This window comes from Nannobrachium achirus, assembly GCF_963921795.1.
Source record: "Nannobrachium achirus genome assembly, chromosome: 4".
NCBI lineage: Eukaryota > Metazoa > Chordata > Actinopteri > Myctophiformes > Myctophidae > Nannobrachium > Nannobrachium achirus.
The window spans coordinates 27,638,044-27,782,222 of record NC_137813.1 but is presented as its reverse complement, the minus strand read 5'-3'; the positions used below and the strand labels follow the sequence as shown (position 1 = coordinate 27,782,222).

At 41.9% G+C, this 144,179-nt stretch overlaps 3 protein-coding genes across 3 annotated transcripts in view; 1 reads left to right on the top strand and 2 right to left on the bottom strand.

Moving 5' to 3' along the window:
• Nucleotides 1-38,202: 38,202 nt before the first annotated feature.
• On the top strand, nucleotides 38,203-113,228 carry LOC308283466 (ras-related protein Rab-26-like; the record flags this gene model as incomplete). Its single annotated transcript, XM_080723906.1, has 9 exons — nucleotides 38,203-38,364; nucleotides 41,569-41,679; nucleotides 76,314-76,355; nucleotides 82,215-82,281; nucleotides 90,728-90,780; nucleotides 109,634-109,699; nucleotides 110,518-110,574; nucleotides 112,045-112,121; nucleotides 113,129-113,228. 9 exons carry the CDS (start codon nucleotides 38,203-38,205, stop codon nucleotides 113,226-113,228), a joined length of 735 nt encoding a protein of 244 aa, XP_080580032.1.
• A 5,100-nt stretch (nucleotides 113,229-118,328) lies between these two features.
• Nucleotides 118,329-142,573, bottom strand: LOC308283646 (arf-GAP with dual PH domain-containing protein 1-like; the record flags this gene model as incomplete). The annotated part of the gene is made up of 11 exons (XM_080724114.1): nucleotides 118,329-118,357; nucleotides 119,086-119,314; nucleotides 121,311-121,382; nucleotides 122,015-122,077; nucleotides 122,709-122,792; nucleotides 124,411-124,557; nucleotides 125,182-125,294; nucleotides 136,318-136,400; nucleotides 137,925-138,016; nucleotides 138,523-138,653; nucleotides 142,486-142,573. The coding sequence occupies 11 exons, from the start codon at nucleotides 142,571-142,573 to the stop codon at nucleotides 118,329-118,331; spliced, it is 1,131 nt and encodes a 376-aa protein (XP_080580240.1).
• Nucleotides 142,574-143,251: 678 nt separating this feature from the next.
• LOC308283562 (RNA-binding protein with serine-rich domain 1-like) overlaps nucleotides 143,252-144,179 on the bottom strand; it is a 6,526-nt gene continuing 5,598 nt past the window's right edge. The window contains exon 7 of the mRNA XM_080723999.1: nucleotides 143,252-144,052. Within this exon, the coding sequence (XP_080580125.1) occupies nucleotides 143,947-144,052 (106 nt within the window). The 3' untranslated portion in view covers nucleotides 143,252-143,946. The remainder of the gene's footprint in view (nucleotides 144,053-144,179) is intronic.

The following is a 144,179-nucleotide window of genomic DNA, read 5'->3' as shown; positions in this document are numbered from 1 at the left end:
GGAGGTCTGGGCCTGGGGTGGGGTGGGGTGGGGTGGGGGTGGGGTATTGGGGGTGGGGTGACCCCCAAGACAGGTGGCTCCCCGGGATGACCCGGAAGTACTTATCCCCCTGATCCCTGACGACCCTGGCAGGAAGTGAGTCGGTGGACGAGTGACCCGCCCCCCCCCCCCCCCCCCCCCACACACACATGCACACGCACGCGCACAAGCAGAGTCCTTCCTGTCCCCTTGTTGCATTGCAGGAAGGAAGGAAGGATGCGGTCTGTTGTCCTCAGGCGCCGCTCACTAGCTCTCCCCTCCGCAAGCCCAGCAAGAAAAACGCTCTTATTGATTCCAGGCTCGTCTTCTTCTCCTCCTCTCCTCGCACCCCCAACCCTTCCCCTACCCCCCCCCCCCCCCCTCCCGCCCCCCACCCTCTCGTTTCTTTTTTTCGTCCCTCTCCTCTCCTCTCATCTTTTCTCTTTTCTCTCTGCGCCCGTCGCTCTTTCCCCCAGTCCCCCTCCTGTTCCCGTTCCCGCCGCCGCCGCCGTCGTCTATGCCTTTCTAGCAGGGACGTGCAGAGAATGTTGGAGAGGCAGGGGCTGACATTTCTAAAAGGGCCTTTTGGTGATAATATTGAAAATAGCCGACCTCCAAGCTCACAACGTGTCGCGCTGCGACACGTTGTGAGCTTGGAGGTCGGCTATTTTCAGTACTCGATACCACACTAAACTAAGCATACAAAAGGCAATACTGGAGATGTGGCGTATCATGGCATTTCAACATAAGATGATACTTTCAAATTCAGGAGAGTTTGGACGAGGCGATTCTCTTGAACGCTGCCTTCAGGTGTGGCATGGAAAGAGGGGCATTTGCATTTCTCACCATTGTAAAAACTGCATTCATGATTCTGTCTACGTGTGCACGTGCCTGCCTTTCTAGTCGTGTCTTTCTCGTCTGTGTGCCCGCGTGTGAGACATAAGTAAACAATGTGGACACTGGCAAACCACAGTTGTCCCCGTCCTCCCGGTCCATTACACCCCGGGGACGGGACTGAGAGAACTCTCGGTTTTTATAGCCGTTCATTTTCATTGTTGCCATCGCCTGACATTGATTTGTTTATTTGTTTGTTTGTTGCGCTATTGGCCATACGTTAAAGAGACATTAAATATGCCAAGAGCCATTTCATGTGGTGCAGAAACCCCACGGTCAGGCTTCTGGGTTTTTGTCTGCCTTCAAATGATGCACATGCACACATGAATTACAGGACGCCATTTGGTGGCAGTTAGCTTGAAGGGGGACTTCCAGGCGGAGAGACATCACTAACGACATCAAATGCTTTTCTTGTTTTGTTTTGGCTTCGGTCGTCTGTGAGCAGGAACCGCTCTGAGAGGGGAAAAAAGTCACGGTGAGGAGGTCACGACGAACCTCTATACTCTCTCTCTCTCCCCACCGTCCACTGTCCAGGGTCCCAGGGTGAAAGGTCACCTCTCACCTCCCTTTTAGGTGTGCCTTTGCGTTGTACGCTGCATGGCCCTTCAGCGCGCACACACACACACACACACACACACACACACACACACACACACACACACACACACACACACACAGTCAGCATTCATGCAAACTGTCCGATGTGATCACCTGCAAACAGCACAGGTGTTTTACATGTATCATTGCCGTCGTTGGTGTCGGGCAGAAACCTTGTATCTTCACAATTTCAACTTTTTTTTGTAAATGAATCCTCTATACTCATCATACATACAAGAGTGTCACGCAAAAAATAGCGGCTCACAGCATGAGCTTGTACATTGTCTATTTTCACTATTTTAAGATTTATTTTTTAAAGGGAACAAGTTTTTGACAATGGACGACATGCAAGGTTTCTACCCGGTTTCTGCTAAGTTGTGTTTTTACACTCGCACCCTTAGCTCTTCCACAGGACAAATAGCATTCTAGAGCAGTGGTTCCCAGGCGCTGTGCCTTGGGATTTTGTGACAAACACACATTATTATTGCATTATACTAATAATCACACCTAGTGTGAAGTGAGCGGTGCTATTCATGAGTTAATTTCATCAAGTGTCCCACTAGCCAATCACAGCGTGTCCTGTGAAGCTTGGCCCATGGGACCCTGCATGGGCGCACAACAACTTTTGAGCCGTTTGTGCCAAGATGTAGGCCATATTATCTTGTTCAGTTGTAGGCCACGCTTCAGTTTACTTAAACCCCGGAAATTCTTTTACACCTTTTTCCCATCAGTTTTTGACCGGACAAAGCCAGATGTTGGAGCTTATGGCTCCTGGTACAGGAGATCGAGAACCACTCGAAAAGTTAGAGATTAGTTTACTATAATTTACTATAGCCAACATCCCTAACAGAGGGACATGATATACCCTACTATGTTTTCAAATTTTTAAATTACGGTAGAAAATGGAAAATAACCATTTATAGAGTGATATAGGATAGTTGTTGTAGAGGCAGATTTGCATATACCTTTGGCGTGCCTTGAGCACACAAAGTTAGAAAACAACTGCTGTAGACATGAAACTGCCCATCAGAGTCTTTGATAGGCAAAATAATGAAACATCAAAGCATTTATATGATATAGTTGACACTGACAATCAAATTTGGGACACATATGAAAGATGCAGATACATGAAAGAGGTGATGGTCAGTGTGGAGGGGGGAGAGTACAGATCTTTTTTTTTTCTTTCTTGAGAAATACTCTAAGTAACAGCCCTGTATAAAAAAAACAGTTAAAGTACTATTGGCATGAGAATGGTTCAAACGTTTTTCAAAATTTGTTTCAAAACAAAAAATATCCATGAACTCAAATCTTCATGGGGTGAGTAATCAATAGGAAAAAAATCCCTTTAATGTATGTTTTTAAATAATTATCAAAATCTACAAAAAGTAGCTTAAAGTTTTCAAATAATTGTAGTGGAGTAAAAAGTACAACATTTGACTCTCTGAGATGTATAAAGTATTGAGAAATGGACATACTCAACTAACTCAAGTAAATTAAAAGTAGATAAAATTACTAGGCTATACTTAAGTACAGTAATTGAGTAGGCTAAATGTTACTTTCCAGAACTAAAGGTACACTAAAGCCACAGGTGTTGTCCTCCCTTCTACACTGTGACTTTGCAGCTGCACTGCCCCCTAGTGGGCCCGAAACAGTACTGATTGAAGTAGAAGTTTGCATAGGGAAAGGTACAGTTTCATGACAGTACAGTTCACTGATACAAGGTCAACTAAAAGAAACCTCAGGTAAGCCTTGAGGCTTATTTACACTGAGATCCTTTTTTCAGATCCATATAACATTGAATGACAGAAAGAATAATAATAAACAAAAACAACAATGCAAAAAAATTAAAAGGTATTTACAAAGAAGGGTCAGGGGAAGGTAAAACATCATCTATTACAAGCTATCATTTCATGCTGTGTATTGTGTACCACTTCATGATGTGAAGCATGGAAACGTGCAGCGTATTGTATAGCAGGGGTTCTATAAGTGGGACCTGGGGACCCCCAGGTATCCTTGAAGGGGTTCCAGGGGGTCCCCAGTGCACTTTAACCCTATTTATTTATAGTTTGATTGCCAAATACCAGTGATGGACAAAGTGCTCAACCTCTCTCAAAGTATAGATACTCCTGGACTGGTCAGATATTACTCAACTACTACTCGGCTACTTGAGTTACTGTAAATGTTATGTTTATTTCACTTGACATGGACATCCCAACCAGATGCTTTAAGTGTTATAGCACTATTCCTAATCTTTACCTGTCAACAGCAGGCTTTTCTAAATAGAAACTCTAAAAGCCCCCCTAAAAAATTGAAATAAAAGAAATAACATAATTATAATCAAAATCAGACACAATAAATTAACTGTGAAACACAAGCAACAACATAATCATTCCAATAACCAGTCAGAATCTATCCATGTGAGCACTGTTGTTTTGATTTCAACCATAATTTGGGTCATCTGTTAAACACATTATCACATCCATCCAAACACATCCATCTCTTGTTTTAGATGCGTGGAAATGTGACATGTGGTGGAGTGAAAGTCGAAGTATCCAAACATAAGAACTACTCAAGTAGGCTACAGATTCTCAAAATGATTACTTTAGCACAGCACTCATGTACTGTCCACCGCTCCCAAATAAATATCAATTTGGGGGGTCCTTGACATGAAAACATTTGAGAAGCTGTATGGTATAATAGCAGAGTTGATTTTGGCAGCATTTAGTTTTACTCTTTTGAACAAAAACGCATATTGTTTTAGTGATATTTTAGTTGTCAGAAAGTTAGTTTTAGTGTAGTTTTAGTTGATTAAATAGCATAAGATTTTTGTTGATTAAATCTAGGGTTGATTTTGTTGAATAAAATGAATTTTGGCTATAATGATCATTGTAATGGCTGACTTGGTTGCATGCTGAAAATAGCCGATCTACAAGCTCATAATGCATCGCTCTGAGCTTGTAGATTGTAGATTATAGAGCTTGAAGATCTGTTATTTTTAGAGTGCAGCACCCGAGCGCAACTAAACAAAAAAACTGATAACTAAATAGTTCAACTGGATCTTTTCTCCACTAGTCCCTCCCTAACAACTAGTTTTGATGTTGACCTAATTGTCATAGTTTTAGTCATCATAGCTTATGCATATTCTTTTTATCTAGTTCTTATTTAGTTTTCGTCAGGGGGAAAAAGGTAGTTGTCGATAATTTTTCGTCATAGTTTTAGTCACTGTAGACACTGTAGTATGGAGACCTGCGGAATAACTAAAATAAATTCAAACCAGCAGTACTGTATACAGCATATCGACACTGTGGGGCAGAAACCTCTCCAAGTTTCAAATGTGTTTTTTTTGTTGTTTTTTTTTGTAAATTAAAGCCCTACTTCATCATACAAAAGTGTCGCACAAAACTTTCATTTTTAAAATGATGAATACAAAACAAACGGTTTGGACCATATATACCGTACAAGGTTTCCACGACGATATGGCTGTTTCCCATGTTGGTTGTGTCAGCCCAGACTGCTGATGCCCTGTTATTACAGCCAATAGCCTATAAAATACAGCAAGGGTTTCAATCTGAGCCTCTGCGTCCAATTCCTCCACCCCTTAAGCCCAATAATACAGAACCAATTGTCCCACCGTCAGTTTCACATCTGGAACTTATGTCTGACATTGAAATCATCTCTAATATGTTTAGAGCCTTTAGGCCTCAGGCGGAGACTGAGTCGAATGTCCTCACAGATGCAAAGCATGAAGGACGGTCATAATGCATTAATCACTAAAGATCCAACCCAGACAAGGCAGTGCGTGCAAAGCTGTACTGCAGGGTGTACAGCAACTGGTGCCACAGAGAGAGTGAGACAGACAGACAGACAGACAGACAGACAGACAGACAGACAGACAGACAGACAGACAGACAGACAGACAGACAGACAGAGAGAGAGAGAGAGAGAGACTGGATGGGGGGAGGTGGAGGACCATGTCATAAAAGCAGAGGGAAGGTTTGTTTAGCCACGTTTTGCTAATTGGCCTCAGTGGACCAACTAATGGTTTTAAAGTTTATGGCCGCGTGTGGCTGAAAAATGAGTGGCAACCAACACTGGTGTTAGCTGCTGTGTTTCATGCATTGCACTCTTTTGCGAGAAAACAAAAAAGTTCAAATTAGAGCGGTGGAAAACGTTGAATTTGGCTCATTTACAACCAAGCTCGGTGCTCCCACGTGTTCACACGTGTACTGTATGTAAAGGTTTGGTCAATCCACGGCTAGTGACAGTATGTTTTGGAGTTAGCCCTATACTGTACCGTGCGTTGCTCAGTACATATCGTCACTGTCCGGCAGAAACCACGTATCTCCAAGTTTCAATGTGTAATTTTTGCAAAGTAAAGCACTGCTCCATCATACAAGGCTGTTGCACAAAAGTAGTGAAAACAGCTGTGTGAGGCGTTGTGTGCTTGTAGATTGGCTTTTTTCACTAGTTTAAATCATTTTAAAAATGGACATACAAGGTTTCCACCCGACAACGACGATGTGGAACTTTCCCCTCCGATAATAGGCCCTATATGTTCTCTGAGCCTCATGTTCCCTCATCATCCTTACTCATCATATCTCTACTCATCATATTGTGACACTTGGGCATCAGTCCCAGCATCACTATGTCTACCATGTTGATGCCGAAGGAATGTGGATCTGAGGAAACATGACTCAATGAAATGTTGGCGTTGAAAGCAAGGCAGGCACTCTGACAGAAGCAGCCATGACCACCTGTGAGACACATGAGAGCAAGGTGCTATAGCGGAGCGAGTCAGTGCGCTAGCCGCGCTCTCGATTACCGATATGGGAATCTGTTAAAATCTGTTGTGAAATTTCACATGGTTAGTTTCCGCAGCAGAGATAAGTGAAAGGATACCCTAAGTGCCAGCATGTGGATGCTGATACCCAGGCATCAAAATACCACCTAAAGTGTGAGGGAACAAGGTTGAGGGAACAAAAAGAATTGAGAGAACATATTAGGGTTGAGGAAACATCATGAATATAGGTCTGAGGAAACATAGGTTTGATGGATCATAGAGCTGTCTGGGGGAACATAGGGCTGTGGAACAGAGAGGAACATTGGCCTGAGGGAAAATAGACAACACCTCCTGTACGTTTTATCATATCAGTGTCTGCCCCTATCCGTCTTTTTAGCCCCACGGGGCAATAAGTGGTCCTTCTCCTGATGCTCACCAGTCCGTGTTGTCAGTCTTTCGTCGGCTCTCGCAGGGCCATGTGGCAACAAAGCTCTGCCGTGGTCATGTGGCATCTGTCCCCACAATAAGCCTGGCGTTACCGCTACCCATCAAAGCAGGCCAAGCCTTTCATAATTGAGTTAACGAGTGTGTTTGGTGGGTAACCTGATCGCTCATTCCCCTTGAGGACCGTGGTCAGAGTGTGTGACCGCAAAGAGAGAGAGAGAGAGAGAGAGATACAGGGAGGACAAGAGAGAGAGAGAGAGAGAAAGACAACAATACAAGTTGGAGAGCGATGGAGAGTGAGGAAACCTCTAAAACCCTGCAACAACTGCAGGCCCTTTGCCGCGGGCCGGGCATGCCGCAGCGTATATACCGAGGGCTGGTACCCAGCTAATGAAAAGACAACAGCAGGGGTAAGGCTGGCGCGGAGCGCGCGGCTCCGTGCCCAGGCTGCACAACTGCCCCGCGGCCGACGCTGGCGTTGGCCACAGCGCCAGTTGTCACGGGCTTAATCCTGCATGCTGAATGACCTCATCATCTCCTGCCTGCCTCTCGGCAGCGGCTGCCATGGCTCGTTACTGCGGCAACCATGGACTGACCTCAGCTCAGCCAATCCGACACACACACGCACACACGCACGCACGCACGCACGCAAGTGCGCGCGCGCGCGCACATGCACACAAATGTGAAAGTGTCCATTACTGTGAACACAGAAAAATCCTGAATGTTAGCCACTTAACATTTGACATAATATTAAAATCACACCCGTGTGAAGTGGAGCTGTGTGTGTGTGTGTGTGTGTGTGTGTGTGTGTGTGTGTGTGTGTGTGTGTGGATCATGTGTACCGATTTTTGTGACATTTGAAGAAAATATGTAGGAAAAGGAGCAAAAAGTGTGTTTTGGAGAAAATTCAAGATGGCGGAAAATCTATCATGGCGCAAATGGGCGTGGCCTATATGGGGAGATGCGTCATGACCCAAGGAATCCAGGGAAAAATATTTTTAATTTTCCGACCTGCGGTTCAAGAGTTACAGGCCAAAACGTAAAGTGGGGTGTTATGGCGCCACCATGCGGCCAAATGACACAATTATTTTTTATTTAATCCTTGAAATCATTATGAACCTCCTCTCCAAGTCTTGAAACTCTAGCCCCTATGGTTTGCGAGAGACAAATAATTGAATGTGAGTTTTTGCGATTCCCATTATAAGTCAATGGGGAAAATTAATTCACTAATAAATTAATATCAATTAAACTATTGAACCTTTCTCTTAGCAAGTTACTAGCCGACGATTCCCGAGTAAGCCGGTCGATTTGACATATGGCGCGAGTGTGTGGTGGCAAAACTGTGGGACTAGTAGCGTGCCGAAGTTTAGGAAGTTCAGGCTACATACAGACACACACACACACACACACAGACCCACAAAGCTACGTATAGGGAGCCTGTGTTTCACACAGCTCCAAAAAATAGCAGATCCAATGCCCACACCCTAGGTGGGGTTGGCAAAAGGGCCTTTCTGTGTGGAGTTTGCATGTTCTCCCCGTGTCTCCTAGGGTAGATACCCTCACAAAAACATGCAGTAATCCTGGTCTCTATAATGCCTCCCCCTGGCCAGCCGGGGCGCCTGATGGAGGGGAATGGAACTGGTTGGAATAACGTGTTCCTTCCACGCGTTACGTCCAACCGGGGAAGCTCCCCCTGTCAGGTGATAAGAAGCGGCCTGCTCACTCCTCATGCATTGAAGGAAGCATGAGCTCAGTTCAGGGCCCTCCCCAGGTTGGCAGAGGGAGAGTAGAGCCCAGGATTACAGCTTAGGCAATTGGCACAAAATGGGTTACAAAAATCGTGGGATAAAAATTTAAGAGAAAAAAAAAAAAAATAGCGTGTTGTGAACTTGTAGATCTGCTATTTTCTCAAAATTTTAACATTTTTGCCTATAATGACATGCTAAAAATAGGGACCTGGGGGAAAAAAGTGTTGTTTTCTTTTTGTTTTACATATTTACACTTTTAGATTTACTTTAACATTCTGTTTATTTTTTTTACATGATTTTCCTGTGCACATGAAAGCACAAATGTACATCCTGTATATGTACAGTATAAGGGACGTGTGTATTGTGTAACCATGTATTGTAGCTGATTTCCATACTGAATATGCTTGTGTAGAAAATGAGAGGAAACACAGATGTACACTCACTCACTCACACAGACACACATTGCGTGTGATGAAAATAAAGAGCCACTTGCTGGCTTGGCACCTCCTATCACACACGTCGCCCCCACTCCCTCTTCCCAGCTGTCACAACTGCAAAAGCCCTGCGCGCGCACACACACACACGCACACACACCCACTCCCCGCACACTCTCGCATATTTACAATCACACTCACCCACACACACGCACGCACACACACACACAAACGCACACGCGCACACGCACACGCACACACACACACACACACACACACACACTGCTTCTACCAACTCGTACTGCAACTCTTTCTAACTTCAGTTCTATTCCAGGTCAGCCGCCATCTGTTTTAGACCCAACTTATAACTATGAACCTATCTACAGCATGTTGAATGTTAGGTCTCTAGCAAACAAATAATTTTTTGTAATTAGTTATCTTATAATACATTTTACTGTAAGTGTGATGTTAAATATGCACAGACATTGCAATACTTATTCAGGCATGTCTGTCTGCATGCATCAGTTGAGACAGGAACAAAGAGGGGGAATAGTTTACAGTAGCTGTCCAAAGGTCAACCTGGGGAAATTCTCCTCCTTTGAATATCTTGTCCTCGCTTGCAGCTTCACCAGCTGTAAATGATGACCTTAATAGGTGTTTATCCTGTTTGCCTCCTACAAGCACAGCAGAAGTGGGTCCAAACAATGCACACCAACGCATGCCATGGGAAATCCAATAAGCTACATTTCATGCTTGCAACTTTCATATCGTCGTTGTCAGGTGGAAACCTTGTATGTCCAAAACCGTTCTACAGACTCCAGCTTTTGCACACATATCTCAGATATTTGCCTACATTCTTAGCTACATCCCCGCATTATTATTAGCCTTAAAGGAGTGCAAATCCTTAGCCTCCTTCAAAATTGGTCTGAAAAGTCACCTTCAAACGGCTGCTACTCAGGACATGTAAATAGACTAAGCCCCTTTTCTGCTTTTGTAATTGATGTTATCCTATGCAAAGTACTCTGTTCTATTTGTCTGTCTTTTAATGTTATATGAGATACATAAAGTGGTTCCTGTGTAAATAAGCTGTAAAGCTTACTAGGATCTCCTTTTAGTTGACATTGTACCAGTGATTTGTGCTGTCAAGAAACTGTACTTTGTCCTATAGGGTGTGCCAAATGTAGTTCTAAGAGCGGCCATTTCTTGGATAAACACAGCCTTACACAGGTGTTCTGATTAGACTATAGCATTAGTTCTATGCAATCAAACAATTGAAACACCTGTGTTTTTAACCAAGAAATGGCCGCTAAGGACTACAATGACGTAGGCGCTGGCACACACTATAGCAAACTTCTAATACATTCTTCAATCAATCAACCAAACGGAATCTAGCACGGTATCAAGATACTGAATTATTTCAAGAGGACCTACCGGTACATGTTGATTACAGACACACCTGTTTCTATGTCCCAAATGCTCACATTGCGGTGCTTTTGCATGGGAAGAGGAGAGAAAGGGTTTCTGCTGCAACTCCGGGAAGATTGACCTTACATAATTATGACCCCGAAAATCACAAACCAGGCTCAATCCCACCAAAGCCTCCACGAGCTATCATGGATCTTGTCCTTGATCAGAAATGTGTGAAGCCTGCAAGACAGTACAAAAATGCACTGTTAATGGCAAGTATCGATTTACGAGAGATAGCTATACCTGGAAAAAGGACTACATCTAACATCACGTACGCCATATGAGTCAGCTGACTCCTGGGCACAAAAGGGACACAGTCAGAGGCACAGACCGATACAGACTAGATCTCCATAATGCGCATAAAGGGACACAAACAGACAGATACAGAGATCTCCATATACAGGCATAAAAGGGACACAGACAGACAGATACAGAGATCTCCATATATGGGCATAAAATGGACGCAGACAGACAGATTCAGATATCTCCAATGGAGATTGTCATATATGGGCATAAATGCACACAGGCAAACAGATGGTCAAAAGGGCCACGAGAGGGGCCCTCTATGCCCGTAGCATAGCATATGCCAGATGGGCATAGATGGGCATAAATGGGCATAATGTCCGATAAGCTTGAGCCTTTACTTCCGGGTTTGATCATCAACTTGATTCAATGATTCAATTGAATTCACAGATGGATGAATTGCAACTGTCAGATGTGCAAATCGGTGTTATTAGGAATGATGTCAACGGTTTGTGTTGTGTGATGCTCTGGTCAACCTGATTAAGATGTGACGCAGTTTCTAAACGTCACATTTAGTCTGAGTACGACCACGAGAAAGTCTTTACACACAGAGTGTACTGTGGGAGTCAGAGGGCCAGGGACATAGAGACAGTCTTTCCAACCCGCAAGAGACAAGAAACGCCTTCCAATTTACAGTCCAAGTACCAGAAGCAGTGTCCATGAAACAATCTTCCAAGACACAGGTGTCCTGTTGAGTGTCCATACGCCTTCACGTCTCGGGTCACCCTCCGTGAAAACATGACGAGGACCCACAGCGACCTTTACTGTCAAATGATGAGCAATGGACAGCTGCCTTCATCTTCCTTTCTGACGATCACCAGCTGTGTAACCAGCCAGCAACAAGGAGACACAGACAAACCGAGATCTTGCAAGGACTTCAACGCAGTGAGGAGAAGTAAAGAAACATTGATGACCTACACAGGAAAGAAAACCTCTTGTGTGATAAGAGTTTCATTGAGGTGTCGACACATCATGTCCAGCATGTCCACACCAAAGAAAAACCTTTCCAGTGTAAACACTGTGACAAGGGTTTCAGTCAGTTAGGTCACCTGAAGACACATCAACGTGTCCACACTGGTGAAAAACCCTTCATCTGTAAACAGTGTGACAAGGGTTTCAGTTTGTTAGGGACTCTGAAGGATCACCAGCGTGTCCACACTGGAGAAAAACCCTTTGTGTGTAAACAGTGTGACAAGAGTTTCAGTAAGTTAAGCAACCTGAAGACACATCAACGTGTCCATACTGGTGAAAAACCCTTCATCTGTAAACAGTGTGACAAGGGTTTCAGTGAGTTAGCACCCATTTCAAATGCTATCAATCCATTCAAAGGGAATTTGTCATGTGTAATAAGAGCCTTGAATGGTGAGAGTAGCTGGCATACTGTCTACCCGGTAGGTGTTTGTCATTATTCTGTGGGTTGATAATGGCTTTTGCTATTTTATCCCAGCTACTGCTATTGAAAACGAAACTTAAGCTTAGTAGGTGTTTTGTCATCATTCTGTGGCCGAAAATGTCACGTTGTTTTAGCGCTGGTTCAAATCTGGGGAGGGGAGAAAAATTATAATAATGACATTATTTAAATGTACTTTTCTCCATGGCAAATAAATATATGATAAGGTTATATGAATATGGGCATTGTATGGCTCAACAGTTTAAAGTTTGTTACAGTTGCTATGGCAACCATAACAACGTGATTTTTTTTTTGTTTATGTTTCTTTAAGTTAATTCCCCTCCAATCCACAAAATGCAGCTTCTGGGTGATTCCCCCACGGGATAAATAAAGGAATCTATCTATCTATCAATCAATCAATCAATCAATCAATCAATCAATCAATCAAGTTTATACAACACAGCTTTTTCTTTTTTTTGTAATCTTTTTCGAACTTGTTAGAGTCTCTTTAGACACTTCTCTTAATACATGAAGGAGCATGGTAGTCTACTGGTTGAGACGCTTGACCTGCAATCCTTCTACTTTTCCGCAGGGCAGAGGTTCAATTCCCAGAAGGGGTTGTGAATGGAACATAATTATTTGAGCACATAGTTTCCACATTCGCTTTTTTTTGCTCAAAGGGGCTTTTCTAAATATATGTTATATAAATATTGGTCCATAATACGGTTTTATATAGGTTTTACACTAAACAACCACTCGGATATTCATGATTATTCTGTCCAAAGAAATCACAATTTACAATATTATCGCGATAATCCTATCCTAACATCCATTATCCTGGGGAGGAACATTAAACATGCTAATTTAATTGTTTTATTGGCTATATAGACTATTCTATATCATCCCTAGCCCATTGGTTCTCAAAGTGGGGTCCGGGGACCCCCAGGGGTCCTTCAGGGAGTTCCAGGGCATCCCCAGCTAAATGATAGTTAGGAACCAAATGGACCCTTATGGGTCTGTAACTCAGAGAGTGTAACTCAGCTAGCCTACACTCTCCGAGTTCAATTAATATTGATTTTACAATAATAAATGGGGTCAGAGATTAAATGGGGGGTCCGTACCCTAATGGAAAGGCAAACTGGGGGTCCTTGAAATTAAAATGGTTGGGAAAATCGGCTGAAAAATCTTCTCTTGTGTGTGTCTCCGGCATATCTTTTCAAATGAGGGACGACGGGCCAATAAGTGTCAATTTGGGGGTTCTTGACATGAAATGGTTTGAGAACCACTGATGTACTGTACAGGTACATAAGATTAAAACCTATTTTGGTTTGGCTTCCTTCAAACAATGCAACAGCACCAGATTTGAACCAGCTTCCACATAGGGTCTCATTGCAGAAGGCCCCCCCTCAAATCCTGACCTAGAGTTTCATTTGCTTTTTTAAGATCGAAGGGGTCAAATCACGATTTCGGGGTCTAAAAAAATACCCTATTTCAACTGCGTAAGCTGAATTAAACATTTTCCCAGATAAAAGACACTTATTCTAACACGCTTTTTGACCCTGAATCCAATGAACCCAGTCTTGTCTCTCTACAACACTCCTAACTCTAAAGGTCAAGGAAAAAGGTCGCTTATGGCTCCAAAATGGGCCTTTTGGCCTTAAAATCAATAAAATATTCAAATAAAATCTGGCTGTTTCAGGCAGGACACGCCTTTCATATTTGAAGTATGCCCGATCCAATGGAATGGGTTTCGGGAATCTCCGACAATTTTAACCCTTTCCTATTGCGAAAAAGACACGAAATTTGCACGCCATGAACACGATTACACATTTTTTCGGATAAAGGACACTTATTCCGACGTACTTTTTGACGCCAAGTCCGTTGGTGCTGGTGCCGTTGTTTGAAAATATTTCGGTCCGTTTCTAACACTTCTAGAAGGGCTAGCTCGGGTTCTAGGGGTCGTAGAGACAAAAGGGTAACAGATTCTTGATCTGCTCACCGAGACGGACGCATTGATGTGTGTGTCATTTCTGAGCGACTCCTAGGGGGCTAACCCTAATTCCAACTAGGGGTACGTTTTACTCCGTACACGAATGTCGTAGAGAGATGATAGACACATCAGCGTGTTCGTATCGCAGAGACGAACAAGCCTATATAACTCTCCTCGCACACAAACACTCCTGTGAGTTGATTGGTAACTTTGGTTTGCTGGCCAAAGGGCTCTAAGGGGTATACACTCTATGACCCTTGTGAAATTGGAGATCCCAGGGATAAGAATGTCGTAGAGGGACATATGAGATATCAAAATGTTCGTCTCGGAAAGCACTACAACATATCTCAAAACGGAGTTCTGATATCTTATCGTCTCTGAGTTATTAAGGCTAAAAGGCTAACCCTAGGCTAACTAGGGTTGGCTTTTATTCACGAACCAATGCATTTCATGGGCTCATCTTTTAGTATGTTTTAGAGCGCATTGAGACGCACGCTTTGATATGTGTTTCGTTTCGTTGCGACATTCGCTGTGCGACGCTAGGGTTAGCATTCTTTTAATTACTATAAAATCACAATAGGATATTCGCCTTACTAATTTCAAGCTTAGGGCTAAAATTACGTGTAGTTTTGGATAAAAAATATATCGGAACACCTACTGACCTGGAACTGCCTGAAACACACCAGGAAGTGGCTATTTGAGGCACTTCCGGTTGTTATAAAGACATAAGACTGGTACCATTCAACTCTGCGTCCCAAAATTAGTCTAGGGAAGTGGTAAAATTCCAGGGTTACTTCCGGGAACTGCCTGAAACACACCAGGAAGTGGCTATTTGAGGCACTTCTGGTTGTCGTACAGACGATGGTGCATCGAAATAAAACCTGCATATTCGGACTTCGCACATGTGATTTGGGGGGGGTAGCCAGAATCCTGGAGCAGAATAATAAAATGGCGTCTCAAAAATGGCAATGCCTTTGCAAGCAAGCTTGTAGATCTGCTGTTTTCACAACATGTAGCCTATCTGTGGAACTGAGTCAATGTAATGCCGGGGACCCCCATAAGAGAAGATTTTTCAGCCGATTTTCCCAACCATTTTAATTTCAAGGACCCCTAGTTTGCTTTTCCATTAGGCTACGGACCCCCCATTTAATCTCTATGACCCCATTTATTATTGTAAAATCAATATTAATTGAACTCGGAGAGTGTAGGCTAGCTGAGTTACACTCTCTGAGTTACAGACCCATAAGGGTCCATTTGGTTCCTAACTATCATTTAGCTGGGGATCCCCTGGAACTCCCTGAAGGACCCCTGGGGGTCCCCGGACCCCACTTTGAGAACCAATGGGCTAGGGATGATATAGAATAGTCTATATAGCCAATAAAACAATTAAATTAGCATGTTTAATGTTCCTCCCCAGGATAATGGATGTTAGGATAGGATTATCGCGATAATATTGTAAATTGTGATTTCTTTGGACAGAATAATCATGAATATCCGAGTGGTTGTTTAGTGTAAAACCTATATAAAACCGTATTATGGACCAATATTTATATAACATATATTTAGAAAAGCCCCTTTGAGCAAAAAAAAGCGAATGTGGAAACTATGTGCTCAAATAATTATGTTCCATTCACAACCCCTTCTGGGAATTGAACCTCTGCCCTGCGGAAAAGTAGAAGGATTGCAGGTCAAGCATCTCAACCAGTAGACTACCATACTCCTTCGTGTATTAAGAGAAGTGTCTAAACAGACTCTAACAAGTTCGAAAAAGATTACAAAAAAAAAAAAAGCTGTGTTGTATAAACTTGTTTGATTGATTGATTGATTGATTGATTGATTGATTGATTGATTGATAGATAGATAGATTCCTTTATTTATCCCATGGGGGAATCACCCAGAAGCTGCATTTTGTGGATTGGAGGGGAATTAATTTAAAGAAACATAAACAAAAAGAAATCACGTTGTTATGGTTGCCATAGCAACTGTAACAAACTTTAAACTGTTGAGCCATACAATGCCCATATTCATATAACCTTATCATATATTTGCCACGGAGAAAAGTACATTTAAATAATGTCATTATTATAATTTTTCTCCCCTCCCCAGATTTGAACCAGCGCTAAAACAACGTGACATTTTCGGCCACAGAATGATGACAAAACACCTACTGAGCTTAAGTTTCGTTTTCAATAGCAGTAGCTGGGATAAAATAGCAAAAGCCATTATCAACCCACAGAATAATGACAAACACCTACCGGGTAGACAGTATGCCAGCTACTCTCACCATTCAAGGCTCTTATTACACATGACAAATTCCCTTTGAATGGATTGATAGCATTTGAAGCCGGTGGAGTTAGGGACCCTGAAGAGGCACCAGCGTGTCCACACTGGAGAAAAAACATTTGTGTGTAAACAGTGTGACAAGGGTTTCAGTTTGTTAGAGACTCTGAAGGAGCACCAGCGTATCCACACTGGAGAAAAACCCTTCATCTGTAAACAGTGTGACAAGAGTTTCAGTGAGTCAGGGACTCTGAAGAGGCACCAGCGTGTCCATACCAGGGGAAAAGCCTTTCCAGTGTAAACAGTGTGACAAGGTAAAAGATTAACTAGAATTGAAGTATTTCAATATTAAGTTTTGTTTCTTGTCTTTTTCTTTAGCATAACAAAGAATATTAAATTCGGCTACACCAATGAAGGGGAGAGCCGCCTCATTTGAAACACTTCATAATTGCGTTGACTACTACTGCATGCATGGATGGACATGAAACGTGTCAAAGTGAACTAATATTATCATCAAAATGGGACACAAATTCCATATTGAAGCGTTTTTTTTTCCTCCGTTGCGCGATGCGATGGTGTGTTGAATACAGACACCATTACTCACGCTATCCTTGATTTAGACTTTTCATGGATACAACAAGACAAAATGATGATAAAGTTCCGGGAACAAAGACAATTATTGTCTGTCAATGTTTCTGTCGTCCAAAGAAATCGCTCCATTCCAATCGTAAATCCCAAAGGATGATGAACGCAGGTGGACTGTCACGGAAAATAAATAAATAAATAGCCCAGTCAAACAGCATAGTGTGGCGGAACACTGCATTCAAACCACATTGTCCCCCAAATAGCCCAGTAGAACACCATAGTGTGGCGGAACACTGCATTCAAACCACATTGTCCCCCAAACAGCCCAGTACAACACCATAGTGTGGAGGGACACTTCAGACCACATTGTCAACCGCTCTTCTCTTCTGCCCACAACTAGTGGATAAGAAAGGCGGGGCTACTAAAAAGCTAGAGCCCCCAAAACAGCAAGAGCGCTCGAATTCACCTCCTTTGCAACGCCGACGGCACCGTTCAATAGAAACGAACGTGCTGTGAGCCTAGCTCCGCCTTCTGTCAAATTTTGCGAGCGCTTCATGATGACGTCGCTTCAGGACAGTTTTGGAACCTGGTGATTGCTTTTGTCGCTTTCAGCAACAAAACAAAAACATCGTTCTCAATTGAAGCAGAATGTAGTGTCCACACTGGACGCTACCATCCACTCCCATCCACTTCAATCGAGATTATCTTTATCTTAAGTTAATATACTGTATGATAAAATAAATAAAATGTCCATATACAGTATGGGCATTCCCAGATGATGCCCTGTTAGGGTACCCCCTTATGCCCATGCGTGGAGATCCCCAGGCATCAAACCCAGGCCCTAACTCGCCATGGCCCTTTACCCTTTACCTTTAATTTACTAATTAACAACCTATGTTTTATGCCCATATATGGAGACCCTGTCCCAATGTCATCAATATTAAGGACATATCTGGGAATGGCCATATTTGGTAATGCCCATATATGGGCATGTTTTGACATAACATTGTTGACTATCATGCAGGGGTCTCCATATATGGGTAACTGTATATCGGAATAAACTCCCAGAAAATTGCAGGTCTGCTACAACACTAAGTTCTTTTCAGTCAAAGCTGAAGATCATTCTGTTTAATCTGAGTTCCCAGAAGTTCTTTTCTGTTTAAAGTTCGCTGCCTTTTACATACATCATGGCAGTGGCTCAGGAGATCAAATGATCCTTGTCGTCGGGAACCTGAGGTTCCCAGTTTGATCCTTGGCTCCTCCTGGCTTCATGTCAAAGTGTCCTTGTGTGAGACACTGACCCCTCTGCTGCGCGTGAATGGCTGAACGTAAGGCACTTTGTAAAGCAGTTTGGGGAAAAAGTCACTATATATATAGAATGCAGACCATGCGTTCAACAAATGGCCTCCACATCCACTGCCGAGCCATGCCTCCAGCTGAGCAGAGAGAAGCAGTGTGGAACCGACGTTACTGGCCCAGCAGAAAGACAGACAGAGACAGAGAGAGAGAGAGAGAGAGAGAGAGAGAGAGAGAGAGAGAGAGAGAGAGAGAGAGAGAGAGAGAGAGAGAGTGAGCGAGTGAGTCATGGTGTTATACTGCAGCCTTCTGTAAGCTGTGAAATATTACTACCACCTAAAGCCCAATCTGTTCTGCGTCTCCAACCAGTGGGATAGATTGAAATGGCAGGGGGAATTTCAGCGTGCCTCGTGCATGGTCCCTGCTTTTTCTCCACGTTGTTTCCCGTGCCCTTCCCTCTCTGACTCAATCCATCTCACAGAGCCCGGCGGCCTCGTGTTAGGCTAGGATTGTGTTGGTGTACCATAGAATTCTGCTCATTGCTCAAACGTAATGTATGGTCTACCTGTGGTGTAGATTACCACCCCCCAAACAAGACTCTTATCCTCCCCCTGGAACAGTAGAGTCTACCCAGTAAGATTAGTTTATATAGTGTCAAAATCACTTTAAGAACTAATAGCTGATGGACAATGCGGCACGACATGAGACATTGTAAGCTTGTAGATGTGCTATTTATAAAGAAATCTTGGAAAACATTTGGAATATTCTTGAAACATTGTTACAACACTAATGTTGCATGGGGTCCCTGGTACAAGCTACTCCCCAGCTACTCACCCGCGTCACGGTTACTGAGGTTAGGGTTTGGGTTTGGGTTAGGCATAGAGGTTAACATTCACACGTGTCGGCAGGTTAGCTACTCACCCGCGTCGGCAGGTTAGCTACTCACCCGCGTCGGCAGGTTAGCTTTTCACCAGGTTAACATTCACCCGCGTCGAAAGAATGGACAGGTTGAACAGATGCTACGGTATATCGCAAGGGTGCCTCATTGTCTCAACTGAACCAAGTTCGATTCCAGGGGTTTGTCTCGGATGTGTTAAAAACTGACCAACAAAAATAATAATAATGATTGCAGTATGTGACATTCTAACTGGCTCATTACTCTGCAAGTTTACATTTGTGCTTGAATGTGTGCACTGTTTGTGTAAACACATATACTCCCCGACTACACATCCCTCCTTCTTGACAGCAGTGCCACTTGTGAGGTTGTAAATCTTATCACTGCACAGCAACAGACATTTTCAGGAAGTGTCTTGCTTGAACAGACAGGATTTACTACCACGGGGAAGGCTCTCCTTCCTTGCGATTGTACCGAATGCCCTGCATCACATCACATCCATCTGTTTGTGAGTCAGATAACAAGTTGCAAACAAGCATGCCCTGCATGTCACATAAATCTTTCTGAAGCAACAGAAAACCCACTTAGATTTGAATGTACAGCAATTGAATTTAACCACTTGAGCACAATATAGTACAAGTTTAGCAAAAATAGCTGATCTACAAGCTCACAACCGGTGTGACTCATTGTAGACCCGCAGTTTTTGCTATTTTCTTGAATTTTAATTAAGTTAATATTTTCCAAAGATGTCCCCACGAGAACACGCACGAAATAGGAACACCAGGGTGAAAGTGGTTAAAGTGCCTCAGTGCAAATAAACAAGTAGACCAAAATAGGGAGCAGATACAGAGGAAAATCCGGCCCCTGGTACTGATTATTGCCCCACGGTGGAGTTTTTCCAGTCTAGTACCCTGGCTCACAGTCTTATAGCTGGGACTTTTAAAGGGTCCAGAGAGGATTGGGCACGTATTATTTTCAACACTTCAGATTAAGCCCTGCTATGGCTCTCTCAGGCCATACTAATGTGGACCTCCTGCTGGGTTACAGCAAAATTAAAAATGAAATAGACCCTCACTGTGAATATTATATAGGTGGAAAAGTACGAGTGCGACACCGAGATGCTGTGATGACGTCGGCCCTTGGAAAAGTAATAATGACCGGTGTCACCTTTTTTACTTTTACAACTTGGTGGAGCGAGAAGTTTAACTCTTTTATGGTGATAGATTTGAAGTCAAGCTTTTACTGCGTTGGATGAACACAGTATTACTGGCAGGGGGAAGAACAATCATGCCGAGGCAATTTACAGCAAGCAAAGGGCTTTCCTGTGGCTCAGAAAGACTCTTCACTCTTCTTGTCCTTACTTCTGCGGCTTGTAATGTCTACTGGGCGCAGGGGCGTCACAAGGGCGGGAAAAGTGGGCCTGAGTTACTAGGGCCCAAGGTGGAGGGGCCTTAAGTATTTTACACTTTAGCTATTGAAAAATAGCAGATACAAGCTCACAGCCCTGCACAGAGTGCCACGCTGTGAGCTTGTAGATCTGCTAAGTCGTGAAAATGTGTGCAAATCTTTGAATCTATGTATTTTTTACTAAACTTTTGCTTCTGGGGGTCCCTACTAGAACTAAATATTTTGAGATGGGGATTTGTGGCCAAATACATATCATTTTGGGGGTCCTTCACATGAAAAGATTTGAGCACCACTGACATAGAAACATAGGTTTTTCAAAAAACCTCAGAAGGATTTGAAATATTCCGATTTTCACGATTTTTCTAAAATAGCAGATCTACAAGCTCGCAGCGCGGCCTCGCTGTGAGCTTGTATATCTGCTATCTTTCAATAGTTAAAGTACCCAGGGCCCAGAATTTATTGCGACACCCCTGACTGGGCTTCTCTGTCTCCTTGCATCTAACCCCCACCATTGGTCCAACATACAGAGAATTTAAAACAACAATTACCGGTACATAACTCAAGAATAATAGTATAAAATAAAACTCAAAACTAAATAAATTACACAAATTATAGAGAAATTATTAATTCCCTTCCAATCCCTCCATCATGGTCATTCATTCTTATTGCTTGTGGCGATATGTTTAATTCCTGTTTATGACTGAATTAAATGGACACATTTCCCTTTAGCCAATGTAGACTGTCTGACATGACATGTTTGATAATATCAGGTTTTGTCTGTACCAAGGGATTAATGACAATACTGCATTTTGTCATAGCCTGCAGTAGGTAAATAGATTGTCTGTGCTAGAATCTCAAAAGATTGCACCTTAATCCAATAGACTTCACATAGTATATAATCTCTGTTAGGTCCAAAACTGTTTCCAGGATTCAAATAAAAAAATAGCTAAAGTAGCAGCAGATCTACAAGCTCAGTTTTTTATCTGCTACCTTTGATACTTACTGTATATGTGACGTTGTTTGATCAAGTAGGGCAATCATTTACAAAAAACACAAATATTTAGAAACGATATTTAGGATACTCCCCAACATTTAAATTCACCTCACATCTTTGAAACTTTGACACATGGAACACATTTACATGAAGCCCAGACAGTGATACTCACACTCACATCTCCATAATATGGATTTATATCATATATTTTTCATTAATTATTTACATGTTTTTTAGACAAACTCTCAAAGTGAATACAGTGAATTTAATGAAATCGCCTACATTTCGTGTTGGTAGGCTACTCAGCAAAATCAGTGTTAATTTGTGTACAAATGCAACCAATGATTGAGTTAAAGTACAGTAGCACTGATGATTTGACTGTGTAGCAGAGAAAAATGTTTTGATAAACCTTGTAAGCTCACATTGCAGTCACATCAAACTCTAATTCTCCCTGTGCCATTGCTTTTCATGGAAAGAAGCGGGAAGGAAGCGGTTTGCCATTCGAGGATTTCTTTAAAAAAGAATCGTTCCTATTGAAAAGCATTGGCCACACATAGGCAGAATCAAAGTTCGGTGACTGCACCCTAAACCTACTGTATGTTTTGTTTACGTTGATATTTATTTTTTCCAAAGTCCATCATTTAAAACAAATGACATGGTTTCTACTACATGGTTACCCTATTTTTTCACAGACTGTGGCAGTTTCAGGTGAAATGGAACAGTTGAGTTGAAGTGGAAAATTTATTTTCAGTCCACATAACTTTCTGTTTAATGACTTTCTTTCCTTATGTCTGCACCTGCCCATTCACTTTCACTGTATCCTCTCTCTGCCATCTGACTCCAAGCTGGTGCCGTTTCTGTACAATAAATGCTTGCAATACCGCTGTAACAGTATTCTCAAAGAGTACTGTATGCAACAAAAATGAGCAAAGGGCTCTTTACATGCACAGTAGAAGAGCATCCCATTTTCTGAATGCATGTGTCAGATTTCACCTACAGTAACATTCAGCTAAAAGTCACTTTGTATATAAAATTATAGACACCCGAACACATTTCCCCTTAAAGTATATAATTCATATAAGTCATTCTAAAATAGTTCTGAAAGACATTTATAGTTTTAACACCATTTTCATTTTTAAGTATAGCAAATTTTGTCACTTGACTTAACCATATTTCCATTATTTGAACCTCGCCCAAGCTTAATTCTGGCCAATAGAAATCAATGACCACTAATGCAATAGTTTTACAACAATGATTTATTGTTGGATTTCAATTTAAGTGCAGTACAGCTTAAAATGTATTTGCCTCAATTTAGCTGATGCCCCAGGTGGTGAACATTACATGAATATTGCTTGTCTCAAATCCCTTCTCAATTATAGTAATTCAGCACAAATGTATTATTTTCCACCTTGTGTGAGATAAAATAATATATATTTTCCGGTCTTCGCACAAGAAAAAAAGAGAGAATATTATTTCTATTCAAACATAGGCTACTTCTAAGCAACAATACAAATGCATTGCTCATTGCTCATGCTACTGTAAATGCACACTCAATGATTTACTACAACATGTCTGTCCTATAACTGCTACATTCAACAAATAAAATCTCTGTTTTATGCAAGTCACCCTCTCCCCCCTTCCCTTAGGACTGAAGATGCCTCAGAGAGAGCCAGAGAGTTCCATGCAGTACCAGTCTATTGGTGGTCACTCTTGCCAAAAGCTGACAAACAGGGGTGCAGGCTGGCTGCATGATGAGTACTTTCCACTTTTGTACATTTTGATACCAATACTTACTCAAGTACATTTTGAATCCCAGACTTTTACTTGTAACTGAGTATCTACATTGCACTATTGATGCTTTTACTTAAGTAAAACATGTGAGTACTTTTTTTACACCACTCCTCCTCACACCACTTGGCCTGTGGGGCAGCTGAGGCGATATCGGGCCCAAACACGCTGACAGTTGCTGGGCCCTTTGGTCATGCGTCTGGCCAGGCTTCTGCGCACCGCCCAGCCCACGTTCAGGGCACCTGACCCTGGGTAAACTGACAAATGCCTGGCCATGAGGCCCGCCAAAAGCATGGTGTGACCCGGGTGTATTAGTTATGACCTTTGAGCAGTGGGTGCACAAACATGCGTGCGTCCAAACATAACCGCACGCTCTGTCTTGCCTTATGTCACCATCACTTGCGCATCAAGTTGAACGTTTGTTTTTTTAAGCACTTGACCTAAGTCAGCGAGTCCCAACCTGTGGCATGGGGCCCACTGGCGGGCCGTGAGGATACTCCAAGTGGGCCCCCAAATAATTGGCAAACGCTAAGATTTTATTGATAACATTGATATAAAATAATGTCTGCAAACACTACTTTATTGATAACATTGAGATAAAATAAAGTTTTTGTCTATAAAACCTTGAAAACGTGTTTTCATTGTGATACCGATAAATAGGAACTTAAGGATGGGGTGCTGTGATTGTTTATCCCCCCCCCCGACAACATAATCATCAGGTATTATGATTACTGGTATACTGGGAGAAAGATCTTTTTCAAAAAAGTGTGCAGAAAGTGTTAAAATTATGTTTTTACGTGGCCACACCCACCTGTTCATTAAGTATGCCTGGTTCTCAGGTGGGTGGTGACCCAGCTGAAGTTAGCCACACCCACAGTGTTGTTGTATGGTAAAAAGGGGAGGGGATGATATTATAATGTCATTATATCTGTGTATTTTGACTGGGCCTTTTGACTCAAAGGCTTTTAGCTTTCAGGAGGTACCGTAACCAAAAATACACAGGGAAGACATATTTGCATATTGTAACCACACCTGGGGGTCTATTAGAGTAATGTTAACTCCATAGACACATACAAAATGCACACGGCCCACCCATCTGCCCGCTTAACACAGCAGCTGAAAGGCTGGTCAGACGCGTGGGCCGTGAATGCTCTCAAAGATTTTCAAGTGAAGCCTGATCCATACAAGGTTGGGAACCACTGACCTAATATAAGTGCTTTACTCTCATACGCCCTCACGTCGTTTTGAGGTTGTTTGACTTATTGTCATGGAAATGGCATGGATAACACTTGTGCTCGAGGTGTGGCTCACGGAACACTGTGTGTTGTAATTCACTCCTAATTAACATGTTGAAATCATGCAATTTGAATCGTTCTTTGTCCCGTTGAATCATCAAGTTCACACCACCGTAAAATCCTGAATGTTCATTCAACTCAGAGTGCTCTGGTGGACAGCATAAAGCAGGAGTCTTGTTTTTGTTTACACAACTTTTATATTAATATGTTGAATTCAGACACCTAAACGCTCAATACTAGTTGGCTCTGTACTTGGTCTGGTCCCTGTACACCAGAGCTCTTCACCAAAAACAAGCATTTTGTAGATCTGGTAAATCTGTAAATCTGACAACCAGACTATAGTACTTGTCCGACTTTATTCCATCCATGCATTTCATCCATCTTTCCCCTCCTAGATAAACTTTCTTTTGCTGCGCTACTCCTCCTCCAGTTTCCGTGGCACGTACTGCATGGGGCCATATGTAAAATCGACCGGCTTCATCAGAAATCAATTCCTTGCATTTTACTAAGAGATATAGAGTTGAAAACCAGCACATCCTGTCCGTCCTTCCGTCCGTCCTTCCGTCCGTCCTTCCGTAACGCCTCAATGTCCATATATGGACATATTGTGTCAGTCTAACCAGTGTGGTTGTGCGACATGAGTCACACTTGCAAATTAATTCCGTCCTTGTCCCTTTTATGCCCATATATGGAGATCCCTGAGCCCATATCTGGGAATACACATATATTAAGCCCATTTTTGGCAATGCCCATACAGTATATGGACGCTCCATATATGGCCAAGACAGAATTCCTTTGCAAGTCAAGACTGCTGATTATCTACACATGGATCTCTATATATGAAGATCACAACACTGACCTCAGCAAACCCTGGATATCCATACGTGGAGACGACTGGATCTTCACCTAGATCTCCAGCTGGTCAATACCTCTACATATGACCTCACAAACTCCATATATGGATATAGCTGACCTGTTCCGACATCACAGTGATGACTCGACCAGCTCAGCAGAAGGGTATCCATGCCAAAGCGCCCATATGCACGCACCCATGTGCGATTGTGCATGCTTCTCGCCTTAGGGCGTCTTACTGGTTTGTATACATAAATGTATTCATGAATTAATGCAGGCCATTAACCACTTAAGTCCTATTTTATACTTTGTCATACGATAGTGTCACAAAATAGCTCTACAAGCTCGGCCTTTTCCATCTGCAAAGAACCGGTTCGGGTTCTCCCGCCTATGGGATGAACCAGAGGTGAGCTTTTCCACCGAGAACTGAGTTGGTTCCAAACCGTAAAGGTTGGTTCACAAAAACATACCAAGGTTCCAAGAAAGTTGCCATCCCATAGGCGGGAGAAAGAACCCAAACCGGTTCTTTGCCGGTGGAAAAGGCCCCAATGTGATGTGCTGAGTGAGCTTGTAGATCTGCTATATTTGCTTATCTTTGAAAACCTTTGAACATTTCTGCCAGTAATGAGAAGCCCAAAATATGGACACCAAGTTGAAAGTGGTTAAAACACATTCTCGCTCTTGGGCAAAAACGCTGTATGATACAGCGTATGTATGATACCAAAAAACATAAAAAAGTTAACGATACAGCCTGTATCGTTAACTTTTTTATGTTTTTTGGTAAAGCAATGCCTAACTAGAAGCAGTGCTCTTCCGAGCACAGGTCTCCACCAGGCCGTGCGTCCTGGTGGTGCTACTGTATAATAGGCCAATGTAAAAAGGGTGGCATATGTTCTTCACCTTAGATCTTTCATGGCAATCTGATGCTGCATGCATGATTTGAAGCATTGTGTTCCAAAAATGAGCTTTGCTAAAGTCTACCTGCTGGTGGCGCTATAACAGGCCAATGTGAAAAAGGTAGCATTTGTTCCTTGACCTAGTGGGAATATGTGTGGCAAATTTCACGGTAATCGCAAGCTGCGTTGATGATTTGAGGCATTTTGTTCAAAAACTGAGCAATCCTGCAAGCTTTGGAAGCCAATATTAGCCAATCAGGATGGAATATGAAATACAGACGGATCGGACTTGATCACATGACTATAGAGATACTGTGTACCGATTTGCGTGATTTTTGGATAAAATCTCAAGGAGTAATATCCAAAAATGTGTTTTACATAAGTCGGCCCAAAGGTGGCGCTATAAAAGGCTGATGTGAAAAATGCAGGGTAAAGGTTTATCCTTAGCCTCTAGGGAGTGCGCTTACAAAGTTTGAAACTGATCGGTGGAGTTATAGGTAAAACCACAAATCGGCCTGTTATAGCGCCACCATGAGGCTGATTAAAAAAGATTTAAGTGGTATTTCTTCCTCGGCCTAGTGGGAACGTGTGTGCGCGATTTCATGATAATTGCACTTTGCGTTTGTGATTTGAGGCATTTTGTCCAAAACGGCTCAATCCTACAAACTTTGGAAGCCAATCTTAGCCAATCAGGATGGAATATGCAAAATCGGACAGATCCGTGTCGATCACATGACTGTTGAGATACTGCCTACCGATTTGTAGGATTTTTGGACAAAATCTGTAAGATTAGTGCACAGAAATGTGTTTTGCAAACATCGGCCACTAGGTGGCGCTAGAAAAGGCCCATTTGAAAAATTTAGGGCAGAGGTTCTAGATTGGCATCCAGGGAATGTGTGTGCTCACTTTGGCAGCGACCGGGCCAACGGCGACTGAGATTAGCTGCACACAAACTGCGAGGACGCACGGACGGACGCACGGACACGGACGGACGGACGGACGGACGGACACACGGACGGACGGAGGGGAAAACATACTCTCCCCCATTCGGCTGGTGGAGGCAATAATAGTTCATCATACAAGATTGTGGCGCTAGAGTATTGGAAATCTACAAGCTTGTAAAAAGTTTCAAATGAATATGTTTTTTGTTTCGTAAAGTTAAACCCTGCTTCATCCTACAAGAATGTCGCACAAAAGTAGTGAAAATAGCCGATCTACAAGCACACAACGCCTCGCATCGCAAGGTGTTGTGTACTTGTAGATCGGCTATTTTCAGCTATTTTCAAATAGTTTTTAACGACAAGGTTTCCATCAAACAACGACGATGTGCATCACGGTCTTATGCTGGGCAACACTCTCACTACTACGCATATTAAATTCATCTTGACAAGGCTGTTAATTTCTCTGAAACCAGGGGTGGATTCCAGGGCTGTCCCCTATTCCCTCCAAAATGCCCAGCTGTTGCCACGGGAGACAGCTGCGTTGGGAGCGAAACGAATCTCAGCTGTCGAGGAGAGGGGAGTTGTTGGCGGGGTGTTTGGCAGAGTTTGGGGTCTGCAGTCCCTCAGGCCAACGGGGTCTGAAAATGCTGACGGACGGCAGTTTTAAGGAGGAAGACTGGAGGGTCTTCAGCTGTCTTCATGTTTACAACCAAACCCGCTAACTTGACCACTGAACAGGGGTCATCACTCAGGTCAACAGAGAGGGGTAGGCCAATAGCCTATGAAGAGATACTGTGAAGTTGAATTGCACCTGTACATAAATGTATACTGTGAAGTTGAATATACTAACCTGTTGCACATAGTACATACTGTGAACATGTTTACAAAAAGGTTAAGTACTGAAGCAACTACTGGTAAAAATGCTGTTGGTGTATAAAATAGGCTCTTTTATTTTTTTCTTTGCTCTTTTGCCTTTTGCACTCTTTTCTAAAATCTTTCTACGTCTTTATTATTATTATTATCCTTTTAGATTTTTTGTGTGTTCTGTTGTTTGCTGTTATTATATTGTTTGCTGTTATTATACCACTGCACTGTCTGAAGGATGCCAAACAAAAACACATTTTACTCTTATGTACAGTACCTGTACAAAAGACGTAACAATAAAGTACAACCTTGAACCTTGAACCTTATCCTCGCGTTTCTACAACTTATCCTAATATGGTAACGATATAATAATGGGCCCAGACCTGGCCTAGAGTTCCGGTGTAGGTGGAGAATATGGTCGGTCCGAGAATGCGGTTGGGGTCCTGCGCCTGAGCCTGACGTCACACAATATGATTGGCTGTCCGTCTGACGGATGACGTGGCATATTGTGATTGGCTTTGGGATTAGTTTTCTTTTTCAAAACTTTATTGAACGGTAACAAAGACAGACAGCGTCTTGATGGCTGTTGATAACAGTGAAAACTTTTGTTACATACTCAAATGGCATAGCCATATCCATATTATATGAGTAATTATGCGTATGAATCAAACTTAATAGTTAAATATATCAGATACAGTAAAATGCACAAACAGGGCTCTGCTGCATATGGAATTATTGGGAAAATAATGGTTGTTCGTCGCCCAAAAAGACTTATCCATGTCATGAATTCTTACACATAACATTTTATATTTTTGGAATTTCTGTAATACGGATAAATGCTGATATTTATTATTAAGAACAGTTATTTTTCATTAAGAACAGTTATTCTTCAGGCTGACCACATTCTCCACCTACACCTAGGCTGATAAGCAGCCTCTCGACGGCCCGTTGTAAACCAACACCAGGCTTTCCCCAGAGAAAGCCTGGTGACGTGAGGTTACCGACGGCCTTTGCTGCATGTCTCTCGCCATCTCTCTCCCCTGTTTCCTGTCCATATCTACTATGAAACTATAAATAAAGGCATAAAAAGCCCCCAAAATATCTAAATAATAATAATATAATCCATACATGAGAAATGCACAGTGGTTTTATAATATAAATTCTCATCGAATAACCCACAGTACAATGCTCCATTGTATCTACAGTATATGATGCATGTACAGTATGTGTTCTTTTTTTCTTTTTTAGTTTTTTGCAGTAAGCCCTAACCTACAGTGGGTGACAAAATTTAGCGTCGCCAAGTCTAAAATGACACCAGTAGACACCTCGTGACACCTAGAGGTACCTCTGTCAAACACGCCTCCAAATTCTTAGCCGCGCCCCCTAGAAATGTGATATTGTATTTCAACGTGTAGTGTGGCTGTTCAGCCACGGGGTGGCGATTCTTCAATATGAGTCGACTATTCGAGTCTATTACTTGTTGGTTACTTGTTATCTCTACCTGCATTGTGAGCTTGTAAATAGTTTCTTTTCTTTTCTGTGAGTTATTTTTGCACTCAAATTGTAATTATTTGTTTAAATGTAAATACAATTGCCTTGCTTAAATGGAGATTGTTTGTATATATTGTTGAAATCAGAGCCAAATGAATCCACAACCCTCAAAATCAACTGAACTTAAAATAAAGGGATGAGCCCTGGCCCCCGTATAATGTAAGTATTATATTATAAGTATTTCCATTTCTACAGGCCACAAATATAAAATACATTATAAACTGTTCCTGTAGTATCAATTTTGAGAGAGAAAGAGAAAGAGAATGTTGTGTATTTTATTCTTATGTTATCTTGTCCGCTTAGTTTGACAAGGCTGAATAGATTAATATAGGCCTATGTTTTATGATAATATTCTAAATCTACAAAGTAACTAGTAACTTAAGTTGTACAAATAGTGGAGTAAAAGCATTAAAAAATATATTTACCCTCCCCTAAAAACGTGACATTTACTACAGTAAAATTATGCCTACATTAAAACCTAAACTTATAGTTATTCCTAACCTTATCCTCAGTAAAAGTAGCGTTTTGACCGCAAAAAAGGATTATAGGATCATGTTATAGGCTACCGATATCCACTGGGTGATTTTACATCAGTATTGTTGTCTTGAGGTTATCTTGTCTGTGGTGGCAGAAAGTAGTGGCTAAGCGGGACGCGAACCCGGGGCGCATGGTTTGAAAAGACAAAACATTATCCACTAGGCCACAGAGTCCACAGTATATCACCACAGGTCATGATAATCCAATGATACTTTTTGCGGTCAAAACGCTACTTTTACTGAGGCTAAATTAGTTCAAAGTAAACATCTCTTAAAATCAGTGGTGGAAAAAGTAGTCAAATGTATTACTTAAATAAAAGTATCAATACCACAATGAAACAGAAACACTCTGTTACAAGTAGAAGTCCGGAATTAAAAATGTACTTGAGTAAAAGTACAAGTAAACATGTGTCTCTTAAAGTCTCAAGTTTGAGAGAGAGAGAGAGAGAGAGAGAGAGAGAGAGAGAGAGAGAGAGAGAGAGAGAGAGAGAGAGAGAGAGAGAGAGAATTGTTTGTATTTTACTTATGTTATCATGTGTCTATGTCCGCTTAGTTTGACAGAAAAGGAGAGAAGAGAGTTGGGGGGAAGGGATTGCAGTGGACACCTTTGTATATCAGATAGTGAGCCAGTGAAGTGAAATTTCTCCTTTTTTTGGACAGCTGCTCCCCTTGTTAACTTGTATTAGTGCAGGGGTCTTCAACAGGGGGTCTGGGACCCCTGGGGGGTCCTCAGAGTTACTCTAAGGGGTCCTCTAAATCTTTGTGTGATAGAAAACTTTATATTAACCACTTGAATTCTAGCATCCATATTCTGAGAACTTTGGTCAAAAATAGCAGATCTACAAGCTCACAACACCTCACACTCCAAAGTGTTGTGAGCTTGCAGATTGGCTATTTTCGGCAAATACTTTAGGTGTGGAGGGGAAAAAAGAGCATACTAAGCACAGAGGTTGAGGTACAAAAGGTTGTGGGGGTCCCTGCTTCATCTCTCTCTCAACTAAGGGGTCCTTGATCTGAAAACGTTGAAGACCCCTGTATTAGTGTATTTTTCTTATTGAACTTTTTTTCCCACATGATTCCACAGTAGCTTAAGGTGTCTCCCGAGACTACCCTTCCCCCTCTTCACACCTCATAGCTGGGTCTCTCTTTGCATTGACTCATTTGCTTCAGAACACAACACGCTGTCTATCTGTGTCAAACAACACTGTTAAATGGCTATTTCACTTTAAAAGGCTCATGTCTCACCATAGATATCATGTTTGCTTTTAGTCTCTGAGCACATACACTTTTCTTTATAAACTTTAAGAGAACTTTCAGGTCAACCGTAGCCTATACTCCTATTTTGGTTCAGTTTTGTGAGCTTGTAGATCAGCTGTTTTCACCAGTTTGTTTCCTGGGAAAATGTCTAATTTCCAGAGACTCTGTGGGTTCATTTAGGGGGGTTGTCATTTGTACACAGTCAGAGTTAAGGGGAGAGAGACCTTGAAATTTGGAAGTTTGAGAAGCACTACTGTAGAACATAGTTAATAAAAAATGCAGTGCAAATACGACTTTATTATACATTTTTTGTATAGCCTCCTCTTATCACTTGATTAAAGAAAACATTATTTGATAACTTTTCATTGTGCTCCTAAAATTATTTATATTCTACCAGATGTTTCATGTGCCACTTGTGAAAATACAAAGTGTCAAGACTCGCTTGTAGTCACACCAGTAAATGCAAATACTTGGTAAAACCGGTTTCACTTATGCGCAGGGGAGGGATTGTCCCGGCCTCCCAGAAGGCCAGGACAGAATTGAATCACTGCAGTAAATAGATTTGCCCTCATACCCAGTGGTGGAAAAAGTAATCAAAACATTTTTTTTACTTCAGTAAAAGTATCAATACTGTAATGTAGAAATACTCTGTTAAAGTACATAATTCAAAATGTACTTGAGCAAAAGTATGAAAGTATTGGCTTCAAAATATACTTAAAGTACCAAAAGTAAAAGTACAAATTGTTTGAAAAAAGCAGAGCTACAAGTTCAAAATGTGTCCCAACGCAACGCATTGTGAGCTTGTAGATCAGCAATTTCGAAATAGCCTAGGTTTAAAATGTGGAAATAGTGGATTAATGTATGTTTCACAATATAATCATATCTGCAAAGTAACTAGTAACTAATTAAAGTAAAACTACAATTGGCTCACAGATGTAGAGCAGTGGTCAGAATTTACTCTTTTTACTAGTCAAAGTATAAAAGTGTAGCTATCTCTCTGTGTACAGTGTGATGATATAGGGCTGGTAGGGGGTCATTCGCTTCCTAAGCCAGGGGTTTTCAACAGAGGGTCCAGGACTCCTATGAGGGTACATGTTTAGCACAGTGGTTCCCAAACCTTTTTGGTTGAAACCCAAAAGAACAATTAGATGTTTTCCCTGGACCCAAACTAGTGAAAACAGGAGATCTACAACTTGACAATGAGAAAGCAGGGACCCCTTAGCTGAGAGAGATGAAGCAGGGACCCCTTAGCTGAGAGAGAGAGAGAAAGCAAGGACCCCTGGCTGAGAGAGAGAAAGCAGGGACCCCTTAGCTGAGAGAGAGATGAAGCAGGGCAATGCATCCATCGATAGAGAGACTGAATGTATATGCTACCACATCCAGGTGAGGTGTCAGATGAATAGCATAAATAACAAAAGGACACTGATTACCCCCCACGGGCCCTCTCAATCTCCTCCACACACCAGAGTTTAAAGTTGATGCCAATACTTTGACCAAAGTAAATTCTGAATACCAGACTTAATTGTAATTGAGTTCTATATTGTAAAAGTATAGCCGGTATTGTGTTTGTAAACCCATGTAAAGGAGTAAACAAAAACAATAAATATGAGACAATGTCATTTAAATTAAAAGGGTAATAATAATAATAATAATAATAATAAGCACTGGGTTATACTGTAGAACAGTGGTTCTCAAAGTGGATTCCAGGGACTCTAGGAGTTCTTTTAAGGCAGTGGTTCCCAAACCTTTAAGCTCAAGAGCCAAAGTAGAAATTATAAGTTTGCCCGGGACCCAAACTAGAGAAAACAGCAGATCTACAAGCTCACAACATGTTGCTTGTGTGCTGTGTTGTGAGTTTGTAGATCAACTTCTTAAACACTTATTTTACAATTTGTGATTTCTTAGTTTCTTCTTTGATTTCCTCATGAAATTATTGGTAATGCTTTGAAAATGTTTTGAAATAATGAAAAATCTAAAACCAGTGTTTATTTTTAAATGGACCCCAAGTCTGTAACTCTGACAGTGTATTTGAAAGTGTGTCTATACAAATGAGACAACATTTAATTGAAATGAAAAAGCTTTTATGCCAAAAATTATTTTTAAACACTATTGTGTTTGTTCAGTGTGAAGTGTTCCGTTAGGATAGGGTGAGAGAGAGAGAGTTTTGATTGATTGATTGAAGACTATTAGAAGTTTGCATAGGAAAAGGTACAGTTTCATGACGGTACAGTTCACTGGTACAAGGTCTACTAAAAGGAGATCCATGAAAAGACTAAGCTTATTTCCACTGGAAACCATTTAAGTATCTCATATAACATTGAATGACAGACGAATAGAACACAGTACTATGCTGTAGATATGTAAAGAAAAGAAAATGAAAGAACAAAAAAGAAAACAGTAAGTCTAAACAAACAGTAAGTATATACAAAGAAAGGGGGGGGAGAGAGAGAGAGCGAGAGAGAGAGAGAGAGAGACTATGCAACAATATGAACACTTTAGTTAGGCCTACTAGTTACTTTGCAGATATACATTATTATATTATAAAACATAGTACATTTTATACCTGCAGACTATTTGAAAATAGCCGATCTACAGGCTCACAACGGCTGGCGTTGTGAGCCTGTTAGAGAAAACAGCACCTCACAAGTCACAACATGTTGCTTTTGTGTGGTGAGCTTGTAGATCAGCTATTTTTCACAACTTCTTAAACACTTGTTTTATAATTTATGTGATTTCTTAGTTTCTTCTTCATGAAATTATTGGTAATGATTTGAAAATGTTTTGAAATAATAATGAAAAACTAAATCTAGGAAACAAAAATGACCCAGTGTTTATTTTTAAATGGACCCTTACAAATACAAATGAGACATTTAATTAACATTTAATGAAAAAGTCCTATGCCAAAATGTATTTTTACACCATTTAAAGTATAATTACTCTCTAGTATCTAGTCTCTTCTGTGGTTCATTTCTATCCCCAGCAAAATAGTTAAACTAATTGCTCTGCTATGCCATCTAGTGTCACTTAACTGTATTGCAGAAGATAAGCTGAAAGGACAGCCTCCTATTTTTAGACACACCCATCTCCAGAGAGACCGGTGGGTGGCCAGAGGTACCTACAGCCACCTGTGGCGACGGAAATTTGTGTAACGTACTGTAATACAGTAAATATCCTACAATGCAGCATTGTAGTTTGATGTAATTGTTTGTGCACAACCTCCCGTATTGTTCACAGTTCATGACCCTATCTATAATTTGGGTTCTGGTTCAGCAGCTTATTACACTGCAGACCGAGTCCATTTTCAATCTATTAAGTCTACCCTGAAGGACCCTGAACAGGTTATTTCGGTCTATACACTGCTATCCTTCATGCAACACTTGTGAAGGGTCTCAGCAGAGATGAGGTTGTACTGTGAGCTGGATTTGGCGTTCTGTTGTGGGTAGCAAAGAAGCCCTGTTTCATTTGCTAGAGTCTAGACTCTTGAATCAGACCATGTTTTGAACTTATTCTAATGAGTCCGGGCAGCCTGGCACTAGCACAGAAAGGCGGTTACACGATAATTCCATATTGCATAACACCGAGAACGTTAGCTAATTAGGATGGAATATGAAATATCGGAGAGATCCGTCTTGATCACATGACTATAGAGATACTATGTACCAGTTTGTGTGATTTTTAGATAAAATCTGAAGTCAGCCTCCAAGTGGCGCTGTAAAGGGCAGACGTGAAAAATGCAGGGCAAAGGTTTTTCCTTGGCCTCTAGGGAGTGTGCATACAATGTTTTACACTGATCTGAGATACATTATAGGTAAAAGCATAAAATCAGTCAAAGTGGCATTTCTTCATCTGCCTATAGGGAATGTGTGTGCAAAGTTTCATGGAAATCGTGTTCATGATTTGAGGCATTTTGTTCAAAACGGAGCACTCTTGCAAACTTTGGAAGCCAATATTAGCCAATCAGGATGGAATAAGAAAAATCTGAAAGACTTGTTTCGTTTAATGACTATAGAGATTTTTGGACAAAATCTGTAGGAGTAATGTCCAGAAATATGTTTTGCTCAAATCCGCCTCCTGGTGGCGCATGTGAAAGATTTGGGGCAGAGTTTCTGCTCTGGTACCCAGGGAGTGTGTGTGTGCACAGTTTCTCTGCCATCGTGCCAACGGTGCCAGAGCTTAGCTGTTCACAGACGGATGGACCCATGGACACGTGGACGGACAGGGTACAAAACATAGTCTCGGTTATGCCTTTCGACCTGGTGGAGACAAAGATGGAGGGACTAGTAGGATGTTGGTTAACAAGCTCAATAATCGATGAATCAATTTGTCATTTACACATGCAGGTACAAGCAGCAAGATATCAGTGGTACATGGTTTACACACTACAGACTAGAGACATGTGCTAACACAACAATGCAATAACAACAGGAAAGATAATAATATATATATATACACACACACACACACACACACACACACACACACACACACACACACACACACACACACACACACACACACACACACACACACACACAATTAAATTAATAATACCAGATGAGATACAAATAATAGATTGTGAGGTGAAAGTTGCTAATAATGACCTAATTGTAAGACATTGATCACTGCATAACCAGCCTAATCAGATTTAACACATTTTACTGTGAAAATAATTCTCTGACAGAAATGATTAAGATGATTAAGTCTCAGTCCAAAGCAGTTACTTTTCAGGATTCATATAGAAAAAACAGTAACAATATTAGACACAGATCATTGCATAACATGTAGTGGACATATGTGCACAGATAGTGTAACTCAACAGCAGTTACACCACAGAAGACAGTAAATGCATTGGGGCCAGGGTATGACCACTACACTTGTTCATGACTGAATTTAAAATGATCTCCATTTGCTGCTCCCCTTGCGTCCCAGTTATGACTTCCTATCTAATGTCTCCCTCTTGTGGAGATCTGCGTACATCACACCACTGATGCACAGGGGGAACATACGACTTGTTGCAGCCAGCTTTACATGAACCTGTTGAAGCAGCGTGCCTTTTCTGGGGGGAACATTCGGCAAAAATAGCACGTCTACTGTGAGCTTGTAGATAAGCCTGGTGGAAAAATGTTTTACTTTTTTTTTTTACTTAAGTAAAAGTAGTATCAATACTGCAATCTAGAAATACTCTGTTACAAGTAAAAGTCTGGAATTAAAAATGTACTTCAGTAGAAGTACAAAGGTATTGGTATTAAAATGTAGCCTACTTAAAGCATCAAAAGTAAAAGCAGATAGACGATCTACAAGCTCACAGTGTGTTAGGCAATGTGAGCTTGTAGATCTTTTTTCAAATGGCCAAATTTTCAAATGGCCGAAATATATAGGGCTGAAGTGGTTAGTGTTCAGGCTAATCAAAATCTAGTATAACTTATAACTAAGTTTTCATATAGACTAATTGCAGTGGCGTAAAAGTAGGCTAAAGTAAAAGTAGGCCTACAGAAAATTGGTTACTCCAGGAAAGTAAAAGTACCTAAAAATTGTATTTATAAGTACAGTAGCCTACTTAAGTAAATGTAGACTATAGCTACACCAAGGAGATTTGGTGTAGACGGTCGGGACAGGAAAACGCGGTTCATGTGTAGCCTACAGTACAGTTTAACATAGTCGCCGGTTGAGCTTTCGCGGTTCCAAGTTCCAATTCTTGTTAAATGATAAGAATGACACCATTTGTATTAATGTTTTCATCATTAATAAAAAAGTGATGTGATCTGATCTGGTATAGGCTATAGGCCGAGTAGGCTACAGACTATAGGCTGATTAAAAAGTACCCAAACGCATGCATTTCAGCACCACGGGGAATGAACAGCGACACACGCGCCCGCACGTTAGTTTGTGCACCTGACCTACCTTCCTAGTTGTGATGGTTGTGATGTAGGCCGTTCATAATTTTGAGCAGTTTACTTAAGTCTACTGTAGGCTATAGGCTACTCAAGCAGAGTTTTGAGGTAGGCCTATTTGTAGCCTACTTTAATTGAGTATTTCCGATTTCCAATACTTTTACTCAAGTAGCCTAGGTCTATTTTGAATTCCAGACTTCTACTTGCAATAGAGTAGGCCTATTTCTAAATTGCAGTAGGCCTATTGTGAATTTGAATGAGAATGTGAGAATGTAGCCTACGGATTGCAGCTTCAACAATGACTGACGTCTGACGGTTACGTTATGAGCAACACCATTCTACTCCACAGTTTACCAGCTGCGCTCTGTGCGCTCTGCGCGTTTTGCAACTGAATCCTACCGCACAGGCTTCGTCTGTGGTCCTGAGGGGAGCAACAAACCTGTCAACACACCGAGAGACGAAAGCGAACGAGACAATCGACCGATCGAGTCAAGAAGGCGACGGCACAACATTTCTTTTTTTCTTCACATTTTGGCGATTTCATCACATCCACGCGTGTCTTACGAGAAAGGCACAAGGATGATTAATTCACACGCAGGTGAAAAGGAAGCAGCTACAATTTGAGTTCCCCTCTGCTCAACTTCTCGACGGACCCCCGAGACTTACATTCATTTTGTTTGTTTTTTAGTTTTTTGTTATTTTATTATTATTATTATATAGGCCATATATATATTTTTTTACTGTGAGGTTAGTATTAGCCTATTATTGGAAAATCCATCTCTGACCAGCGTTCATAACCTGTATTAGAAATGTCTCGTAAGAAGACTGTGAAAGGCAAGCATGCCAGCAGTAGCCCGACAGCAGGTAAAGCCAAGAGCGCGTCAGGAAGCCTCGTTCAAGCCAACGGTGTGGTCCACCCCAGCAGACCTTCTCTGAGCAGCAGCAGCGAGTTCTATGACATCGCTTTCAAGGCAAGTGGGCAAAACAGTGATTCTACCTTTTTAATGGCAAGCCATTAACCACTTAAACCCTCTAATCTTGATTAATTGTAGCCTACTATAGCTATAGGCCTATTTGTCTGTCATTTAATGTCTCTATGAAATTGAGTACAAAAGTACCCAAAACCAAAAGTAAACAAGCCATTGTTTTCTTCGGTTTAAATCCTATTAGCAGAGATATCTGAACTGTACTGTCCGGTGGTTTTCCTATGTGAACTGCTAATAAAGTATTCAATCAATCGAGCTCTTTTTATGCTCTATATAGGCCTACACAAAATCTCTTAGTTAAAACAGCCCACCTTTTTGAGCTTGTAGATTTTTGAATGTTCCCCCCGAGAATATTAATGCTGGGGTTCAAGTGGTTATAAGGACCCAGAGTCTGCAGTGCAGAGTCTGATACTTTCTTTGATCTGGGACCCCAATCTACCCTGTAAAATCCTCAGGTATGAGAATGGAAGTACAAATGTTAACCAAAATGGACCCAAGTGTCCATGTGGTTCCATTTGTAGACCTACAGGTGGATAATACACCTATGGCCTACTGTGTGAGTAGGCCATCCATTGGCTCCTAATGGCAATTAATCATTTATAACTGCGTGGGGACCCCATAGGTACGGTGGGACCACCTGTTGAGAGGCAGTGCTGTATTCATTACCTTCCTGACCCACTGAGTGCTGGGCTGACCCAGAGCTCTGTCATTATCTTATATAGGTCTATATATCATACTGTGGCAATGTACCTTGCCACTGACATACTTTTAAGAGACTTAAGTATGTTTACAGTGTTTCCCCACATGTTTTAACGGACACTATTTGAGAAGTTTGGGTTGCACTGTATTGTTTAATTGTTACCAATAATGATGTATTGTTGTATTGATGTGTATTGTTTAATTGTTACCAATAATGATGTATTGTTGTATTGATGTATTGTTTGATTTATTGAGTGCTTGGACTCCAGGGTAGGGAGCAAGCTTATACACACCTGATTGCTCAATCAAGCTGAACCATACCACCTGTGGGTTTGTTAGCTGGTAAATTGGGTACTCTAATTTAATGGTGTAGGTAAAACTTTGTGAATGTGTATGAATAATATTGTCATGGAATTGACATGGAAATATATTGTCTTTGGACATGGAAATGTAAACTGGTTCATAGGTAGATGGTGGATTCCATTTAAGATTGGTACGGTCCAGGGGAGGGGTTTAGCCTATTTAAGGGGACCTGCCACCTGAGCTAGTCAGTCAAAGTAGGTCTTGTGAGCTAAGAGGATCCAATGCCAATCTGGCCAGTTGTTTGTATATAGTTTTTTGTGTCTTTTCTGTATTTTGGTGAACACCAGTTCCTTGGACTGAGAGGTGAATAAAAGCACTTGTTTTTGTAACAAAGAACTCTCTGACTGCCTTTGAACATTTTCCTATTTGGGTATTTTTTGAGGAGTACTTTGGTAACTGATACAAGTGCCTTTTTCGGCCTACACAACCCTCACTCAGAGTCAGAGTGTGACATACTGTATCCCAGTGGTTTGCAACCTGTGGGTCGTTTGGGGCGTTCCCAAATTATTTTAGTTAGTTTAGTTAAAATGGGATTATTTTGGGGGTCGTGGCCTGAAAAGGTTGAGAACCACTGCTCTAGCCCACCTTGCTGTGTGGTGCAGTCAATTTGAATCTTGCCAGTGAATTTGGCTGTCAATTGATCGTCTAATAATGTTTTTACATGACCTCAGAGATCCATTATTAAGACATTCCCACACACATGGAATTGATTGAATGCCCAGCTTGTTGCTTGACAAAAACAACAACAAAGGTGTTCGTCTCTCTCTTTCCCTCTGACAGCAGAGCATGATGAAAAGGCGTAAACCAATCAAGCTGCCGATATTTTTGCCTCTCATTGTCCAGAGAGGAGCTTTACAAACACCCATAGATCAGACCCGAGAAAACACAGCCGTTCCCCCATGTCGTTCATTCCCAAAAGAGAAGTACAAAGACTTGATTTGTAGGACATTACACCAGATGTCGGGTGATGGATGAGGATTGTGTTTGGGGCGAGAGGGTGATCTGTACAGTGTTTATTTTATTGCCTCTCTTACGCCGCCTGTATATCATTCCCACATCAGCCAGCCAGCGGCAGCGCCAGGCAGGCTCACTGATTAACAAGGACAGACACGGCACTTCCTCCCTACATCCTCCTCCCTGCCAGCGGGGGGGGGGGGGAGAGAGGGGGAGGTTGAAGAGACGAGAGGCTTGAAGGGAATTGGAGGAAGCAAGCGAGGAAGCAAGTGGCCTCAGATGTTTTCTACATCTGTCAAACGCCGTTGCCACCTGCTTTATCTCTCTGGCAGGAAAGTTCACAAAGTATGAAGCTCGGAAGGCGTGATACCGGCCCCCGGTGCACAATTAAGTATAGTCCCAACTTTACTCCCCTGGTCATGTTTCTATCCCAGCTAACCTCATAATAACAGTGATCCGGTAACCACATTAACCATGGCATCCCTATTCTGGGCATGTCACAATAGGCAGCTACAGCTGGCCTACAGTAGGGGAACACTCGATTTGCAACAACCGATATTGTAGACCCGCTATTTTGGCCAAAGGGATTTGGTGTAGGGCAAAAAGGAGGGGACCAAATGGGTAACCTCATCACAGCAAAACAAAACGCCCAGATGCTTTATTGATAAAGTCTTATTAACTTACTTGGGCTGCACTTGCAGTAGAGTATGTTTGTCTGCGTTGTTTTTATTTTTCCACTTTGATTTGACTTTATCAATCAACCACTGTGTACACAGTGAATCCCCACTGTTTATTTAAACCAGAGTGTTAAAATGGACCCGTAAGGGAGTTAAATTAACACAGATTCTCTTGTCTAGTTCAGTCAAGGAAATACAAATAATAGATTAAAGGCCTGCCTGTATTGTACTGTGTAATGCTCAAACACAAGCATCTATAGCATTCCGCTCTCAATCATTTTCATTCCAGTTTGGGGATTTTTGAGAATTTATTTGTGCATGTAGACTTAAGGTCTGGTTTGTAATTCATCGTACATGCCAAACATTTAGCAGAAGGCTAATTTAGAGGCTATTTTGTCAAGATTACTGAAACATTTGTTGACTCAAAGCGTCGTCAGCACTATATGCTCAGCTGGCTGCTGTAACTGAATCATTTTGTTCGGCCTTTGTGGTCCAGGTGATGCTGGTTGGAGACTCAGGCGTTGGAAAGACATGTCTGCTAGTGCGCTTCAAAGATGGAGCCTTCCTAGCCGGGAGCTTCATCTCCACTGTGGGCATTGACTTCAGGGTGAGTTTAAAAAGGTGACACGCACGCACGCACGCACGCACGCACGCACGCACACACACACACACACACACACACACACACACACACACACACACACACACGCACACACACACACACACACACATTTGCAGGCTTTGCACTTTTAAGTGGGCCATACAGTAACTATTCCAAGTTTTAATGGTTTTTTTTGCACTAACTTGTTCACTGTTCTAATGGCTCAAGGCTATGGGTGTTTCATGTGTTAGAGATCTCAGAAGATGGAATATTGATTTCTTAAATTAGTTCGACATGCTTTAGTTGTGCTCCGCTCCCTTGCCGATAGCCTCTATCATGTGCCAGTTAATGATCTCCCATGGGCAGCAGAAAATAACTTATTTGGTATTGAACAGGTAGTTTCATTACCTATTCAATAGTCCTCACAACACAGTGACTTTAAATACATTTAAAATCCCAGCCTGCCAGCGATTTTTCCTTAGCTGGTCACAGAATATTTATCTCCAGTACGATCCATCCCCCGATCGTTGCTAAACTCAGAGGTTTTCTCTGTGCTTCCGCGAGAAAGAAATACGACCATCCGCTCTCTAGTTGAATATAGCATGTCTGGCAAAAAAATGCTGAGGAAAAAAATGGAGGCTAGAGATTCAGGCTTTATCCCAACTGCAATAAACAGGAAGTGAGCGGCGGATGAGATCTTGCGATCACGTGATTGCATGGATTTCTATGTGTCTGAGAATGAAATGGTGACTCATGTGTAGGCCTGAAAAGTTTGAGAACCCCTGCAATATCGTACAATACAAATAGCAAAATGGCCTGCTAGTGTGTTTACTGTATAACCAACCAAACACTGGGACGCGATAGCAAACATCAGGTTTACTGCCTTGTCTGCTGTTTTGTCATATAGTCTTATTATTTAATTGCACTGTGGTGCTGCACTGTACACATAACATGTAGTGGCGGCAGTGGCTCAGGGGTGGAGTTGCCGACTTGCCGTCTTAGAACACGAAGGGTTCCCGAAGGGTTCCCAGTTCAATCTCTGGCTCCCATAGAGTTAGTGTCGAGGAGTCGTTGAGCAAGACTCTGAATCCCTAGTTGCTCCCGGTGAGCAGGTTGTTGCTTTGCATGGTTTCCTCCCCATCAGTGTATGGATGTGTGTGTGAAATGGGTGAATTTAATGCACAATCTCTGTAAAGCACCTTGGATAAAGGCGCTATAGGCCTATAAATACACCATTTACCATTTAACATATCACCTACAAGTTTACCATTCTCCACTGCAAGATTTCTTGGTGAAATGCAATGTTTGAGCTTTAGCTCACCTGTTCAAAAAAAGGTGCAGGAACACCACACACACACACACACACACACACACACACACACACACACACACACACACACACACACACACACACACACACACACACACACACCATAAGCTTGGTCTTCATCGGGTGAATTAATTAGTGTGACCCATGGCTTTTATAGGGCTATAGGCTATTGCATAACGTGAACGAAAACGATAATAAGAACCCATTGAGTTTGTGGAGGAGTGAGTCAATATCAATATATGAGTTGTTTTAGGTGAAGGGGAAGGCAATTGTGGGAAACTGAGCAGATTTCCACATCTTAAAAATAGTGTTTTTTTTGTCAGCTTTAAATTGTTTTCTCCTCATTATCTTCTAAGCCTCAGCGTCTGCTAGATGTACAGTGTCACTGTCTGCTTCCTTTCTGGGGTTCAAAATATGGAATTACAGCTCCAAACAGATTGAATTTAATTACAAGTAAAACTGCAGGTTCACTCAATCCATGGAGATGAAGGCTGGTCTGAGGTCTGAGGTCTGCCCTCTGTTGTAAAGGGTAAGGCTCTCATCATACATGGCTTTCATCAAGGTTATCAATGATGTGACTGAGTCTCATTCCCCGGAGGTTGAACATAGCAGGCATTAGCAGGCTGCTTGACCGAGGAAGTGGGGGGTGAAGGTCAGTGCAGACACACACAGTGACTATTGGTTGGGGGTGGTTTTAAGAAAGATTTGGCAGAGAATTTCGCTGGTTCTCAATATTTATCCCCAGCTAAATGATTGATACAGTAGTTAGGAACCAAATGGACCCTTATACATCCATTACTCAAAGGATTTGTAGTGTATGTTTCTATTTGAACACTCTCAGTAAGACAAGTTTGTAACTCTGAACAAATGGACCCTTACAGGTCCATTTGTACACACTCAATGAACACAGGACTTTACGGTGTAGATTATCCCATAGATAAATAGCTCCACGGTCTATCAAATGGTCCTTGAAATGAAAATCAGAGAATATTTTGGTGTAGGTTCTCCCAGGTTCTGACTTAATTGCCTGAATGAATAACAAGCCACTCTTTACACACAACTCAAATGGTGTAGAAAAAATTCAGGTTTGTACAGTGCACGTGCAATCTGTAGTGCAGCGAATGTCCATCGGTTGCCATGGTAATGTGGGTGGTAACGGAAGCAGGTGACTAGGGGTCTGCTTAAAACATATCGATGCCGTCCGGCAGAAACCTTGTATCTAAAAGTAGTTAAGTCTGTCTGTGGGTTTTATACATATTTAACCAATGAAGAATATTAACAAGAGCTTGTGACTAAATAATAATTGGATCGATTGGATCACAGGTTACGTTACTGTAACAGTAACGTTTTTGGACATACAAGGTTTCCATCCTACAGCGACGATATCCGGTGATTGGCCAAGGAGCGGAGAACGCCGCTGTTGCCTGATTGCCTGGCTTGTGAAGCACTCGACTCATAACAGATGGAGGCCTGAGTGATTTTCTGCCTCCATCAGAAGCCCATAAGCAGCAGTTGAATGGCAGAGGATGGGCGTAAATGGCCAGGGCAGGCTTCTCTAAGCTGCCATTGACTTTTCTTTGTTGCAAAGTGTCACTGTCGGGCAGAAACCTTGTATCTCCAAGTTTCAAATGTGTACGTTTCTTCGTAAAGTAAAGCCCTGCTTTGTCGCACAAGACTGTCGCACGAAACTAGTGAAAATAGCAGATCTACGTAGATCAGCTATTTTCACTATTCTAAATCATTTTTAAAATGATGATACTTTTGATGAAACACAAAACAGACAGTTTTGGACATACTGTACAAGGTTTCCATCCGACCACAACGAAGCAATGTTTTGCGATGGAAGCAGGCATGTGATGACTTCTTCACTCTGTAGCTCTACACTTGGATGCTTCGTGCCAGTGTTTTTTCCTGGATCAGGACCATTCTTGGCAATCTTGCAGACCACAGAGGGCTGTGTGCATTTTTGGAGCTCGATTTATTGATCAATCAATTGATTGTGTTCTGGCTTGGATCAATGGAACCGACGAATGTTGTATACTTACGTTGTTATTTATCGGTGAGTGAGTTCTCACAATGAGAACTCATCACTTCTATTACAGATTATTAAATCATACTCAACGGGACCTGTATCACTGTTGTGTAGTACTTATTTGCACTTTTCTGTTCTCACCTCCAATTCTTGAAGTAAAGGTCCATTCAAAATGATTCAATCATCCCCTTGAGAATTCTTACTGCAGTGTACAGTTCCCATTACCCCGCACAGTTACTATTACTAGGATAACCCTTTAACACCTATACTTTAGCCAACAATGCGTCACGATGCAACTCTTTGTGAGCTTGAAGATCGGCCAAATAGAATTGGCCTAATACGCGGTACATTATAACACAGATCTTGCTGTGTACGATGCATCAGAAAGAATCTCTACAATAACCCGGCACTCTTTGCTGAACGGTAAAATAGCCTTAACAATCCATCACTACTGTGACACCTTCAGAGCCCATCCAGATGTCTTGAATTACATAGTCCATCAACACTTCAACACAATTCAAGCACTCTCAATCTCAATGTTATGCTGCATTCCTTACTCAATCTTGCACTTTCAGTGACCATTTGAAAGCCTCCACAGCATAATTGCTCCCATCCATCATAGTTTGAGATTGATAAATGCTCCTGTCATTTAGCTTTTGAGTCTGTTATTTGGTATTTTAAACATAGAATCAACTTTATTGTCACATAACAGGTTTAGAGGTGTAAAACGGAGGGTGAAATTTGTTTTTGTTCAAGCTCAATTGTTTTGGTTATTTTCAATATTTTCATCCTGGCTACTACTCGCGTGAGTGAAGACACTCAGAACTTCCCACCAAAAATACGCTAATTTTACATTTAGCATACAACCATAGTCAACCTAATAGACCAGATCAGAATGTCTACGGATGGAAAATGTCCAGAACACCATGTCCAGTTTGACAACCTGTGGATAACTATAAAAAGATAGTCAATAACAATATCCTGTATCCTATGTTCTTCCAGAAATAAGGACACTGAATCTACCTGGAAATACTTTGTTTTGGTTGTGGTTTGGTCTGTAGTGGAATGACAGGACAATCTGTCACCATGACGACAAGCGTTAAAATGACCCCTTAGATTAGAAAACAATTAGCATACGACTATTTTTGGAACAATCAATATAGACGCACGCACGTGTGTGTGTTGTGGGGGGGGGGGGGGGGGGGGGGGGTGAGAGAGAATCATTCATGGGAGAAAGAGAGATGAAGATGTTTATAAGCTTTGCTCTTGAGAATCAGAATCATCATCTTTATTGTCTCATCACAGGTGTAAAGAAGTGAGTGAAAACTTCACTGTGAAATGCATTTATTTCGTACATGCTCCATCATTTTGTATTATTCCGCGAGAAGAGAGAGGACTGAGTGAGAACAAAAAGATAATTATCCTCCGCCTCTTCACTCTGAGCCATTAAGAGGATTCCTCTGCACTGACAAGCTTTACTCTCATATCCTGTATGAATATTGCAAAACACGTCTTCTTTTATTTCTATCGCTCTCTGTTATAGGGGTGCAAAATTTAATCAAATAATCGAGAAGTACATCTTATTTATCAATTAATCTATTTACCATTTTTGTAGCATGGTGTCTTGCAAAACTAGTGAAAATAGCTGATCTACAATCAACATTTTCTACAGTCGATAAGTCGATAGGTAATCCTTGAGGTAATCTGTACTCCATGAATGGTAATCATGTACATCATTCAAATGGTGAGGATAGCAGTCCTTCAGTAAAAAAAAAGGAAGAAAAGAAAAGAAAACATTGTTTTACATTGATCCATATCCTAATTTATCCTATTGTCCTTTTTGTGATGTTCCTGATTCAAAGGCCTTCAGTCCATGCAGTTTCTTTGTGAATTATTGCCATGTGACCTTTATGCATCGCACCAGTGGTTGCCAGTTGCTTCGAATGAGCTTTGATGGCAACTCGATGCGGACCCTAACCCAGCGATTCACAACATGTGGGTCGTGACCTATTGATGGGCTGTGAGGTTATTGCAAGTGTGACCCGCTTAACACTACGATTGTATTGATAATATAACGTTAATTTTATTTAATTATCTAATTGGCCCAGTTTGATGCTTTGCTATACTGCAGAAGCAGCCACATTAAAAAGAACATGCAGGCTGACAGTAGACACACACACGCACACGTACACGCACGCACGCACGCACGCACGCACGCACGCACGCACGCACGCACGCACGCACGCACGCACGCACACACACACACACACACACACACACACACACACACACACTTGAAGAGTAGTGCATGCTATGAGCCTTTCCTCAGCCTCAAAACACTGCAACATACACAGTGTTTACCGGTATGTGTGTGTATGGGTGTACTGTCCATGCACATTTAGTTTGTGTCTATGTTCAAGGGATAACTCGGATTGAGATGCATAAATATTGGCTTCAGTAACTGTTCTCGCTCCAGCCTGCCTGGAAACAATGAGCAATAACTCAACTCATATTGACATGTTTGCTGCACTATTCAATTTGTATTCATGACCTGATCACAGATATCGCACAATAAAACTCCCCTGAAGTATTGTAAATACTGTACATCTTATAGTGGTCCCCAGCCTGTGGTAGGCCCCCTCTGGTGGTACGCAGAGGTATCTCCCCCATAAAGGAAAAGACTGAATTTAAGAATAGCTACTATCGAAACACTGCTATGAGTGACAATAACTTTACCATGATCATCATCGTTATTGAAATGGGGTAAAACTAAAGCTGTCATATTAATAGGCTACATAATAGTCAGTGCGGTTATGTTGGATAAACGTGTCAGGCAGTGGCGCATCCAGATTCCAGACCACAATCACAACAGAATAAAACTGTGATGTCGAGATGATAAAACACTTAACAGGGCAGTTAAAATGTATCAATCATGGCTCAAAACTGTAACTATTAGGAAGATAAGTACGGTCAGGAGGAGAATATTTTGAACAGCCTTGTAGAAACTAAAGACCAAAGTGGTGGATGATTGTTGTGCTTGTGCAGCACTAGTAAACTTGAACCAATCACAACAAAATAGTTGCTGCAGGAACAGCAGTAAAGTTGCTTCAGCACCAAATGGTGCCGTTTAACTGACACAAACACACTAGTTATATGTTTGGGAAAGTTGGGATTGTCAAGTGGAGGAGGAACAGCAAATAGACAGCATGGTATGTGATGAAATTCTTATCTTACAGTAAATGCGACAAATCTCTGTGAGTATGTGCCCCGCGTATCTTGAGAACCGTTCGTCCCACCGGCTTCATATTCGGCACGCGCATTCCCCGCCGCAGCGCGGAGCGCAGTGCCCGGCCTCGACCCGACCCGATATGCGGTTTTCCGGAACCGGCGCGAAAGGTTCGGAATCTCCGTATGCGGAGCTGATGTCTGATATCAGGGTTTTCCGAAATCCGCACTGTGTCTGCAACATAGTAGAGATCTCCATATATGGGCATAAAATGGACGCAGACAGACAGATGGTCAAAACGGATCCTATGACTAACAGGTATAATGGGGTTTGCATTAAAGGGCGGGGCATTCATTCCCTATTTACATCGTTCCCGAGTAGGCCGTGCCCCCGACTAGACGCGTCAGGCAGATACAGAGATCTCCAGATAAGGGCATAAAAAGAACGCAGACAGACTATCTCCATATATGGGCATAAATGGACACAGGCAAACAGATGGTCAAAATGGGTCCTATGACACCAGGTATAATAGGGTTTGCATTAAAGGGTGGGGCATTCATTCCCTATTGAATGCGTGAAATCATAGCATTTCAAACAGCATTACAAACAAACACGAAAGACAACCACTTGATTTCTTAATGAAGCAAACTGAATCAGGCCAAGTCCACGATTAAAAAAACTGTTCTGTTACACCTGTGGCCAATTAAAGCACATACGCCTCCACATTGCAAACGCTGGTCATGTACTACTTCTCACTGCCGCGCTCTCTCTGTGTCTGTCTGTCTGTCTGTCTGTCTGTGTCAGTGCGTGCTTTAAGTAGTTGGCTACAGTTGTTTTTTCTCACTTGCTGTGTATGCCCCGTCTGTCTGTCTGTGCCGTTGTGTGAGAATTGTAGGAGTTAGCTAACGTTAGGCTAAAGTAACAGTTTTTGGTGCTACCATAATGATAACACAACTGTGATAAAGACTTTTACGTGTGTGTGTGTGTGTGTGTGTGAGCCCGAAGCTCTAGTATATTAAATGTGCAATGAGGCATAATAATAGACGTGCAATACACATAGTAGAACAACATGTATATGCTATTGCAGAGATGATATATACTATAACAGCACACTAACCACCAGAGGCTTGTTCACCAGATAGGTTGCACTTCATGTGCCTGTTTACGCTGTCAGGGCACAGAGGCCTTGGCCGGTCTTTACTTGTGCCGGCGGCGGTTTCATACCTCATTGAAGGTGAGGTGCTGAGGCGAGTTCTAATATCTGAGGTGCCATTTTGGCTCACAGCGGGGCAGCTTCAGACATCAGAGAGGGGCTCAGCGGGGATTGCTGCAGACCGGAGGAGGTGGCGCTGGCATTGCCATTTTCTCATTTTTAGCCCTGCTGCTCCCAGCCGGCCTCTAAGGATATATCGGTTGTGTCCTTTAATCAATCCCAACAGAATCACCACACACTGTAGATTCACACTGTAGACTTCAAATCAAGAGCAGGGAACTCAGACTGAAAATAAAGCAACTCTTGAATTACATTAGTACACAAAAAAGGCACAACAGCTTGAATTGCAGTCATATACACAGCATACAACACAAGCCGCAGAGAGGAGAGAGAGAGAGACATCAGGTGACATCATCATACTGTACCTGGAAGTTATGCTGGAATGCCTACTGAGTGGCAAAAACAGGGTCAGTAGGTGTCATGAGTAGTCAGTGGGAGTGAGGAGGAGTTTCCCAACGAGCACTTCCAAACTCCAATGCATCATGCTGCTTTATGTGTTGCCACTGAGTAGATGAGTGGCATACAGTATGATGCATACCCTCTATATATTTCTTTTTAAATTAAGGCTTAAGGTTCCTACCTTAAGCCGTCTTCTACTTGACTTCATCAGTTGTGTAAGTTGTGATGACCAGGATCAAACTTGGAACCCATGGATGGAGAGATAGAGCCCCCTCTCTCTAGTTCATCCTACTGGGCACTCCAGTGGTGTGTCCAGTCATCTCTATCCTCCATATCTGGCCAGCTCGCCAATTTTTTCCTCCCCTGCTGAGAGCTCCCGATGTCAATAGCACCGACCAGCCTCATTCTCCTGGCAGCCATCTTCCCAATTAGTCTTGGCAGGCTGGCAGCCCCTCATACAGATACTTGATGGTAACATGTTCATCCTGTTTGATATTTAGTATCCCAGACCTTGGTGTAGCACAGTGGCCAGAGACTTCAGTAGGCTGTATAGGAGAATGGACTCTACACACACACACACACACACACACACACGTGTGTGCGTGCATGCGTTTGTGCGTGCACATGTGGTTTGGCTTCTATTACTGTTCTTTCAAACCATGTTTAACTAAAACAGTTTTGGTATGACTTAAACATTGGCATAGTCAACTTTATTTCATATTCATGGTTAGATTATTAGAACTTTGCCCTCTTGGTGGATCGGAGTAGGCCTGCTGCTACCTGACACAAGTATAGTAAAGTGTAATCCATTACTTTAAATGATTCTCACACGACACATTCTTCTTTTTTGTTCATAGTTGTTTCAATCTGAGATTTGATCTTTTGATCTACACTCATAGGTAATTTTTATAGGCCTCCATCAGCACCTGTGGAATCTACTAAATCTATATTGTCTACTATTAACTCTCTCAATTGTCCCTTGGAATTAATTTGTTTAGGCGACTTTAACTGGAACTGGCTTCCTCGCTTCTCCTCAAATGAGAAAAAATTATTTGATAGCATAAAATTAACTCAACTTATTACTGAACCGACCAGAGTCACGGAAACAACATCAACATTATTAGATTTAATATTTGTTTCACACCCAGAGAGGATTGTGAAATCAGGGGTCCTATCTGATTGTTTTAGTGACCATTCTGGAGTTTTCTGTGTTTGGAAGATAAAAACTCCACGTCTTCCACCAAAATATATAAACATGAGACAATGTAGAAACTTAAATATTGATAATTTTATTCAAGACGTTGTTGCAGTGGACTGGAACAGGTTTCAGTTAATTCCTTTTGTAGAGGACGCCTGGAATTTTCTTTTAGGTGAATTTGTGAGAGTTATAGATAAACATGCCCCTTGGAGAACTGTAAAAGTTAAAGGTAGACATCTACCATGGATCACTTCAGATCTGATTGGTTTATTTAAACGCAGAGATGCGGCTTGGGAAAAACACAGATCTACAAGAAACCCAGCTGATTGGGACGCCTATAAACATTTACGAAATATGTGTAAGACACAGACTAGAAATGCCAAGGCTAATTATCATAGAAATGGGCTTTCTCAGGATTTCCAAAATCCGAAACAGTTTTGGAATAGGTTGAATAGTATTCTTAACCCAAGCAAAAAACCTGTTTCTCAGATTCGGGTAAATGACGAAGTTGTCCACGACCCTGCTCTTATCTCCAATGTCTTTAATCATTATTTTTCTTCTATTGGTAATTCTTATTCTTTTGTTTCTCCTTACTTAAATAATCATGTTAGTAGTCCTATAAATGGCTCATTCTCATTTAGACGTATATTGCCTACAGAAATTTCACAGGTTATCTCTGAACTAAAGGTTGGATGTGCGTCAGGTCCGGATGGCTTAGAGGCCAAGTTTATTAAATTAGCTTCTCAAGTTTTAATTTACCCTCTTGCCGATTTATTCAATTTGTCTATATCGACATGTCAACTTCCATCCATTTGGAAGTGTGCAAAGGTTACTCCACTTTTCAAAGGTGGCGATCCTTTGGAGGTTAACAATTACAGACCTATTTCTATTATTTGTTCAACGGCTAAAATATTTGAGAAACTAATTTTTAATCAATTATCCAATTATATTAATGATCTCAATATTCTATCACCATTTCAGTCAGGTTTTCGTACAAATTATTCCACTACTACTACTCTTGTTAAATTCACAAACGATGTATTCTCCTCCTTAGGCAATAGTAAATTATTAGGTGCTATTTTTCTTGATTTAACAAAGGCTTTCGATTTAGTGGATCATTATCTTCTTTTGGATAAACTTTATGATTTTGGCCTGTCGCGACAAGCATTACTTTGGTTTAATTCTTACCTTCATAATCGTCGTCAGTGTGTTTCCTTCAATTCGGTCAAATCTGATTTCCTGGTGGTTGAGAAAGGAGTACCGCAAGGATCTATTTTAGGTCCTTTACTTTTTTCTATTTTTATTAATGATCTTCCAAAAATATGCACAAATTGCTCCATACAGTTATATGCTGATGACACAGCTATTTATACATCTGATTCAGATCTATCTAAAATTCAAAGCACTCTGCAAACAGAATTTAATCTGGTTCAAGAATGGCTTTTAAATAACTGTCTTGTATTAAACAAGAAGAAGTCATGCAGCATGCTGTTTGGTACTAGGTACTTTCTTAACCACACAACTTCTGATTTGAATATTTATTTTACAGATGGGTCCCCACTTAAAACAGTACAGACATTTAAATACTTAGGTCTTTGGTTAGATTCTGAACTTTCTTTTAAATATCATATTGATTCAGTTAGGAGTAATGTAAATAACAGACTCAGATTAATGTATAGGTCAATAAATTGCTTTACTTTTCAAATAAGAAAACACATTGTTCAGCAGCTTTTACTTCCCATTATTGATTATGGTGACATTATCTATCAGAACACTTCAGAGACACATCTTCATTCATTAAATGTAGCCTACAATAGTATCTGTAGATTTGTACTCAGGTGTCCCTACCTTACACATCACTGTATTCTGTATGATTCACTCAACTGGTTATCTCCTCATGCTAGAAGACAGTTTCATTGGTTACTTTTTATTTTCAAATGCATTTATTTTAATTACCCCTCATATTTGAAGCAGCATTTATGTCCCTATAGTTCGAGATATCCTTTAAGACATACTCAACAACCTTATTTTGAAGTACCTAGTAATTTACTGACAGAAATTGGGAGACGTTCATTTAAGTTTAAAGCACCTGATGACTGGAATAATTTACCTATTGCAATTAGATCAGTTACCTCATTTGATGTTTTCAAAATGTCTTTGTTTGATTCACTTAAATGCAACTGTTCCTGTTTTTGATTTTCGTTTTATATAATTGATGTTTTCATTTTATTTGGACAGTTTATTATTATTACCCTTATTATTATTATTATTATTACCCTATATATATTTTTTTCCCCCCATTTATCATTATTATCTTTTGATGATGTGCAACAGATGTAGAATGGTCTTGGATGGTGCATGTGAGAGCCCTTATATGTTTTGTCAATGTATTATGTTTGTTATGTGATTGTTTCATGTCATTGTTTGTGTGTTGAGCCTGAGGACACTCTGGAAGACGAGATGCTGCATCTCAAGTGTTTAATCCTCCAATAAATTTTCAAATCAAAAAAAATGTCAATCTATTAATTACAAACGGATAAGGGACTCTACTTCACTTCTCCAATCAGTATAGGTCAGTCAGTGATTATTTATTCTGCTTGCATTACAGTATATGTCAAGTTAAAATCCAGCTTAACTGTATAGTCTCCACTGGCCCTTCCCTAACATTTTAGTTTAGGTCTTTATTTGCTGACCAAATTGTCAATAGTCATAGTTTGTCATCATAGTTTAGATCTTTTGTGGAAAAAGGTAGTCAAATATTTTTGTTTTAGTTTTAGTCTATGAAATGAATAGCGATGCTAAGGTTCATGTGGTTAATCCCAAACAAGATACGGTATCTGAAAAACTACTGGCTGGATGGCCTTTTCTCTAGTACCACCATTAAGCAAAAAATCCCACAGAAATCTAACGGGCGGATTGCTATTAAACTGATTTTGGACATCATGCTTCCTGAAAAATAAACAACCATTTGAGCAACCCCATGCCCTTTCCTCTAATGCCGCCCTCAGACCAAAATGTCAAATTTGTCTCAATTTAATAGGAATAGGCAGATGGCAGGATAAACACTACTGATGTTGCTGATCCTCTAGCGCAGGGGTCTTCAACATTTTCCGGCCACGGACCGCTTAGCTGAGAGGGAGATAAAGCAGGGACCCCCAGGACCACTTAGCTGAGAGGGAGATAAAGCAGGGACCCCCACAACATATTGTATAAAATTGTGTTGCATATTTTTATTGGCAGCATTGTCAAATTCGTGTTCATTTTTTTTTCTCAGATATTTAACCACTTAAATCATTGACACTTGGTAAATTTGACCTTTCACTCTGTACTTGGTCTGCTCTTTTTTTTGCCTCTACACCAAACCTATTTGCCAAAAATAGCCGATCTACAAGCTCTCAACGCCTAGAGTGCAAGGCGTTGAGAGCTTGAAGATCTGCTATTTTTGGCCAAAGTTATCCTCAGAATGGGGATGCGAGGGTTCAAGTTGTTCATTTAAAATAATTATCCTATCACACAAGATTTGGAGGCCCCCCTGTAGTAACTCTGAGGACCCCCTAGCGCCCCGGACCCCCTGTTGAAGACCCCTGCTCTAGCAGGGGTCTTCCCTTTGGCCATAATATCTGGTTGGGTTTAATTAGATTTTTTACACACACATTTACACTCTAAGGACCACAATGTCAATTTGTTCTAGCCCATCATTTTGATAGATATAGGTCTAGTACAAATACTGTATATGTGCATGCATGCATTTTGGATAAAGGTGCTACAATGTATAAATGCACCATTTATTTTGTATAAATGCCTCCAGCAGTCACCGTGTCTCTGCACCGAAGCTGACCTTCACCACATCACTTCCCTGGTCAGGCCCCATGGGCTGCCTGATCCACCTCCAGGGAGTAAGACTCAGTCACAGCATTATGAATAACAAACAACAAATGCCTGGGTAACGAGGCTACAGCATTATTAACCTTGATCAAAGCCATGTATGATAGGAGGCTTTCTCTTTACCATAGAGGGCAGACCTTCATCTCCTCTCCACTCCATGGAATGGGATCTGTGTATGGTCTTTTTAACCGTACAAAGCCACGTATCCTTAGCCTTTCACAGAATGCCCACTTATCCACCATGTTAGAAGAAACAATGGTTGCTAAAACAATTTCTATGCATTGATGTAAACAAGTCAAAGGGGAACTGTGAAGGTGGCTCTCTGGCCTACCGGTCCAGGCGCATACCACATACGCTCAGTGTAGCCTGACAGTGTGTTACTGGTTTGATTCCTGATCCCGACTATCTTTGCTGCGTGTCATTCCCATCTCTCTCCCCATTTCCTGTCAGTCTACTGTCCTATCAATAAAGGCATAAACCCATGTGCGTGAAACAACCAAGGTTCCAAAAAGAGGTAGACTAAAGTTCATTGCAGTTTTGGGTGTATTTAATTCCCCAGACATACCACAGTCCTGTGCAGTATTTTACAGTGCAGGCACAATACAAATAACTTAAGTTCAGAGGCTACTGTAGTACTGACACAGGTGGGTTTGTTAGCCTGTCCACAGTAGTAAACAAAGCATGCACATATTAGTCTTGTTTTTGGCAACGATATCAGTGAAGGACCGCCTTGCATTTGACAATTCTATACCTGTTCTAAAGCTGTGTTTCAATTCACAAGCTCTTGTCAATGGTTCAATATTTATAAAACAACATATCGTGATACAACAAGTAATGGCAATACTTGTGAGTGAAACAGCTGTTAGTATGACACTTTTTATGGGGACATAAAAAGTTGAAATATGGAGATACGAAATGTGAAGTCTGTCATTATAAATGTCATGGTTAACGAGGATCTGATTATCTGGGTTAGTGTCAAAGTGTCCTTGAGCAAGACATTATAAAGGAATGAATGAATTATAGAAATGAATACAATAAATACTCAGACAAAAAAAAACAGACAAACCAACTCTATATAGTGCAACTAAGGCCAGCAGCTCTCTCCCCTGGCTGGTGTCTTGTTGCCAGCCCAACACAAACTAAATATAAGTACACATCCAACCTTCCTTTTATACAAAATGTAACCCACAAAGCACCATCGCCTGATCAGTGGAGCCAGGGGAACAATGGATAAACATGATTATGATGTTGATTGGACGTTGGGGCGACGCGGCTGATCTGGCGACTGATGGCGAGTTATGAGTCAGCCTAATCTTTTATATACAGCAAGGTCTTTCTTCAACAGGGGGTCCTCAGAGTCACTACAGGGGGTCCTCCAAATCTTTGTGTGATAGAAACCTTTTTTCTCCTTTTTTATATTAACCACTTGAACCCTAGCATTCTTATTCTGAGAATTTAAGACAAAAATAGCAGATCTACAAGCTCACAACTCACAACAATCACAACTCACAACAATCTTCGGCAAAGAGGTTTTGTAGAGGGGAAAAAGAGCAGACCAAGTACAGAGTGAAAGGTCAAGTTTATTAAGTATTGACGGTTCAAGTGGTTAAATATCTGAAAACACAAATTTACATTAATCCAGAATTTCAATGATGATTGTGCTTGTGCTGTCAAACAATGAAACCACGTGGAATTCGCAAAAAGGCTGTGGGGGTCCCTGCTTCATCTCTCTCAACTAAGGGGTCCTTGGCCTGAAAACGTTGAAGACCCCTGATATACAGTATTACCTGCCTGGCCGCCGTGCCATTGGTTGCTGTTATGTGGGTTCAGAAGCACGCTGGTGTTGTGATTTGACGACGTGTGTGGCTACTGGAGTTGGCAGGCAGGCTGTCTGCCTGTGCATCATCTGTATGCTATTGCTTTGCTATGATTTCTCAAATTATTGTGCTCAACCGAGTTAAGGCACCCTACCCTAAAAGAAAACGCATTTGAAAAAAAAACACTTGATATTAACTTTTTCTCTGCCATTTTAAACATAGCTGTAGTAAGCAGCTGCCAAATTGTCCTTACCTTTTAACGTGGGCACGCGCACGCATCGTGCACAATCTGTGCGCGACTCATCTAGTAGACGTGTAGACTCGGTGACAAGCTTTCGAATACAAAAAACCCCATTGAAAAAGACATATCCGTTGCCACGCTGTATCTCTGCTTATCAGCCAGTGTTTACATGAAAAAGCATTGAAAAAAGCCAACTGTGCGCTATGGTAACACGTGGACACGTTCGCGCACAAAACGCACGATATGTGCGGGGATCATAATCCAGGCGTGTAGAGACTGGATCAAAGTTTCCAAACGCAAGAATCCGATTGAAAAACGAGCGTTCCATCGCCCAGTAGCTTCCACTTCTGTTACACAGTAAACCAATGGAGGCGGGACTATGGCCCAGGCTCAGACTGGATACGGAAAGCTGGATCCGGTCCAGACCGGAAATGACCGGATACAGTTAGGGGGGCGGGCCTAAAGAGCCAGAATCAGCGAAAATCTGCGCTAATACTTTTAATCCTTTCATAATGATTAAAGCTAATTAAACTTTGCGGGCTCTACGGGCATGGCAGCGCGGTACAGCGGGAAATCTGCGGTCTCTACGGGGATCGCGAGGTATGAGTTAACTGGAAGCAGCTGTGTAGTTTGTGTGCATGCATGTCCCTGTTATTGTCAATTATAGGGCACTGGTTGCCCTGTGACAGGAATAGTTTGCTTTTCCAATATTTGACCTAATATACCACTGCACAGAAATTAAGACAATTAATTTTGAAAGCACTATAGTTACCAGTGCAGGCAGCCATGCTGTAAGAAAGAGACATTTACAAACGTTCTGTGCAAGGCCTCTATAGTATATACACATGTATTTCTCTTTAAGTGATACCACACACCTCACTGTCCAGGTATCCTTCATTGTCTAGTGTGAATAACTGCACACAACTGCATGAAGCTGTAGCCATTTACAGCTTACAGTTAATGCTGTTAGCCAGACAGAAGCCATCCGTGTGTGTGTGTGTGTGTGTGTGTGTGTGTGTGTGTGTGTGTGTGTGTGTGTGTGTGTGTGTGTGTGTGTGTGTGTGTGTGTGTGTGTGTGTGTGTGTGTGTGTGTGTGTGTGTGTGTGTGTGTGTGTGTGTGTGTGTGTGTGTGTGTGTGTGTGTGTGTGCGATTAAGCTTGCAACGAGAATTGTTGTAAAGAGCTGGCAGAGAATATCTCATTATAGCTGAACTACAGATAGGAAAAAGCTGTCTGTCTCTCATAACTAGGGTTGGAGATTGTCCAGTTAGTGTAGGGAAAACAACACATACGGTACGCACGCCATGCCACGCATGCACGTACGCATGCGCGGATTGCGCGCGCACACGCACACACACACACACACATGCACGCACGCACGGCACACGCACACACACATACGTGCATGCAGAAACAAACACTTCCTCAAAATTATAATGAAGAGTTGGGTGTATCGCATTACACCAGGAATTGATGGGGAAGCTATGTATAGAATCAGGTGACAGTGTTTCAGTCCACATCCAAACTGCTGTGACTTGCTTAGTTTCTTTGGGTGCGTGGTGAGATTAAATGTGTTATTTTGCATTGATTTGTTATTGATTGTTTGTGGTAAGACAACTTGGCGTTACACAACCATGTGCAGGGTTGGTCATTGTTGTTGTCATCTGCGAGTTCATTCACTGAGGCTTTCTTTTCTTTATGAAGGCATGTTAGGCAATGAGGCACAGACGGCTAGATGAGAGCCCGTACGTGGAATTATAAGCATTGCAAGCAACTCTTTCAGCCTCTCATGGAATAATGCGGCATTCATTGTTTGTTTTTGTGTCATTTGATATTGGTTGGTGTGGTTGGCAAAAGTCTGTACTGTATAAAATAAAAATGATGAATAACATCAAAAACTAATTTTGTTGTTGATCTTATCCTCACCAAAACATTTGAGAGAGTTTTGTTTAGATTTCGGTTGGCATATATGTGTAAACTATTCATGAGCATACAAGATGAGGAGGCTGACATCAAGGCTTTTCCTTAGATTTGTATTCATACTCCTGAAAAATTAAATAACCACAGTCTTTTTAACTCAGATTGCACTAAATTGGTTTATTTTGAATTCTTGTGAAAGATAGCCTATGTACCTGACAGGAACATTCAGGTAGAGCGCAGTCTCTCTCACATCTTATAATAATTTGATTCTAACTTGAAATGCAAAAAAGAAAAAAAATCTGATGAAAATCTAAAGATTTATGGTCTGGGTCCCCAAGTTGTTTCAGGATTCCAACAACACCCCCTTCCATTAATCAGACAACTAACTACAGGTAGGAAACATTGCTAGTGCAGTGTTGATTTCGGCGACTAAAACTATGACGAATAATGTTTGTCGACTACCTTTTTTCACTGACGAAAACTAAATGAAAACTAAAAACTATGCTTTGATGACTAAAACTATGACACTATATAATTGTCAATTTTGTCAACAAATAAAAAATAGACTAAAATGTTAAGGAGGATCTATAGTGGAGAAGAAATCCAGTAGAACTAAAAGGAAAGTCATTTTATGTTTGCTTGCGCTCTGAAAATGGCAGATCCACAAGCTCACAAGTTGTGAGATAAAATATGACTAAAACTAAATGGAATTTTATTGAAAAGACTATGACTAAAAAAATGTGCTGTCAAAATAAACACTAATTGCTAGTTACTGGCTCTGGCTTTGGCAAAGCACAACGAGCACACACAAACGGCTGGATCAGATAATGATGGACAGCAGGAATGGTGAAGCACGATGGGTATAGTCGGGACCGGTGGTGTGCAGCAGGATAAGGTTGACTATGGCCCTTCTCCTGAGAGAGAGAAAAAGAAATACAGAAAGCTTCAGAGGTTCTCAACATCGGGGTCTGGGGACCCAGAGATAAAACATGTAATCGACTGGGGATCTGTGGCATAATGCTTATCAAACTGGGGGTCCTTGAAATGAAAATGGCGAAGAAACACTGCACCAGAAGTATTTTGTGTTTTGTTGTGACTATTCCTACGATATAAATTAGTTGGTAGAGGCTCTTAATTCTGCATGGCTGGAGATAAATCACAACCTGAGATACTGGTGCAATTACCGTTTTTCAGTCACATACTGTACTGGGGCGACACATATTGTCATTGGAAAGCACACACATGAGCGTGAGGACACAAACCCTGAAGTAACACAGTGCTGGCGACATCCGACAGGTGTGATAACGAGCTAATGAGCCAGGAGAACCCCCAACGGGTCTCTCTTTGTCGGGCGGAAATACTGGAGCCATAACTAGCTATTATTACATTACTTTTCAGGAAGTGGAAATAAGAACCCATGTTCCAACATATTCATTCTATGTAGTTATTATGTTGTCCAAAGCTCTGGTTAATACTTTTCATCGGTTCGATTTTTATAAATCCCACAGACACTTTTAGCCGTTTTCAGCTGATCTACAATCGTGGTGTGACGTATGTATTCATCAATTACCAATCGAAAAGTGCTGTAGAATAATCGATTTTGATAAAGGTACATTTTTGACATCCCTATACACGTGACATCACAACATCACAATATCTCCAGAGGCATGACCACGTTAGTCATGCGGCATGCAACACCAGCGTATAAACACCATCTATTACAAAAGTATTTAAATAGTGTACAAAAAAGCCTTAAACGCCCTATTGTATATGGGTTGCTTTCTCACCCGCAATTACAGTATTTCTGTCTTTTTTTAGTAATTGTTACCTTGTATACTGTTTTTATTGTGCAAATACATGAAACAAAACAGAGCGTGCAACTAAGTATAATTCAGGCTTTAGAGTCCATTTTGATTAAAAGTTTGTAGGTGTGAATTAAATTTCTCTCCGCGTCACAGCTACTGTAAGTAATTAAAGAAGGTGTTTACCCTTTGGAACACGAATCGCTCGCCTCCCAGTCCCCCATGACTCATTCCACAAAGTGGATGTTAGTCAGCACATAAATCAGTGCTACTCATTGAAGTTGCCTGCCCCTGTGCACACAATAGCGAGCTTCACCTCACCTTGAGCTCCAGGTATGTCACAAATGCGATTCATTCTGGGATAGTGTAGTGGTTTGAATAGAGACGAGTGAGAACACATCTTTTGATACATTTGATAAGTTCAACTTCTAGGTTGTTGTCGCATCACAGGTTTACTGGTTTACAAAAAGTGGGTGAAATTATTTGTCGTACAAGCTCCCATCAATTGCAGTTTTCAAGAAAGGGTAAAAGAAAAAGTAAGTATAGGTAGGCTTATTGTGCGGGAGACTATCCCAGTTTCACAATGCGCTAAAAAACCCTGGGAGATGAATTGCTGCCAGATGCTCAGGGGTAGAGTTGCCGTCTTAGAACACGGAGGGTTCCCGAAGGGTTCCCAGTTCGATCCCGGGCTCCCCCAAAGTTAGTGTCAAAGAGTCCTTGAGCAAGACTCTGAACACCTTGTTGCTCCCGGTGAGAAGGTTGATGCCTTGCATGGTTTCCTCCACCATCGGTGTATGAATGTGTGAATGTAATGCACAATCTTTCGCTATATAAATGCACCATTTACCAGTATGCACCCAAGCCGTGATACTCATACACTGAATTGGCAGTGCTTGGGATCGAATCCACTGCCTAGTGGTTGAAAGGTGAGTGCTCTACCGACTGAGCCTGGTAGAAATATGGTGGTATGGCTTTGGATAGCTCTGTAGTGGTTGCCTTGGCCGTAGCCATCCAGTTGGCTTAATGGAGGATTGGCCAGCCAGCGGACCATGGCCACGTCACTCTGACTCAGACATAACCATAAACAAACCCCCTACGCCCATAGGCTCACGCATAGGCAAGGACTTGAGAGATTGTGGTGCCCGCTGTCAAGTAGTTCGGATAAGCGGTTGTCCAGAACCGCCATTCTGACCAATATGTCCATATGGCCACGTAGCGGCCCAAACTCTAGATGTGCTTTGCCATCAAACGGATGAAAGGAGCATGGTAGGATTTTGGGTAACCAGTAACACTCCCTAATCGGGAGATAAGCGACCGTAGGTCACTTATCTCCACAAATAGGGCAAAAATGTGTTTTGCCAAAATCTTCCTGATCCATGTTGATGACATGAGTGTAGACATACTGTGTAGTGATTTTCGTGATTTTAGGGCAAAATCTGTAGGAGCAGTGTCCAAAAATGTGTTTTTAAAAATCGGCCTGGAGGTGGCGCTATATGGGAGAGATTCATGTTGATGGGATGAGTGTAGACATACTGTGTACCGATTTGCGTGATTTTAGGGCAAAAATTGTAGGAGCAGTGTCCAAAAATGTGTTTTGCAAGAATCGGCCTCATGGTGGCGCTAGAAGAGGGCCATGTGAGAAATGAGGGGTGGGGTCTCCGCGCCGGCAAGGCGGACGAATAGGTACCGGCCCCGGCTGTCCCGGTCGCTCATAGCCGGAGTTACGGCATTTTATGTGAGCTGCAGTGTAGGGGGTCCTCCACTGGGGGCGCCACCACTTTTGCATCCGTTCTGGAGCACCAGGAGTGGGTGGTCCCCGGGAATTCCCCGTGAGCAGCCCCGTGGGGGTGGTCATTTGGTCAGTTTAGCACATTTGGTCATTTTTTACATCTGGGGGTCCCCCAGGGACCTGGGGGTCCCTGGAGCTCCGGGGGTCCTTGGAGGTTGTAGTTTGGCAGGTAAGGAACGTGTGTGCAAAATTTGGCATGGATCGGGGCAACGGTTGCGGAGATATGAGCAGGGCAAGAGTGTGACGTGTGAGGTGTGACAGACAGACAGACTGACTGACTGACTGACTGACTGACTGACTGACTGACTGACGGACTTACACTTTGTGCAGGGTTTGATAGTAAATGCGACCTACGGTCGCAATAAATTTAACAGAAATTTGAAGACCAGGTGAGTCATTGATGAACGTCTTGTATCCGGCTATGGGGACCAGACTGAGTGTCACGTTGTAACAAAAATAAATTACTTAATCATAAAAGAATCAAACAAGACAGTTGAATCATCTTTATTGTTAACTATGTCCCCATTATGTCCTATTATTCCCTGAAAGTTTGAAAAAAAAATGGTAATTCTTTGCCTGTAATTTGTCAGTGGTTGCGTCTAGAAAATATTGAATGGGCCCTGAAATATTGTTAGGCAGTATTTATGTTCATGTCTATTTCAATCTGTCTGTCTGTCTGTGCATATTGTGGAGCGAGCAACACAAAGAGATTAAAAGCTGACAAGCAGCAGCTCCAGCATGTGGGCGAATGATAAGACTCCATCAGTTTTCCTTGCTGAAAACGTGCGCTCCCCTTTGATGCCTGTTCTTTGCCCATCATTGTGCCTGTCATTGGCTGGTGTCACATTGACTTGCATAAGCATTGTTAAGTCAAATAGCGCAGATCTTGCATTGTCCACAGCACACACAACACAGCTCTCTGCTAGTCAGGGGTGTCGCACCAAATTCTGGGCCCTGGTACAAGGATTCACTGGATTATTTTGTACTTTAACTATTGAAAAATAGCATATCTACAAGCTCACAGCGTGCCACGCTGCGAGTTTGTAGATCTGCTGTTTTTGGAAAATAGTGAACATTTGTGCAAGTCTTTGAATATTTCAAATCCTTCTAAGGTTTTTTGAAAAACCTCTGTTTCTATAATGATATGTATTTGGCCACGGACCCCCATCTCAAAATATTTAGTTCCAGGGACCTCTCAGAAGTAAAATTTGAGTTACAAATTTACGCTTAAAAAAAATACATATTCAAAGATTTGCACATATTTTCACGACTTTCACAAAAATAGCAGATCTACAAGCTCGCAGCGCGGCACTCTGTGCTGCGCTGTGAGCCTTTATATCTGCTATTTTTCAATAGTATAAAATAATTAAGTATAAAATAATTAAAGTATAAAATAATTAAGGCCCCTCCACCTTAGGCTCTAGTAACTCAGTCCCACTTTTCACCCCCTTGTGACGCGCCTGCTGCCAGTGACTATAGTGTAGGCAACAAAAAGCGCACACTGTAGTTGACTGACTGACTCATCTCACCATTATTTGCTCTCCTGCGTGCATGCCTGCCTCTCTGAGTGTGTGCAATTAAAATGCCAAGCATATAAACACTCCAGTGAGCAACAGTAATGTGTTTTTTTTTTCTTTTTTTTTTCAGACAATGAAATGAATTGGATTAAGATGAGTAGAAGCTTTCAAACCACGCTATTGGATGGTGTCCCTTTATCTCGAGGCCACATTGCCCGATTTTCATTGTCGTCAACTGCTCTGTTTTACTGTATTAGTTTAATTGAGAATGTTTTATGCTAGCTATGGAAGAAAACATAAACTGAAGGTGCAGAACAACCACACAGTAAATTTGAAGTACCTTACAGGCGTAAAGGTTCCCACAAATTGCGTATGAAAAGGAAAATGGCAATTAACAAAACAAGAAATATCAAGAGACATAGCTCAGCAAAAGATATCAAATATGTCCAAATGCTATAAAATAGGTCCAAATGAAATATGTAGGAATGGATTCATAATTACAGTATATAAAGTGATGGTGTCAGTTTAATTACAATTGAGTGTATTCAAAGTCATACATACTGTACATAGATACATACAGTACATCATATATCTCTCATCGTTACTGTCGGGCAGAAACCTCGTCTCTTCACATTTCAACTTATTTTTGTTTTAATAAATGAGTGTCACAAGTAGTGAAATGGTTTGAGAACCACTGGTGTACAAGTGTAGGAGTGAGCTCAGCACCCTGTGTTGAGGGTCGGTGAATCTGATGTGATGCTGCCCAGTCTCACCACCTGACAGGAAGTCCAACACAGCTAATTGTGCCAAGCTTGGCAGGAATGACTGTCAGAGCAAAGCCGTTGATTTCTTTTAAAAGCCAAGCCATGATAAAAAGTGAAACTTAACTGGAGTTTATACATCAAATACTAAGCTACACTGCCCCATATAACATTCCGCTTGATTAAGAATTTATATTTTAGATTTTGTGGCCAGCAACATCGCAGAGGAGTGATTGAACATAGCCCATCAGAGACCTAACGCCTGCCGCACAACAGCGTTGCCTCGCAGTACACATACAGTATGTAAGTGTGTTCCATGTTAGAACCAAATACGCCTAGAATGAATTAATGTGCATCCAGTCTGAGAACTGCTGATGGTCGCTTTGAAGAAGGATTAAAGGAATGTTTTGCACGTTTCATCATCAGCGAGTGCGTACGTAGCAGTGAGCAGGGGGAGTGCAGGTAGCAAGAGACAACTGAGCCAGCGAAGTAAAAAGAACACAGTGATTACCAGTGCCGGGCGAAGCCCAATGATCATCATGGCCTCCCCTAAGTAACAAGAAATCTTGTGAAATAAAATGTCGCCAACCAATCATCAAGGATGATGATACACGAAAGAAGAAGAATATTGCACTCATACAAATGCATGCTAGTCATACTGTATACTTGTTTACACAACTATTTAATAACTAAATGACATGCAGGTAATCTGTGTCCCCCACATATATTGTAAGCCAAACCTGTGTTTGTTTGTTTGTATGTGATGTGTGTGTGTACACTTTATGGTTAAATATCCCAACAAGCATGGTAGATTTAGGAACAAAAGATCCTGCACACTAATCTTGCTCAGCAGCCAAAAGTTGACAGACTTGATGAAGCGTGTCTTCATCACGGCACTCTTGCTTAAGGTCTGGTGTTTTTTGTTCATGAAATAGTTTTTCATGATTGTTTAACTTTTCACTGTCCAACGCAAATACTTCCTTTACATAGATTTAGAAAAAAATGACATTGTGAGGACTGCTTTCCTGGTCCTCACACGAGAAATGGTTGTTTTATGGATAAAGGATTTGGGTAGTTAGGTTTACAATTAGGAGAAGATTCATCTTGTTTGGGGTTAGGATTAGGATGCATTCATAGGTTAGGTTTAGGGGTTTGGGTCAGAGTTGCCGGTGTTGTGCACCGAACATGTGCTGACACAACGAGCCCATAGACTGTAAAAAAATATGAACGGTGGAAAGCCATTGGTTTCTATATGCTGCACAAATGAAGCTTATTTGGCTGTTGTATGGGTGACGCCATAATTGTAGAAATCAACGTTCATTGGTAGAAATGGTACCATCTCGAATGCTATTGGTCACGTGCAACCGCAGGGATACATGGGACATTGTCTTGAGCTTGCCAAAAATAAAGCACACGAAGAAGAATCATCACAAGCCTAGGATCACAAGCCCCTCCTACAGTATACCCTGCTATAACTATCTATCACATATAACATAAACTGGACCATATTTTCACAAAACGCATATCATGGTGATTGAAACGAGGCTTTAAACTAGCGACAGGAGCCATAAAGTATTTATGACAATGTTTATTAAGGTAAGAAAATCAAATGTAAATGTTCAGGGGAAATGGATGGAATCCTATGGAGAACATGTTGCTTCTGGTGCCAGAACAGCACAACTAGCGGCCACTCATAGGAACTTTTAGTTCTGTGTTGCTTCATTTTAAATCGTGACAACTACACCCTTGGATGAGCCACAATTGTAGATCTGCTTTTTTTCTTCGACCTAAACGTTAGAAATGGCACCAAATGGTGTAAATATCAATGTCCTCACAAGTGTAATAATACAAAGTGCGTGCGTATGTGCCAGGCTCACCTCTGCTTGAGGCTGCATTTGTTTGTAGCTAATGAAATGCAGTCCTGCCACCTGCTGCCATAATGTCAGGAGGATGTAGAGAAGCCGACCCCGAGGAGAGGAGCATTAATATTTAAGCCCAGAGGGAATCAGTTGGGGGGTGAAACTATGGGAACAGGTGAGCAATGAGCATGGCAAGTGGATGACAGAGCCACGGTGCATGGGGGGAGAGAAAGAGAGAGAGAGAGAGAGAGATGACTTCAAATCATCATCATCATCATCATCATCATCATCATTAGGTCAAACATTTTCCTCCCTAGGAAACCCTAGTGTCCCTATTCTGGGCGCTAAACCTTTAGTGAAAGTAGCAAATATGCACACTGGGGTCTGTATGACCCAAGCATAGAGCCCTGTTTTGAAGCCTGGTCAACTATACAGCAAGTATAAAGAGTTTAAGTAGTTACACAGTTACACATTTATAAAGGGTTTATGTAGTTATACAGTTATACATTTCTGGACAACAGCAAAGTGAGGGAAGATAAAGAAAGTTCAGAGGAAGAAACTGAAAAGCAATAAATTGTGGGATGCCGGGCTGACAGCTTGCGCCATGGTTCTGCTTTGCCCTGCGAGTCAGCCACAGAATATTCACTGACTGGAGCATAGCCACACTACACACACTGTCGGTGGAATGTCCAGAACTGTTAATTTCAGGAAATAGAACCAGTGGAACCAAGTGTAAGCGTTATTTAGTCACACGCTCTTGTTAATACTTTTTCAAACGTCAGAAATGGCAGATCTTCAAGCTCTCTGTGCATCGTGGTGCGAAGCGTTGTGAACTTGTAGATCGGCTATTTCTGCTGCTTTTGTGTGACTGTATGACGAAATGAAATGAAATGAAATGAACACTGATAATTTTACACCAGTGATGATACTGTGCCTGTGCATGCACACTCGCCATTTGCAGATCTACAAGCTCACAATGCCTAACATCCACAATGCGTGTGAGCTTCTACAGTAGGTTTTGCTATTTTCGTGACACCGTCGAATGACGACCAACGAAGCATACCAAAGCTTATTGCATGGTGTCACACGGATCAGTGTTGCTTGCCAAAAAAGAAAAGGTCTACAAGCAAACAACTAGTTAATAATGAAACGTGTTTAAATTAGGGCTGGACTTGGCCGCAAAACCTCGCTCAAATAGAGACTGCGAGCGAATATAGGAGGGGTGGGCGACATCGCTGCACAACGTGTTGTCGCTTGCGGTAGGCTACTTCAGGACGGTCTCATTGAAACAAATGTATTTTAATGAGATTTCATTGTTCGCTTGCTGGCGTCGCTGGCAGTGCGGATGGGCTGTGATAATACACTGCTAGACTGCTTGTGATTTTGCCATACCCATATCATTAGTTAACATTACCATGGTAATGGGTTTAGTAGCCTACTTGTTCAGCACACAGTAACTGGTAGATTTATGCTTGTGCAATAATAGTAGGCTGTGTGTGAGAACATGTTCTCACACACATTGAGGGATGATTCTTGGTGTGGCTGAGCATTCTGATTCTCATATATCGTCGTTGTCGGGTGGAAACCTTGTATGTCCAAAACCGTTTGTTTTGTATTCATCATTTTTAAAATGATTTAAACTAGTGAAGACAGCCGATCTACAAGCACACAACGTCTCGCACCGCAAGGCGTTGTGTGCTTGTAGATCAGCTGTTTTCACTACTTTTGTGTGAAGGCCTTGTAGGATGAAGCAGTGCTTTACTTTGCGAAAAATCTACAAATTTGAAACTTGGAGATACAAGGTTTCTGACGATATACAGTAATGGACTGCTATGTCTCCAGTCATTATTGATGTATCCAAAGCACCGAGTGAGCAGCAAACATTCAACAGCCTAACAGCAGCATTCGATGTCGTGTGACACAGCCTGATACAAAATGAATACAAATTTGCACGGGCTCCGTGTGCACTGTTTTTAGGTTTATCTTGGAGACACTTTTATCCCTAGGATAAAAGTGTCTAGGAAGCAGAACCCTAGTGTGCGGGGTTCTTTCATGCTATTTCACAAATGACAGATTGGGTATCGGCATGACCAAAGGTTTCTGCTTTAATCCCTGTATGTGTTTGTGCGTGCGTGCGTGTTTGTGCGTGCGTGCGTGCGTGCGTGCGTGCGTGCGTGCGTGCATGCGCGCGTGTGTGTGTGTGTGTGTGTGTGTGTGTGCTGAATGCTGATCTTATAAGGCCCATTGCCTTTTCTATTCATCCCTGTCCTCAGATTCAGCGGTTCACCAGACTGAATAAGTCGATAGCAGGAATGTTCTGTCTCTCTGTACGGCTGACTGTGCAGTCAATAGCCAGTTTGGACATTGGGGCTTTATTAAATGTAGAACAGCCACTAAGGAGTGCAAATATCGATTCTTGGGTTCATTTACTGTAGATGAAAGAAATGAAAAATAAAATAGACATTTGAAATGGGGACAGAAATAGCGTGGCTTCAGTGTGGATCTGAGAATTCATGTGACCAGCCAGTGACATTGGTCATCTGTGACGTCAGTCGTCCATGACGTGTGGCTCCAAATTTGGGCAGGGATTCAGAACCCTTCACTTTCATTATCCTAAATAAATGTATGGGAGGGCGAGCTGGCGGACCTCTGGCGTCATTCTGATAAGCAAACCACGGCTATGTCACCTTGATAACATAACCATAAACAAATGTTTAGTCATTTCCATATTATGGGCACAAAAGCGGGCATGCCCGCCCATGCCTCCTTGTAAAAGGGACAAGGACTGACTAGTCGGATCAGCAGTTCAACGTAGGTAGATTTTCATTGGCTTTGACTTGAAGTTTGAGATGTGACGGCTTTCTCATATGTTTTGGAATATTTTTGTACTGGTTTTCCACTGAGAATACCACTGTTGAAGATATAAAGGTAAAAAATAAAACTTAAGCAGTAATGGAGAGTGTACAGAATATTAACTAAGAATAATTTAGCAAGCAAGATACAGGATACAATGAGTATGATATGTGCAAAGTACAATATGTACGGGGGGGGGGCACACAAAGAAAAAGAATAAAAACTGTGACAAAAAATGGTTGTTTACAGTTTTGTCCTTCAGGGCTGTGATTGGTTTTACACCACTGTAAGTCATGGGAATTGGGTAATATAATGCTGCTTGTTTAGTCGGATATGGCAAGAGAGAGGGCGAGATCATTTAGCGACCTACAACCGGGTCGCGACGTGGTCGGTAGTTTTCAGCGACCGGGCCGCAAAATTGAGCGACCGGGTCGCTAAATGGAGCGATCGGGTCGCTAAATCACCGACCGCGGCACTAAAGCGAGCGACCGGGTCGCTAAATGGAGCGACCGGGTCGCTAAATCACCGACCGCGGCACTAAAGCGAGCGACCGGGTCGCTAAATCGACCGACTGGGACGCTAATTCCATCGACCGGGACGCTAATTCCACCGACTGGGACGCTAATCCAGCGACCGCCCGGGTAGGTAAATCCACCGACCGGTGGTCGCTTCCACCGACCTACTAACCCTAACCCTAACCCTAAACCTAACCTCAGTAACCTTACCTCAGTTAGGCTAACCTGCCACGCAACCTCCCGACCGTTACCTAAGTTAGGCTAACCTGCCACGCAACCTCCCGACCGGGTCGCTAAATCACCGACCGCGTCGCTAAATCACCGACCGCGTCGCTAAAGCGAGCGACCGGGTCGCTAAATCGACCGACTGGGGCGCAAAATCTTCCGACCGGGTCGCTAAATCTACCGACCTAAAACTGCAGGCAGGTCGGTAGATTTAGCGACCGGGTCGGTCGATTTAGCGGCGCGGTCGGTGATTTAGCGACCCGGTCGCTCGATTTAGCGACCCGGTCGCTGAAAACTACCGACCACGTCGCGACCCGGTTGTAGGTCGCTAAATGATCTCGCTCCTACTGGATGGCAATTTCCAAACTTTTTAACGAAGCCAGAACAGAGGCTGTCTGTCATCCCCAGAGGACGCCGTCTGCATCAAGAGCATGAACTAACTTTTTGAGCGGTGCTAACCGCTCCTACGTCTGGATTTGTGTGTATGTATGAGTGTCCGGTATGCCCCGATGAGAACGGTATGTATGTAGGCGCAGTGCCCACGGACCTCCATGTATGGAGATAACTAACGTCTCAGACGTATGAGTATGAGTGTCCGCATGAGTGTATGTATGAGTGTCCATTTAAGCACGGTATGTCCGTATGAGCACGGTATGCGCAGTGCGCACATACCTCCATGTATGGAGATAACTAACGTCTCAGACGTATGAGTGTCCATATGTCCGTATGAGCACGTAACTCCATGTATGGAGATAACTAGTGTCACGGTCAGAGCGGCCCATACAAGGAGATATGCACAAGGAGATTGATATCATTCGAAGTGAGCACAGGTGTGATTTTTTCTACGGTCAGTTCTAAAAATGAATTCCAGCTTCTATCTAACAGGTAGCATAATTGAATCCGGCGACACCGCCAGGCATCCATGCCTATGTGGCAATACCTAAGTGGTATGTGCCTGGACCAGTAGGCCAGCGGGCGCCCATACTTTAACTCGTTTTTAAAACAATAAAATAAAGGAACGGTTTTGGACATACAAGGTTTCCACCCGACAAAAAGTTTTTCTTCGGTCAGTTCTAAAAATGAATTCCAGCTTCTATCTAACAGGTAGCATAATTGAATCCGGCGACACCGCCAGGCATCCATGCCTATGTGGCAATACCTAACTGGTATGTGCCTGGACCAGAAGGCCAGCGGGCGCCCATACTTTAACTCGTTTTTAAAACAATAAAATAAAGGAACGGTTTTGGACATACAAGGTTTCCACCCGACAACGACGATATTGGACAATGAAAAGTTGCTGCTTGTTGCCTGCTGACCAAGCTGCTTGTTGCTACAGTATAGTCTGCTGCTGACCAAGCTGTTTTCAGGGTCTTCTCACAGGGCTGTGTAATGAAGCTCAAACTGGTCCCCTTACACCAGAGGTTCACATGTCAAGGACCACCAAATGTAAGTTTGCCACAGACCACCTTTTGAAAATATTTTTTGTGCCAGCGGACCCCTGTAAAAGAAGATCTTAGTAAAAAAAAAATAAGAAAAAAAATCTACATTTTCAAACATTTTTGAATTGTCCAATATTTTTCAAAGCATTTCAAAACAGCAGATCTACTAGCTCACAACAACACGATGCCATGCGATGCGTTGTGAGTTTGTAGATTGGCTATTTTTGAATTATAGAATAGGCTTAAAGTGGTTGAATAGAATTTGATTTGATTGACGGGAGGAATTGATTGGCATAAATAATGACACAAATCTAATTGGATACTTCTTGCTTGTGCGCGTGAGTGTGCTTGTCTATTAGCCATACTGACAGACAGAGGGCTGAGAGTTGGGCAGCAGAACAGAACTTTCCTTCCCTGCACTGAAGTTCATTATTGTGCTGAGTTGAGGCACATCCCAAATGGACCCTTAGTTACGGATCAGCTTTTTCCCCTTTCCAAATGAAATGAACGCTCCAGGTTTTACTTTGCAGCCTGGCTATTAGCGTCAAATGAATCTGCTCATGCATGGAGAACATTTCTTATGTAGCCTGAATCACAAAGTCTGTTTCACATTCTCACACAGTAAAATATTAAATTATTTTTAACTCAGAGAGTGTACCTGGGTTAAATTAACTATTTACTGTGCAGTAATTAGTATTGCAGTGAATAGGCTACCTCTAGAAACAGTTAAAACTGTTTTTTCTCCCTCTTTTCCAGTCCATCCCTACAGATATGTGTTTAATTGGCTGTCTAACACACACAGGGCCCTTCTGGAATCTCTTCACATTCTCGCTGAAAGCTCTTTGTGCTTTTGTAATGCATTTTGTGGCACCTCTGAGTGTTCTGATTGGTTGATCACAGTAGGCTACTATCAAAACTGTAATAGTAGCTTGGACACCAATAATAACACATAGGAAAGAGGCAGGAGGCAGTAGAAGTCTCCATGAGTAATGGGCTGTCTTCTGTGCTAAAATACTTAGAGATACTAGAGCAATCACAATAGGCTATATGCACAGAAGCCATTTTTTGAGTAGTTGGTTCTCTTCTCGCTTCCTTCACAGGTGTTACCAATAATACTAATGAAGGCTCTGTTCCATTCTGGTCAAACAGAGAGTCATCTAATCAGAGAGTTCTGCCACTGCGGGGTCAGAAACAGTGCTGGTCACGTGGTTCACTGTCACTTTACACCTCATAGACTTCAATGCATTCTGTAAACTTCCGTGGTTTGTCACTATATGCCAATAGATGTGTGCGTGGAAGACCTGGCCTGTGCCCAAGTGCAGCTAAACTTGGTATGTTAAACGTGCCACCTTGTTAAAGTGACCATTTTGTGAAATTTTGTAGTTATTTTACTGTAATTTAACAAAATAATACAGATAGACAAAGAGACATTCATGGATTTATATTTAAAGGTAACTTTTATTTTCCCCCCTGGTCCCAGGTATGGCAGCTGCATACCCCTGCCATACCCAATTGACACCCCTGAGTGAGAAGAGACCAAACAGCAAGTTCTCAAACTAGCTTCAGCCATGGGACAACATTGTTCCTATACAGTATGTTGTCATCATATGCTATATTAATGACAGTCAGCCCAGGAGATGCTAAACCCATTTCTTTTTCTGCCATGTACTCGGCGATAAAGAGTTTTAGAGTCCTTGGCCGATGGCTGTATACATCAGGCTAATTTCTGCCCTCGGCTCGTAGCGATAAACTTGACACATCTTTCAGCATAAGTCTGCTGAACCTCCCCAAGCGCACCCATCAATAGCCACTTTTCTGGGTGAGTGAACAAGCGAGGTCTTCTTTTCCAACACACCATAACACTGTGTGGAGTAATCAGTCTTTTCATGCCAGGAGGGCACAGAGGAACAACTTAATATCTGCCATGCTCCTGCAGTTGCAGACAGATAGGATCATTTTCAGTGTGTGTGAATAGATGGGGAAAACAAGGCACAAGTGGATGTTGTGAGCAATTACCCACTTAATCCCTTTAGTGCAGGGGTCTTCAAGGACCCCTTAGTTGATAGAGAGATGAAGCAGGGACCCCCACAACCTTTTCAGAGATTCCATAGTTTCATTGTTTGACAGAACAATCATCAGTGTTATTATTTTGGATTCATGTCAATTTATGTTTTCAGATATTTAACCACTTGAACTGTCAATACTTAATAAAGTTGACCTTTCACTATGTACTTAGTCTGCTCTTTTTCCCTCTACACCAAACCTCTTTGCCAAAAATAGCCGCCTCGCAGCGCGATGCGTTGTGAGCTTGTAGATCTGCTACTTTTAACTAAAGTTCTCAGAATAATGACACTAGGGTTCAAGTGGTTAATATAAAAAAGGGAGAAAAAAAAGTTTCTATCAGACAAAGATTTGGTGCACCCCCTACAGTAACTCTGAGGACCCCCTAGGGGTCCCAGACCCCCTGTTGAAGACCCTTGCCCTTGTGTATACTATACTTCGCCGACAGGAGCTCTCCAGGGTTCTGTCCTTGTCATGCTCATTTTCTCCCTCTACCAAGTACCAACTCTTTTCACTGAGAACAGCCAATGCGTCACAATGCGTAGCTGTGAGCTTGTAGATTGTCTGCTTTCGCTGAATGCTCGCCTATTATGCCATGCCTAGTCATTAAACATACAGAACTACTCTCTCTCTCACTTACGCACAGGTGCACAATCCTGGTGGATACAATTCAGAAAGAATGCTCGTCTTGTTTGCAGGGCAGTCAGCCATTTAACACGCATGTCCCAGCTAGGGTGGCATTTTGTTGTTGAATCAATAAATGTAATGGTCCTCTCACTGTTGTGAAGAGTGATGTTGGACTCCCCCATGAACAAACACATACACACACGCAGAAGTGCATGCGTGAGCACGCACGCACGCACGCACGCACGCACGCACGCACGGGCACGCACACACACACACACACACACACACACACACACACACACACACACACACACACACACACACACACACACACACACACACACACACCAGGCTACATACAGGTATTTGCAGTACCCTGTACGTCATCAATATGATGTCATGGATGGGACTGCACTCTGGAGTAATCTAATTTAATCCCACTACATTATATCCCAGGTATTAAATAATGACAATCAACAATTCCGTCAATATGCCCCGGCCACAAATCTATAGGACTCCCTTCTGAGACTAGGCTCCTGTAACAGAGCTATCATAGTCCTATTCACAGCCAAAACGTATGTACAACAACATGTTTTATCACGTTCGAACTTGAAGTTGAGTTCTTGTAGGCTGAAATGTCCATTGGTGTTGGAGTTCAACGTGCCTAGGTGGGGGGAGGGAGGAAACCCTACTCTCTCTGAGGGGCTTCAAAGATTAACTTACTTTTTGTGCTTTATTTGACTTTGATTTTCTTCTATATATCTTTGGATAATTTCTATATTAGGCCTATTTTTGTTTCAGTACATCCGTAGTTATTTGTTTGTACTGTAGTGCTATCATCCTTTTGTTTTTTGTATTTATTTATTTATTTTCGTGTCTTTAGGCTGTCAAGGTGATTACTGTATGCTTATTTCACAGCACAATTCCTATTTCTAAATGTACCTAGTTAATACTGCCTGAGGAGAAATAGCCTGGAAACCAGACAATTCTGCCAGTGCAAAACAAATGAATTGCCCTCGGCAGATTTGGTCTGGCCCCGCTTGGTTGTGATTGGATTTCGATGCCTCCTAAGTTGTGGGGCACCAATCAGGGCCCAGTATGCAAATGTGGGGTGGGTTTATCACCAGAGCCATTTAAGGGCTTTTAATCCGCCCCTTAGAAAAGCAGGTTCCAAACAGAGATTCTAGACTATTATCATCTATGCAGTGATATTAGTCTGGCCATGCCATGCCAGGCTAGAGGAGAAACACATGACCGGTGTAGATGCACCTGTAGCCTGTGTGTTTTATGCCATTTAAGTGTTTCTTTAAGGTCGTATTCTATAAACTGTGTATTTACTTAATGTTACGGGTTCATTTGGTTACATGTACACTGGTTACATGTACACTATGAGTTACAAATGTATAAATAATACATTTTTTTTCCTAACATATGGAAAACCGCCATCCTGTACAATCCAGAATAAGGCCAAAGCAACAGTTTCATTGTCATCAGTCAAGCTGAACTGTAATCGATGACAGAATAGGCTCATTTGTTGTATTCCCACTGGAGAGATTAACCTCTGCAGACCCACCTCCATCCCTCCCCGCGTCCCTCCCCCGTCCCTGGAGAAGGAACATGCAATATTGATGCAAGGAAGCAGTGCAGTGGAAGGGAGATGAGAGCGTGTGATCAGGCAGTGATGAGAAAAGTTGGTTTCTGATCAGTATACTGTGAACTATCTGTGAAAACTGTGCACCACATGGTGCACAGACTTAGATGTTTGCTGTCATTTTGAACTGAATGGATGTTTTATTGTGAATGAGAGATCGCTAGTCCAGAATCATCACTGATGATTAATTTCTGTTCTGTCATTGTGTTCTCATTTCCTAGAATAAAGTCATGAACATGGACGAAGTCAAGGTGAAGCTGCAGGTAAGCGATCTTATAAAGTTATAATGATTTTTTGATCATTTTGAAAGATTGCGTTGCTTCACTTGCTGGCATGCTATCTGTAAGAGCAAACAGAAGGGAAAAGTCCAGTCAGACAGATCCTCAGATCCTGTTTTCAAATCCCAACTGTCTCCTTGAGAACGCCCAGAACCAAGAGTTCTGGGCGTGCCGCCCAAGTTCTCAAAGTGTGGTCCGGGGACCCCCAGCGGTCTCAGGAATGATTGTTAGGAACCAAATGAGAGTGTACAAATAGGACTCTCTCAGAGTTATGGGGACATTGGGGGTCCCTGGCCCTAATGCTTACCAGTCTGGGGGTCCTTCAGATTAAAAAGCTTCAGAACCACTGAATTGTGGCCTACTCTGATTTACCTATCTAATCACAGTCGTTGACGTGCTGCTCTTATTTATTATTCTGTAACAACGATCAATATAGGCCTACTTGTTTAGAGACAATACAGCCCTAAACGTTAATTAGGCTTTGTTGATCCTGGACCAATCTTGGTTTAGGCATACTCTCTCCTCCAGCTCACACAGCATTCAAACATGGCCCACTTGCACATCATTTCTTTTTGTATTTGTGCCTAAGTGAGCTGGTAATTATGTGAATAGTTCCTAATGAACTTAATTAGGGTCTGACAGAGTTTGGTGGAGCGATAGAGCTTGTGATTAGGTCAGTCACGATCATGACGAATAATTGTCGGACAAATATTTGCGATTAACAATTGGGGGACCATTTATTTTCCGTACAGGCCCACAGAACAGGACCGCACATGTAGACAATTGACACATATCCATACCAACAACAAAATAACACTTTAAATGTAAACCTTACCTTGACGTATGCGCTAGAAACCCAAGCATTTTTGATGATTGCCTGCCTATAGCCTTTTCAAATGTGACAATTCCAATACCCAGAAGCAGGCCTGGAATTTTGTCATTTTAGGGGCAAGCCAACTTGGCCTTTGGTGTTGTCCATTTTTTTAGGGCACAACGGCCAAATGCCAGAGCAGGAAGGCCATCAAATAAAACAAGATTTTAGTCCATTGAAAGAATTTGTTGAATTTAAGGGTTAGGGATGATAACCTAATCTGCAGTGAAATATATACATGATGGTATTTACAATATGATCCATGCTCAGCCCTGCTCTAATCAAAGTCACTGGATTGGTTTAAAGATGGGGACTCTGGGGAGTTAAGATCGGTGTCTCTATATGACAAGAAAGAAACACTGGTGTCTACTGTCTACATAATTGACCAGAAAGAGACAGCCAGGAGAAAGTGGTACAGTCAGCTGGAGCATTAAGGCCACTCTCGCCTCAGGGCATGCCATTTCTTTAAGGGGCCAAAGTGAGGGGCAACTGCGGCGATGGCATTCATGCAGCAATGCAGCTTTTATTCGTTGGAAAGCATCTCACTCCACCACAAATTACCGGACTGGCTTAACATAAACACAAATATGTACTTCCTCCCCAACTTCCACACCAGCTTCCCAACCTGTTACAGAGCCACATGGCATGCTGCTGCTAGAACTATCCCTGTGGCTGTGATTGGCCAATAACCCCCACATCAATTACTTTGAAGTCCCCATAGCACAATCGCTATACACCATTCCTTTGTTTTGCCTCCTGTATGAAGCAGCCAATCTTAACTCTTTTAGTGCTAAAACCGAACAATTTTGGTTCTTTTTTTCAATCCAATCCAATATTTGTTTTGCTATTTTACTTACCCTGAGCTGCTTGTAGAGACGTGGGTGGTCCTGGCTCGTCCATCGCTTTCCAACGAGCCAGTCTACCGGAAAAAAGCCCCCCCCAAAAAAATCTATTTTTGTGCGACGTATCCGAGGTACCAAAACCGAACAATTCCGGTTTCTTTAATAAAATTAATTAAATTAGAACGGGCACTCTCACCATGGGTACAGCTGGGATAGGCCTATGTCTAGTCTCAAATAATTGCTATTATCTCAAATAATTGTGATCACTCCCTACTTGTGATGTGTTCATTTGGGCTTATAATAATAATACATCACACTTATTTAGTGCTTTTCATAGTACCCAAATTCGCTTTACAAAACAAATCAAAGAAATTGGATCAATATAGTTAATTTGTGGTGCAGCATGCAGAGAACGAATGGGGGGAGAGAGATATTTGCTCACCTTTAAATGCCATTTCTCATTACTGCCACGGGGGTCCTCGTGGTGTGTGTGGGGGCGGAGGGCGGTAGTAATGAAAAAGAACTGGCATAAAAAGCTGATGTGAGAGAGAGAAGGGAGAGGGAGAAGGGAGGAGAGAGTTGGCAAGTTTCATATAGAGTATAGACAGGTGAGGTCTCATGGCAATTCTAACACAAAAGCTGGGAGTGCAGTCAGCTCTCTCTCTCTCTCTCTCTCTCTGATGATGAAATCACTGTCTGATGGAAGAGAGAAGACTTAAGACTTAAGACTTAACCTGGAACGCAATATTACTTTAACCATTATTTTATGCTTGAACTATTAAAATATAGCAGATATGCAAGCTCACAGCGCGGCACCGAGTTGCCACACTGCGAGCTTGTAGATCTGCTATTTCTTTTTTAAATCGTGAACATTTGTGCCTTTGAATATTTTTTGGGGTCTCAAACTTTTACATGCCAAAATTACATGTATTTGGCCGCGGACCCCCATCTCAAAATATCTTGTTCCAGGGACCCCTCAGAAGCAAATAAAAATGTTCAAGATTCTTCAAAAATAGCAGATCTACAAGCTCGCAGCGTGGCACTATCTGCTATTTTTCAATAGCTAAAGTATAAAATAATTCCAGGTCTTTTATTAATGTGCTTCCCACTTGGGGTTGAACTGTTGATTCAAAGAGTGATTGACCACAGCACAGCACAGCAGCCGAGCAGAGCTGACCAGGGCGTCACACCAAATTCTGGGCCCTGGGTACAAGGATTCACTGCGGGCCCCCCATGAATGTTAACTATTGAAAAATAGCAGATATACAAGCTCACAGCGCGGCACCGAGTGCCGCACTGCGAGCTTGTAGATCTGCTATTTTTGAAAAATTGTGAAAATGTGTGCAAGAAACCCATGTTTCCATGTCAGTTATGCTCAAAATAACTTTTTCATGTGAAGGACGCCCAAAATGATATGAATTTGGCCACGGACCCCCCATCTCAAAATATTTAGTTCCAGGGACCCCCCCGGAAGCAAAATTTTAGTTACAAATGTTCGCTTAAAAAATACATATATTCAAAGATTTGCGCACATTTTCGCGACTTTTCAAAAACAGCAGATCTACAAGCTCGCAGCGCGGCACTCGGTGCCGCGCTGTGAGCTTGTATATCTGCTATTTTTCAATAGCTAAAGTTACTAGGGCCCCTCCACCTTGGGCCCTAGTAACTCAGTCCCACTTTCCTACCCCTTGTGACGCCCCTGGAGCTGACTGATATAATATTCATATTTCCGATTGGGTACCCACTGGCCCACAGCAACACGGGGAAACATTAAGGACACAGGCACTGAAAATGTGAAACACTGCAGAGCCAGCTCTCATTTCAAGTCACAGGGTGTGCACAACATTTCTCGGTTTCTTTATATCAGGCGGAAAACCTGACTCAACATTTTATGTTTTTTTTTGTTGTTAGAGAGCTTCAGAACGAGGAAACTAGCTTTTCTCTTCCTGGAAAGTTAGCATTGTGACCAAAGCAAAAAGTAGGCAGCTTAGGGCGCATTCTCACATATAATGCAATACATATGTGCGATTGGGAGGGGTGAAATTGCAACATTCTTGCATATTTAATTTAATTAATGTGTTTGTGCCAGTGTTGTTTTTGACAGCAAATTTTGATTTAGTTTTAGTCATAGTATTTTGAATAAAATGAAATTTAGTCACCTGAAAAGTTTTAGTTTTAGTCTAATTTTAGTCGACTAAATATCATAAGATTTTAGTTGACTAAATCTACAGTTGATTTAGTCAACTAAAATGCGTTTTGGCAGGCCTTGATGACATCGTAATGACTGATTTTACACTTGGTTGCATAACCACTAACCACATTAGACCACTTCTGTTCACGGGACATCTTATCTATCCGCTGCTTAATAATGCCCTCTCTCCCTCTCAACCCACTGAACCCACAGCCCTGCATCGGGAGCGGGACCCCGTGGTACCACCAGGACCCAACGCAAATATATAAATACTTGTCGGGATTCGGGGGGCCAAAACAATTAAAACAGCGGCTGGACTTGCAAAATCCCGCAATAAACTAGTTAGAGCTTATATATAGGCTATTTGAGAGCAGTAAAATGTCTCTCTCTCTCTCTCTCTCTCTCTCTCTCTCTCTTTCTCTCTCTCTCTCTCTCTCTTTTTCTCTCTGCGCGTCTCCATTTGGCACAGGTGCAGGCAGAGAGAGGAGATATTAAATATAGCCTAGAGGCTATACAATAGCCTAACTATAATATTATGTCCCGTCCGTGGCACTTTCCCCTTTATCTGTGAGCAACTCCTACTCACAAATAAACTATGCAGGAGGGAGCGGGTGGTGGTCAGAAATGAAATCATTGAGGGGACATGCCGTAATGGTCAGAAATCTAATAGAGCGCATGGTTGGGAGTGGGGATTTAACCCGCGCAGGGCTCTAGCCGCTCTACCACAATGTTTCATTGCCTGCATGAGGATGCATTCACACCAACAGTGAACCGTATGCTGTTGTGAATCGAAACCACAGTTTTTTGGGGGATAATATTCGTTTGTTTGAACCGCAAAATAATACACATTCGTCTTCACACCAGCCCAAACAATGCACATTTTCCGACAATACACGGTCAGGTTTTAATCGCTTTAAAACATGCATGTGTGAATGCACCCTTAGTGACCAAAGCTGCCTATACCGATGATATAATGTACGTAGTTTTCTGAACTGTTCACAGCAAGATAGGAAAGAGCACTCTTCTATTAAAGCAATAAGCCACAAGAGGCGAGTGGTTACCGGGGTGCGTGCACAGTCTGCACACAGGCTGAGAGGCGTTGGGAAACACGAGGCCGAGTGTTTCCGACCCTCTCAGCCGGTGTATACTACCCCGGTAACCACAAGCCTCGCGTGGCTTATTGCTTTTCTAAAACGGTCACAATATTGCAACATGAAAATCATAGACATGTACCAATTAAAACTGTTCTATTTCACTAATAATACACAACTAGCCCTTACCCGTTCAAAGATATGAGCTCTGAAATGATGTGCACCCCCCCCGCCCGCCTGCACACACACACACACACACACACTCCCCCCCCCCCCCCCCCCCCCCCCCCGTGTGTGTGTGTGTGTGTGTGTGGGTTTGTGTGTGATTGTGCATGGCCTGAACAACAGCGCCCCTCCCTTAACATGTGTGGTCACAAAAGGTACTGTAGGCTAAATAGATATAGATACACCATAAAAATGCTAATATACAGCATATGATTTGTGAAAGTGACAAACGGGCTTCACAGTTATGTCAGGTGTGTTCATATGCTATTGGTGATGCGATTTCAGATCAATTGCTCCAGCCACTGAGGAGAAACGCTGTGACAGACACTCACTCACTCACTCAGACACTCACTCAGACAGACATTCGCTAAATTATATGTTAGATAAGGTCTGCTCTGCAAGAAAGTATTTCCCGGCTAGGCTGCAGAAACAACACAGTCAGGTGCAGATAATTGGTGCACTGTGGAACACTGGAAAGAAATAACGCACCTGGGTTTGATATAAACTGATTCAAGGTGTGGGTTATAGTCTCATATACCACAGCAACCAGCCAATCAGAATCAAGGAATGGAACTAGCCGTTTTAGAATAGACAGTAATATCTTTCTTCTTGCCTTCTGTGCAGATCTGGGACACGGCTGGACAAGAGCGCTTCCGTAGTGTTACTCATGCCTACTACCGTGACGCCCATGGTGAGAGACACATGCACACACATGCTCACGTACGCACGCACGCACGCACACACGCACGCACGCACACACTGTGTACATAAAGAAGCACTGTCTTCCACATTAAAAGGCATTCCATGTCGCCCATCAAACATGCACTATGCAGATTAGCATCGTCAAGGTTGACCATCATTCATTGTATGCTTTTGTTTTTTTTGTCCCTTCGTTGCACATGTATTGGATTCAAGTGTTAACAGCTTCATAGAAGTATACGCCAACTGTTCCCTTGCATGTTCCCTGTTTGTTTCATTTTAGGCATGGATAGCCATCATTTCTGATGTGTTGAGTGGTTGCGTGAGAGGCACAGGTGACACAATGAGAGGGTATAATATACACCGCATTTGTTTTTCACCCATAAACCTACTATACTAAAATCTAGCGTGGAGGCACTTAAGTTTATACTTACTGCTCTGCAATGAAAAGAAAATTGCTATGCTGATCGTAAGTCACCGTTTTAATGTCTAGGGGTGTTATCAGTTATGCTTCCACAAGGACTGGCCCTCATGGAGACCTGGCCTGAACTCATCTTGTCTAGAGTTAAGGTCAACACACCTATAAATCCTGAATCACTCATAACGGTGGGAAAGGTGTGTGTGTGTGTGTGTGTGTGTGTGTGTGTGTGTGTGTGTGTGTGTGTGTGTGTGTGTGTGTGTGTGTGTGTGTTTGTGTTTGTGTTGGGGGTAGAATGAGAAATGCGTGGTCAGTATTACCTATTACTCCCTCTAGCTTGTTATTTTGATAAAGTGGTGGTTGTGTGGAGCAGTGGCTCAGCAGAAGCCTGCTGGTCTGATCCTGACCAAGACACTGATCCACTAAAGTCTCCCAATAGTGCAGGTACAGGCAACCTTGGATGGCTGCCTGTGCTTGCCAGACATGCGCGCAGACCCTGCAGGTGTCCCTGCAGGTGTCCCTGGAGGTGTCTGCAGGTGTTTTACGGCAGTGGGATGGCGTGCATCCTGTCAGCGTGTTGCGTTGGGTGTTGGAATTGTTGCTGCGCCATCCTGCTCCAACATGAGAGAAGCCAGCAGGGTGCTGAGGCGAGACTGCTAGGTGTCGCCACCAGTAACCCACATCACAGGGAGAGGAAGATGGAACGCTTGCGCTTTGGCAATAACAAGGTTGGGGCGTCGAAGGTGACATCTAGTTAGTAAAACCAAGCGCAGATATCGCTTTTTCAGGAAACCTGAACCCGAGTGTCTGTCTGTGCCTCTGGTGGTTGTGTTGGTGTGTGGGATGTGACTGTAGTCATTGTACTGTATGAACCTGGCATGTTTTCTTGCATGCTTGATTGTGTCTGCATCCTGATAGCGTGAGTCATGTTTTGGCTCTATATCCTGTCAACAGCAGTTATTTGGCTGAAGGAAGGATACTGAAGTTTGTTGAAACTGAAATACAGTGTGAAACGCAGTCTTAATTCCAGCAATCAAAGAACATTAAATGAAATGAATGCCCTATGCCTAGTTCATCATGCAAGAGTGTAGCAAAAGAAGTAGTGAAAATAGCATGCGACACGAGATTGTAGATCTTCTATTTTCACGATTTCAAAATGTTTTTGATATAATAACCAAAAAGGAACTGTTTTGGACATACAAGGTTTCCAACTGACAGCAGCGATACACTATATACGTATTCCTGGAGAGACACAGAGGTAAACGACTGGTGCCGGAGGCATACGTCTGCAATGCAGTTTTTGTCTTAACTGTACTGCTGCCGTTGACAGTCCTCACCGTCATTGAAAGGGTTAAAACCGTTGACGGTGAGGACTGTCAATCTTACTGTATTTACTGTAAAGGTATAATTACTTACAGTACATCGCTCCGCTCCCGCCCGCATCGGTAATGTCCGCGATTTGTTTACAACGCACGTCGGGCGTGCACGCGAAGTGAACGTCCTCCATAGTAAATCCATTGAGAGGCCCATAAAGAGACTTCATTTACTCCAAAAGAGACATTTTGAGCCAGAGGATAGCCTGTATAATGTAAACAAAAGACTCGGCTGGGCGCATCCATGTTTCCCTTCTGGACCCACACTGTCATGTGACTAGATGACGTAATCGTTGCCGTCAAGTGATAATCCAAAAAAACAAAAACAACCCCCTTCCGGCCCTTCAAAATAATAGCGGCAGCCTATGGAGGAAACGGCGCGGCACCAAGGCACCAAGCAAACTTCAGATTAAAAGGCAGTTATTGTGTTAAATCTTTTTTTTTTTTTATTATAAATGTTTAGTGTGAACATGGCCTCAGTCTAGTTGGAGAGGGGCACAGCTTGCACACTGGAGGGCACTTATTTATTGTAGCACCAAAGTGAATAAGAAAACAACAAGCAAAGGAGAGCACATATTGCCGCTGCCGGGTGGAAACCTTGTATATGTCCAAATTCCAAAAGTGTTACTTTTCAGAAAGTGGGGGGAAAAAAAGATCTGTGTTCCAGAGGATCGAGTGTTGTTATTATTTAGTCATAGCTCTTGTCAATACTTTTGTTTATGTTTAAAACCCACAGACATTTTCAAAAATAGCAAAAATAGCAGAACTACAAGCTCACAGTGCGTCACCAAGCTACGAGTTGTTGTGAGCGCGTCTTACAAACTAGGGCATTCATTTATGAAGGAACTTAAAAAGTTGAAATATGTACAGTAGATACTGCATATAGGTTTCTGCCTGACAGCAACTAAGTAGTCAGTAGTGGGTTAATGGAGTCACAGAAAAGGGGCCCAATGTGCAGATCCAGAATAGTTCATATTTCAAGAGAAGAGTGTTTAATGACCCTATTTAATATTCAAACTTGGTGTGTGTTTTTTTTAATTAACGCCCTACTTGATCACACTGCCGTGTCACACAAAAGTTCTAAAATGAACAGATCCACAAGCTTGCAATGTTTCTGAGCTTGTTGCTCTGCTACTTTTTGCTGCTTTTGAATTTGAATCCTAAAAAGTAACATAATATGTCAAAAGTAACATTTTGGACATACAAGGTTTCCACCCGATGACATGCTGCGCCTTTTTAGCAACTGTGGGTGTGTTGATCCTAGAACGAGGAGTGGTCTGGTTCAATCAGAGTGCACCAGACCACTTATCCATGAGTTGAATACCAAGGACTTCCGACGTAAAAAAAAGACTGTAAAAGGACATATTTGGGATGCTCCTTTTAGGCAGGGTGTTTAACTCTACTTGTACTGTACTAAATTCTTTTAATGTATACTTGTTCTGTTATCCACTTTTTGTGCTCAAACGACAGATAGATTTTTTTTCATGCACTTCATTCTTCATTAATCCTATTAATATGTATTAAAACAAAATGTTGACGCCGTCATGTGTTTCCAAAGAAAGACATGTGGTGAGCAGAGAGGGAGAGGGACAAAAACTGAGAGAAAGAGAGATGCACTTTCTTCTTCTCGTAAAAGTGGTCAGATGGGTGGTCGGGTCACAAATGCTTTTAAAATGGTCAAGTGGGCCCTGATTGGGAAAAGGTTCATGGAGAAGTTAGTCTCGCGAGGCTAGACTGTTGCCTCCGCGATTTGGGCAAATGCTCCCGGCATACAGTCTGGTGCATCGAAAGAAGAACGATGAGTACCGGTTATAGCGGAAGTGAAGCCTCCTCGTCACTTCCGTTTCCGTCTCACATCGCACACATTTATCATTATAAATAAAAATCTTATAAGCATGTTTAGCTTAATGCTTAGCAGAAATGACATTTTAAAATATATTTTCTTGAACGGTAACGCCCGTTTCCATTACTCGTCGTTCGGGAGCTGGTGTTCCAGACTATATAGCATTCAGAGATTGTGGAATAGTTGTCTGGCTACGCGAGACTATCGAGAAGTAGGTTCTGGGTTAAGTCCCAGTGGTTGCTGCTGCCTGCATCGAGCTTCACTGCACATCAGCCATGCAACAAACTGCTCATTGCCGTTGGGCAGCACTGCACTTTGATATTCATGTGCTTTACTCTATTATTGCATTTTGTAGCAGAAGAAAAGATGACGTGACCATCAACTAAAGAGCATTTTCTTTTCTTCTTTGTGGTAATTTTTCAAACGGACATGAAGATGAAACAACTATTTATGTATACTGTATCACCGAGGAGAGAGTGATGGGAAATAGAGGGAGAACATGTCCTGAGGCTAACCAGTGGAAGAGGGACTGAAACACTTAGGCACATCCCCCATTCGTCCACCCAAGGCCACTCTATCGTCACGTCGTTGTCGGGTGAAAACCTTGTATGTCCAAAACCGTTCGTTTTGCATTTTTCATTTTAAAAATGATTTAAACCAGTGAAAACAGCCGATCTACGAGCACACAACGCCTTGTACCGCGAGGCGTTGTTTGCTTGTAGATCTGCTGTTTTCACTACTTTTGTGCGACGGCTTTGTACGATGAAGCAGGGCTTTACTTTGCCAAAGAACATACAAATTTGAAACTTGGAGATACGAGGTTTCCACCTGACAACGACGAACCAACAACAAAGCATTGCAGCACAGATAACACCGCAAGCACACACAAGTTCTCTCTCTCACTTTTATCTCTGTCCCTCTCCCTCTCGTCATCTCTCTCTCTCTCTCTCTCTCTCTCTCTCTCCCTCTCCCGGCCTCAGTATCACGTGCACACTCACTTGCGCACGAATACGCTTGCTACCAGATCGTTTCATGCTCCCACTCTCTCCCACACAACACACAATGAAGAGTGATAAATTGAGCCGGTCTTTGTTATTCTGTGGACGGTGATGGACCCTCTATCACTATCCACCGCTTCTCAGCGTGGGAGGGAGGAGGGACTCGCAGTGTGAAAAATACTCACATTTGTTACTTAAGTAAAAGTATCAATGCTGCAATGTACAGTAGAAATACTCTGTTACAAAGTAAAAGTTCAGAATTAAAAATCTACTTGAGTAAAATCCTGTTTCAAGTTTTCAAATGTAGACAAACCTTTTGAAAATAGCAGATTTACAAGCTACATCGCAACACATTGTGAGCTTGTAGATCTGCTATTTTCTATGGGCTGAAATGCCGTGACCATATCGTCGTTGTCGGGTGGAAACCTTGTATCTCCAAAAACCGTTCGTTTTGTATTTATCATTTTAAAAATGATTTAAACTAGTGAAAACAGCCGATCTACAAGCACACACCGCCTCATGCCGCGAGGCGTTGGGTCTTGTGCGACAGTCTTGGATGATGAAGCAGGGCTTTACTTTATGAAAAAAAAAACATGCAAATTTGAAACTTGGAGATACAAGGTTTCTGCCCGACAGTGGCCATATTCTACCCTCGAGTTCCACTGTTGTTGTCCCTAAGGAGTGGCATGCCTCCAGCCAGGCTTTTGGATTATGAGTCTATTAATACAGCGATTTAGAAAGACTCTCAGCTGCAGATGCACACAACAACAACTGCAGGTGATCTTTACGGATAAGAGGATGATTATCACTCCATGTGATGATTTTTCTCTTTATTCTTGCCGGATTGATTTTTGATTGAGTGTTGATTTCACACTGTGCTGTCTTAAAGGAGTAGTTCACCCCCAAAATGACTTTTTTTCTATTGATTACTCAGGCCATGGAGAGTAGAGTTCAATCATATTTTTTGGTTTTTGTCACATTCGTAAGACAAAATTTTGATTCGAGTCCGGATGGTGACCCGTTTCGAAACGGGTCACCAACCGGAATCAATGGGGGTAAATTTATTGTTATCACATTTTTGTCTTAGGAATGTGACAAAAAACAAAAAATATTATTGAACTCTACTCTCCATGGCCTGAGTAATCAATAGAAGAAAAGTCATTTTGGGGGTGAACTACTCCTTTAAGGCCACTTTTAACCGCACAGATTCGTCGACGATTCGGCGGCGGATAGCGTCGGTTGCCGAACGGGAGCTCATCGTCAGGTTTTCGGCAGCGGGTCGGGAACGTTATCGACCGAAAACTGGAAAACTGAACTTGCCGGTTTTGTTGAGTCGGTCCCTTGCCCGTCGGCAGTGAAATGAGCCAACGAGAGCGGATAAAAGACAACACACAATCCGCTGATAGCTATCTGTTTGGCATACATACTGTTTCCACACAGTCACAGGACACCCAGACAACACACTACACACAACTGAATAAAGTGGGCGCGAGTGAACTGCTTGCCTAGCGCGATGTAGTAGTTGCCCAATTGCTGCGCTCAGAAAGGTGATATCCACGTTTTATTATCGTCAACTGGGTAAGATTACCTCCTCTTTCAGCTGTGAAAAGCTGGATGTGTGCTTCAGCGTATGACGGTGCGTGTCGAGCATAGCAGACATACAAGCTCACAACGCTTCAAGTTCCGACATGTTGTGAGCTTGTAGCTCTGATATTTTCAATGCGCGACGTCACACCATCAACAACTGCACACAGCACAGCAGCGGAGGCAGAACGCTGAAGCAGCAACAAGCTGTTGTGAAAGTGATTATGATTGGTTTTAAAGGTTGTTCTACTTTATCCAAATAATAATATTAATAATAGGCTTAATAACAGCATTTTCCGACAGCGACGGCATGCAGGGACGATCAACTATGGAGTGAAAATAGCCTTTCAGACTACTGCCACCTCCTGGTTTGGAATGGTATTTCATGCGATCTCTCCGCGCTTGCGCACAATTGCATACAGTAAGTACAGTCGGCATACAGTCGGCAGACGAAGTTCTGTGCAGTTCTTTGCAGTTCTTTGCAGTTCTTTGCAGTCCTTTGCAAGTTCTTTGCAGTCCTTTGCAGACTTTTTGGTGTGGAGAGGCCTTTAAAGGGAAACTCTACTCTGCGTCTCTGTGGCTTTTTATTTTATTTTTCAAGTTACTTCAGACTTAATTGAGGTCATTGTCAATCCAGACATACTGTTCTGTATAGCCTACTTGCTCTACTCAATATAACTTAAACCTACTTTATAGTGGTTCTTAGTCAAACAGCAGTTATGCCTCGATCTGGTGAATCATGTGTAATGTTACACTGCAGTGGAATTTCACTTTTAAACAGTGTAGGACTGGGCCTGACAAATACACACATACTGTACAAAAGAAAAAGCAGCTGGTGTTTACATTTGAACACTTAGTAGTATCTTCTGTGTTCCTTAATTTGGAAAGATGATTGCTTATTCTGCTCTGTTACACTGAACGGGCCTTCTAAGAGGATACTAAGTACCAAGGTATTTCTTTTTTAATGAGCTCAGGCTGCACTGATTTGAGCAGGGCCCAATTAGGCCAAGATAGAAGACAACAGACCAGCAATTATTGGTTTTATAATTATTAATGATTAATTCTTTGTTTTATTTCCACAGGGTGGTTATGGCTTAGAATGTAGAGCAGTGGTTCTCAAAGTGCAGTCCGGGGACCCCCAGGGGTCCTTGAGGGATATAATTATGTATTGTAGAAGTATTATACTGGAGGTGATGGTAAAATACCATTAAGACGCCTAAGCGACCTCACCCTAATGGGTCGCACCATCTGTCTTGGCCATGAATCCCTTTTATTCCCATATATAGAGATCTCTGCTCTGAGTATCTGACATCACAGGATCCCTTTTATGCTCATATATAGAGATTCCTGCTCTGAGTATCTGACATCACTGTGATGTCACATGTTTTTATTGGAGATCCCTGCTCTGAGTATCTGACATCACTGTGATGTCACATGTTTTTTTGCTCATATATGGAGAACCCTGCTCTTACTCACTGTGATGTCTACAGTGATGTGTCAGGGGAACCACAGTGTCAGGTGTTACAGTAAGAGATACGGTCAAGCTGTGACGGTTTACATACAGTACTAAACTGCGACCAACGGTCGCAATAAAAGTTAGCTATAAGCAGCCATATACTTTATACCTCCGGGTCCTTGAAAATGTAAATGGTTGAGAACCACTGCAAAAAATCCCCAAAAACCACTTATGTAGAGCAGTCTGGGAATCATTTGACAGCTTTAGTTACTAGTTGTAGATATTTAGTTGTAGATATTATTATACCACTTCAGCCCTAACGGACATTTGAAAATAGACGATCTGCTATTTTCAACGTTCTGCATAATGAGTACTTTCTATTTTTGGAATTTGGCATTTGGCAAAAAAAGAAAAAAGAAGAAGAAAGCCACTATAGGCCTACTGTACAGTTAGATACAGACCCATTTACCAAAACAGTTCTCGAATTAATTTGGGGAGCAATTAATGAGAGCTGATAACTGACATCTCTTCACGACAGACAATGGGAGTAAATCACATGGGTTTTCAAGAAAATCCCAGTCTCCTGCACAGAAAGCCAACATCTTAAGCTCTTGACTAAAGGTTGTTCCTTGTAGACTGGGAGGGATATTAAGCTTTTACTGTAGCTCATCAGGCAGAGCCCATAGCCGAGCCACTTCTGTTACATATGGTAAAATAATGCTATTCTCAATCTCTTTGTTTTTTCCCTCATCTCTTCTTTTCTTAGCTCTACTGCTGCTATATGATGTCACCAACAAAACATCTTTTGACAACATCCAGGTAGGATCATTGTCAATAATCACCACAAATACAAAACGCTTTCTTGCTGGGTGAAATTGTGTGTCAAAGCTGCAGTCCGTACTTTTCATGTTGTACCCATGGGTGTCAAACCAGTTTACCCCGTGTGAGTGCTGAATGTTTTTTTTTTATTTTTTTATTCCCACCACATTTTAGAGCACGAGTCTTCAACAGGCGGTCCAGGACCCTTGGGGGTCCTCAGAGTTACTACAGGGGGTCCTCCAAATCTTTGATATAATGTTTTTTTTTTCTCTTTTTTTATATTGAACCCTATAGTGTCTATATTCTGAGTAGCCAAAAATAGCAGATCTACAGAGCTTGTAGATCGTCTATTTTCGGCAACGAGCTTTGGTGTAGAGGGGAAAAAGAGCAGACTAAGTACAAGAGTGAAAGGTCAAGTTTATTACATCTTGACGGTTCAAGTGGTTAAATATCTGAAAACACAAATTGACATGAATCCAAAATACACTGACTATTGTGCTGTCAAACAATGACACTACAGTATATGGAATCTATGATAAGGTTGTGGGGGTTCCTGCTTCATCTCTCTCTCAACTAAGGGGTCCTTGGCCTGAAAACGTTGAAGACCCCTGTTTTAGAAGAATAATTATTTCCATGTGACTTCCTGGTCAACCAGCACTAGTACCTGACTAGACCAACTCCAACCACCTTAGTTGTATTTGAAACTTGGAGATAAAAGGTTTCTTCCTGACAGTGACGTTTAGTTCTTTTGGATTTGACATAGGCTTACATACAGATTGGTTAAACACACAAAACACACAAAAGAAAAGTTATGGCTGTCGGGAAATTACAACTAGTGGAAATGCTACACAGTGTGTCTTCCATGCTAGATGAATACTTTATTGTGGAACGCTTCCCACTTTGTCCTGCGGTGACCCTGACCCACTCCGCTCTAGTCTAAAACACACAGAGTGATGAATATGAAGCAGCCTTCGGGGGCAGGGGGGTGAGGGCACACATAGAGGAAAAGGTCCAGAGAAAAGAGAGAGAGAGAGAGAGAGAGAGACAGCAGGGAGGGAGAGGAAAAAGCCTCGATTCATATGCTTGGTCACACAACGCTGGTGTCGCCGCGCGACGAAGCATAACGTCGTTGTTGGGTGGAAACCCTGTATTTCCAAAACCATTCGTTTTGGATTTATCATTATATATATATATATATATATATATATATATATTAAAATATATAAAACTATTTTTGTGCGACAGTCTTGTATAGTGAAGCAGGGCTTTACTTTATGAAAAAAAAACATACACATTTGAAACTTGGAGATACAAGGTTTTTGGCCGACAGCGACGACAAATTAGGCTAAAAGAGGGATAGGAGAGGAAAGAACCGCACGGCTAGTAAAACTGAATGAGCGACGACGGCGCCAGGCTTTTAACTGAGACCTTTAACCACTCGAACATCCGTATTTCGGCTATGTTCAGCCTAAAGCTTTCCCAAACTATAACAGAAAACTGAAAAGACACTGGCATAGAGCCCTGAGGGACTACTTTCAACCGCAGTTGGGTTTAATAATAAGCGGTTAACCCAGGGGCGTCAATTTGGTATGGCAGGAGTATGCAGCTGCCATACCCTAGGTCCAGGGGGAAAATAAAAGTTACTTTTAAATATAAATCCATGAATGTTTCTTTGTCTATCATTCTGTTCTGGTTATTATATTGTTAAATTACAGTAAAATAACTACAAATGCAAAATTTAACAAAATGGTCACTTTAACAAGGTATTAGAATTACAGTATATTCTTCACACTTTTATTCTCCCCATCTTGACAAAATGGTATATTCCCAGGTCAGCTGCACAGGTGCAATGCATTATTGTTAATTGTGGCACGTTTACTAACATGCCAAGTTTAGCTGCACTGGAACAACCATTCCAGGCTGCCATATCCAGCCCAAGAAACCGTAGAAACAGGGGGAAAAATAAGATGTACTTCTTAAAATAATGTATCATGCCTATGGCAACATGACTGGTGTCTTGCACGCGCGCAAAGGCACGCGTGCAAGACACCAGTCATGTTGCCATATCTTAGCTTTTTCTGAACTGACGCCACTGGGTTAACCTGGAGTGTCAGCAGTTGGCATGGCAACTCTTGTTCCTGGGGGTGGGGTTTTGACGAGCTTTTAGAGCTTGTTCCTACCGTGGCCCCGAGGGACGGACGCTTGATCCATCCATTTTAGCGGACGTCCGGTCCATTCGTCATTTTTTCCCCCTTCTCTCCTCCTCACTCTCTCTCCTCTCCAGACTCTCTCTCTCCTCTCTCTCTCTCTCTCTCTCTCTCTCTCTCTCTCTCTCGCTCTCCTCTAACTCAGTGGTTCTCAACCTGTTCAGGCCGCGACCCCCCCAAATAATCATTATTTTAACTGGGGAGCCACCCCACCCTGACGAGCACTAAGAGTTGAGGCATTACATTTTGTATACGGTTCTATTGTGAAAATAGCAGATCTACATGCTCACAATGTAGATGGTCTATTTTCACAATTTCTGCCTCTAATATTTGACAATTTGGCTAATGTTTAATTTGACATTTCAGAGGTATTAAGAAGTCCTTAAATTGTCACTTTAGAAATGTGCATGTACCCTCTCTATAGACTCAAACGTTATGTTGGTTTGTTTACTGTTGAATGAGTGCACAAAACAACAACAAAATCTGGGGAGTGGACCCCCAAATAATTTGGGGACCCCCCTGGGGGCCCCGACCCACAGGCTGAGAACCACTGCTCTAACTAATGGTGTGTGTAGGCCTCCAGGGAGAGGGGACAAAATATACAGTAGTTCAACTGGTTCTCAAAGTGGGGTCCAGGGACCCTCAGGGGTGTCATAATTATGAAACATTTGAACACAAATCTTTTGTGGAGGTCCCTGTCACAACGTATTTCCAGATGGGGGCCTGCGGCCAAATAGTATATTATGTCCTTATGATGACGTTTGAGAACCACTGAGTATAGGGTTTCCCCAAACCTTTACAAGTTTACATGCCATTTTTTTTCTTTTCTTTTTTTACCCCTCTGTCTACAGATTGGCCCCCATGCTTTTGAGCCATCTTCGTGGAGACAGGTTCCCACGGTCATGACATTCCTGGAAATATTTTAAAATTAGAAAACTATTTTTCCAGTACTGGAAAAGTTTTGGAATTGATCAAGGGTCCTGGAAGGTCCTGGAAAAAATAGCAAAGCATTGTCTTTGGTTATTGATTTTGTTAATACCTCTGAAATGACATATTAAACATTGGCCAAATTGTCTCATATTAGAGGCAGAAAATCAGAAATTGTGAAAATAGCCGATCTACATGCCCACAACGTTGCGAGGCGTTGTGGGCATGTAGATCGGCTATTTTCACAATAGAACCGTGTTATACAAAATTCCTCTACTCTTAGTGCTCGTCAGGGTGCCGGGGTCCCCAGTTAAAATATGATTATTTGCGCATATAGGAGTAAGCGACTCGTTATTGAGCTGAATTATTGTTATATAGTCCTGGAAATCGGGTTAAATATTCTGGAAAAGTCTTGGAAAAGTTTTGGAAATTAATTGGTAAAGATGTGTGGGAACCCTGTGGAGTGCCGCTCCCTTTCAGATGTGGGTCAGATTAGATGGAAGAAAGAACGCAGCCGACAGGGGGAAGGCTTTTGCTAAAGCTAATCCATGTGTGGCCGCAGGATGATTAATATCCGCTCATAATACACTCTGACAGCACCGACACTGGTTCCAGAGTAGAGGATATGACAGAAGTGGATAAGAATTACCTGGCCACTCATGAAAAGGAAACCATTCATTAGAGCCAGTTTAACGTTTAACTGTGTATGACATCCCATCTCTTGCATGGGATAATAGTCGTAGACTTTCTACCCAACCCATTTGACCCGCTGCTTTGTGCACAGTGGACTTGGCTTCATCATTATGCTTTGATCTTCCGGTCTTCTGCTTTACATGGCCAATATACTTTTGCTTTCTTTTAATGGCGTGGTCCCTATAGGGCAGGGGTTTTCAAAGTGGGTGACGGGGCACCCTGGGGTGACGTCCAGGGGTGCCACGAGATCATTTGATAATATTTGGAATTTATTTGGACACTTGAAAATATATTTAGTATCATTTTAAACTTGAAGTACAAAGTTATTTTCAGTCATTTCTAACCAAAATGGCTATTATCTCAACATTTTCCTCGCAACATAATCACTAAAATATCATTACTGTCAGGCGGAAACCTCTGTCGCACAAAACTAGTGAAAACATTAAAAAGCACACAACGCCTCGCGATGCGAGGCGTTGTGTGCTTGTAGATCTGCTGTTTTCACTAGTTTAGTACATTTTATAGATGATAAATACAAAACGAACGGTTTTGGTTTTGGTTTCCACCCGACAGCAACGATATGCTGTAAATATAAGGAGCTGGGAGTGAACATTATAATGTAGGGGTGCCTCGGATTAAAAGAATATTCATGGGGTGCCCTGAGACAAAAACGTTTGGGAACCCCTGCTATAGGGGGGCAAGCTGCCTAGAAGAGGGTTTGCGTGTCTGTCTGTCTATCTGTCTGTCTGTCTGTCCGTCCGTCCTCCCACATACGTTTGTCTGTCTGCCACGTATTTAGGCAAGAGACAGAAATCCACAGGAAAGCTTTTACTGTTATCAGACTCTGTCTGGTTTTATTTGTATTTATTTTTATTGGCAATTTATTGGATTTACATAATAGTTATTGGGTGTCAAAACTGATTTTACTGCTTTGCTTATGTTTTGGCTAATCGAGAATGCAGAACATGTCCCCGGCACATAAATTGAATCCCAGTCATTTGTAACCATTTGAGGAGTTCTGTCAGTGCAGAAACCTGGTGAGTGGTGTAAGTAGAGACACGAGCACAGGATTCAAATGGAGATGTAAATGTGCAGAGAGCATGAAATGCAGCAATTAATGGAGATGAAGTGACAAGGAATGGAAATGTAAGGAGACTAATCCATTATATCTAGTCTGTCTGTCATATGTCCAAACTGCTACTTTTCACAATTCAAATTCAAAAATAGCAAAAGTAGCAGCTCTACAAGCTCTAAACGCATTTAGAGCTTGCAAATCTGCTACTTTTGATACTTTTGTGTGACACTATAGTATGATGAAGTAGACAGCGATATCAGATATACCAGCAAGCCAAAGCTTTGCATTAACTGTCTTAACAAATCCTTTGTCCATACCATTGAGAGTGGCGGTGAGCATGCATTTCTGTGCACTTGGAAACTGTTTGCCCTGAAAGCTACAATAGAAATGTAAATCAATAGGAAGAGATCTGTGTCCCCTCCCACCCACTCACACAATGTTGTAAGCCCTTTTTATACCCTGCCACTCATTGTCATTTCATGAATAAAGAACATGTCAGTCACATGGCACTCACGACAGTAAAATAGACAGTTAAGAGCTGTGGCAGAGCGTGAAATGGCAGCTTTTAAAAGCATCTACAGTGTATATCCCCACACATGCTCTCTCACTCACACATACACATACCGTACGCACACTCGCACGCACGCCACGCACACACACCCATCAGAGCAGAGGCGTCATTTCAGAAAAAAGGGACCACTTAAACGGGTGAGAAATAGGCGATGTACAAGCTCACAACGCGTCGAGATGCGATGCGTTTTGAGCTTGTAGATCTGCCATTTTAACCCATTAAAACTACAGTAGATGTTTGTGTTGGCAATAGCAGATGATCACTTTGTGCTGCGCTGAGAGCAACATTTCAATATCAATACCTCAGTGAAGAAACACTGTTACAAGGAAAGATCCAGAATTCAACATTTACTTGAGTAGAAGTACAAAAGTATTGGTATCAAAATGGTACAAAAGAGTCCCATTTCATAGGTTTTCAAATGTATAATTTGTATTAAAATATTTTAGCAGATGTACAAGCTCACAATGCCTAGCATTGTGACGCATTGTAGAGCCGTTTGAAAATCTGATATTTTCAAATGGCCAATATTGGGCTGAAGTGGTTAGTGTATGTTTTGTAATGATAATCAAAATCTACAAAGTAACTAGTAACTAAAGTTTTTTTTAAATAATTGCAGTCAAGTTAAAGAATATTATTTCCCTGTGAGATGTAGTGGGGTAGAAGTACAAGTACAGAAAAATGGAAATACTGAAGTAAAGTAAAAATGTCTGTCAAAATTGTACTTAAGTATATTACGATAACGTATATTAAGTAAATGTACTTAGTTACTTTACATCACTGTTGGACAGTTATTTTTAGCTGCCTTGATCAATAAGGGACCTTTAGAACAAAAGGCTCTTTGAGAGGAGTTGCAGGGTGCCAGAGGAAAGTCTGTTTATCCTCACTTCAAAGTCACTATCTGCTCTGATAGATAGCTAAAGGAGGACAGGTGCTCAGATGATGATGCTAGCTTATAGAGCAGTGGTTCTCAAAGTGGGGACCGGGGACCCCCAGGGTTCAAAATCAGTAACCGCGGGGCGCCCGCTGGCCAGTCCAGGCGCATACCACATAGGCATTGCCACATGATGCCTGACGGCGTCACGGGTTCGATTCCCGATCCGGACGACCTTTGCCGCATGTCGCTGCCCATCTCTCTCCCCCGTTTCCTGTCAGTCAACTGTCCTATCCAATAAAGGCATAAAGTGTAACCGCTTTATTACTTATTTATTTTATACTTTTATATAGCCATTCGAAAAAATCTGATCATTATATGTTTTTCCCCCTACAAAACTAAATTGTAAACATTTTGAATATATACTTTTTCCCCTGGCATAAGCTCTTGTCCTCGGCCATAAATCTATACATTTGGGGGTCCTTGACATAAACTGTTTAAGAAGCACTGTTATAAAGAGAGTGGAAGAGGGAGGAGGAAAAAGGCGAAAGAGTCTAAACGGTTTGTTTCCCCCGGAGGCAAACGAAACAAACCACAACTCTATGGAGTGCGGACAGACACACAGTTTGACATCTCTCTTTGTCATATTTCCCCCCTTTCCTCTGTTCATTCCCACTCCAGCATCCTTCCTGTCCCCTCTACTGCCTGTTACTGCAAAGAGACACACTGGCAGGCTACAGCTGCCTCCTGGTGCACCGCTGGCTAACAAGCACTAATACATGTTAATGAATGCTAATGGTGATGAATGCCCCTCTGAAGCTGTAGCAGCAAATCTTTCACATCGCCGCTACTCCCCAGATTGCTTCCGCCCCTCCCATGGTGGGGGATTCTGTCGCCACGCAACAAAGTGGCAGTAAAAAAAATAAAAAATAAACATCAGATCTACAAAACAGAATTTTCTCAACCATGTTTTATGGAGACTAAATTAGTAAATTAGTAACATGTAACAGAGAAGTCTCGCTAGGAGTTTCAACTGGCCCAGAAATGGCCTTTCCCATTTTCAATCACAAAACTTCATTGTCACATCATCGGTTTACAGGTGTAATTAGTTTTTGCCTAAGGTCTACCATTTTATATATATACATTACGATTTCTGTAACCCATTTTTTTCATTGTCTAATATAATCCTGGGTGCTACACTTCCTCTGCCAACCTGGGGAGCAACAAAATGACCTCAAGCTTCCTTCTATGCCCCGGCTGAACGTAGCGCGTGGAAGGAACACGTTATTCCAACCAGTTCCTTTCCCCTCCATCAGGCGCCCCGGCTGGCCAGGGGGGAGGCAGTATAGAGACCAGGATTACTACATGTTTTTTGTGAGGGTACCTAGTACCTACCCTAGGAGACACGGGGAGAACATGCAAACGCCACACAGAAAGGCCCTTTCGCCCCCAGGGCCCACAGCTTCCCCAGCGGGAATCGAAGACCTGGCGACAGCGCTACCGACTGCGCCACCGTGTGCCCACATGCTTACCTGCATGGCTTACTGAAAGTGATCACATCACCCGAACCTGTTTCGACAAATTATCAATAAGCTAAACCACTGTTTCTGAAAGTCTGGTCCGGGGCCCACCATTTTCAGTCTTAAAAACACTTTGGTAGCCGCGGCAGAACCCCCTGAACAGAGGTACTGCCGAAGAAATAAGCTATTTATTTACAAACATGTTTTAAAAAAACAAAGCCCACATGATAACAACACGTAATGGAGTGCTCGGTACAGCGTGTATATTCATCCTGGAGAGGCCGACGTGCTTACTTTGAGGACGCGGCGGGGAGATCTCTTCCATTCGTTTCCGTGCGGCGAAGCAGGGAAAGGAGCGATAGGGAAGCGGCGTCCGAGCGTGATTGAGACCGCGATCCACGAACAGAAACATAAACGCTTGTAATCCAGCCATGTTGTTTCTGCTTCTTGTTGATTTTCAAGACCCTGGAGTGGAGGAGTGGCTCCAGAGCCAACCATCCAGCTAGTTAGTAAGTGAACGGCGCGGCCTGCTGGATGCTACGAGTAGCACACCCACGTCCAGAAAATGATTGAGAGAGGATGTTAACCGTTTCAGATGGCTCCAAAAAGACACAGAGAAGAACGGCCGATCTTTTTTTTTTTGATAATTATCATTTATATCAAAAGTCCGGGAATGTACGACGTGGCGCACTGGGTGGTCCGGACAAGTACGGGCAAGTACGGCCGGGCTTACAAAGTGTTAATAGTTCAGCCCCAAAATTACTTTTCTTTTTCTATCGATTACTGACCCAGTGGAGACTTGAATTCATAGATATTTTTTAGTTTTTGTCTCCAAGTCTCCATGGGGTGAGTAATCGATGGGGGAAAAAAAAGAATGTGTGTGTGTGTGTGTGTGTGTGTGTGTGTGTGTGTGTGTGTGTGTGTGTGTGTGTGTGTGTGTGTGTGTGTGTGTGTGTGTGTGTGTGTGTGTGTGTGTGTGTGTGTGTGTGTGTGTGTGTGTGTGTGTGTGTGTGTGTGTGTGTGCGCCGAGACTCCAAGGCATCGGCTAGCTTCAAATGACAGGCATGCTGCCTTAAGTCTGAGTTATACTTGACTAGTTGTGCACGTACACACCACTGCAAGAGTATTATTGATTGATTCCCTGTTGTCCAAATAAATAGCACCTGGCGTGGACATTTCCATTTCTTTCATGTCATCTACAAGTAGATAAAACTAGCCCATACGTGCTGTGCACTCACATCCCCACACAAACACAACACTTATTATGTTGTGAAATGGAAGATGTCTGCTAAAGAGCCATGATGCAACAGTAGCTGTTTGTTTGAGCTTGTAGATCAGCTATTTTCGGGGTACGAAACAGGACAAATTGTTTCAAAGCAAAATGCTGCGTTCAAGTTCAGGAGTGTTCAGAAAAAGGTAATTCTCCTGAATGCTTCCTTTGGGTTTGATAATGAAATGGAGGAAATTTTGCATGATGTCGCGGTTTCGAGTCATGATCCCGACGGCCTTTGCTACATGCTCTCCAATTTCCTGTCAAACTACTATCCTATCAATAAAGGCATAAAAAACACCCCAAACTAATCTCTAGTAGCTACTGTAGCACACAAAACAGACCTCCTTCGCACTCTAGAATGACTTCAGTGGAATTTATGGTTCCCAGGACAGATTCATGCCGACCGCACTCTGACAGCTATTGTGGGAAATAGAACAGCTGAACGTGAAGAATATAATATCAATAAGACAATTCATTAGTCGAAGCCGGAAATAATTTTATAGGCGAAAATGTATTGTATAATACAAACATTATTCATTTTATTGTACACTCTTATAGTGCCATACCGCTGTCAAAACCTTTCTGTATGGGCTGGCTTTAGAAGACTGAACATCCATGCAGGATCAGAAACAAATCTTTCATCACAGTGCTCTTTGTTTTGTAATTCTTTGATATTAGAGTTTGTTACTGTAATCACAGTATTCGGCGGTAGGCTATGTTATTTCTTGATCACAGGACCCCCAGGGGTCCTTCAGGGGGTTAGTGGACCCCGAGCAAACTTGGTTAGAAATCGGTTTCACAATACATCACAATGTGGTGCTTTGTGAGCTTATAGTGTTCGGTAGATCTGCTTCCCATGTGATGTGTGACCCATGTCACTGGGAACAAACTGCCAAATCAGTGTTTTGGTAAATGTTGGCTTGGGTCAAAACCCACATTTGTTAAAGTGTTAGTTCGGAATTTTGAACCTAACGATACAGCAGAAAATTACCAAAGGTCTGACCACGGAACTCGGGCAACCAATTAAAAGATTTTTAATTTTTACTTTTTTTACATTTCAGTTAACTAGATAAAAAAATGCCATGCCTGGGATTATGATGCCATTTAACATTTACCCCAGACAGTTTCTGCCCAGAATAAGTTGAATGCTTTCAATGATTGACGTCCTCTTTTATATTCATGCTTTCACAATTTGGAAAAAAATAGGAATCCATCAGCTGATTGAAAACTTATTGAATTCCCTGCATTGAACTGCCTACTGTAGGTAGGACCAGTGTTGTAAAGTAACTAAGTACATTTACTCAAGTACTGTATTAAGTAAAAATGTTAGGTATTGTACTTAACTCAACTTCTGTTGTTTTCGTGTAGGCTATGTACATCCCAAAGAAAACATTATTAGCCACGGAACATAATGTTATACTTTTAAAATGACAATGGCCCAATTCCATTGTCCGCCCCTAAGCCCTCGATCAAGCCCTGCACCCTCACTGACTTAAGTGACGTTAGCTGGTAAGTGCTTGAGGGTGCAGGCTGCAAGGACTCCAAATGGTATAAAAGAAATGGAACAGCAGATTGTTTCATTCAAACTCTTAACTGTCCTTATTTACAGTTAAGGATGTCATTGTTGATTATTATTATATTTACGTTATTCAGTTCGTTTTCATTTCTGTTTAGATTAGGGGTTATAATATTATTCATTTTAAATTGTATTTCCATATTCTGTATTTACTTTGCACATTTCTCCTCCCCTTACCTTTTACTAAATATATATCTTAGACTCCCTTTGAGAACAGTGAGAAAGCATTACCGTTTGTTGGTGTTCTAACTGCGATTCATGACTATACATTTGGAGGATTCCCCTGGTAACTCTATGAACTGTGGGTAATTCCTTTGCCAAAAGTCTGCATCGATACTGACTTACAGAAAGGGGGCATAAATGGGTAAGCCCTCATTGACTTACCCATTTCAATTGGAACAGCCCTAGCTCAAGCCCTCACTGACTTCACGTGAATGTGCACCTAAGTCAGTGAGTCATTAAGGGATTGGCTTGGAATTGGGCCTATAAACATAACCTCTGTGATGCTCTGGAAATACTAGCACCGCTCTGGAAGTACTTGTCTGAAACACGTCCGGGCGGAAACACACGGCATCAAAATAGTTCTGTGTCTTGAATGGCTTGGATCAGCTGTGGGCGCCCGCAGCTAGGGCGCGATCTCTAGACGAGCTTCTAGTAATCTACATTCTTCTATAGCGAAACGTAGGCTTCCGCTGCATTTTAGCATTGCAAACATTTCTCTTGTTGATATTGATTGCTCAATTTTTGCCACAATGAGACAATCTTTCACACTGACATTTTTCTGCAAACACAATTATGGGCTAGGGAGAAACAGAATGCACAGATGCTTTCATTATAATGGGAATTGGGAGGGAGATTAGTTTGTCTGGGTTTCATGGAGTTTTAAGTCTGGGTTTCACTGGGTGGTATATGACTAATGAACCTAAAGGATGATTATGTCTACATTGCTTTTTGCTACAGTTTTTGCAGTGGTGGACATTAACAAAGTAAATTGCTTGAGTATTTCGATCTATTGTATGTTGGGTATTTGTGTTTTTCGGCTGTCAGTTTTTCGTTCACTCCACTACATTTCAAAGAGCTTGTCAGATTCTTTTGTAAAAAATGTCATTAATTGATATTAATAAAAATAAGATTGCAAAAAAAAGTATGTTGCAATTTGTACTTTTGAATACTTGAGTATTTTTCAAAGCAAGTCCTCCAGTACTTCAACTTTCACTTTGATCAGGAGTATAGATGCTTTGACTCAGGTAGCCTACTGGGGTTTCCGTAATATTTTTCCACCACCAATTAAAATGACATTCTGAATTTCTTTTTGCTACAGTTTTTGGTTGTGTGTTGCAAAGTGAATGGGCAGAGATAGATTGCTTTTAATTTCACCATAACACGCTGCCAGTGGCATTTGGCTACCTGTGTATTTGGCCAGAGATTCTAGAATTAATCTTGAATAAAAGATGAGCCTAGGCTGCATCCCTCGGTCATGGTCAGTAATGATGTTTCAGGGGCACGGTGGCGCAGTGGTTAGCGCTTCGCCTCACAGCTAGAAGGTCCTGGGTTCGATTCCCGCTGGGGGACGCTGTGGGTGCTGGGGGCGTGTTCCTCCCTCCGCGTCATCAGTGCCCACACCCAAATGGGGTTGGCGATAGGGCCTTTCTGTGTGGAGTTTGCATGTTCTCCCCGTGTCTCCTAGGGTTGATACCCTCACAAAAACATGCAGTAATCCTGGTCTCAATAATGCCTCCCCCTGGCCAGCCGGGGCGCCTGATGGAGGAGAAAGGAACTGGTTGGAATAACGTGTTCCTCCCACGCGCTCCATCCCAGGGAAATCCCCCCTGTCAGGTGAAAAGAAACAACTTGGACTCCTCATGCATAGAAGGAAGCATGAGGTCAGTCCGTTGTCTCCCCAGATGTGGCAGAGGGAGAGCAGAGCCCAGGATTACATAGGCAATTGGCACTGGGTGAAAATGGGTTACAAAATCTTAGGATAAAAAAAAAAAAGTAATGTTTCAATTTCTAGCCAGGTTTATCTCTGCTCTAAACCAGGGTTTCTCAAAGTGGGTGCCGTGACTCAAGTCCTGGGGTGTTGCAGAATACTTATATTTGGAATTCATCAATAGTTGAAGTTTAGTAAAACGGACCTTAGTTGTCCTTGGTGCGTTCTTTTTCCATTTACACCAATGTCTTCACCAACAATAGCAATACAAGCTTACAAACGCATCACGTTGTGACGTGTTATAAGCTTGTAGATTGGCTATTATCACCCACTACATAATCATCAGGTATTATGCTCATACTTGGAGGAAGATTTATTTTTTTATTTTTTTTATTCAAAAAAGTGTACAGAATTATGTTTTTATGTGGCCACACCCACCTGTTCATTAAGTACACCTTGTTGTCAGGTGGGTGGTGACCCAGCTGAAGTTAGCCACACCCACAGTGTTTTTGAATGGTAAAAATGGAGGGGATGATTTTATGATGTCATTATATCAGTGTATTTCAATTGGGACTTTTGACTCAGAGGCGTTCAGCATTCAGTAAGTAACCAAAAATACCCAGGGAAGACATATTTGCATATTATAACTAGACCTTGCATTCTATTAGAGTAATGTTAACGCCATAGACACATACAAAACTGAAAGATTGCGGCACCAGCTCTTTAAGAGTCTTGCTCAGGGACACACATCGACATTGCTGGCCTGGCCTGGAATTGTACTTGGGACAACCAGGGGCACTGGCTCCATAGGCAGGCTCACTAACCACTCAGCTATGGCTGCCGAGGGATGTGTAAGATGGTAAATGCCACGTTAGACTCTTTTTTTAATGATTGTAAGCAGAGATAGGAGGGGTAGTGATGGGAGATTTCAGAAATGGTCGGAGAGAAAGAAAGAGAGGGAGATTTAGAGGAGAGAGATTTTTCTGGTGACAGGTTGACATTTGCAATGTTTTTCACGGGTTTAAAAATGAGATGATTTCAGACATAAAAGCAGTTGATTGAGGGACTACACTGATTTGGAGAGTGGGATTATGTGGCAGTGAGATAAGAGATCATTATTGTTTAGTTTTTTTGGTGTTTTTTGTTTTGGGTGGGATAGCAAACAACAGTATAGCAAGATGTCCAAATGACACTGGTGATTCATAAAGGGCTGTTAATCGCTCCACCTTTATTCATACGAGGCCTGCTATTATTGGCCGACTGTGGGGCTGATAAAGGAAATGTTAATTAACATGTCTGTCTGTCTGTTCATTCATGCATTATTGCGCCCCCTCGTATCTCGTCTTTTGCTTTTACACAAAGACATATTGACTGTCTTCTGCCAGGCTGAGGGCTTGGCATGCCCATATGGATGCATATGGGCAGATCAGTTGGATCGGCGGTGCTGGACAACTGTGTTTATGGTTGTGTTAAAGTGACATGGCTCACCCATCATATCATATCATCATATTATTTTCGTGCGTTGGCAATAATAGCCAATAGGAGAGAGTGCACATTCATCAGCTTAATCGTTTACAGTGTTCCAGTTCCAGTTTTGTCTGCTGTCTTCTTTGTGTCATCACTTCCACTTTCACTGGTCTATCCTGTATTCTGTATGAGTTCTCTCTTCTCCTGTAGAAAAAACACTTTCAAAGCACACCCTCAGCTACTACAACAGATTTTGTCGAAAAGTAGTCAACCTGGCCTGTTGAAGAAATGTGCTATTGTGCTTTACTATAGTCAGACTCTGTCTTGTTTATCTTTATATTAATTTGCTGTCTATTCAACTTGAGGAACATTCTCCTGCTATGAAAGGATGACAGAAGAGCTCTGTTCCCCCCATTGTTGAGATGACAAGGGTTGAAATCTGGAAATAATTAGTCTCTATTAAGTCACGGGGATCGTTGCTAACAGCTGATTGATGTCTAATTGCAAGCTATGGTTCATTAACAGCAAATGCCACGTGTAGAGAGACATTCAGAGGCATTCAGTTGAATTCAGGGAGAGCAATTTATCCTGCTGTGGTTTGGTCGGAGTTCTTGAGGGAGAATTAAAGCCCTAGTCACGATGAGCGAAGGTTGCCAGGTTGGGGGTCATGCTAACAGAAGTTATCTGTCACCTGAGGACGTGCTTCAGAACTCTTCTGCCTGATTACTTGGTTGTGTGCCATGTTACTTTATGCAGGGGCGTCACACCAAATTCTGGGCCCTGGGTACAAGGATTCACTGCGGGCCCCCCATGAATGTTAACTATTGAAAAATAGCAGATATACAAGCTCACAGCGCGCTGCGAGCTTGTATATCTGCTATTTTTGAAAAATCGTGAAAATGTGTGCAAGAAACCTATGTCAAGGACCCCCAAGATGATATGTATTTGGCCACGGACCCCGATCTCAAAATATTTAGTTCCAGGGACCCCCAGAAGCAAAATTTGAGTTAGACATGTTTGCTTAAAAAATACATATATTCAAAGATTTTCACACATTTTCACAACTTTTCAAAAATAGCAGATCTACAAGCTCGCAGCGCGGCACCGATAGATAAAGTTATTAGGGCCCCTCCACCTTGGGCCACAGTAACTCAGTCCCACTTTCCTACCCCTTGTGACGCCCCTGACTTTATGAGACAAAAAGTGAGTTTTTCATCATCACTTCAAATAACACTTCAAAAGCACTAGGACAGTCCTGTTGAGTGGGAGAGTGTTGTGATGCAGCAGTCTAGTCTGTCTTCTGATTGAAGAGGTTCCTCTTTTGAGTCTCAGTCCAACCTCAGAAATGATGGAGTACTTTTAAGTTTTGAAGGCTAACAACAACTACTATACAAAACTAGAAAGGTGCAATTCTGGGAAATTGCAACCGTCCTGTAAAATACGGGATCGTCCTGTATTTCCTGTAATGAACTGATACGGGACGTACTTAATCCCATATTTTTCGGGTTGTGGAAGAATGACAGTGCGTTATGGTGATTCTAAGTTCTCACACACACAGTGCACACACAGTGCACACACACACACACACACACACACACACACACACACACACACACACACACACACACACACACACACACACACGAAGGGGAAGGACCAGCAGCAGGCAGTTATGGGAACAAGGAGCAGGACAATGGAACGCGCTAAGCTCAGCTCATTGGTCGGTACTCATGACAGGACCAATGAGAAGCAGTTTCTGGTTTCTAAGAGATACGATACTTCATAGTGATTGGCTCTGAAAAGAATAAGTAAAAAATAATTCTTCTAATTAGTTCTTCAGCAGTATGACGTAGCATACTGTTGGTAGTGTTGTCAAAATATGTTTTTGTTACAGTTAAGATAATTCACTCACATCAGCACCTTATTGTTTTTTGGTGCAGAAGATATTTTTGTTTAGTTTGATTTTGCACTGACCTATTTCAAAGAATAAGTAAAAAATAGTTAATAAGGAGGCAAAATAAGTTTACACTACTACTGTTCCATGTTTTTACTTTCTATTTCTATTGTTTTAAAACTGTTAAAATGTAGTTTATGCATTTAAAAGTATTTGAAGAAGAAACTGCAACTGTTATTTTGCACAAAATAAATTCTTCAATGATAATCTGTTTCTCATGTAGTCTGTCTATACCTCAAAACTGATCAAATGAAGGTGTCTTCAGTACATAACATGGGTTTATTATAGATACAGTATCTGGTGTATGGTTGAAGGATTACATTTACTTGTGATTATGGTATGAATAGGACTTGTTACAGTAAGTGTAATACATTAGCCTAATGCAGGTGTATGTAAGCCATGTTGTGTTTATATAACTGTGCCAAAATGCACTTTTCTATGCATTTCGGGGGTGTTGACCCTTACTTCAATCTCTGGGAGTTGGCAACCCTAGGTTGCACTGACGTGAGTCGCGAGGAATCCGCTGGGAAATGAATTCCGTCTTAACATTTATATTGTGATGTCAAGTGAAGCATGACCAATCCTGTCTGATTGGACATTATAGTGTCCAATCAGAAAAGGTACATTGAACTCAATGGACTTTTGGGGTTACAGAAAAGGTGACAGAAAACAGCCATTGAACTAGGTTCCCTTTTAGACCCGTGGGAGATGACTGGGCAGAAGCATGAACGCCTGTCATTGCAATGTGGACGATTAGCTTTGTCAGTGATGTATGGTCACTATTATACAATAAGAGATAACTGAGTATTATTGCACCCTAGGCAGCAACAGCATCCCTTAACTTTTGCAGCACTGTAGAGAGTTACAACGTGCACATATTTCACACATGCACTGTTGCACTCACGCCTGTGCACATACAACATCCGCACAGGCGCACGCACGCACGCGCTCCCTGTCCCGTCTCTTGCTATCAGTGGGACCCTAGGCTGGAGGTGACTCTGGTTAAATGCCAATGCCAAGTCATCAACAGATTCCTTTAAGAGAGAGCTATCGCAGCTCTGAAGCTGTGGTGCTGAAGTAAAAACACAACAGACCCCTAAATCCAACGCAGACTTCAAAATCGCTGTGAAGACAACAATTATGCATTGTGCTGAGATGAGGGATATTATTTTGGCAGTGGCAGAGATCTCTGTCCTTGTTGATTAGGTAATTATTTGCAGTAGACGATGGATGGAGTGTTATTGTTGTCACAAAGCCAGCTGAGGTCATACTGAAGTTCAACTGCGGTGGAATGGGTTGAGAATGATGCCATATCACACTGTTCCTCAACATAGGGTCTCGGAACTACCAGGGGTCCAAATGGGACCTGTAACTCTGAGAGTGTACAAATGGAACCAAATGGACCCATAACATTTGTACACTCTTATTACAGTGTAGATTGTGGTCCCAAAGATGAAAATATATGGTTCCATTGTACACTCTCAGACAGGGGCATCACAAGGGGGGGACAAGTGGGACTGAGTTACTAGGGCCCAAGGTGGAGGGGCCTTAATTATTTTATACTTTAGCTATTGAAAAATAGCAGATATACAAGCCCACAGCGTGGCTCCGATATGTATTTTTTAACATTTGCAACTCAAATTTTGCTTCTGGGGGGTCCCTGGAACTAAATATTTTGAGACGGGAGTCAGTGGCCAAATACATATCATTTTGGGGGTCCTTTACAAGAAAAAGTTTGAGCACCACTGACATAGAAACATAGGGTTTTCAAAAAACCTTAGAAGCATTTGAAATATTCAAAGACTTTTCAAGATTTTTCAATTGTTAAAGCACAAAATAATGCATAATCTAAATGGGTTAAACCAGGGGGGAGGCCCTATGAAGAACATTCATGGGAGGCCCACTGTGAATCCTTGTACCCAGGGCCCAGAGTTACTTACCCGTAAAGGGTGAAAAGAGTTCCAATGGATCCAATGTACCGGTAGTTTAATCACAAGCTCTCATAGTATAAACTCTTGTTAATACTTCTCTAATATGTATAAACCCCACAGACATATGTAACCACTTTAATTTGCAGTTCAACACTCTTGTATGATGAAGTAGGGCATTCATTTATGAAAAAAACATGGTTTCGGCCCGACAGCAACAATATTTTATTTACTTTACTCTCTCTCTCTCTCTCTCTCGCACGGCGCGCGCGCGCGCGCGCACGCACGCACGCACGCACGCACGCACGCACGCACGCACGCACGCACGCACGCACGCACACACACACACACACACACACACACACACACACACACACACACACACACACACACACACACACACACACACCCCTACCTCTCATTGATTCCCTGACAGTGTCCTTTTCCCCATCTCCTTGCCCTCCCGCAGTCTCTCCTCGCCATGCCCCCGTCTGCACTCCTATCTCCTCACCTTCACCTCTTCTTTCGTTCCTGTTCATCTTCTAAATGCCTGTGTCACTACTTTCACCCTCTGCCCCTTCATTCATATTATTCAATTGAATGTCCCCACACGAACCAGTCAAGTCCCAGATGAGGTGCTCCCTTCTCAGCCGACAGCCATTCTTTGAGTTCTGCATATTACATTTCCGTCTCTGGAGAGGGGCTTTGAATGTGCTTTATTATCCCCGCCAGGCCGGAACGGCCAAAGGCGAAGGATTATGTTTTTGCTTCTGTCCTGTCCGGCGAGGAAGAACCTCTGCCAAATAACTTCACATATTCTAATCCTTTCTAATAAAAGCTCTCATTCTGTGTTTTCTCCAGGCATGGCTGACTGAGATCCATGAATACGCTCAGCAGGATGTGGTGCTGATGCTGCTGGCCAACAAGGCAAGGCATTATGGGAGATGTCTGGGATTTGGGACGCAAACTCAATGAAAGCACAGAGTATTATGTGGGACAGTGGTTCTCAACTTGTGGGTCGGGTCCCCCAGGGCGGTCCCCAAATTATTTTGGGGGGTCCCCAGATGATTAACTTAATGTGCAACGTTGTTTTCTCACTCGACAGTAAACAACCCAACAAAGTTTAAGTGTATAGAGAGGTTCTAAAGTGACAATTTAAGGACTTTTTAATATCTCTAAAATGATGGAAGATTGGCCAAATTGTCTAATATTACAGGCAGAAATTGTGAAAATAGACGATCTACATGCTGCAAGGCGTTGTTAGCATGTAGATCTGCTGTTTTCACAATAGAACCATGTTATACAAAATGTAATACCTCAACTTTTAATGCTCGTCACGGTGGGGTGGTCCCCAGTTAAAATATGATTATTTTGGGGTTCGGAGCTTGGAAAGGTTGAGAACCACAGATGTAGGAGACAGGTGACAGAGCAATATCACACACTTCAGCTACAACTGAATACCCTTCGTGTCTCTGACACAGCATACTCTTTAGAGTTAAATTACTGTCTAGCTCTCAGTTGATTACAGATGACTTGAAATGCAAACTGCATACTTTAATTTTTACAAGCCCCTAATTAACATGCTAATACCTTAATCCATGACACATTCAATATTCAGCATGCTTATCAGACCTTAACACTAGAGCAGATTTAGGAGCATTAACAACAACGTAAAGTCAGGACAAATGACATTGTAACATTAACGTGGTGGTGCTTGGATGAATGTGTGTTCCCTTTCTCATCAGGCCGATGCCACGCATCAGAGGGCCGTAAAGAGGGAGGATGGCGAGAGGCTTGCCAAGGTGAGGCCATGAGTACTGAGAGTTTCAGAGCTCTGCTGCAATGGTTATTATTTTTTGGCATACACTCTGTACACCTATAACTAGAATTATGTCAATAACTAAGTATAACTATATTACTACTATAATGACTGTTGTCATTATAGTTGTTGTGTGAACTGCCTTCCACTTGAGTTATAATGATTTGTATAGGGCTATATAGTGAACTCTGTGTGGATGTCCCATTAGGGACTGTAGGTCCCTATATGGACCTGTTCTGCAACCGTTGCAGTGAAAGTGTTATTTGGCCACTGTCAGGACAGGGCCATGATTTATGTTGTGCCACTTACTTCAATTACCATGCGAGTTGAGGCATTCAATTTAGTTTAACTCTGTTCCACACATACATTTTTTTTTTTATATTTTCAAAAAATGTGTGTCATATGTTGTGACAATTTGGCAAATGTTTGACCAGTTATTATAATTTTTTGCTATAGTTTGTTGATACTGTACTTTTGATGCAGTAATGGTTTCTTTTCTTTTCTTTTTGAGGTATTAAAAAGGTCTTAAATGTCATTAAATTGTCACTTCACTGGGGACCCCTCATGTGGGGACCCCCCTGGGGGTCCAGGTTGATTCATATGACTGAAGGGGGTTCTCTGTGATTGCAACAGATTATGGATATTACATAGGGCAGCAGAAAGTCTATACCTTCCACCCTGTCAAAATTACTATTTGATTTTGTATGTCTTTACTCTTTATACCATTACTATTGATTTTATGCTTTTCCAGGAATATGCACCGTTGGCAAAAATGCGCTACATCTCAGATGTTTCGCTGGGCTGGAGATAACGGGTTTTTGACATCTTGCTACAGTGTGTGTAGAACCTGAGTTTAAGAGCGGGATGTACTGTACGCCACTGCCATCTGTCTCGGTCCATTTCACAGTCATAGGCTCACAGATAAATCGCAGTGCAAAGCATAAATGCAATCAGCAGAGCAGGGTAGACATTTATTCTACCTTTATCCTCACCGGCTGTTGTCACATAACTCAATAAGCAACCCAAATAGTGCATGGCTTAGCATTTCCCCCGGCAACAGATGCTTTAAAGTCATACTAAGTTACTTAAAGCTTGGTGCCGGCACAAGAGAAATAGCACATTGGCTTTGTTATTACTGCAGGTTCAGACAAATCCCCACCATAGAGCAGGCACTGGGAGTCACTTTATCAAGTGATTTAACCTAAATAAACAATTCAGTGCATTTCTCTTGTGGAAGTCTGCAATAGGCAACCATTACCCACAGCACTGTGGGTAATCGCTGTCTGCATTTCTTTCGTTTAACACTGCCTTATAATTAAAATGCATTCGGGAGTCAGCAGTCTGATGAAAAGACATCATCATAATAAGTACACCAGGGTGGGGTTCTTTTTGGAGGTAAAAGTGTGAGCTTTAATTACATTTCCCTTAATGAGCATTGTTATGACTTCCACAGGAGTGTGGGATCCCTTTCATGGAAACCAGTGCCAAGTCAGGGCTTAATGTGGAGCTCGCCTTCACTGCTGTGGCCAAGTGAGTATCTATCTGTCTCATAAGGCAAACCAGGGACGTGCTGGCCATTGGGAAAAGCGGGACAACTCCCGAACGGCCGGTTCATTCCCGGCCGGTCCAGGCCGGCCATTAGGAAAAAATAAATAAATAAAATGTCGGCCTTCGTTCCATTTTGGGGGCTGGGCGGGCAACAAAGTAAATCGTCACTGTCGGGCAGAAACCTGGCACACTGGCTTGTCACGTGTCATGATCTGAAATGACAAAGTAGCAGCAGCGCTATAGAGAGAAATCTCTCTCTATAATAGCGCGCAATGAGGGCCTCTCCAACTCTTTTTCCCGGGCTGAATCAGGGGCCCAGCACGTCCCTGAGGCAAACTGTTAACTCTGCTGTCAGACACACAGCAACATCTTCTCAGTTATACATATGTAAACATTTTAAACTTAAGTCTTATTTTGTACTCTGTTGTGAAAATGCAGTAGCTGATCTACAAGCACACATCACAAAGGCTATTTTCACAAAGATGTTCACCTAATAGACATGCCCAAAAATATTGACGCCAGGTTGAAAGTGGTTTATGCTGGACTTACTGTGCATCCTCTGCCTTGAATAGTGCAAGACACATTCTTTTCATGTCACTACTCTATTGCAGTGGTTCTCAACCTGTGGGTCGGGACCCCCAGAGGGGTCCCCAGATGATTAATTTAATGTGTAACATTGTTTTCTCACTCAAACCAACATAACGTTTAAGTTTATAGATGGTGTATGCACATTTCTAAAGGGAGGATTTAAGGAGTTTTTAATATCTCTAAAATTACAAATAAATCATTGGCCAAATTGTCAAGTATTGAGGCAGAAATTGTGAAAATAGTCAATATACATGTTCACAACGCCTCGCGAGGCGTTGTGAGCATGTCTGCTATGTTGAAATATGATTATTTAGGGGGTCACGGCCTGAAAAGGTTGAGAACCACTGCTATTGTAGACCTGACAAATCTCAATCGTCGCTCTCCTTATTTTGACCTCCCAGGGAGTTGAAGCACAGGTCCATGAAGGACCCCAGTGAGAAGTTTAAACTCCAGGAGTACGTGAACAAGGAAATGAAGGGCGCAGGCTGCTGCAGAAGCTAGACCTGTTCCAGTTGCCATCTGGGCCTGTGTTCGCATTAGGATTGTGTCTGAGCGTGTGTACAGTATGTGATTGTTTGTCTCTTTCGTATTCATACATGTTTCCCTTCCTTTGATGATGCTGTCTGCATCTGACCTGAGATTGATAAGGAGTCAGCGAGGTATACAGTATTTTTGTGTCTTTGGTCTACAACCCATTCTCCATTTACTGATATGTCTGGTGATATCTAAACTCAGTGAATGGGCTAGAACCGGGTGGAAACAATTAAGAGATAAATAAATTATAATAATAACATCATCACCAATGCATAGACTTTAGGGTCCTTCATATTAGTTTTCAAAATATTTGGCGTATATAGGTTTATTCGCATTGGTTTTCTCTGTCATTCAAGACCATCCATTGAATTCAAATTTCCCCAGAAAGACCCGTGTGGAGACGACTCTTATTGTCTGTCTACACCGGACAACACATTGCATAAACTGCATCGATGCATATTCTGCGCTCTCATTTTGTTGCTCTGTCTCCCCCCCAGCCTGACTGACCCACCTCCTTCTGCAGTTGTGAATGTACCCCAGGGTTTATTTTGTATTTATTATTTTTGCTTTGCAACGGCAGAGACTGACTGTATAGGAGACAATTTAATTAGCGACCCTGGTCGTTCCACAGTCTGGTGATTTTATTTAAACCTTTACTCATTTTGCAATGTATTTAGCATCATCGACCCATCAGTCAATATGGGGATGAATGAAGGTGCACACACAGCATTGTGTTATACAGTATATAGTCTGTACTGTACAGTACAGGTTCAGTATTTGTCAGTCATTCAAAAGTCCCCTCCAAGCCGCCTCACCTCACCAGCATTACAGCTCAAACAAGCATTTTCATGATGAATTTCTTAATTGTGTGTGAAATATATGTACATGGCTGTTTTCTATATAAAGACTTTACATAAATGACCATTTGATTTAAACAAGACAGATGGTACTCTAGATTTGAATTCAGTTCACATTTCAAAAGCAACTTTAAAGTATGTCCTTATCTCACCCCAAGAGAGGCAGCAGTGTCTAGGTTCACATAGTTTTTAGAACCATTATTTGGGTTGATTCGCACAGGTTCAGGTATGCTGTAACATTTAGCCAGGGAAAAGTGAGGGTAGGGGGGCACAGTATATCATGCAATCTCCCTTCCTGGCTAGAACTTTGGTTATATTAGTTAGAATTAAAACTTTAATACCATACAAATGTGGTATAACTATATATTTGGAGGATAGTCAATTATTGTATATTGTGTATATTTTGGGGAGAAATGTTAATTTCAAATAACAATGTAAAATATACTAGGGCCTACTACTACTACTACTACTACTACTACTAATAATAATAATAATAATAATAATAATAACAACAACAACAATAACAATATATGTTTCTGCAAATATATGAGTACTTTATCTGGAGGAATGATGTGTTGATTACATGTAGTCACGGTGTATTCATGGGTTGCATTTGTAGTCCTATACCAGCCATGTTGAGGACCAACACAGGTGTTTTGATTGGCATAGAACATTAGTTCAATGCCAATCAGACAAATTGAAAAACCTGTGTTGGTCCTCAACATGGCCGTTTAGGACTACAAATGCAACCCATGAATAAGAGCAGATACAGAGCTGGACATCTGCAGACAAGACATCCATTATGACAACCACAGGATACGCATAATTGGTTCACCATGCTATGAGAAGCAGTGTACAGCAGCCAGGAAACAAAATGTATTAGTTTACCGATTCTTGTCTGTAATATATAAAATGTTGTCTTGTTTGTATTGTACTAAGTTGCACAAAGCATTGGTACTGTAGGCTGCTTTATTTCTTGCTGCTTATTTTGGGCATCTGTATTTTTAATATGGAAGGGTTTGGTACGGTATTTGCTTTGCTGTCTTGGTCCAGTGTTTGTACCTGTTAAGAGCATTGCCTGTTATAAAACAGACAGGTTACGTGGGACTAGGGTTGCCAGAAATGCCAATTGTCCCTTGATACAGGCATACGGAATCGTCACTTGAGATACGGTCCCTTATTTGGATATAACGTTTCCCTATAATTGAACTGACATTTTTGGGATCAGTCTCTCTCTCTCTCACACACTCACACTCACACGCGCACACACACACACACACACACACACACACACACGCACACGCACACGCACACGCACACACACACACACACACACACACACACACACACACCTTACAGCTCCTATACTATAATACTGGTTAATAATATACAAAAACTACAGCATCTGGTTGTCTCTTATTTCTCTTGGAAACAACGAATGCCCGGCCGGGTGTCCCTTATTTGAATATTAGGTGCACTACTCAAATGTTTTACTTAAGTAAAGGTATAAATACTGCAATGTAAAATCACTCTGTCACAAGTAAAAGTCTGGTAATTAAATTGTACAATTTAACGTATCGGTATCAAAATATACTTAAAGTACAGTAAAGGTACTCGTTATGTAGAATCTCCCATTTCACAAGTTTTTAAAACCTTTTGAAAATAGCAGATATAGGCTACAAAGCTCACAATAAGTAGGTGAGCTTGTACAGAAGATCGGCTATCTTCAAAAGGCTGGAAAATGTATAGCATATAGAGAGTGGGTAATGTATGTTTTGTAATTATAATATGTTTTAAATTAGTAGAGTAAAAGTATAATATTTGCCCCTGGACTAGGAGTTAAAGTAAAACTACTGAAAATTGGAGATACTAAGTAAAAATACCACAAAAATTAGCTTAAGTATAATTCTTGAGTAAATGTACATAGTTACTTTACACCACTGCCTAGTTGGTAGGGCATTCACCAAATATTCGAATATTCTAATATCAAAGTCACTATTGACGGTGTTCATCGAAGTCGAATATTCGCTTATTTTCTTATGTATGCACCCCACCCTGACAAGTACTTGGAATTGTAGGTATTACATTTAATGTGACTCAGTTCCGCAGACAAATATTGTGAAAATAGCAGATCTACATGCTCACAACGCCTCGCAACGCAAGGCGTTGTGAGCATGTAGATCGGTTGCGAGGCGTTGTGAGCATGTAGATCGGCTATTTTCACAATGTTCGCCTCTTGCTTACTTAATATTTGACAGTTTGGCCAGTACTGTCGAATATTCGACTATTCGAATACTTTGAGGTTGAATAATTCGAATACTAAAAATCACTATTCGTGAATGCCCTACGAGGTGGGACACATTTTATACCTATATTTATCCAGTAGAAATCACATGCGACTATCAAGACTCCAACAGCCACAGAGAGTGAATATTTCAATGTTTACATGCTGTTACACTTCTCCAGACTTGGTGTTGAGGTATTGTATTGTTATCTCTTTGGGTTCTATTACATTTCAGAGTTTCTTGTCGATTTAAGTGAACTAATAAAGAATGTAATCAAGTATGGGCTGGAATCTTGTGTTATAAAATCATGTAATTTCACATCTTTGTTAAAGGTCAGAGTATGTTCAAAACCAAACCTTTGTCTCCCTCTGCTGGAAGAAAGAAAAATGGCAAGAAAGTACATAAAATCATAAAATGTTTCAGACTTCCTTTGAGAGACAGAGAAATACTGGCTGAAATAATGTAATTAAAATTTGCTTTTTATGTTCAACCCCTTTTCTAAAACACAAAAATAACACAAACTCTCAGCTAAGCTGCATGTAACACTTCAAACCATTATTAATAAATAAACAAACACACACACACACACACACACACACACACACACACACACACACACACACACACACACACACACACACACACACACACACAGTATACATATACCGGTACACATATGTAATACATTCACTTAGTTTTGATATTTATAATTATAAGATGCTATTTTGGCCTCACTGGGGAGCCAAGTAAGCAGGCTTTGTAGCTATATGGAGACATATATGGTAAAATCTGTTAATTGTAGGTAGGTGTGAAGTAGCTGTTTGGAATTCAAGTAAACAAATTACATTGTGGCTTCATCAATACTTTTTCTTTAAAAAAAGAATACACACACATCAACCAGAAGCAGCAGATCCTCAGTCCCACGCAAAATATCCCTAATTCAAACACACTCTGGTCAGGACAATACAACTGTGTTTTCAATTAAGTAAATCACATCAAGTGACAGATAGCCCAGTGGTTCTCAACCTGTTGGTTGGGAGGGGGGTCCTCAGATGACAGAGAGTGAAGTGACAATTTAAATACTTTTTAATATCTCAACGAAAAAATAAATAAAAAAAGGAAGAAAAGAAAAAGACCATTACAGCATTAAAAGTAATCAACAAACTATGCTATAAAACTGGTCAAACATCGGCCAAATTAATAATTTCTTATATCAAATAATATAAGAAAGCTCCAGCTTGTAGATCTGGTATTTATCTGTGGAACCGAGTCAAACTGAATTGAATGCCTCAACTCAGCTTGTCGGGGGGTGGGGGTCCCCACTCCCCAGTTCTAATTAGGATTATTTTTGGGGGGTCGAGAACCACTGCAGTAGCTGACACGGCGGCTGGACGTGACCGGAGCGGAGGGAAGTTGATGAAACGATAGCATTGCAGCTGCTTCTCTGGATCCAACCTTAGTTCATGTTCCATTTGTATGGCTGTACCCACCAAGGGCGTCACAAGGGGGGACTGCAAAGTGGGACTGAGTTACTAGGGCCCAAGGTGGAGGGGCCTGGAATTATTTTATACTTTAATAGCTATTGAAAAATAGCAGATATACAAGCTCACAGCGCGGCACTGCGAGCTTGTAGATCTGCTATTTTTGAAAACTCTTGAAAATGTGTGCAAATCTTTGAATATATGTATTTTTTAAGCGAACATGTGTAACTCGAATTCTGCTTCTGGGGGGGTCCCTGGAACTAAATATGTTGAGATGGGGGTCCGTGGCCAAATAAATATAATTTTTGGGGTATCCAGGGTCCAGAATTTGGTGTGACACCCCTGGATATACCGCTGTTAAGGGACTCTCGACTTTCTGCCCCCGTGCATCTCTGTCACTGTCCTGCTTGTCCTCCTGTGTTTCTCCAGCACAATGACTGGACCTCAAGGCTTGTGCTTAAACTGGGCCTCCACTGTAGAAACAGAGAGGTGGAGAAATGAAAAGAAGCACAGAGGAGAGGTTTTGTCCATATGCTTTTGGTGAGCACGTTCAAACCATATAGGGTGATCCTATAAAGAAAGAAAACATAGGAGCAGTTAGCACCGCTCAAAAACAGACTCTTAATCACTTAAATCCGATCCGGCCTACTTTTGACAATTTCCTTGTCTTTTTTCCTTGAATTTCCCCTTGGGGATCAATAAAGTACCTACCTACCTAAGCCGCGAACATGGAGTCAGGCTGGCATTGCAGCCAAGGCCAGCAATTGTTTTCATATTTTCCCCTAGATCAGGAAGGAGGCAGGGGAATTATTTGAGCAATTAGCACACCTAAGTGACTGCACCTTTCAACAGAACAGAACAGGATAAACATCTACTGCAGGTAAGCACTCAAAACAAGTGTTAATATTTTAATTGCGGTAAAAAAACTGGGACAATTTGGTAGTGAATGTTTAAAACCGGGATATTTGGACACATTTGCCAGGACTCGGGACACAGCTTGGAACCGGGACAATCCCAGCCAAATCAGGATGTAGTCTTCTCAACCTGTGGGTCAGGACCCACAGGACACAATAGAACCGTGTTATAAAAAATGTAATGCCTCAACTCTTAGTGCTCGTCAGGGTGGGGTGGACCCCAGGCAAAATATGATTATTTTGGGGGTCACGGCTTGAAAGGGTTGAGAACCACTGGTCTACTGTACCTGCATACTCCTGCGGCAGCATTGGCCGGTTGATCACACTCTGAAAAGCAGCCATCCAGTCTACCTGCTCTGCCTCCGTCTCACAGGCAAAGACAAAGTTCCTGTGTGGCGTTTGGATGGTGATCCCAAACGGCCAGTGGAAGCCCTGCGTGGCTGAGGGGATGCTGGGGTGGACAGCGTAGCTGTTCTCCTGGCTGCCGATGAAGACCTCGCCTCGTGCGAAGGCATCCTGGATGACAGGGATCACATAGAGTGCAGGTCGTGGTTATAGCCTAGCTCAGCTAGACTCTATCTGCCATTGCTAACACAAGGCAGCAGATAAGGTCTAGTTTTTGTAACCGCCCAGAGATTATTTTTTTTTAATGGCTGAGTACCAGACTATATCCACACAGTGTGATATGTCTGGCTATGTGAGGCTAATTAAGACTGGAGACTTAACATTCAGTAATTGGGTCTTATGATCAAAATAAGAACATATCGTCGTTGTCGGGTGGAAACCTTGTATGTCCAAAACCGTTTGTTTTGTATTTATCATTTAGAAAAATATTTAAACTAGTGAAAACAGCCGATCTACAAGCACACAACGCCTCGTACTGCAAGGCGTTGTGTGCTTGTAGACCTGCTGTTTTCACTACTTTGGTGCGACGGCCTTGTATGATGAAGTAGGGGCTTCAGAATGTACAAATTTGAAACTTGGATTTACAAGGTTTCCACCCGACAACAACATTATAATGGTGTGTAAAACAGATACAGACACATTGATGACCCCTGGTGGCACTCTATATCAGACTCTCTGGCATGCACACAAACTCTCAGACCTGTAAGGGTCCATTTAGAGTTCCCTCAAGGAATCCTGAGGGTCCCTGGAACCCTGCACTTTGAGAAGGTACAGTATGTTTATAGATTACGACTAGTATATCTAGCTGCAGTGGTTGAGGTGGTCTTCTTACGTTTCCATTGATAGACACTTTTAGACATTTAGACACTGGTGTCGGCTTTGTTCACCTGTCAAAATCACAGCTGTAAAAAGTGGTCAATTATGTCATTTAAAAGAACATGAAGGCGTATTTAAAGTAAAATGTCACTTTGGCAGTGGTTTTGTGTTGTGCATAATGTAAATAGTTTCTCCATTGATTAAAAACGGATGAGCAAAAACGCAGTATCATTGACTTTACTGCACGGTAAACAGTTCTCAAAGTCCTTGTTTTAGCACGCAAACAAACACAAGCAAAGCCGATTATGGAAATATATTAACATAAAAAAAACCTGGTACAGCAGTGGCTCTGCAAGAGGCTAGCCATCTATGAGAGGGTGTGTGTGTGTGTGTGTGTGTGTGTGTGTGTGTGTGTGTGTGTGTGTGTGTGTGTGTGTGTGTGTGTGTGTGTGTTTTTTTGAGCGCCAAACTTTATACACGCTGCCAGTAGGCCACAGAAGTATCGCTCCAGCGGTTTGTGAGATTATCTCCAGATACAAAGACCCAAGCCTAAAGACTCTTTGGCATGGATCCTACATGGAGTAAAAATGGGATCATCTGGAGATAGATGTGGGCTCTATTTTCGTCCATTCCTTAACCCTTGTCCCTAAAATCTTTGCCATTTCTTTTACTATTTTGAAAAACATTTTTTTTATATTTCAAATAGCTGATCTACAAGCTCACAATGTGTTGATGTAGGTCAGCTATTTGAAGTATTTTAAAATGTTTAGGGACAAGGGGTAAGACATGGACAAAAGATATAGCTGACAGTATGTTGCAATATTTGTGAGCAAATAGATTTGATTTGAGCAATTGTAATATGCAATCCGAATATTACAACATGTCTATCTCCATAATCAGAACAGCGTGGCTCAAACCTGGATCTCTGACTTAAGAAATGACTCGGATATTCCCTTAATTTTGTCTCTCTCATGTCTTCATTCAGTTCTGTTAGTTTAGTTCAGCCTCATCTTATCAGTACTGGAATTATGTTTTGTTTGCATCTTAAGTAAGTAATTAAGTACAGTAGGTCAGAGAAGCTTATTGTCGGTATCAGTCAGAGCGCGGGAGTCTAACCCTAACCCTTACACAATACGCTAGACCGGAGATGGATTGCTGAGGTGGAGCGCATCACCTTCCATCAGCTCCAAGTACTTTAATGCACTAAAAATGTATGACCGTAATTTTTAGATCAGACATCTGAGAAGTTTTAATCATTCTGGACGTTAGTACCGGCAGTTTAAAATCCTACCAGTGGATCTTTGAAGTACATGAGTCTCCTGTCATCCATGGTGAACCATCTCTTCTTAAAACCCTCGGTTTGCTGTTAGAGAGAAACAGTGGTTCAATTCAATTCAATTCAATTCAATTCAATTCAATTCAATTCTCAAATCATAACAAGTTATCTCAAGACACTTTACATAAAGAGCAGAGACATGAGCAGAGGCTCCATACACGAGACCCCACTCTGAGCAAGCAATTTTGCAACTTGAAACAGCTTATAGTTACGTTATCTTATTGCCAGTTATGGAAGAAGCAAGTATTAATACCACAATGTTGAAATAGACTGTTGCAAGTAAAAGTCCGGACCGTATTCAAAATGTACTTGAGTGAAAGTACAAGTGTAATTGGCATCAAAATTTAGTGCAGAGAGAAAAAGTACTTTCGCTTCCGTTCTTTTTTATAGCAAATGTAGCTACAAGATCACAAGTTCACACTGCAAGCTTAGTGTAGACTGTTGGACGACATAAATAAAAAAATAGCGTAGGGCTTAAGTTGGTAATCATACTAATTGATTTTGTCTATTATAAAAATTCATGTCAATTTGTTGATCTAACTAACGAAAATCGCGCCTCTCAATTATTAGATTATCTGAAAATTCATCGGTAAGAAAATAATGGAGAGTTGCAGCCCTACAGTGGAGTTTAGTTGCATGAGAACAGGGAGGTGCTTCACCTTTGGACCAGTCTTCTCCATGTAACCCTCTTTAATGAAATTCCTGGTTAGTTTTGGCACCAACTAGACAAACACAGGGGAAAGACTCAGTGACTGATATTGTGTGAGTGTATGCACAATGCACATGCATGCATATCGTTGCTGTCGGGCAGAACCCTGCCTGACATTTTTTTTCCTGTATATAATATTTTAATACTGAAAGGTTTTGGACATACGAGGTTTCCACCCGACAGAGACGATATACTGTACGTCATTGCTGTCAGGCAGAAACCTTGTCCAAAACTGTTCCTTTTCAGGACAGGAAAAAAAGCTGTGGTGCAGCAGACCCACTGGTTTCTAAGTTCTTGTTAATGATTGTAATTAGTTAAATCGTTTTCAAACCTACGGGAGGACTTAACCACTTCCACTTTCAAAGATTTTCAAAAGCAGTGAAAATAGGTGATCAACAAGCTTCCAAAGTGACGCAATGTGACACATTGTGAGCTTGTGGAGATACTGCATGAAAGACACAGTGACACAAGAAGTAGGGCATTATTAATGAACAAAAACAAAAAAGACAAAAGACAAGTGTGTGTGTGTGTGTGTGTGTGTGTGTGTGTGTGTGTGTGTGTGTGTGTGTGTGTGTGTGTGTGTGTGCGCGTGCGCGTGTGCGTGCGTGTGTGTGTGTGTGTTCATCATGTTTGCATGGACCTACATCAGTGTCCTGGGCACCAGGGAAAGCCACCTGCAGGTAGTGAAAGCGGGCCCCTCGGATGGCGTTGAACCAGTCAACCATTTCCTTCAGGAAACAACAGGAGAGAGCAGGTTGACTGACATACAGTACTGTACTGCACACATACTGTGCCCTTGACTGAGTTCCTCACATGCCAGTTGGCCCAATGGCCTGATATTTCCAGCACTGGACGCAGAAGGCCTTTAACAAGCATCAGAACATTGTGGGAAGTATACAGACTGAAGAGAAAAGCTGAGATAAGAGTTTCAGAAACAGACATTTCAGCAGAAGGATTATGACTTTCAATCATTACAGGGATAAATACGGCAAAGCCCAGGTCAGAGCCAAACCAGTGCTCATGCCTGTCACTTCAGTTCAGAGATATATTCTGACCCAGTCAGAATCTACAGAATCTATCTCTGCCAAAATGGCACACAAGCCTGGTAACCTAGCCAGCCCCAGGCCATAGCTGAAATCGGCCCTAGCTGAATGGGTAGAGACGCTGTATGGAATCACAAGTTCCCCTGTTCTAAGGAGACACAAAGAGTCTCCATAGGGAACCACCGCTGGACATAATCGATAGAAAGAAAGTCCTTTTGGGGGTGAATCCCTTTAACCCCTCACTGCTCCTCCTGGGTTCCCACTGTCCACATAAGGATGGGCCAAGAGTACACATTTCACATTACTACTGTGCTAATATACTGTGACAAAAATAACAATGCCAATTATTGTTTGTCCTCTGAAGCACTCAGCTTATTTGATTGGATGTGCATTTGTATATCGTCGTTGTCGGGTGAAAACCTTGTATGTCCAAAACTGTTTGTTTTGCATTTATCATTTTAAAAATGATTTAAACTGTGAAAACAGTAAATCTACAAGCACACAACGCCTCGCGGTGTGCTTGTAGATCTGCTGTTTTCACTACTTTTGTGCGACGGCCTTGTATGATGAAGCAGGGCTTTACTTTGCGAAAGAACATACATATTTGAAACTTGGAGATACAAGGTTTCCACCCGACAGTGACGATATGTAATGTAGCATTTGGCCATCCTAAAGGATTACAAGAGTCCTCTTTGCTGTGGTGGAAAAAGTATGCAAATTCTTTACTTAAGTAAAAAGTATCAATACTGCAATGTAGATATAGTCTGTTACAAGTAAAAGTCTGTTAATTCAAATTGTACTTGGGTAAAAGTACAAAAAGTATTGGTATCAAAATGTACTTAAAAAAAACAAAAGTAGAAAATAGCAGATCTACAAGCTCACCATGTGTTGTGATGCGACACATTGTGAGCTTGTAGATCGTCTATTTTCAAATGGCCAAAATGTATATAGGGCTGAAGTGGTTAATGTATTGTTTTGTAACAATAATCAAAATCTACAAAGTCACTAGTAACTAAAGTTTTCAAGTAATTGTAGTGGTACAATATTTGTCTCCAAGATGTAGCGGAGTAGAAATAAAAGTACTGGAAATTGGAAATATTCAAGTAAAGTTAAAATACCTCAAATTTGTTCTTACGTACAGTACTTAAGTAAATGTACTTTAGTTATTTTGACACCACTGCTGCCCTGTATCCACACCACCATGGGGATCCCTCCAGCAGAGGGAGACCGGCTCCACTTCTTGCATCCACAGATGCTCTTAGAATCAATTCCTACTTCTCTTCCACAGAGCTGCTTGGCTCACCTTGCCATCCTCGTGGTAAACAAAGATGTTCCTAGTGCTGTTGTCCTTCAGATGGGTGATCTGGAGGCCGTGGGCATTGCCGATTTTAGTTGGCTGGAAGGTGGCATTCAGAGTATGGATTTTCATCACTGCTTTGGGCTCTCTTGCCTTGAGAGGAACAGAGGGAAATGAGAGTTAAGGAAAGAAATAAGTTAGTTTAAACGCCAAACGGTTAGTTTAATATTCAAAATCCTGTAATGCTACATGTCTATGTTACAGGGCAAATCTTTTTTTCCCCCTAAATTAATACCCGGCCTACTTCACACAAAAGCATAAAAAGTAGTAGATCTAAAAAGAAACAGTTTTGGACATATGAGGTTTACACCCGACAGAGTTTCCACCTTTTGCCTTATTCTGACCATCATAGCGAGTCAAGATTCTAATTATTATTTTGAATACAGCTTGGTCCTATATGACACAAGCTCTCCCCCCATAAATAACTTTGTATTGTAGTTATGCTTTGCTCCCTGCTTTTGCTAGAGAATGATCATTGACCTGAATGTTTAATTTAGGCCTACTTCTCCCATGAGCTCATGTAATAAACATATAGGTCTATTATTATGCAAAGTGTCTACGACTTTCTTCACCTCACCAAATGCTGATCGATCCAGAATTCCTCGACTTATTGTAATTGTAACAAATGTATAAGCATTTATGGCATTCATTTTATTATTTATATTTTATTTATATATTTAATAGTAATAGTGGGGAGAAGGCAGAGAGGATGCTCACGTCATGCTTGTTGAAGTACTTCAGGACGCCCTCCCGCTCGGACAGTACGAACCTTCGGCTGAGGTACTGTCTGTTGTCTCGGCCTCGTTTCCACAGAAGCCCCTCTCTGTAGCCTGCCAGGAAAAGGAGCCACAGGGGGAGGGGGATGCCAATCCAGACAGAGCAGATGGACGGATAGAGAAGACACCCACAAAAAGAAGCCTTATTTCGGATCAGACTTTATTTTACATTGTCTTTACTTGCGTCATCAAATGGCTAAATGGTTCTTGACAAGAGAGACTCGGGTTGTAACTTCTCGGTAAGCATAGTTTATTGTCAAAAGTACAGGTCAATCCCTGGCTTGCTGTTAAATGGTGCTGACCGTGCAAGCCGGTCAGGCAACAGGGCAAATGTGCCAGCAGAGAAAACACTCCCATCTCTTTGTTCGACAACAGTATTTATATTCAGTCTTAACATTGGTTTCTACGTACGTACTTTCACATACAGTATCTATCCATGTGTGTTGGGTATGCACTGCAGTCTTTACTATGTTTTCGTGTGTAAGTGAAGATGTGTTGGTATGCGTTGTGTGTGTGTGTGTGTGTGTGTGTGTGTGTGTGTGTGTGTGTGTGTGTGTTGGTTCTCTAGTTGATGGATGCAGGGTCACTGTTAGGAATTTGCCAGAGCCAGGCTGTGAGGTTCCTGTTTGGTATAGGCCAGGGTCAGATAGATTTCCTCAGGAATGTTCACTGTGTTAGTATTGTCTCTTCCAGCCTGGCCATGGCTTGTGAGGACTCGGCTTCCATAAAGTGTGTGAAGATGCCACAGGCCTACACACAAAAACAGGACACAAAGAATTGTGATCTCTCCTTTATTTTGTTTCTTTGAAAGTCAAAATATACATATGGGGATTGGGGACTTGTGTTGCAATCTAGATGTGAAATGTGTAATTTATCTTTTGTGGTAATTTTGCCGTATTTGTATCACTGTACATAAAAAGGAAATCTAAACAATGGCAAGGATATGTAATATTGTACATTTAAATTTGTACGTATTTTCAGCACATATTCTTTGTAGATCAAACTGGATCAGTGTGCTTAAAAAGGAAGAGGAGATCCAGGCACTTGTGTGGAGAAGAGGATGTGGAGAAGAGGATGTAGTTAAAACAAAGTTTATTCTATAACCCAACACCACACATGTGTGCGTGAACACCACACTGATTATAGCCAGATAGGAACGAGACCAAAAAGATAGGAGAGAGAGATAATCTGTCAATTGACACATTGAGAGATGCATGTGACTGCATGAGCAGTATTATCAGGAGGAAGAAAATAAGAAGCATAAGACAACATTAAAACAAACAATACAAGGTAGATAATTTCGTTAAAAAATAAAGCAAAATAAAACAAGAATGGGATAGAAAGCAACTATAAGATTAGTGTGCTATACCACACTTCAATACTGGTTCAGATGTGTGTTCACGTTGCCCACTCTTTGCAAGACTTTGTATTACAGTATGTGTTTACTCACATTGCAATGTGCACATAACTCACAGTTTTAAACCTGATTTATAGTTGGTCGCACTCGCACGCTGAAAATAGCAATTTTGGTGCTTGAGGCTGCCAAAAGATGGAGCATAAATTAGGCAAATGCACATTTTTTTAAAGGTAGTAACACTCGATTGCAGTGGTACACTACTTCCAGGTTAAAAGGAGATTAGAGTTATCTGATAGGAATATAACATAGTAAGGAATAGAACATAGTAAGGAATAGAACATAGTAAGGAACATGTTACCTTTCCTTTCATTTTATCTATCTTAGTAGCAATAAAGGTCTTTGCACACTGCTGTATTTTTTTTGGCCGAATAGCGGAGGGAATTTCAGAGCATGTAAATAAAAGTTATGTCAATCACGTTTGCACACTGCCGCCCGTTTCGTATTTACTTTTGGACCAGGGTCAATTTCTTTCCGCTTGTTGCTACTGTTGCCACTAGGTCCCTTGCTCTCTCTCTCTTCCCTCTCTCTCCTTGGCATGAAAAACCTTGTTGCGGATTCCAGATTTCCAAAACGCAATGAAAAAACACAGCAGTGTGCAAAGACCTTAACACTGGGCCCAAAAGAGGTCCACCATCAAAATAACAAACTAAATAAAATGGGTTACCCAATGAGTCTTTTTTGTGCGGGGTGTGCAGTTCCTACCGCTTTACTGCTAGGGGCAAACAGGGGAATGGCAAGGACAGGCTGTTGTAGTTATATTCAATTCAACATAGGCACTCTCTTAGAATTGTGTGTACAACAAACCTAGCCTAGCTCAGCTAGACCATCCACCCATGTTAAAACAAGGAGGGGATGATACTGCAGTTAGTTAGCTGCATTAGTAGGCCTATGTAGGCTGGCTATGCCAGGCTACAATAAACCAGTCCAAAATATTGGAATGATGAATACAAATATTCCTCAAATCAGATGATGTATGTAACCAGTTTCCTACAGCAAATAACAAATCCAAGAAAATATAGGGTAAAAAAAAAAGAGGAGCACTCGTCAGCGTAGTTCACATGTATATTCTAGGATGCACGGTTCGGGTAAACATACCGCTAGAACTTTAAGGCAAACAAACGACTAAAATAGTTCAAATTAGAATGCAAAAGAAAAGGCAATCCTGCAGAGTGGGGTTTTGAGGGTGGTATTAAAAGAGAGTGAGGGCTGCTTTAATGTGGTTTGGAAGCGAGTTCCATAGAGAGCACCGTCTTTATGGAAACAGAGAAAGCCCTGTTACCCCATGTTTGGAGGTGGGCAAAGTTGTGGAGGTTGAAAGCTTTATTCTCCTTCCAGCTTCGATTCCGATGTTATAAATCATTGGGATGTCAGCATATGGCCGTGTGAGGAGAGGCACAAGTTGCGGATTAAGTTCACTTGCCATACCTCTCATAAACGCCACCAGTTGAGGGAAACGGCCTGCGTCGAAGAAACGAGCCTCATGAAGGCCAAGGAACTTCACATATGGGCCAAGTGACTGGAGGCGAACATGGGCAGAACATGCTTCCCGGAAACGCAAGAGATTACAAGTGAAAACTTGAAGTCCCATTTCCGGAGTTTTCTTCAGGATCAGGTCTCGTATTAGCACAAACACAGACATACCAGTATCCTGAAGGTGGTTTGTCATGCGGTCGACAACCTGCATCCAAGGCTCTGCATCAGAATTAACACTTGCAGACAGGCCTACAAGCGTCCATCTCAGGGTATAGTTCAGCAGCCTTGAGATAACATCCATGCAATGTGCAGACAGCTGCAGGTGATATGGGAGGGTTGCAGTTACACCACCCAACATGCGCTTCACGCGATTAAGAGTGTCGGTCTTCATGACTTCAGTCTTACGCGAAACAAATCTAGTCGCAAAAGCATATACATATGCACAGATGATGGTCAGTGCATCCTCCTTAGAAACATTTCGATAATTTGCTGTGTCTGCAAATTGCAGTGCCATGCCTTTACCCGTCTGGATTCTACGAAGAGCCATCTGGGTCATGGCAGCAACACGATGGGCAAGTGGGTCTGCCTGGTTGGTTACCGCTACTACTCCGTTGATCAGTGATACCAGCAGAGGCTCAGAGGGACACCTCATCCACTCAGTCACATGTCGTGCAAAGTCTGGCATGTTATTCAACCCAGCAGAGATACACAGACCCAGTATCGCCCCACCTAATTTATCCAACCTTCCATCAACTGGGAGGCCGCAGACCACCTCCATGCATACTAGCAGTGCACTACCAAGATCCTCTTCATCATCAGCCTTTGGATCAAAAGCCATGATGATCTCCCTTTCCGAGTGAAGCTGCACTTCAGCTAACCCAGCTCTCTGCCTTCTGTTATCTGCTGCAGCTAAGTTAAGTTGACTGCTGATTGTAGTTAAGCTATGATCTACCTGCCTTTGGCTAATCGCTGCTGATCTGCAGCACAGATCAAACGTAGTGACTTCAGTTAAGCTATCTGCTTTTAATCTGCGGATCAGATCTAACATAGACATATTGAAGGAAACCCAAAGCCACTGTATTTCTTTAGAACGCTGACCTTTTTTCAGCAAATCCAAAAATCAGAGTTGGGTACACAATAGTATCAATAACACCAGCCTATACCAAAAGAGGTCCACCATAAAAATACAGTTGTAGTTTTTTTCTCTATTTCTTCTTTTCTTTCTGAGAGCACTGAGTTCAATAAAGGGGATGCAGTTTGCTGTCAGATGTTCTTGAGCAGTTGTTGTAGGCTACAAGCTGTTGTAGTTCAACGTGGTTCTGTCGGCGCTCTCTCAGAGCGGTGTGTTCAAGAACCCGCTGCCAGTCTATACAGAAATGTACAGAACAAACGATAGCCTAAATCAGTATGGATTTTGACAGAATAATAACAGTAACAATAACATTCAACTTTACTGTAGTTCTTGCATTTGATGTAGCTAATAGACTACAGCTGTGTGGCCCTATGTTCAGAAATATATTAGAATTAAAGGGTCAATATGACTTAAAGGGATATTTCACTTTCAAAAAAACTTTTGGTATTTTTATCGTCTAATCAGGCTTTTATGAATACCCTGAACAGTTTTTAATTAGCTTGATTGAATATTTAGATATTTGATGCCTACAGGCCCAGGGCCTCTCCCCACACACACCCATTGTAACTTCAAACTTCATTTTAACCATAATAGATTCATTAAAAACACCCATTATTTTTTCTGGTGACTCATATTACCCCCCTAATACGTGAGCAGGCCGTGTTTTTTCGATAACTTTTTTCATTTATTTTTAATAATTTTTTTTTGTATTTCATTTTTTCCCTTTTCCCAAATAATTATTAAAAATAAATGAAAAAAGTTATGGAAAAAAAATAATGGGTGTTTTTAATGAATCTATCATGGTTAAAATGGAGTTTGAAGTTACAATGGGTGTGTGTGGGGAGAGAGGCCCTTCCACTGCTCCCTGTTGAAAGTGGAATATCCCTTTAAGATCTAATAGACGAGCAACAAGGTCTATTATTATTCTGTTAACATGTAGGCTAATAAAATCATATCTGTACTGCAGTTAAATATCTGCTGTAATACAAGTGTCTATTTTCAATATTACTGTACATGTTAAACAGTTTTCTTTTATAACAGAAATTATATAACGGTAATTAGTCGAGCGGGAAATTGCCTACACTAGATTTATGTTGAATCTAGGATTGCAATACCTCCCATGATTGGCATCCAAACATTTTGCAGACTAGCCCTTACCCGTTCAAAGATATGAGCTCCGAAATGATGTGCAGTCAGTGTGTGGGTTATGGGATGTGCACTGTGCACACAGTATATGAGGGATGGAAAGTAACTTTAACTGGTGCTTGCATGATAATATGTAGGAGCATCAATGTAAGAAATACCCGTTTCGTTTAATGGCTATAGAGATACTGTGTACAGATCTGCATGATTTTTGGACAACATCTGTAACAGGGCCAGACACCCCCCCCCCCCCCCCCCCCCCCCCCCCCGCACGCACAGTCACACACACACACACACACACACACACACACACACACACACACACACACACACACACACACACACACACACACACACACACACACACACACACAGAGCTGGTTAAACATGTTGCCTCATGCTAGATGCAGAATAGATATGCCTCATGCTAGATGCAGAATAGATATAGATACACCATGAAAATGCTAATATACAGCATATGATTTGTGAAAGTGACAAACGGGCTTCACAGTTATGTCAGGTGTGTTCATCATGCTAATGGTGATGCGATTTCAGATCAATTGCTCCAGCCACTGAGGAGAAACGCTGTGACAGACAGACATTCGGAAAATTATATGTTTGATAGAAAGAGGATAATTCAAGCTTTCAATGCAGCCGCAAAGTGTTGGCGAGTTTGATGTGGTTTATGATCAGATAGAAGAAAAATACTCTGTTTGGATGCATTGGCTGCCAATAGGAGGTATTGCAAACTTCAACATATTAAAAGAAAATCTAGTGTTGCAATAAGATCTAGTGTTGCTATTTAGTATTTACTGTTCCAAGCAGCACACATTTCACTCACCGCACCGGATGTCAAACTTCTGTCAACAGATAGGCCTATCCCTCTTTTATGTATTTATTTGTTGTTCTTTCTGAGAGCACTGAGTTCAATAAAGGGGATGCAGTTGATGTTCTTGAGCAGGTATCGTATTGTACAAGCTGTTGTAGTTCAACGTGGATCTGTCGGCCCCCTCTCAGAATGGTGTGTTCAAGAACCCGGTGCCAGTCTATACAGACATGTAACCTACAGAACAAACGATGAATCAGTAACTATGGATTTTGACAGAATAATAACAGTAACAATAACATTCAACTTTACTATAGTTCTTGCATTTGATGTAGCTATTGCAATACCTCCCATTGGCATCCAAACTTTTTTTTCCTTCTTTTTAACACTTTGCAGATAGAAAGAGGATAATTCAAGCTTTCCATACAGCCGCAAAGTGTTGGCGAGTTTGACGTAGTTTATTACAATCAGATAGAAGAAAACAACTCTGTTTGGATGCATTGGCTGCCAATGGGAGGTATTGCGATCCTAGATTCAACATATTAAAAAAAAAATCTAATGTTGCAATTTACTGTTCCAAGCTGCGCACATTTCACTCACCGGATGTCAAACTTCAGTCAACAAATCTTTTATTTCTTCCACAATGTCCTTTACTTTGTCCAGGTTTCTATGTTCACCGTGGTCTCTGTGTTCACGTTCTCTACCGTGTCTGCTCCACTCCACAAAGGGAATTGTTCAACTTCTCAAAAGTTGGTCTCTTCTCTCTGTGTTTGTTTAGTTTCGTTTCAGTGCAGGAGGAGGAGAGAAAGAGGAGGAGAGGCGGCTGACTGAGGTTGTCAACGCTTGCAGCATGATAGCTGAGGCCAAACTGGTCAAAAATCATCAATTTGGTGCACTTGGTGAAGAGTTTCTGATTTTTGGTATGGTGTATAAGGGTATAAGGGTATAAGGTTTTCAAAAACCATCGCAAACAAGTTGGGCTCGCCCCCTAGTGGTCTGTTTGCAATGAATCAAATTATTACATAAGTCAGTATATGGTTCAAACCCCAAATAATTGATGAAAGAGATTTCTCAATGGATTCTGTTACTATTGGGTATGATAAAAACATACTAAAAATTCATTTTCAAGATGGCGTCCACAATGGCTGCCGGTAGCTGAAAATGCCTATAAACTGGGTTTTAATGTGTAAAAATTCATAATAAATCTGCACTTGGTGAAGAGTTTTTGATTTTAGGTATGGTGTTAGGTATAAGTATAAGGTTTACAAAAACCATCGCAAACAAGTTGGGCTCGCCCCCTATTGGTCTGTTTGCAATGAATTCAACGGTAGATTTGTTAGTATATGGTTGAAACCCCAAATAATTGATAAAAGAGATTTCTCAATGGATTCTGTTACTATTGGGTATGATAAACAACATACTAAAAGTTTAGGAAAAAATAACTACCGGAAAGGCATCATTTTCAAGATGGCGTCCACGATGGCTGCCAGGAGCTAAAAATGCCTATTTAATGTGTAAATATTCATATAAAATATGCACTTGGTAACTAGCTTTTACATTTTGGCATGGTGTTAGGTATGGGTATAAGCAGTGCTTAATTTGTCAGTGAACAGGTGCCGGATCCTGGGCTGGGCGCGTGTCGAGCGCGAGACAATTTACTTTTTCTGTTTTAGCTTTACTTGTCTACATCAGAAAATGACAAGAAATTTGAACAAAAACATGAAAATATAAAGTAAAGAAAAATGCTGCAGCTAAAAAGGTCTCTATTTGGAAGGATGAAAACACAAATGACCACACAGCACTATTTTTGATTGACATGGAAGTCCCGGATCCTATCAAATAGGTGCCGGATCCACTGGATCCAATCAAACAGGTGCCGGATCCAATCAAAGAGGTGGGGGAACATGTTCCCCCTTGTTCCCCCACAAATTAAGCACTGGGTATAAGGTTTTCAAAAACGATCGCAAACAAGATGGGCTCACCCCCTAGTGGTCTAAAATATACTGACCTATCTAATATCTGATTCATTGCAAACAGACCATATGCGCAGTGAACTGGAATTATATAATTAATTATTTGGAAGCAGGTGCGTAAAGATTCTAATCTATAAACATCTCAAATAGCTTTTATACTTTTTTAAAATAAGATTTGGCCTTATATATTGATATGTGCTCAGATTTGGCTATTTATTTGCTGCCTTTTAGGCTAATTAATTAATTATTTTAATCATGCCAACGACCTCTGCACATGAAGAGGGGGGGGAGGCGGACCTCTCTCTCTCTGGGACATCGGATTCGGATCTCCGTGCCGTCGGACTTTCAGGCCGTTGGAATATCGAGATTTTGCCGAAAAGAGTAGCCTAGGAGGCCTAGGCGACGCGGTTTTCCACTAGTTTAATACTAGTAGGCTAGTGTAGGCTTAGAAGCCTTTTCAGAAGTTAATTTAATGTTTTCCATTTAATGATTTCCTTTATCGTCATCTTGCGCTAATGCACACAACTGTTTTCGCCAGGTTTTAAGGTCTTGTTTTAGTTGTTTCTCATAAGCTCGCGACCCTTGCCCAATGCCCATCGGCCCCCACCGTTGCGCTTAGGTTCACCGGGGAAAACCGCGGTGTGGCTCAAGCCACGTTTCATGCACACACTCGAGTCGAGATGGGGCAACTAATGAGTTGCTTAAAATGCTTGGTATGTTTTCTGTTTTGTTAACAGATTTAACATTTAAATTACACTTTTGATTTGACAGTTAAGAGTGAATAAAAGCAATGAATAGGCCTACAAAAGAAGAATAGAAATAAAGCAATGTGGCTCTATTCTAACACCAAATTAATTGCATTCACGTAGAGTTTCAGCTATTCTTTTATATTTCAGCTCAGAATAACCACACCATTTTGATTTACCGTACCTTACCGTACGTTATTATCATATATGCAATGATATCACATTTAGTTTTGGCTGTGTAAAGGGGAGCACACACTGGACGCGAACGGCTGCGCAGCGTCGCGTCGCGGTATCGACGCACATGAAGTGCCGCACGGTAACCCCAACTGGATGCGGTGCGCTGCCAAACAGTACATCCATTTCCCCGGTGGGGAGAACCATGGGAGAACATGTTCAACGCGCGGCAATGCTGGAAAAATAGAACAGTGGTGTAGCAGGCAGCTCAAATCGTGTTTCTTCATTCACGCCGTGTTTCAAGCTTAGGGATCTCTCGATCTTCTACTTTTGACACTTGTGTGAAGCTGTAATATGATCAAGAGTAGGGCATTATGAAAAGAAACACAAAAGGTTAGAATATGGAGATAAGAGGTTTCTGCCCAACAGCAACGATGATGTGTCAACGAAGACAAGAGAGAGAAAGGTTGGAGAGGAAAATGAACAACCCCCCTGAATGACAGATGGGTTCATCATGTCGGGGTGTATGGCTACTCCTCAACTAAACAGACCTGTCAGAAAGAAAAACACTTCCAAACCCATTTGTCTCCATCAATTCATCCCACTTCCACAATTCCATTTCTTTAGTGCTTAGTGTAGTGAGGAAAGACAAAGCCATCAAGCAATTTACAGCCAAATTAAGCTACAACCAGCACTTTTGGGTATATGAATGACCATTTTTAGCATTCTTGTTCAATTGCTGCTTTCCCAGGGCTAGTTGCACTAGAATCCTGGAGCAGTTTACAGGGAATGGTGGGAGACAAAAGGAGGCATTCTTCTCCAGAGGCAGAGACACGGCCACATGCTCCTCCTGAACCCCTACACTGCACAGAACAACACACCATTGAGAGAGAGAGAGAGAGAGAGAGAGAGAGAGGGGAGCATTGAGGGTTTGACAGTCATGAGTCACTGGTAGTGATAGTACTTACCAGTACCTCATGTTTACCGTAAGAGAGTGTGTGTGTGTGTGTGTGTGTGTGTGTGTGTGTGTGTGTGTGTGTGTGTGTGTGTGTGTGTGTGTGTGTGTGTGTGTGTGTGTGTGTGTGTGTGTTTGTGTGTGTCTGTCTGTCTGTCTGTCTGTCTGTCTGTCTGTCTGTCTGTCTGTCTGTCTGACACCAAATACAACCACCTCAATTGTATAACTTACATTGGTATCAATATACTCTACCAAACAGATTGAACAAAATGTAATAATCACAAAAAGAACTAGAGACTCAGTGGACAATCACCCAGCTTTAGTTGCTAAAACTGTGTGAAAACAGGTAAAAAAAAAGAGGGGGGGGGGGATAACCTGCATTGCAAAAACAATCCAAAATTCTTTATGGCAGTCCTTCATATGTGGAGCCGTGGCATGATCGGTTTTCAAAGCAGCAGGCGTAGGTTTGTCAGCGGCCATTCTTGCCGCTGTTTCTAGCAGTTATCTTTTAGAAGTCCCCAGACGATTATCTGACAACACAAGACTTGATTACGTACAGTATAAATGAGCCTCCAAGGGCTCTAGTCCTTACAGTTTCACTGCTGTATATGTGCTAAAGGACTTAGCACTCTAATTGGGAAGGGATATACTGTATGCAGTAAATGAGCACTGGGCAGTGGTGCCTACTGGGCTATAACCTACAGTTAGTGATGTGTCGTTTGTGAGTGGTTTCGTTCACAGCCAGATATCACTGGCCTGCTGCCAGGATACGCAGGTGTGAGTCCGAGTGAGGATTCTCTTGGCCGAAACCACTGTTACATTGCCTGTTGTGTGCACTACAACAGGTGGACAAGTGCATACTAAGTATTCAGTTACATACAAAAGACACAATTACAAAGGAATTGTAGCCTGTACTTTTGTACATGTAGCCACCTGGATGTCTCCATGTGTTATTGCTTTAACACCTGCAATAGTATGTCTTTAATTTAGACTTTTTTGAGTGTAGAGCTTGTGAGGTTTTTGAATTAAATCTCTTGGTTTTGAAACGCAGAGTGGTGGCAGTAAGCTGTGAATGAGATCTGGTCTTATTTGTCTACATGTTCCTCACAGATTTAGATTTGAACAGTTTTTTTAAGTGAAATGTCCCTTTGAACTGTGTGTGCGTGCGTGCGTGCGTGCGTGCGTGCGTGCGTGCGTGCGTGCGTGCGTGCGCATATGTGCACATGCTTGATTCTTACCAGCTGAATAGGGCTCCTGCCTCTCCACATATATGAACTCGTTCCTCTCATATCTGGCTCGGATCCACTGTTCCCGGAGGAGTCTGCAAAACAATTGGCGTCAAACCATTGGCTGTTTACTGCATGCTGGAGTGCAATTCATTTGGAATGTTTCATTATCTTACATGGATGTCAAGCCAACAGGCAACATTCAGCGAGCAAACACTGAAAAGCACCATAAAACACTGCTTGCCTCATGACATCTTCCTCACTATTTTAGAATCACTGTTGTTCACTCAACCCAGACGCATCCAATTCATAAGACGAATGATCGACAAACTCTGAGCTTGTAGATCAGCTATTTCTGATGCGCGATACCATCGTACAATGATGTAAATCAGGCTTCATGTAAGCCATTCATGATCCATTGTGTCGCTGTTCCTCCCTGACTGTTCCTCATTCCATCAGCCTTCAGCCTTTGTCTTCCCCAAACCTTGTGATAATTTTTTTCTCTCTGTCATCTCTTCTCTCCATGTGTCTTGTCTGTTCAGTTTGACAATCATAAGGCCTATGAATAAATAAATAAAACTACAACACAGGCAACAGTTGTATTGGAATCTGAAGATTCCTAGTTCCTAACGACTGTCCAATATATGACTACCACGCAGACATATGTTCTCATGTTTTTGTTGCTCATAGGCTTGTTTTTCAGGTTTTGCAGATTATTTTGTTTCCAAAAGACTGGGTAAAGACCCGCAGTTGGGTCGGCAAAACATTTTGCATAATTTCTTCCTGTCATTAAAAAAATAATCTTTGAGTCACACAGGATGGGGGAGAGCATTAGTGTCTCTACCACAGGGATTCCTAAATTGTTTTGCATGACATGAACGGTGGCGCTATGGTGTTATTCTAAATATGAAGATAAATGAAGATAAATGATATGATAATAGCCCATATGGCAAGTATATGCTGCCTATAGGCCATATTCAGGTTCATATAATGTGCATATCTTTGGGAACCGCTGGGGGGGGGGGGGGCATCATAGGAAGTTAGCCCAGGGCGCCGGGCCTGTGTAAACTAACAAGGAAAGGTGAGATACGTCATGTTTTGCAATGTTTTGCAATGGGAGTGTGACCGCTCCTTCCTCACAACAATGCCAACTCCTGACTAGTCACAAATAATAAATGAATGGAGCCAAACTTGAACCCCCTGAATTTACCTTGATCCACTAAATATATATTTCACAACTTTTAATATGTTATTTGGATGATCCTAAGGATCATAAAAAACCTTGAACCATTACTATTGCAATTTCTTTTGGGTCAGTCCCTTTTTTGGCTTAAATTGACTGGCCTACTAGGGCTTCAGAGTCTTGCTCAAGGAAGGACTCTTCGACACTCTAATTAAGAAGCCCGGGAACCCCTACGTGTTCTAATGACAGTTTCTCTACCCCTGAGCCACTGCCGCTACCTGGTGTCCTATCGTTTCAAAATACATTAGTATTCTTATAGTATATTGTTTAAACTGATGCTAGGTTCTTGATTTACCTTGGATTCTAGTTTCTTGAGGCACTGCAAGTCGCAGGATAAGAGCGTCTGCTAAGTGCAGTAAATTGCATCATCACTTACGTGCAGTCAGTGTGTGTAGGTTGGTAGTAGAACGCAGGCACCTTCTGTTCATATTTGGCCCTGGCAGCACCGTTACCCGTGGACACCATGTGCTGCAGAACGATGGAGAGAAAGTGTTTGTAGTGTGTGTACTTTGTTTTGGTACGCATTGTCTGCACTAGGGGTGGAATGATATGAACATTTCATATGACGATTATTGTGACCAAAGAAATCGCGATTTACGATATTATCGCCAACAAACAGCAGATATACAAACTTGTAGATCGGCACATGTTTGGCAAAGAGATTTCGTAGAGATTGAAAAAAGACATAAAAGTATGTATATAAATTTACATTTTACCATTAGAGGGTTTAAATGGTACCAATTATGAAGCTCGGCAAATAAAAGGTGAATTGATCCTAGTGCCTGACAGAGGACGGTTTCACGATAAATTAAATCTCCACGATACGATTATCGTGATTAACGATAATATCGCTTATGTGCACGCGCACACACACACATACACACACACACACACACACACGCACACGCACACGCACACACACACACACACACACACACACACACACACACACGTATAATGTTCTTATTTCTTACCTCCACCTCTGAGGTGCTCCAGGAGTGGTGTAGGACAGACTTGACTCTGCTGATGTGAGGGATGTTCCTGTGGAGACCTGAGCAGCTCTGGCACACAAACACACCCAGCGTGCAGGAAGCCCACTCTGGACCTGCAACACAGCATACACCTTTGGCTGTCACTATAGGGCTGTAGTAAGTATAGTGGGTCACAGACCAATTTTTATGGGTCACGACTAGAGTAAAAGTCCAAATTTATTTTCCTACATTTAGAAAGATATCAGAACGGGTACACATTATAGTGTATTATTATTTTATGCTTTAACTATTGAAAAATAGCAGATATACAAGCTCGGCGGCACTCGGTGTCGCGCTGTGAGCTTGTATATCTGCTATTTTTCAATAGATCTGCTATTTTTGAAAAATCGTGTAAAAATAGAATTTTTACCCGATTCTATTAAGTGTCTTTTGAATCCTTCTAAGATTTTTTGAAAAACCTATGTTTCTATGTCAGCAATCTGGCCAGCCATCGTCAAAGAAAAGGTCCTTTTCACTTAACTGGAGCTCAGTTAGTCTGTTGACAGTGACTGTTGACTTGACTATGACAGTGGTGCTCAAACCTTTTCATTTGAAGGACCCCCAAAATGATATGTATTTGGCCACGGACCCCCCATCTCAAAATATTTAGTTCCAGGGACCACCCAGAAGCAAAATTTGAGTTACAAACGTTCGCTTTGAAAATGCATATATTCAAAGATTTGCACACATTTTCACGACTTTTTCAAAAATAGCAGATCTACAAGCTCGTAGAGCGGCACTCGGTGCCGCGCTGTGAGCTTGTATATCTGCTATTTTTCACTGGTTAAAGCATTCAATAATTCAAGGCCTAAATGGGTTAAAAATATAGACGAATTGAGTACAATAGACTCTATTGTACTCAATTCATCAACAAGGCATATTAAAATACATACAAAAGCATTACATATCGGAAACATCACCAATTAGCAGCAAAGTATATGTACAAAAAGAAGAGGGTGGGGAGGGGGGCAGCTAGGATGCCACTTCCAAATGAAACCAAACTTTTTTACACACGGTGTGCTGCTGTCTAATACACACCAGTGGTTTTCAACCTTTTTGTTAACAGACCACCAATGGGCAAGTCAAAGTTTCAAGGCACATTATCGGTATTCATTTTCAAGTTCAAGCTCACAAGGTGTTGCAAAAAGCTTTGTGATCTGATAGATCGCCTAGTTTCACTTTCTCTTATAGAATAGAATTTACCTCTGTATTGAGGAAATGAATGTGCACAAGGTAGTGATATGGTAAATCATGTAAATATTATTCATAAACTTTTTATAGTTGTAATTGCATTAATAATGTGTGGATGCCCAAGCCACACCTGGACTTGTGTCACAGCATACTGTTGAAAAACCACTAGGATCACAGAACTTTGACTATGACTTCTATCAGGACGAAGATAAAGTGAGCAGGAAGCTTGCTTTTACACAAGCTCGCTCGCTCACTCACTCACTCACCCATAACTCTCTCTCTCACACACACACACACACACACACACACACACACAGTCGCAAATATAGCATTACCGCAAAACCCAAGTTCCTTGTTGTGTGTCTGTGCAATCACAATGTCAACTGCCATACCATTGGCGTTTTGATTGAAGACGTTATTAGAAGTTTGCATAGGAAAAGGTACAGTTTCATGACGGTACAATTCACTGGTACAAGGTCTACTAAAAGGAGATCCATGAAAAGACTAAGCTTATTTCCACAGGAAACCATTAAAGTATCTCATATAACATTGAATGACAGACGAATAGAACACAGTACTATGCAGTAGATATGTAAATAAAATAAAATGAAAGAACAAAAAAAAAGAAAACAGTAAGTCTAAACAAACAGAAAGTATATACAAAGAAGGGGCAGGGGAGGGTAGGGCTGGGCTAGGTGTGTTTTTTTACCAGTTGCGAACGGCTGCTGCCTGTAAGTGGTTTTTCAGGGCAATTTTTAAAGGATGCTAGTGATCAACACTCCTTTATGGCCTTCGGTAAGGCTTTCCACATTTTGGAGTTTGACCCTTTGTTGGTTTTGACTCTGGGTTGAAAGTGATCTGTGGCGCTGGCTCTGGTGTAATTATGGACATCCTTAACGTTTATAAAGTATTTTGACAGGTACTTGGGTATCATAGTGGTGTATCTTGTACACCAGGCCCATTGCAAGTTGCTGTACTCTGTCATCTACTCTGAGCCACCCCACTCTTAACTGGTGAGTAGCGGTGAGGTGAGTCTGATAGGGAAGGTTAAGCAGGACCCTAATTAGTTTATTTTGGGCTGTTTGGAGTTTAGTTTTTAGGGCTTGTGGGGCGTCACGATACCATACGTGGACTCCGTAGTCAAAGAGGGGCTGGATTATTGCACCAGCTATGGTCTTCAGTGTGTTGAAATTGACCATTGGAGCGATCCTCTGTAGGAAACAAGTTTGTTGGTTGATTTTATTTATTACTTTAGAATATCTTTTTGCTGGAAAGATTAGCTTCAAGGATAGCTTCAAGGATACATCCTAAGTAAGAGATTTAGTTTTTTCGTGTTATGACCTTGTCACCCACTTTGATTGTGAAGTTATCGACTTTTTTGAGCTTATGATTTGATCCAAAGAGGATGGATTCAGTTTTTCCCAGGTGAATTGATAATTTGTTGTCGTTAAGCCATGTGCAGATCTTACTTAGTTCAGAGTTAAGTGTCTTTTCAACCTGCAAGTGGTCCTTACTCCTTGCCCGAGACTAGGAGAGCCGAGTCATCCGCGAACAGGAACAGGTTGCAGTCGCAAGTAGATGCCATGTCGTTCACGTATATTAGGAAGAACAGAGGTCCCAGTATGCTACCTTGAGGAACACCACAGCTTACTGGGAGGGGGGGGGGGGGGGACAGGGTACCGTTAATCTCCACCACCTGTTCCCTCCCCACCCTCCCCAAGGTGGGATTGAGAAAAAAGTCATGCTGTCAGTTTGAGAGTGTGATAATATTAGGCTACAGTCCTGTAAGCACAAGTCCAGCATGGGGACAGACCTCAGACCTCCATTCAGAAACACCCCCACTTAGAAACATCCCCATTCAGTACCCCCACTGAGTTTAGGGTTAGGTTAGGTGACCTCCATTTAGAATAATGGAAGTCAATCTTCTGAATGGCAAGTGTAAGATGATGTCATTTATTTAAGGTAAGGTTTAGTCTATAAATAACCAAATTATCCTATTCACTATAAATATACCCAAATGTCGATAGGATAATGTGGTTATTTATAAACCTTGTAAATAAATGACATCATCTTACACTAATAACACCCATTCATCGATCATCTAGATTCTAGGCCGTGTTTTTTTTGCACCTGTTGGTGAGATTTTAATTCAGTTGAAGCAGCATGCTGGACGGTTAGACATCTCCATTCAGAAAGACGATGTCATTTATTTTCAAGGTTTATAAATAACCAAATTATCCTATTAGCTTATCTGTAGCTGTGTATTCCTTCCTACTACTGCCTAGTACTGCACAAAAGAAAATAAAGTAGCCTATCAATCAATAGGCTAGAATTAGCCTCCTCATATGAGAAGCTTTGGCTCGTCTTCTACATTTGAGTTAGTCTAGACAACATCGTGTCACTGTCATACATTCGTAACTGTCACCCAAGAGTTTATGAACACACAGCATTTTATATTTACACACAACGTTGTGTCATGTCAACTTGCACTGTTCTGTTCCAACACCTGAGGCTGTAGGACTCATAAAAGCACATAATTAGGCTATACTCCCCACCTAACGCTAACTATGGCTCCGACGCACGGCGGTGTAGCGCACCCACCGGCGCGCACCGAAAATAGCGGACCTACAAGCTCACAGGGCGTTGCACCCGCGACGCCCTGTGAGCTTGCAGGTCTGCTATGTTCCGACCACCAGAGATTTCAAACGGTCCTACCTGCAGCTCCGCAGTCGGCGCAACTCTCATTTCCAGGTCTGTCCAGGAGCTCGTTTAGACGTTTCCTCTTTTCTTCGTCCTTTGCCATATTTAGACTATGTATCAAACTGCGCACTCATCAGTGACAGAACAGAACATCGCGAAGGTGTGGCGCTTAAAAGAACAGACTCAAGAATCAACCGTAGCCTACATTATTGTTGGACTGTAGTAAAAATATTTTGAAATCATAGCCTCCTATTCTGTCTGTTATTTTAATTCATCTCCCCTATATAGTAACACTCCAAGCGGTGATTCCATTTCTTGAGAACTCGCAGACACGGCTTCTTATCGTCTTCTACACACCCAATGTTTAGCCTATCTGCCACTATAGGACCTACCGACTCACAGGAAATGCCTATAGACCTTGCATGATGCAAGCTTATAATCTATACTGAGGCTGTTCCTTCTACAAATAAGTCTGTGGTCGTTTTAACACTTGAAAGCAATTATCACCAAAGTGCCAAACTGACTTGACATCACTTTACCCCTCCTCTCATCAATCATGTTTTATATGCCCACCTTACCACTTAACTGTATCAAACTGTATTAAGAATGCATTTACTCATTCCAAGGGCATGGTTACAAAATGTTCTCATTGTTCAAACAATTATTTTCGTGTACAGTAGTCTTTAAGTCAGTGTGAACCATGAGAACACAAAACTGCAAAAACTCAAATAACCATTCATAATCAAACCGTTCATAATCAGAACACGATTAAACATTTCTGTTTGTTGAATTTTAATGTCCAAAAATGTATAAAAAAAAGAAGAAAAAATACATTAAAAAGGATGTGACATTTTGAGCAAATTTCATTTGAATAAACTACCAACAAAATAGAGGAAAAAAAAGATTAAACAAAAATGGAGGCTACTCTGTGTTAAGTTTATGACAACAAAAAGCTTACTAATCAATTTTATCACCTTTAAGAAAAAATACAGGATTAAAAACCTTTTTTTTTTAACAAAGCAAAAGTAAATGAACAATCCAATTTATGAGAAAGACTAGGGGGGTGGGGTCGTTCCAGTAATGCCTAATTCACACTTTGTCGCACGGCGGTGTCAAGAGCAGAATATAGCAGACCTACCAGCTCACAATGCACACAGTGGCAGCCTGCGTCTGTCTTTAACAGGATTAGGATTGTGCCGAGTCTGGACATTTGGTTTATTAAGGACTGGACCGAAGGGTTTGTTGCTCATGGCCTGTTTTGGTTCTTCCTGGGATTGAGGAGAACGACGGGGGCTTGCTGCTAAAGGAACTGGAGAGAGACTGGTGATATTCTTCGTCTCGGCTGGTGGGAGAGGAGGACTGATGTCTCCAATTATTCCTGGTCTCCAATTGTGAAGCATTGCAAGCTTGTAGGTCTGCTAAAGTTGGCATGCGACGGAGCATATACTGTATTAGACATGAGGTTGACTGCAGGGTCTATCGAGAGGAGTTGGAGCTGGAACGAGAGCGGTGGCGTCTGCGGCCTGCAGATCTGGAACGAGAGCGACGTCGCACTGGGGAGCGCCTCCGCGGCGACCGAGACCTTAGGAAAAGATAAGCCGTTAATGATCCCCGGAGGGAAATTCAGCCACAGTAGTAGTGTGAAACACGGGAGAGGCGGCGGGCCCTACAAAGCCAAAGTGCAGTAACTACGTTTTTGGACACGCCGA